This window comes from Anser cygnoides, chromosome 3, assembly GCF_040182565.1.
Source record: "Anser cygnoides isolate HZ-2024a breed goose chromosome 3, Taihu_goose_T2T_genome, whole genome shotgun sequence".
Lineage (NCBI taxonomy): Eukaryota > Metazoa > Chordata > Aves > Anseriformes > Anatidae > Anser > Anser cygnoides.
Window position 1 is genome coordinate 116,265,878 of NC_089875.1, and position 144,179 is coordinate 116,410,056.

The 144,179-nt window shown below is 39.2% G+C and overlaps 1 protein-coding gene and 1 long non-coding RNA gene across 3 annotated transcripts; one reads left to right on the forward strand and one right to left on the reverse strand.

The window, feature by feature from the left end:
• Positions 1-27,165: 27,165 nt before the first annotated feature.
• PTCHD4 (patched domain containing 4) lies at positions 27,166-118,476 on the forward strand. Of its 2 annotated transcripts, none has more exons than XM_013194568.3 (3): positions 27,166-27,923; positions 53,502-53,982; positions 115,200-118,476. In XM_013194568.3, exons 1-3 carry the CDS (start codon positions 27,324-27,326, stop codon positions 116,831-116,833), a joined length of 2,715 nt encoding a protein of 904 aa, XP_013050022.1. In that variant the 5' UTR covers positions 27,166-27,323; the 3' UTR covers positions 116,834-118,476. The 2 variants fall into 2 exon arrangements, with proteins under 2 accessions (XP_013050022.1, XP_013050023.1); XM_013194569.3 differs by having other exon boundaries at positions 27,166-27,749.
• Positions 63,879-78,321, reverse strand: LOC106044516 (uncharacterized). The gene is made up of 3 exons (XR_001212320.3): positions 78,115-78,321; positions 73,244-73,323; positions 63,879-64,262 (listed from the first exon to the last, which is right to left on the reverse strand). It is a non-coding gene; the product is annotated as an uncharacterized lncRNA (long non-coding RNA).
• Positions 118,477-144,179: the final 25,703 nt, after the last annotated feature.

The following is a 144,179-nucleotide window of genomic DNA, read 5'->3' on the forward strand; positions in this document are numbered from 1 at the left end:
TGACAGAGTGAAACTTTAAAGAGGTTGTTGCCAAATCTACATGTGCACAACTCGAGGGAGAATGAGATACCAACCCACCAGGGGGTGAACCCAGCAAGAGATGACTGGAATTGATATCTGAATCAAACCCACCCTCCAGCAACACAGTAAAACTCTCTTCAGAGGAAAATGGTCTTACTAAGTACAGCCAACTATGTTTTCTGTTTGTTTGTTTGTTGTTGCTGTTTTTTGTTTGCTTGTTTTTTTTTTGGTTTTTTTGTTTTTTTTTTTTTTTGTTTTGTTTTTAATTTTGAGTTCCTAGTTTAGTGATTCATAGCTAGAATAAGAGAAGTGACACCTCAACCAGATCCCAGAATATACGTTTTTAGGACGTGATTAATTTTACTGAACTCATGCTGTCCAACATGTAGCTATATAGTCTAAGGTGGTTGTCCCAATTTCTACTGCACTCAGATTATCTACGGGGAAGAATTTATCAAACATACTTTTGCACTTGCCTTTGGATGTGATGAACCAACTTCAGGAGGTTCCCATCTCTCCCTGCTGACCATGAGTGTTTCAGACCAGATATCCATCATGTGATGGCCAACATCAGACTGCATGAAACATAGCCTCTACAAAGAAATTGAGGTAGAGCTAAACAAAAGCCTGCAGCTCTACTGTAAAGTACAGAGTTTGAGTTAGAAAGTGACAAATAATGACGCATTCATAGCAATAAGATCTCCCTCAGCATATTTCCAAACTGCACAGCCTGGTTGGAGTATGGTGCAGGATCTCAGGATAGAAAGAAGCTCGTCTGTTCAGGTACCTTTCATATCACCTTTTACACCTTACAACACTGCATCTGCATTCAGCCTTATTGCTCAAGCTTAAATTGGCTTAATTGGTGGCATTGATTTGAAGTGAGAATCATGGAGGCAAGGGGAGTGTACTTAATAAATTTTCAAGACTTTTTGCTAATTAGACTCCGAGTTGCCAAGCACTGGGAGGGTAGCTGTGGATTCTTAGACAAAGTGGAGTGAATATTGTGTTGGAGCTTTTCCCAGGTTCTACCCTATCTCAAGTTATTTCTAATATTATCTCACTCAGGTAGTTAATAAAACAAGCTGTTTTAAAACAGCTTTATCTGATCAGTTTGTTGTGATACATCAGAGCAATTTCTTATACCTGCATAAACTGGAAACACTCTGGATGAAAGTTAGTAGCACACCAGCTGCTCAATTGCTCTCCTCTGGACTCTGGCAGGATATTTGCACCCATTCAGACCTTGTCCCATTAAAAATGACCACAACCTCTTCTTCTCTAGAACTGCAATGACTTGGACTTGGTAAGGATTTAGTAAATGATTCCCTTGAATCAATGGAGTTCACAGCATTGTTTCTCGGCAATGAACAAAACGGTCAAAATTATTACATTTTGAGCAATTAAGTCTCCAGTTTCAGTTCACACACAAAATGTGCCTAGGGAAGGAATTAAATTTGTCACCATTCTCAGAGAGAAGAGAGGATGCTAAATAGGACTGATCCATTAGCATGCTCTCTCTAATTTTCCTTGCGTGCAAAATGTTCTGTTCTGCTTTACTTTGTATAGCTGAGAGATCACATTCAACATGCAGAGCCAACGTTTGATTACACAGTTTATCACACCCCTGAGTTTAAATCAGGAGTAACACTCCCCGGTGCTTATCATGGCCACTGTGCTGCATATAAAACCTACTGAAGCTCCTCCTCTGCAATGTGAAGAAAATCTATATAAACATCAGCAATCAAGGTGGCAGGCCCAGCAGTGCTACAGCTTTTTGGTATTTCATAGCTTATACCCTTTCTTGTCTAGTTAAGTACAAAGTCAGGTCTTGCTATATTTCTAGTTAAGTGCAAAGAGCATCTTCACCAGATTTTCTACTGATTTACCAACATACTTCCCATATGCTCTGTTGCTGGAGGTGCAGCCCTTTGGTGTAATTTGGGTGTAATTTGCATAGGGTATATAACACACACTGCTGTGTGCAACCATTCTCTTCCACAGGGATTGAAGTTTAGTTATGATTTTCCCTCTGGATAGCAAAGATAACAACCTCTTTGTGATTCTCTGACTACTGCTTGTACGTGAAGCAGTATCTCAATCCCTGTATTTTTCCTAGTGATCCTTCAGGCAGCAGCATTCCCGTAAACACCTGGATGTTCCACATTATGCAGAGCGTTCTCCAAAAATGGCTGGGACAAATTATAGGATTCAACTGCTGGGGGAGTTGCCTAATCAACACACAAGGTCACATTCAAAAGCTTCAATGTTACTTCCCAATTAGAGCAATGTATCAGATGGAAGAGACTAAATATTGATGATTTCCTTCTTTGGCTAGTAATCTTTTATTTCAGGGATGCAGTTACAGTTCCCATGCAGGTTTCTGTGTACAATATGCATTCTTCCACTCTTCATTTTTTTTCTTTTCTTTAGCCAATAAAATAAATCTCAAAGAAATTTTGAAAAATTACTATTCAGTGGAGACAAACTTGGGGGTGATGTTTCTTTTTTCTTTTTTTTTTCTTTTTTTTTTCTTTTTTTTTTCTTCCATTATTCACATTATGAACTGAAATTGCAAAGATAATTGGCTGCATTCTGTTTCCAATTATCCCTATTTTTACTCCACTGATATCATTAGGGATTGCATAGATGAGGCAGAACAGAATTAAGCTCACAACTCTTCAAGGTGGTAGGTACTTCCATGTGGTAGGTAGGTTGTTTAGCAGAAGAGGATTCTAGATGGGAGGTATGAACAGAATTTGAAGGCAGCCTTGATGCACTAAAACTGGACTGAATCCAAGCACTCTGAGAAGTGTTTGGTACATGGACCACACTGGGAGTAGGGGGTCTCTATTCCAGTGATGCACTGGGTTTCTTTTCCTGGCTTCCACACTGAACAGGGCTTTTCTCCTCTTCTGCTTACAAAGATTGATGTGGCAAAATATTTGGTTGACCAGAAGACATTTTCAGGATGTATAACATGTATTTCTGGGCTGTGGTACTCACCCATCCCATGCAGTTGTAGGCTTGCTGTTTACTGTTTTCCGTTTCTTTTGCCCAGTACCTTTAACTCACTGGCAGCTCCCATAACCATTCATTTGTACCATAGAACTAGGTGATGTTTTCCAGTGAATTACAGACTCCTTGAAGAAAGGCTCCTGAACTGTTTGAAAGTTTGTATACTATTTGGAAAACAGCTTTTGATTAAAAAACATTTACATTTATTTGAGACCAAGTGTTTGTTTTCAAACTAAAGTATGAAAAGAAAAATCAAATGATGTTCCCACATCACCTATTGTTATGAAATAATCTGAAGGAAATGAAGAGAAAAAAATACTGTAAAAGTTTAATGTCAAGTCTACCTAAACAGAATATCTAGCTTACAGGACAGTAACTGAACTGAAATCCTCTTTTCTGCAAGCTACCATTGTTTTCCTAGACTCTTGACATTTGTTGATTGCTGTGCTTTCTTGCTATAATAAGTACTTCATTGTGTAATTAATTTTACTGCAGAATTCATTCGCACAGTTATTACTTTGTATTATTCAATAATTAATTCCCTGTAAGCAGACTCATGTTTTTTGTATATTCCCCATATTATTCCTGAATTGTCTTCCCTTCTTTAAGGTGACTGCAAGCATCCTCTTTCCATCCCTTTTATTTGTCCTTCTCTTGTATCTCTTTTTCTGTCCTCCAGTCCTCACCACTCCAGCACACTCCAGTCCTCACTCTTGACAGAGCAAAGGCAATTCTCTTTACTTGCACCACTGACAAAAAAGACAGTTTCGAGACACGAAAAATTGGATAGATGAGGCAGTTTCTAGACCTTTTGGAAGACAGTTCAATCCAATGTCTGGCTGGTTTGGGGCTTCTTAGAAGCAGCTGTCTGGACCTGGGGATGGCAGAGAGGGCTGGAAGTGACCAGTAGGGGTTTGCAAGGTCTGATGGTTAGGGCCAGGGAGGGATTTATGGGACTCCAACAGACCGATAGTGAGTGAAGGGACCTGTGACGAGATTTCAAGGTGCCAGGGGGGAGAGGAGAAACATGGGATGAGACCATTTAATGTGGGCTTGGGGGCCATTGGTAGCAGAAGGTCCTTTATTTCTCATTTTTCTGAATGGTCTCACAATAAATACAGCAAGTTTGGCAAGCCCACTTCTTTTGGGAGCTCCGGTAAATATCCTTTGTTTTTGTTTTGTATGAAAACGAGTTTTGTGCCTCATTGTGGCTTTGCTTTGAATTTTCATGTTCACAAAACTCACATTTTCTCTACAGGTTGATTTATCTGCTATCACAGAAAATATGTGTTTCTTAGTTTCACAGAAGGTGATTATCTGCATTGTTCCTTTGTTTATTACTTGGTTTTACTTCATTTCTAATGCTTGGCCAAATTATTGGTATGGTAACTTTATTAATTTGAGATAGATTTTACTGATATCTGTTAATAAACAAATGGGTTTTTGGTAGAATTCTGGCTTTGCAAAACTAAATGAGACTGTGCTTTTTATCATGTGACAGGAGTTATGCTAGTGTTATATAGAGTGGGTTTTTTTGTACTCCTTAGGTGAATACAGTTAGGTGAGATGGATTTTCCATATGGTCTCTTAGATGAGTTTCTCATGAATTTGCATGCTTATATGTTTGGGGATTTTGCTTTTGCAAATATTTTCTGTTTTCCCCTCAAGCTCATTTTTCCAAGAAAATTTCTGCCACAAAACTTGTTTGCTCCAACATTTGTCTGAAGGAGTTGGATAAAAAATAAAATTCAAAAACTTAAAGCAACATTATTAGTTGGCTCCTTTGTTCCATGCAAAGGTCACATCCAAACACTCCTGATGACTTTATTTGTCTTTGGATTAAGTTCTGACTGCAAAGCTTGTTTTTCAGGCACACTTCATAAGCAGAAGACACTGTGTTTGAATCAACAGCCCAAAAAAGATCTGTGCGCCAGGGGAAAGCAGTTGGAGCACAATTAAAAGATGATGTCTGGATTTTCCAAGCTTATTGAGACTTTTTATATTAGAGTAGAACTCACATCTTAATATGTCAGGGCTCATCTACCTTAAATAGTCCATGATATTCCAAATATTAGGTTCTAAGTTGCTCAGCTGAAATATTCTCAGTAACCATCATCATCAAAGTAATACACTCTTTAGGAATTAATCCAAATATCACTGGAGTTGCTAGAAGCTTTACTTTAAATACACTGGATCGGAGATACACACAGTTAATCTGCTTTTAATTTGTTTTGTAGCAGATTTCATGGCCTTTTGCAGGCTGGTATGAATTCATTCAACCCACAATGTTAAAAAGCTAGAAGCTATTAATAATGTCAATATGATACTGTGAATTACAATATCACGTTTCTCAGCAGAGAATCAGAAGTGGTGTCTCTTCCTGCAGAAGATGCTGCAGCACATTGTCCTCCATCAGCATTGACCCTTAGCAACAGAGGGAGCACAAACATTGCAACCTCAATCATTCAAGTGTCATCCTTTGAAAGGTTCTGGAAGGACAGCCTTGTGCCAGCCATGACAGACCTGATCTCTGGTCCTGTTGAAGGCAAAAAACCTCTGTTGAAGTTCTTTATTCAGGCATGGCACGTAAAGGATCAGCATATTAGGTGGACTCAGTTTTCCCTTACATATCCCTCACTAAAACAAGATTTAATATGAACATTGTTTGAATTAATTAGCAAACATATATTGCCATTATTGCTTAATATTTTTATCGTAACAAGCCATTAGGATGGCTACAAATAGTGAGTTTCTATTGGATGACATTTACCTGTATAATACACTTGTACAAGACTCAAGCTTTCCATCATCCCTGCAAGCATAAGGTATTGTTAATAACATAAAAGAACAGTAACAAGAGCAAAGACAGAGGTGTAGTGACACATAGTGCCATGGAAACAGAAAGGAAGCTTACAGTTCAGGAAAGTTTTTGTTTGCTTGTTTAAAAAAAAAAAAAAAATTGAGAGAAAGAGAAAGTAACTTAGCGTTCCTCAATGAAGTAACAATTCCAAATTTCGACATTTTCCAAATGTGGTAATCTCAGTATTTCCCTCAAGCTGGAACCTCATGTTTGCAATTCAGTCACAGTCTCCACAAACACTATGCTCAAATGTTTGTAAAGACAATGTCATCCATCCTATGTCATTCCCCTTGGAGGGAAAATGTTCTGACTTGTCTAAAAGTCTTACCCCAGGCTCATTGAATACCTGAACAGATTGCCAGTTCCCTAGTACTTCTTGCTTCTTGTTCCAGCAGGGGCCTGTTGTCAACGGTTCAGAGTCTCAGCTCGTATCCCTGATGAAGGTATCTCCCGTGAACCTACTTTATTCTGTGAGCCAGTAACGAGGTTGTGTTTGATCATTAAAGTCTTACCTTGACATGTAGTTTTGGCATGGTTGCATCCTAATTGTGAAGGTTAAAGATGTGCAAACCATGCTCTCCTGCTGTTTCAAGAAAGGCCTTCCAATGAAGACTGAAAGTACAGAATTAGTGCAAGTGAGAAGCTCATAGATACTTCAGCTTTATTTTAAGATTTGCAGAGTTTATATGCTTAGCCATCTTTGTCAGCAGAACTATTAAGTTCTGCTTTCACTGCTAAAGAGTTTGTATGGGTGTCTTTTTAGGAAGGTTCTTTTTTAGGAAGGAACATGTAGAGATGACTATCTTTGCGTCAAGGATTTGTCCCAGAGAGGAAACGCCTATTTTCCTCAGGAATCTTGAAGCCAGGTAAATTCTTCAAGAGAATGCAATTTTCAGTAAAGAATTAGTTTCCTCACCGAAATGGATTCCTGTGACAGTCTGTATTAACAGTGATTTACATTTTACATTTGATTATATGTTGATTTTAACAAAACCATATATTCAAGAGGAAAATATATTCCCAGTGTAAAAAAAAAAAAAAAAAAAAAAAAAAAAAAAAAAGACCAACTTTGGTACTAGCTAAAGAAGTTGGATATTAAAAGATTTCTGGATGCCTTTCAGGTTATACTGTTCATTCCTCCTACAACTTTAACATGCTAAATCTGGGAAGAGTAGTTGTGTCCTCCAAAAATATCAACATATCACTTCTTCATTATATATATATATAAATAACATAAAATAAAAAATAACCTCTTACATTAATTCTATTTTAATAGTAGATTATTAAGTTATTTTTCAGATGATGCAAAATAAAGAACACAGATTTCATACTCTATGCCTTTCTGCAACTTCTTTCAAAAGAATGTTATCTTCTCTCAATTTTCTTTTATGCATCTGCCTGTTCTAGTTATGAGCATTACAAAACAAATTCATGTAATTTGTACAGTTATTCTAACCACTAAGGTACAGAAACATACTACGGTTTACTTTTTTTTTTTGGTTAAAATACCTGCATATTTTTGCATCTGATGATTTTTGGCATGTATTGATCTGTGAGACTTGGTGTTAATGCCACTGTCATGCCAAAAAGATTTAGAAGAAAACAGAGATGGGTGGCCTAAAGCTAAATTGCTTTCTTCCACACCCTCCTCCACCAGCTGTGCTTTGCATTATGTATTAGGACTTTTTTTTTTTTTTTAATGCATATAATATTTAATGTCATTGGAAAGTTAAAAAGGAAGAAAAGGGAATGTATTTCAGTGTTGGATGGCAGCCAGATTTTTTTGGCAGGTCTGAATTAAGAAAGCAAGAGTGAAGATTTCAGAATCCTCTTTTGAAGATAGATGCTTACTAAAAAATAAAAATTGGACTGCCTCAGCATACTGAAAAGCACCAAAACTTTCAGAAGTGAAATCCTGACTCCATTGAAAACCCATTGAAAATCTCAGCTTGTTTCAATGAGTCAAAGGTATTTGTTGCAAACTCTGATTTTAGAGCAGTTAGTAGATGTTAATTTGGACAAAGAACAGTAAAATAAATTATGAGGGATTGCATAATGTTCTGCAGCTCATCGGGAAAAAAAAAATCTTTGCCTAAAAAAGACTAAATATCATGTCAGGCAGGGGGTGCTGTGCAGAGCAGGATTAGCCTCTGAGCTTGTATTATAGCCTGGGACTCAGCTCCAGCTTCACACATTTCAGTGGTGGCACCCACGTGCAAGTGGATCCATTAAAGCATTTAAATTAACATTATTCTCAGGGGAAACCTAGTCAATACTGTCAAACAACCTGCAAAGTGATTCAACTTATGCTATACAAGATGCCAGAATACTGTTTCCAGTCACAAGGGAGGAAAGTGTTATCTCTGTAGAGAAATTTATCCCACTGATATTGAGACAAGATGGACCATGCACCCTCATGGAACAATTTTGTCTCCACTGATCACAGAGGGAGTCCAGAAAACCAAGCCAGATAGACTCCTGCCTTCCTGTGAAAAATAAAAATATCTTGAGACAGGAGGACTTTTGCAATAGTTTGTAGCAGGCTAGCTTGTCACTCAAATCTAACCCTAATCATCTCATGCGTGCTACTTCTCTCCAATAGATTCTTGGCAGATAGAAGGTTGTGCTGGGGTAATTGCCCAGAGTAAAATTTCTAGCTGTAAAACAAACAAAGGGACAAAAAAAAGTCACTGGCAAAGGACAAAAATCACTGGCATTGAAACTTTGAGATCAATAAAGATGTTTGGATGAAATATATGCAAATGTGTGTGCCAGCCTCGAGCACTCTGGTCATGTATTATGATCTAGTCAAGCACTATACTTTTTCCATGGAAGCATGGTCTGGCTCATATTTACTAGCGTTATGATTTGGAGCACACTTTCCTCCCTTGGCATAGGACTTTTTTTGAACATCTGACACCCAAGAATGACTTCTTGCTGTGCTTGAGAAGTGAAGATGGTTGAAAATAGAAGGAATATGGTCTTAAAAATAGGAAATCCATTAAAAATAGGACACTACAGCTTGGAAAATGGAATTGCTTTGTAATTAATGGCTATTCGTGAAAAGGCAGTTGTTGAATCTAACATTCACAAACTCTTCCGTTCCCAAACTTAGGCAATGACACAGATGCTGTGTAGAAAGGGTATATTCTAAGAACTGAAGGCAAGGTAAAGAATGGAAATTAGAAAATTCTTACCTTGTTACTGAAAAACAGGACAGATTTTTAGGTCTGCTATGGTGGTTTTACATAAAAGTCAGCTGTCAGACAGCTGTCCTGGCTGTGTCAGCTGTCCTGGCTGTGTCTCCTCCCAGCTCTTGGTGCACCCCCAGCCTTCTCACTGGCAGGGCAGCACGAGGAGCTGAGAAGTCCTTGGCTGTGTGCAAGCACTGCTCTGCAACAACTCAAACACTGGTGTATTATCACCACTATTTTCATCAAAAATCCAAAGCACAGCATTGTGTAAGCCTCTGCAAAGAAAATTAACTCTGTCCCAGCCAAAACCATGACGTAAAAGCGTATATAAAGTGGTTGAACTTGAGTTGGAGTAGCTTTGCATAGCTAGATGTCAAATTGCAAAGGAGATAGGAGTCACTCTATAGGAACTACAGTGCATTTCATAAATGAAATTGAACAAGATCATCAACATGCTACAAAACCTTGGCACTGGAAGATTTTGCTTAGTACTCTGGCCAGTGAGCTAAGTCTGTGAATTTTACTAATTGGCCATAAAAGTCTGTGGAGAGTGGTTTTCATGGATTTTGTTTTATTAAGACATGAGAAATCACTAGTTAGGCAACATAAAAGGGATGGTTCTTATGGCCTTCTGCATAAAGCAGTATCATTTCCCCTAAAACAATACCTCTTTGGGATATTGAGAATCTGTCTCTATAGTTTCTTCCAGGAAGCAGATATTTCTTGAGGCATTAGCAGACTGTAAACTCTGGCTTTTCATTGAATTCACAACTTAATATATGCATTCAAAGGATTTTGTTTGCTTGGCATTAGAAATACTACAGAAGCCTATGGGAGGATGAAAATCATTTTCATGTTGCATTGGGCTAGTTTTGCCAGTAACTCTATCCGGCCAATCTCAGAATATTCTATCTTCATGCAGAAATAAATTGATGCAAATTAACTCTGGGGTTTGATTTCATCCTGTTTTAAAATTTCATTACTGGGCATATGCTTAGGGTGATACTGTCCCATAAGATGAATGATATTGCCAGTGCATTCTCTTCCTTTGGTTCCAAGCACAATAAAAGAATTATTAACATCCACTGAGATGTTTGATTCTGCAATGAAAGCTTGATCCAAGCTGTTCACACACAGAGATGACCCGCAGCAAGCGATGATGTGGTGCAAGGAAGGAAATAGGTCTCCTCTCTCACCAGTTGCCAGGAGCTTCCCCACCAGCATCCATTCTTCATTACCAGGTACATGAGCTGGTCCAACCCAGGAACCTTGCTGCAATCCCATTACCTGTGTGTTCAATGACCTGCCTTGCTTTCAGCTATTAAGGCTGGAAATACCTACAGAACTGTAAATTCAATACCAAAATTTGCTTAAGAGATAATGTCATTGCAATGAAGTGCTGTGACAGGATAATGGTCTCTTGACACAATAAAGCTGCCAAAAAGAAGCCAAACAGTTTATAGATAATAAATGTCAAAGCAGAGGTAGATGTTTATTTTCAGAGCATCACAAGCCTATTATCCTGTCAGACCCTCCAGTTTTGATTTCTTTATTTCCATTATACTAAATGAATAAGGAACAGTAAGGAATGAGATATCCTGCAGGCCAATCACAAGCCAGTTCAGCTCGACAGCTCCAGCAAGGCATTAGTTCATGTCAACACGTCTTTATTGAGAAGTTGCATTGCTTTGAATTGCTGACACACAAGCTTCAGATGAACAGACATCCCTTCATCTCTTCCAGGAAGTGTTTACCTGACAACCAAATATTTCTCAGTGCAGTTAAAACTTCAGCATTTCAGTAAAGAAGAGAACATATGGAGGAAATCAGGAGGGCACATTTCTCCCTGCACTACACTATTGGCATCTGTATAAACTTTGCAGAGACAGGCATTAGGTGTATGTTTGGAGGTGGTAGATGAGATCCATGGCCAGTCAAACATATATATTTATGTAGTTACAGTAGCTGTGAATTTCTAAAAGGGGATAACTGGTATCTTCCTTTATATGCAGATTGCTAGGAGATGTAGTTTGAATAAGTCCAGTTGTCATCTTTTATCTTGACATATGCTTCCTCAGATGAACATTTTGCATCATTTATACATCTTTTGTCATTATTATTGTTGGTGGTGTTGATGTTATTTGACAATAAGTACATGTTTTATGGAATAGAGTTTGTTAAGAATAATCTCTGTCCAAAAAGATGGCACAGTCTGGAAGAGAAGGAAATCTCATATACTGCTGAACAACAACAACAAAAAATAGGGGAAGAAGGAGCTGTTGTCTTTATTTGCTGTTGCATATAACAAATAAAATCTGGAGTTCCTGCAGTGGGCAAGATACCATGAGGAGGATGTGCCAGCATGGTCTTGAGAACAGATCTAAAGGGAAGCAACTAAGAGTATCCGAAATGAGGCCAAAAAAAAAAAAAATTGTTTCCAAAGTAAAATACACTGAGAAAAAGAGACCAGTTTACAAGAAGCTGTGGTGATATTTGGACTCACTAATATTATTTATTTCATGTGCAGCTTTCCATTTACCAATTAAGTGAAGTCAAATGGCCTCCAGAATAAGCAATGTGACAAAGGAAAGTCCTGGCAGCTTTCCTATGCAGAGAATGCCAAGGGCATGGAATTAACCTTCAGACTTCCTGCTGGTCAGCTTCTCTGCCTGTGCTGGTTTTCCCAAGGCTGCTTTTGCGGGAATGGCATTGAAAAAAAAAAAAATATATATTTTTTTTTTATTTTTTAAAAAGCACTCCTTCTTTCTGTATGACTGAAAGAAAAACACCCAAGATAAAAAACAAACAAACAAAAAAAAACCACTTTCACAGGGGAGTGCTTATATGGAGATGAGCCCTAATCTCCTTTGGACAGCAGCCTGGGCTTTAATTCATGTAGGAATGCCTGAACATCTGATGGTTGATGTGTGAAAAATGCACTTCCATGGGGGAGATTGATGTGGGCATGAAGAGAAAGTGCCAGCCTGTCATGATGAGGCCATTTTGGGATTACCTCGTGATAGATAGGTCCAGTTCTTTGTGTTTGCTGAGAATTGTATATGTTCACAGAGCCATGTTGACATCCATACAGAGGGGGAAGAGACTTACTGAAACACTCCCCAAAGGGAATGTTTCATGTCCAAAAAAAATGTTTCTTGCCCAAAGGGAAACTTTCATGTCCTTCCTGACTGGGTTTTTAATCCCCATTGCAGTGAGATTTATTAGGTAGACCACCTGGGTGAATGATGGTAGCTGACAACACCAGTGACCACTATAACCTCCAAGGGTATGTTCGTTGTACCTGACCAGCCACCTGGAGGTTAGGTATATGGTCTGAACTTATCATTCAGGAATCATCGATAGTCCCAACACAAACAACCATATCCAAAGGCTATTTCGTCCCATGCTAACAAAAAGATCTAGTATAAGTCTGAGACAAACCTCCTGCTCAAGATTTCTTCTTGTTGATTGTTAAAGGACTTACCTAACTAGATGTTAATAGGCACAAAAGCTTTAAACAGCTAATGATAGGTAAGTTGTGTCCCATCCCATAAATGAAGTTCATGACTTCTTATTGCATAATAATTCAATATTACAATACAAAATACACTGTAAACTTTGAAGTTATAGGTAAAATCGATAGCTAATAAAATGCTAAAAATCAATTATATAAGACAAAATGATGACATTTTCAATTAGGTTTTTGCTTCAACAATAAATATCCTTAATATTTAATTTGAAATCGACACCTCTGTTAATTTACTTAGAATAGCCTAGGAATTAGATATATAGTTACTGCTATATATATAAATCATTTAAACTAAAACAATTTCAAACAGCTCAGAGTTCTTACTAAAGTTATAAAAGAGTGAAGCCAGTTAACCCATGAAAGGCATGGAGCAAGTAACAGAAGTGGAATTTACAACCTAAATTGATGCCAATGCCACTAGACTCTGTCAGGGTCAATGCAGAATATTTTCTACTTATTCCAATGATACAGTCAACTTTTTTTAGGTGCTAGTTCATTCAAAGTAAGGAAACCAACTGGGAATCAAAGTGGGAACATTCTTTATTCCAGTCTGGAAGGATTATATGGGATAGGATACAATTTAGCTATCATTAGGTGTAGAGAATATGGAGCTCTGAAGCAAACAGTGCAATTTATTTATACAGATTATAGTTTAAGTTCATCCTAGATGCAAAACATGTCTTTAAAATCTCTTCTGCTTTGCTTATGCATCTATGACATTCAAGATAATTTTATTTAACTAATAAAAATGATTCTTATAATGCTTGGTTTCTGTACTCTAATTAAATTCCAGGATCCATGCAAAAGCTATTTGGCACTTACTGTTGGGGGGGGAAGGGAAAGTTAATTAACTCTTAAGTAAATAAGCAATTTATCATTCACACTTTTTCAACAAAACAGAAATTAAAAAATAAATAACCTAAATGTAGGTAATTCTGAGTTATTCTGTGTATTTGCTTAACTAAATTCATATAAATAGACAATATCCAGTATTTGCAAAAGGGTGTCCCTGATTCTGAAAATTAACCACTGAAAATTCTGACCACTGAAAATTAACATAAGAATATACCACGCTGGTTTTCATATTTATTATTGCATTTTGTGAATTCTTGAGAAGGGTAAGGTTGAAGAAATATGTTCTGCTTCATGGATGATAAGCTCCATCAGGAGGAACCCCTTCATTAGGAGCAACTCCATCAGGGGGAACCCGTCTATCAGGAGGAACTTCAAAGCAGAGACCACTGAGAAACTCATAGCAGACTCATAAAACCTTTCAGTGCTGGAAGTCACACCCCTTCTCTGGACAGTCTTATCTGTTCTTTGTGTTAAAAGTTTTTGGTGTGAGAACGACTTTTTTGCAGAAGTTTATTTCATGTTATTCTATTTACCAAGGACACATAAAACATTAAATCTTCCTTCTTTTTGACTAAATTCCACATATTTTGGAAAAAAAAAATAATGTCAGCTTTGGTCTTTACTATAGCATATGCAGACTGCAAGGAATATTTTCTTAGAGGGAGCAGTACTGTCTCAAGCTGAAAGTACTGAAGTAGAGCATGAAGACCTGAGAATTCTGCAGAGGGAAGAAGGTTTAGGATTAGGGAGACATCTCATAAATACTCAGGAAGCCACCTTTTTCTAGACATTAACTGGAAATACACACATCTGATAGAAACAGGTCCAGGAGATTCCTAAAACACCTTAATGGTAACTTCTTGGTACAGGTACTAAGGGAGCCATCTAGGAAAGGTGCCCTCCTAGATTTGTTGCTGGTAAACAGAGAGGGTCTCATAAGTGAAGTGGCAATTGGTGGCCATCTTGGCAATAGTGACCATGAAGTACACAAGTCTAAAATCTTTAGTGACAGGATAAAAAATGCCACCAAAACTTCAACCCTGCACATGGGGAGAGCAGACTTCAGGCTGCTCAGGAAACCAGTTAGTGAGATCCCCTGGGAAAGTGCTTTTGAAGGCATTGGGGTCCACCAGTGCTGGTCAATTTTTAAGTACCACCTCTTAAGAGCACAGGAACAGGCAATTCCAAAATGCCAGAAGTCAAGCTTGTGGGGTAGAAGGTCAGCTTTGCTGAGCAGAGATCTTCTTCTGGAGCTTAGACAGAAAGAAAGTGTATGGCCACTAGAAGCAAGGTCTGGAAACGTGGGAGGTCTACAGAGATGCTGTTCACTATTGTAGGGAGAAAATTAATGTAGTCAAAACTCAGTTAGAGTTGAAGCAGTCCAGTACTACTGTGAAGAATAAAAAAAGGGCTTTTTAAAATATGTTAATAGCAAAAGGATGGCCAGAGATAACATTAGTCTATTACTTGATGAAGATGGTCACCTCACAAATAGGGACATAGACAAAGCAGAGTTTTTTAATGCCTTCTACATCTCTGTATTCAGCCATCTGATGATGGGCTCTGAGAGCCCTGGAGCCCTGAGTTGGAGAACCATGACCATGGTAATGATAAACTCCCAGCTAACCCTGAACCTGTGTGGGATTTGCTGCTCCACCTGGATGCATATAAGTGTATGGTGCCCAATGGGATTCATCCCAGGATACTCAGAGAGATGCCTGATGTCATTGCAAGATCTTTCCCAATTATTTTTCAATGGTATTGGGAATCTGGGGAGGTCACAGTCAATTGGAAGCTGGCAAATGTTGTCCCAATTTTCAAGAAGGGCAAGAAAGAAGATCCTAGTAATTACAGGCCTATCAGTCTTACTTCAGTGCTTGGTAAAATTATAGAAAACAATTATTCTGGGAGTTATTGAAAAACACCTGAAAGACAATAATGTCACTGGTCACAGCCAACACGGGTTCACGAAGAGAAAACTTCTGCACCCAGAGAGTGGTCGGGCACTGGGACAGGCTCGCCAAGGCACTGGTCACAGCACTGAGCCTGCCAGAGCTCAAGAAGCGTTTGGACAATACTCTCAGACATAGGGTCTGGTTTTGGGGCGGTCCTGCGTAGAGCCAGGAGTTGAACCCAATGATCCCTGTGGGTCCTTTTCAACTCAGGATATTTTATGGTTCTATGATTCTAAGTTAAGAGAAGCACCTAATGAGTTTCATAGCTACTGATGTTTGAGCTGGACAACCTGACTACACAGGAGATAGAACTAGAAATATATAAACAGAGATGAATTTGCTTTTGAAAAGTTTTGTTTATCTTTTATTGCAATTTAATTAAATGCTATTGAGATCAAATGATGAGGTTTCTACTGTAGTAGTTACTCAGGCGATCATTTTCATGCTGATGATGACAGAATCTTGAAGTCAAACCCAATAATTAAATTCAGCAAAGAACATCAGAGGAAAAATATTGACTGAAGCATCAATTCATGTTTTTTTCAGGAGGTACAATATCTCATGCATTGCAGTGGAACCAGTTTGTAGTGAAGTCAATCTGATGCATATCATGGCTTGTTTTGGGGTAACAAGTATGACAGAAGTGGGCACCAATTTCTGAAGATTCCTGTCATAAAGATATGAATTTGCAAAGGATCAAGGAGGAGGTCATTATTGCAGTGATAGAGATTTCTGTAAGTTGAGGTCAGTAAGGAGACAGTGATGTTTTATGTCCTCTTCAGGGTGGGAGAAGGGAGACAGTCACATTGTCTAAAGGTAAATGCCCAACTTAGTTTCTCTTCTTATATTTACCTATAAGCAATGGAAAAGATCCTTCAACAAATGAAATGAACAAAAGGATGATGATGGCCTTTTTTAAATCAATAAGTAGGAATCAAAGTTCAGAGCAGATTGGTTATCATGAAGCAACACTGAGATAAGATTTTTCAAATAGTAATTGGTCCTCAAGTTATGCCCTCAGAATAAAAGTCCAAGCCTGGGCTGCCCTGTATGCTTGTGGATTGAAATGTGCTTCTGCTTCACCTCTTTGTGATTTACAAAACACTGGGGCTAAGATCAGCCATTTCAGGCCTTAAAATGTAAGCTGAAGGATTATGTGACTCACCATAGAAACATATCCTATATGACACAGTAAAAAAAAAAATATTAATCCAGATGTTTTGTATCCATTATTATTATTGGAGTGTAAAAACATGTGTTCAGTCAAATTACGTGCATTTCTTTCACCCTGTTTAGATTTCTATCCCATTCTCTCATCTTTTCATCCCCCACTCCATTTGGTTCCACTTGCAAATGTAATAATTCTATTTCCTGTTTGATCATCCAAGGCATAACTCAAAATATTCAGTAACACCTAACCAAAGAAAGAGTTCTGAAAAATCTTTCACAGTCCAGCCATTTGGAAAACGAAAAAATCATAATTACTTCCATGCAGTCATTCTATGACCAGTTTTTCACCCACCTTATTTTGGTTTTACCAGAAGAATGTCTCTGCAGTCCTTTTGGGAGAAAATAATATCAAATAATGTCAGTAGACATCCTAAAATGAAGTATATTACTACCTCTTCTTCCCTCTTCTGAAGTCTTCTATGATAAGAAATAAATCCATTTGTCATTTTTTTCTTAGAAAAAACATGACTACTCATTTTTCCCTATGTCCTTTCAAATTGTTATTGTTCAGTTTTACCTGTTGTTGTTTTGTTTTGTTTTTGAATTGAATTGAATTGAACAGAACTGAAGTACGGCTGGCTGGTCAATATTCTTTGGGTTTTTCTTCCTACTCTTCCCTTTTAAGAATGCTCATTGCATTTACTTTTTCCTGTGTTATGGAATCTCATCTGACTTCCAGGAGTTCATGGACACTGAACAATAGCACCAAGATATTTTTCTTTAAATTATCTAAGAATCCAATTTGAATACACCTAAGTGTTCTCTGCAACCTTTTCTATTTTTTTTGTCTACTCTGCTTTTTAGTTTTTAGTTTCTGACATTCACTTTTTTAGCCATCTGATATGATACGGTTACAGTTGACACTCCTGCTGAAAATGGAAGCAAAAAGCTATCAATTATTTAAACCTTCTTAAGGCTTCTAACAAGTAAGATTGAAAAGAAGTTTCTTAAAATACCTGTCTTGCTGAAAGATCAAGAATATCCAAGCTAAGAAAATGTTAATGAGTTGGTGTATAGCAGTGCCCATTCCCTCCCATCAATCAGCAGAGGTTTTTCTTCTCCTAGCCCAGAATAATACTGGACTCTTGCAACACAGAATGAATGCTGGGATGAAGTACTCTGTCCTTGTGTACAATAGTTTGTAGAAACCTGAGGTTTATGGTGATGTCTAGAATCCAGCAAAGACAGAAGAAACTGGCTTAAGGAGGTGATTTTAGGAAAGCAATACATGCAGAAGGGAGAGGAAGAAATGGAGGGACACAGTGTTTGTGTACCTGGGTGGGCTGTGAATGATGTGATATTCTTAAAATTTTGGGGGATAGGTGTAGTACATGTCAGGTCTTAATTGCCTATAAATATTCTCACTGTTCTAGCTATCTGTACTAACTCCCATATTTCAAAAAATTCCAGGCTCATTTGGGACTGGAGTGTTTTTCCTGCAGTTGCTACTTCTCTTTATTCTTTTGTATTCCTTGTCTCCTATAGAAGTTATCTGAAATGACACCTCTGGTTTTGACAGAGCTACTCAACACAGTCATGGAAAACTAGATAGGCTATGTACAGAAGAACAGGAAAATTTTCTGGCTGAGACAACTTTCATGTCCAAGAGTTTCTAGAAAAAACTTTTCCAAAATAACAAAATCCAGGGGATGTTCCAAAGGGTGGGAAACCTGCCGATGCACTTCAATAATAACAAATGATGAACAAGATCTCCTGGGAAAGCCAGTGTAACATCAATAACAAACCAAAAGAAAAAGAAAAAAAGCACAATTAATACAGAATTAATAAAGTGTAAATAATTAATATGGAGTATTACTAATTAATACTAGTCTCCAAATTTTTACAGAAAACATGTCTCATAAAACAAATTCAATTTAAATATTTGATGATTTTCCAAGGCTGGCTAATTAAGGTAACAACAAAGATGTAATATATTTAGACTTCCATACGGTGTTTGACTTTTTGCTGCATAACATTTTGATTAAAAAATTAGCTCCATATATTATAAATAAAGCACGTTTTAAAGAGATTAAGAACAGGCTAATTCACAAACCTGAAAAAAGGTTTGTCAATGGGAAATTGTGACAGGGAGAGGATGCTTTTAGTAGGGTTCTGCATAGACTGTTGCTAGGTCTGTTGCTATCCCATATTTCTGAAAGGCAGTTTGCAGCCACCATTGGTAATATTTGCAGATAACAAAAAGACTGTCAGCATGCTAAATAATGCAGAGAACGGAGCAACAGTGCACAGCAATACCCATCACTCAGCAAGTTGATCCCAGACAAGGTTATATAGCTAGCAGTGAGGAGCAATGGTGAGGAGGATTCTCAGGGCTTAACATGTGAACCACTCTACATGAGCTCTGATGTATCAGGAAAGGGTTTGCAACTTCTGTAGAGAGCAGACTAGCAAACAGGGCAGGGAGGTGAGTCTTTGCTCAAGGACACGCTTTTTCCCTCTCTCTGCCACCCCATTGTTCATATGTGATTTCTCCAGTATAGCTTTTCCTCGGAACAAATCCAATTTGCTTGGATTGACTCTTGAAGAAACACCTGTTGTTTTGGCTCCTCTTCATTCCTATTCACCTTTATAAAAATATATTGTCTCTATTGAAAGAGGATTCTTCATTGTTCACTCACAGGTATTAAACTGCTAAGCAGTTTTTCTCACTATTAAATCCATTAAATTAGTCCAGTGCAACAAAAATATCATACTCCAACTCAGAATTGCCTTCACCAGTGCATATAGTGTGTATACTGTGTCAAAAATTATGAGCATCCAGAGTTTTCTTTAAAGTCAAGATGCAATCTAAGTTAAATTCTTACTTTGCCAGGATTTGGGTCCTAAAAACTGAATTTCCAGCTGGTGTAAATGTGGAGAAGATCACTGAGTTCCTGGTTTTATGGAGAAGTAACGGTCCTTCCTTTTCCTAATGGCATGCTTTTCTTTTCTTGTCTATTTCTCAGTTCCAGCCATTCATAATCCACTCTTCTATTTATCTATTTTATAGTTATCCCACAGGAGTAATGTGAAATATAATCAATCAGTGTTTGTAAAGCACTCTGAGGCTATCAGATGGAAGGAAGTGTATAAATGCAAATTTTTACGATTGCTGTTACACTGCTGCCAAGAGACCTGCAAACAGAATCAGGCCCTCCTATATTCAGAGATACACAGACTTAGTCACACCTTGTGAAAGCAGTCAGAAGATAAAAGCTGAGGTAGCGATAGGAAAACAGAAGTTTAATGAAGTGTAAGAAAGGATGATTCTAGGACTGTTTACTAGTTTAAGACTGAATCCTTTGCTCTTCCACAGATTTTTGCCCAGTTTTGCTCCTGTGATTTACTACGATACCTAGATTTGGAGTGTCTACAAGAGCGATCTACATTGATCTTAAGGCGGTGACCTAGTGTTTCTGGACTGCTCTTACCATCTTTGTTATTTAATGCAGTTTTTTTAAGGTGCAATCCGTGTGGTCATAATTAGCATCCACTTAACAATAAGTAGATTTTGTGTGATGACAGAAATTATGCCCAAGTGTTTCTCTCCATTGACAACAAGGTAGGCCCAGGCAACTGTCTCACATGTGGACATCTACATTTGTTTAAGCAAATCCCATCTTACAATTCCCTCTGTCAGTAAATTAAACAGTGCCAGGGAACATTCCCAAGCAGCGGAATGCAATCATCTAATTTCTTCAATTTGTAGAACGGTCCCTGGAATGATTTTGGCCCAGGACAACCAGAGCTTTCCCAACCCAGACTTGAGTGTGGTTCAAGATCCAGCACCAACCAGGGACCATTCTGAGCTGTCAGTTTGGATGCAGCTACCCTATTGCAGAGGCTGAGAAACTTTAATGTCATAGACACAGCCAGACTGTGCCAGCTGGCCCCAGGGCTAGAAAATGGGCCCTGGCACTGCTTAACCTACTAGGATAGTCATATCCACAGCTCAACATCCATCATAACTGTGGCTGGAAACATTTAGCAGTTTGACAAAATAGACCCAGTGATCCCAAGCTGGTAAGACGCTTACAGCCCCAATGGATCTAAGCCATTTGAGTAACATCCTGTAGAAACTATGTGGCAGGAACAGGACCAGATCCCCTCCAAACCACATTCAATTGCTACACGTTCCCTCAGTCTATTTCAGTACCTTTTTGTGTTGTTTTTTGAATTCCACATTACTCTTAATACAAACAGGCAGAAAGAAAGAAGCTGTGCTTGGACATTTGGCAGGTTTGCTTTCCATGAACCCTGTTCTGCTGGTCCCCTATTATAAATAAATTAAGGCAATGCAGCTTTTAGTAATAATTAAGTGTTTCATCTTGAGATTCTTTTCTTATGTAATGCATTCATTAATCCTCATGATTCTTTTTACCTTTTGGTGAAAGTGCCATGCCCTTTACCTCCAAACATACCTCCAAACAGCCAAAAACAGCACTAGATCAGATTTATTGCATATATTCTGATTTCATGTTGGTCTAAAGAAATAAAATCCTGACACTGGCTGCACTTAAATGATACCTTTGCTCCTTCCCATCAGTTTTGATATCAGCTTCTCTAACTGCATTCAGCCCTGTCCTCAGAGGACTCACAGCAAAGGCCATCTCAGGCCATCTTAGAAAAGGCAGTCAGGCTGGCAAAATTAGCAGAGCTAGCTTGTGATAGAGGAGCATCAGGAAGTCTCTTAGGAGGAGGTTTTATGATGATGGTCTCTTCTATAAGACCAATAGTATCGCCTTTTCATTTTGAACACAGCTTTGTAAGCAGAAAATGACACTGACACCTGGCACCAACTTCTGATTTGGGTTAAATAACAAGACTATCCTCAATTTACAAGAAGGAATTGAAATAATGCAAGGCAAGTATCCAAGATGTTGTCAGACTGAGGATTAATACCATCCATTTTCTTACTGGGATTCCTGTACTTAGGAGCGTCTTTTCCAGCTTCCTTGGGATCTGTAGCATTAAAAATACATTGCAATAGCATCACCAGGTCAGCTTGAAAACCCACAGGATAGATAGAGTCTCTTTATAAAGCCCTCAAGGAGGACACTCATAGCAGGTATAATTTACAGTTCCATAGATCTCCATCTAGAGATGGATTTTAACAGACATCTTTGTTTTCAAAGTACTTTTCCAAATAGTCAGGGACATGAAAATAAAGACATATGGCGCCTGAAGAAATGAATATTCATTGTTAGTATTTTATGATCATAGGAAGCACAGTAACAAGAGCTGAAAATACGAGTTTTAATTTTTGCAGAAGTGATAAGGAGAGACATGTGGGAATGTCTTTGTTTGATTTTTTCACTCATCTGAGGTAGATTTCTCAGTCATTTCCATTTTCTCTAGCTGAATCAATATTTTCTCTCTCACAAAAGAAAACAAAACCACAACTTAACCTCCCCACCCACACAAAACATATTACTTAACTGTCTGCTGCTCCCAGCTATCTTTGCAAGCTGTCTTCTGTTAGCATTTTAATTTTTCAGTCCTCTCAAGAAATATAATACATTGACATTATGCATTTTGTGAAGCTTTTATTTGTCACAGATCTCTCAGGTCTTTGCTAACAGTAGAGGCTTTTATCAGGTAACAGTGTGAATTAACTATAGCTGCTTGGAAAATGGCAAGCATATTTTTACAACCAAAAAAAACCAACTAACAAACCTAAGCAGGAGCAAAGCATGTTTATTGCTTTCTAGTACACTTCCAATAATTCTTCCAATTTCTGGAAAAAAAAATTAAAACAGAAAGTATTTAGAAAGTTATTCAGAAAAAAAAAATATTTAAAGCCTATTCCCAAAAGCTTGATTTTTGAACTGGCAGATTTTACTTTTCAAAACTAAAAGATAGTGTTTGTTGTAGGAGAGGCAAAACAATTGAGTAAATGCAGAGTGAAGCAGTAGCTTTATGCACAATATTTTTCAAAACCTCTTTTTCATATGTGAAAACATTTCATATGTGACAAATTTTATTCAAAAAATATTAACCTTTAGATATCCCTGGCTTGGCAATCTTTACTTACATGAGTACTTACATGAGTTACCCATTTGAGCAATGTCGCCAACTGCCTTGTACCTACCCAAGGAAATAACACCTAATTGGGGATTTAAAACTTTTATACTAAAGCTGAACACTTGAAAAAATATCAAAACATAAAGGATCTGATACCTGCTTCCTCCCATACAAGAACTTCAAAGATTCTTTAAGCACCTACTTTTGCTTCTACTATTACAGCCTTGTCTCCTTACCCACAAGCTGACTGACCATGGCTTTTGTTAATCTTGGTTGTTTCTGCATAACACCTCCACAATTTATGAGTGAAGGTTTATGGGTCCTAAAGTGTCTAACAACCTCCCCAAAGGACATCAGTCACCTCAGTGTTTTGTACCCTCTGTTTCAGCAGTCAGCAGGTTTTTCTCAAATGTTGTCAAAGGACAAAACAGCAAACTCAAACACAAGTGTGTTTTTTTTTTGTGTGTGTATGTGTGTGTCTGTCTGTTTTCATTTGTTTATTCATTTTCCTCTGGAGCTTGCCCTAGCTATTACATCCTTCCTCCCATGCCCTCATTCCCCTGCACTATCCTCTCCCTTTTCTTACCCCTGCCTCCTTGCCCAGCTGCTGCCTAGAGCAGGTCCTGCAATGCGAGGAAGGTCAGAACTTAACTGAGAATTGTGAACAAAGGATTTCCTCTTAAAATCCACACCCCTAAAACTAAATTCACAGTCACGCTAGAGATTTTCCCACTCTGAGGTCAGAAAATCATTTAAGTGTATGGACACAGACTGCCTGTCTGTGTCAAGCCTTTTATCTGCGCTTATATACATAGCCTCTGTGGCTACTCTAATTAATGACACTATTTATTGTCTTTCAGTACCTTTAACTGTTACTATACCCACCCCACTATTAAACAACAACGACTCAAAATCACTATGTCAATAGTATTCTATGTGTATTTACTTCTTTGTAAATAAATTCCTTGCTTGTGAATAAATGTATGGCAAGCTGGCTCTTGGGCAGCCAGCTCTTCCTTCTTCTGTACCTAACCAGTGCGCCTGTGACTTAGGATATCTCTGCATGTAAATTTGTATTGCTTTGTCTATCTGATACATCATGTTTTTCTAAACTTGTGTCTACCTTTCCCTGTGCTTTTTTTATTATTATTAATTTTATTTTATTTTATTTTTGTGCAAAATGATTTATTCCCAAATAATTTGAGTCCCTTCTGGGAGTAGGTATCTCAAATTTATTTTCCCCAGTTATAATTGCTGGGGATAATTTTTCCAAACTAAGTCTCGTTTCAAATATTTCTGAGAGTATTTTGAATCTCTTTGTGGTTTGTTGTTTCTCTGGGCTCTAGACCCTGTGAACCAACATTCAGCTCCCCCAGCTAACATTCCTGATGTGTTTGGTTTTCCTCTTTAAAGAGGATTCATATGAGGACACCAGGGGTGTATAAATATCAACATATCCCAAAGCTGTTTTCAGAATAGGTGTTGATGCACTGCTTGTTTCTGAGGCACACTTCAAACTGACTTTGATTTTGCCATTTGAGATGACCAGCAAAATGCACCGTTCACTTCATCATCTATGTTAGCTGTGGGTACTAATGCCAGATCACACTTGGCTGTTGTGTACTCCAAAGGACAGGCAAGACCCACCATCAGTGGTGTTTGGAAATACTTCTTTATCTTCCTGCCCAGCAAGGAAGCAGCATGTGCTCAGCAACACCTTTCACCACGTTTCTTTATTCTCTCTTTGCATGATCGGTGCTTCAGCAGCACCATGTCTGAGTGCTTCTGGCTGACAGCATCTGAGAAGACAGAAGTTGGAGAAGGCCCAGAGAAACTACAGAGAAAAAACTGCCTTTATGTTACCTTATTTAGACAGTAGAAGGACCTGCTTCTCCTAGGGTGATCTGGATTACTTGTGCTGGGTTCCTGAACTCTTCCTCTGGTCACCAGGAAGATCTGGCCAACTTCCTGAACAACGATGAACTCTGTGGAGAGCTTCCTGGGCAAGGCTGTGGCATCCAAGAGATGTGACTGCAGCTTTCTCCCTGCTGGATCACGTAGCAGCACCACATAAACCACAAAGAGTACCAAGAACCCAAAAGCTCCAGGCAGAGATCCTGCAGCCTGTGCTGAAGCCCTCAACGTGTAGGTTTCCCTGCCAGTAGCACCCACAGTTAGATATTATGACATACTTGTCAAAGGCTGTTATAAGCCCGCCTGTGTAGCAATGAGGAATCAGGTTCTGACTTCCCACTCAAGGTCTCGCTCATGTGTGTAAGTACAAAGGCTCAATAAAGCCTTTACATTTAGACTTTATTCACTGGGAGCACTCAACCATTGGCATAAGTGCATCATAAAATAGACAAAGAGCTGTAATTTGTACCAATGGAGCTTAGCATTTCCTAGGGTTGTTGAGGCAGATTTCCATCCTGGGGAATGCTTTAAGCTGAGCAAATGGGAGGCTGATGGGGTCTTTTGCATGGTATTTCCCACCTTCAACCGGTCCTTCTTGCTCTCTGTAAGAACACCAGCCCACATTTGCAAGCACCTCCAGATCATCAGTATCTAGGCCACTAAATAAAAACAGCCTGAATTTGAAAGGCGTGATGTGCTTGCAGCAACCATTCAAATATTTTTTTTTAAAATAAGCCAGTTTCACCAAAGCAGCTGTGAATGTAACCACAGATTTTAGTGAGGTAGGTTACTAAACCAATACTTCTGGACTACCTATTGCATCACTTAGAAGATGTTCATCTTTCCACACCTCTGCAGGACCTCAGGCTTCCAGTTTGAATGAATCACTGGCTCTGTGACTGAATACAAGCCCTACAAAGCCCTCAAAGATGGGGTGCTCCTGCGTATGTCATGTCCATCCACACAGAAGGGTGGGGTGTAAGGGGGTCAGCATGGAAGGGATTGATGAAATAAATGGGTTTTCTCCAAAACACTGACAGTTACCTCAAGCTGAGCACAGTCTGCTTCTCATCTTGGGCAGAGTGTGCTGAGAGTCTCAAGCTCCCCAGTTTCCACTCTCCCTCTCCTTGTTTCAGGAAGGGTTTATGACAGCAGAACCTTGCTCTCTCAGGCTTTGCACAGTGTTCCTGGTTCCATCCCAAAAACAATCCAATTACTTCTTGACAAAACTAGCTAAAGTATAGCAGGAATTTGATGGTGGGGATGCACCAAGAAGAGATCCAATTCTGGGGGGTTGGTTTTAATTATATTCCTATGACTTAGACTTACGATTTAAATATAAGCCTCCTGCAAGGCAAATCCTTCCTTTTCTCCTGCCTTGCCTGCAAGGGGCTGTCAGGACTGCCAGGGGTGGATCTGCTGTCCCAAGCAGTCCTGAACGAAGCTCCTGGAGGAGCAGAGCTTCCTGCCTGGAGAGTTTGTGGGCAGCCCTCCTGCTGCAAACGCGTGCGTTTCTCTGCTGCTCTCCCTCGGCCCTGGGAGCTGCAGAATTTCTCTGCTCTTATGTAATGGACTGCCGGTGGCTTTGCTTGGAAAACCTCCTTTTTTTTTTTCCCAGCTGGAGGGGGTCAGGACCCTGTCCTACCTCTGCTGGGTCACAGCTCATGAAGCTGCTGGCCGTGGGGGCAGAGATGCCGGGCAGAAGGGCTGCAGAAGGGAGCACCGGGGCAGCTTCTCCCCTTTGCCCCAAGCATCTCCCGGAGCCACTTTTTCCCTCGTAGCAGCGTGGGGCAGCTTCTCCCGGGCGACCTCGGGCTGCAAACTAGGGAAAAAGGAATGGGGGCAAATTTGGGCTGGGGGGCTTTGCCTGGAGCGGTTCGTGTGTCCCCTCCCAGAGCCCAGGGGGAGGCTGGGGTAGGGCTGGATGCCTCGGGGGGGTGGGGGTGGTGGCCGGGGGGGGGATGCAGCAGCCTTGGGACCGGGACACAGGGAGCGCAGCGTGGCTGCTGCCGTGGAAAGAGCTTCGGAAAGTGTCCGGGCAAAGCCCTCCTCCGGCAGCCGGAGGGGAGCAGGGGGACCCGGGGGGGTCGGGCGGGGATGGGGCGGGGGGATAGGGACGTTGGGGGGGGCACGGTGGGGTAGGGGGATGTTAAAATGCGGCATCATCCTCTCTCCCCGGCAAATTCCCCACGCATGTGTGTGAGGGGGGAGGAAAGAGGGGTGCAAAGCGGTGTTTCGGAGCCGGGGGGGGGCGGTTTCGGGGAGGGGGGGGGTCCGCAGCCGGCTCTGGCTGCACCGCCCGGAGAAGCGGGGCTGCGCGGAGCGGGCACTGCAGAGCCGGCGGCGCTCCCGGTGCAATGCCCGAGCCTCGGAGGGGAAAGGGGGGCACCCGGGAAAGGGTGGTGGTGGAGGGGGATGCTACTCGATCGGGGGGAGGGAGGAAGAGAAAAAGAGAGCGAGGAAAAAAAAAAAAAAAAAAGAAAAGGCAAGGAAAAAAAAAGCGAGGAAAAAAAAAAGGCAAGGACTCCCCCCCCCCCCCCCCCTTCTCTGCCCGGTCCCTTCCACCCCGACACACACACACCACACACACACACACACACCCCATTGATCAATATTTGGCTGTCTTGCTGCAACTTGCTGCAGTCTTTTAAAGGAGTAGTAGAGCGAGAGAGGGAGAGAGAAAGGGAAACTGACAGGAAGGGGTAAGGAGCTACACATGTCACATGTGCTTTCTAAGACGGCCAGGAGCATCTGCAGGCTGGATCTGGTGGAGGATGCTGCGGCAGGTGATACACAGAGGGCTCCAGTCGTTTTTCTACAAGCTGGGCTTATTCGTGAGCAGGCATCCGGTGTTTTTCCTCACTGTGCCCGCAGTCCTGACCATCATCTTCGGCTTCAGCCTGCTCAACCGCTTCCAGCCTGACACTGACCTGGAGAGCCTGGTAGCCCCCAGCCACAGCCTGGCCAAGATCGAGAGGAGCTTAGCCAGCAGCCTTTTCTCCCTCGATCAATCCAAAAGCCAGCTGTATTCGGACTTGCACACCCCGGGGAGGTATGGCAGGGTGATTCTCCTCTCCAAACCCGGAGGCAATATTTTGCATCAGGCTGATGTGATCCTGCAGATCCACCGAGCCGTGCTGGAAATGAAGGTGAACTACAAAGGCTATAATTATACTTTTTCCCATCTGTGTGTATTGAGAAATCAGGATAAGAAATGCGTGCTGGATGATATTATTTCAGTGCTAGAGGATCTGAGGCAGGCTGCCCTCTCCAATAAGACAACAGCCAGGGTGCAAGTGAGCTATCCCAACACTAAATTAAAGGTATGCTCTTACTGCATGCTTTTGCCAATTAAAGAGGCAGCACTTCATTTCTTGTCCTAAACAGCAGGAGAAATATAATCATATCTATCTCTTTCTCTCTAAATATGTGTGATCTGGGCTTTCCTCGGGAAGCAGCTGAAACTGGTGCCTTGCTATTGTTCTGTACGAGGAGGGAGGGCGGGGGACACGGTACGCTAAGGAACCGGGAGCAGCAGGGAGTGGAGAACAGCCTCGGGACCGGGAGAGACCTTGCAATGCCTTGAGGGATTAATGTATCAGGAAAAGGGACAGGAGGTCGTGAACTTGGGGATGGGGGGCTTAGGGGGGGTTCACTGTCACCTATTCCAGCCTCACTGTCGTGGCAGGGTAATTTATCTTTAATATGGCCAGAAAAAAAGGTTTTCCTCAATGGCACAGCAAGCTCCTGTGTCTCCCTGCCTCTGCGAGTGCCGTAGGAGCAGCGGGAGGTTTGGGCCAGGGGAGGTTCCAGGTGTCCTGCCTTCTTTTTCTGTTTCTTTACCTGCATGCAAAGAACGGGAAGGGAGGTGGAATTTTTTCTCTCTGTGTGAAAATAATTAGACCTGGTGCTGACTGATGCGCTGGAGTTTTGGGACAGATCCCATCAGCTAGAGGCTTCCAGCAGAGGCGAAATGAGGTAAAAGGTGAAAGAAGTTTCAGTCCTTCAGTCCTAAAATAATAAATAATTCAGCACAACTATCTCAGGAATATTCCCCTTGCACACCAGCACCTCTTGCCTTCTGACAGGGAGCAATCTGGCTCACTAACCTGCTATGAGCAAATAAGGTGTAAAGTTTGCAGGTGGAGGGTGGAAGAAATTTCTGCAAATTACAGCATATCTGCATGCTCCCCCAACCATCGCAGGATTTGCTTAACAGAGTTTAACAAAATCCTTAAGATGCTAGATACTCATGCTCAGGACGTAGGGAAGAAGACATAGTCCTTACCGTAGCCCCTCAAGGATGGGGGAGATAGTGCTCTTGCAAGTACCATCCACATCCTGAAGTTATCATTTGTTTCTTACTGTTTGTTTACTAGGAAAAAAAAAAAAAAAGGGAAAGGAAAACCAAAAAAAGTTAAGTCAGTCCCTGCCCCAAAAACTAAACCAGAAGTGCAGATTGTTTTTATTGGTCTTTTTCCTTCAGTAAAAGGGCTGGTTGGGACACATGGGATTTGGTCCCACTGCTGGACATGTTACAGTAATTGCTTTGTGCAGAGTTGTGGCTGTTTGAGCATGTGGAAATGGAAAGGTGTCCTTGCTGCTGTCAGAAAGTCCTGAGTGCAAGGAGTGCTAGAAACACCGAGTTACTCTGGATTAAATACCCCTGAATAATTTTTGTCATTTAGTTCATTATGAAGAAAATTCTGCTATTATGAAATAAATGTGCCTTCATTCCACTTTTTTTATTTATTTTTAAAGTTGAGATAAAGCTAATTTGGTGGAGACATGGATAATCTGGATTAATATTGCTATCACCCAGCCTTGTACAGAAATAGTTATTCTACTCTTAATCCAGATTAATTTCCTCATGTAGAGTAACCCTAAATGAGCCTGTCACAACTAGGTTGGGTCACTTGCAATGTGTTTTTTACCAAGAGTGTGCCTACAGCTCATCCTTTTTTAAAGATAAAAACAAAGTTCAAAAAAAAAAAAAAAGTGGCATGAATTAGAGATTTAATGGAATATAAGAGTGATTGGTAGATAATTCACATGGACAAATGTTTTCCCAAAGCATGGCACCTCCAATCCTCCAACTAGTTGTTGTGTAAGGAGTAGATGTCCTTAAGTATCTAGCTTTAAAGTGGGATAAAGCTGGGAGCTTCCTACCCACCTCTCAGTAAAGGAAGGTAAACCACCAAAATCTGTGGGTACACTTTAGAGAAAAACTAAAAAATACAACCTGTGTCTGTGGAAAGGCAGAGTCCCTGATGCTGCTGGGAAAAAGACACACACTTTGAAAGAGGTTTTCTTTCTCTGGTACAGCAAGGACTCATTTGTGGCATTGTGGTCAGCCATGAACCTTGGCTGGCCTTCAGCTACCCCATGTCCTCAGAGATTCATCTTCGCTGGTCTCTTTGACTCCAGCTGCTGGGGATAAATTACTGCTTTGCATAGATTAATTATCCAGGTGAGCCCCCATTCTGTCATCTCAGTGCCCCATCTATGAAGATACAGGGTTAGGAAGTTGAGGGGAAACATTTCTTGTTCTCCTTCAAGCCATGGCCAAAATCCCGGTTTAATCCAGGCTCCTGGATTTATTTACTGCCCCCCCGTCTCTGCACCTCTGAGAGAAGGCTGTGGAAACCTAGGCCTGTGCCACTTGCTCCAGGGTTGTCTAACCATGAACACCTTGGATGCTACACCCACTAAGGTAGATCAGTGTCTGGATGTCCAGCAAAGGCAACAACCCCGGTGGCTGTAGCCATGAGGTTTCTAATTTCTTTTTACTTGAGTCACGACATGAGTTGTGGCCAGACCTAATGGGAATGCAAACCAGAGAGCCAAGTCTGCCTGCCCTTACCTGGTTCATCACACTGACCAGTCCATATCCTTGGGAGCTATCTCAGCTAAACTTCCCTGTAAGCCATAAAGACCCAACAGGGTCTTCTAGGGTTTCCTCACTTTTTGTTTAATACTATTAGATTTTTTTTTGTCTTGTTCTTTTATGAACAACATGAGGTTGAATAAAATTCTTCTAAGAATGATCCTGTGGGTTTACAAACCATGAAGCTATCCCATCTGTGTGGTTAATCTGCATCTGACATGGGGCAAGTGTCAACCTGGGCTTGTTTAGGAACCACAGTGAAAATCTTGAGCTGTTCCAGCCCCTCTCCTGCTCTGTCTGGGACCTGCAAAACCTCTTGAACTCTTTTCCTTCTCTATATGCCAGATTTCATCAAACTGCTCTGGTTTTGAAACAGGTGGTTTGGGGCAAAGTGTAATGAAACTGCTTGGTTTTTCCTGAGAAAATCTGTCTTCGTAGAGTAATGATCATTTAATCTTTACTTGCTGAAGTATTGGAAGGGCTTATGGCCTTGAATACATCTATCTTCACTTCCTCTCCATAAGGAGGGAAGTCCTGGTCTCTCTATTCGACAGAGGAGGAGCAGAGAGATGGCACTTAACATCCACAGTGCAGATTGCAGCATGGTTTCAAATGCCTAAGGTGGGTTTAAAATCCACTCTGGCAAAGCAGGGGTCAATGTAGACAGGTTTACTCCTCCGAGAGGCCAGGTGAACCAAGATGTACGGAAATCCCAGCTCCCGTTGCTTTGGGGCAGTCCAGCACTGTTACAGCCATTGCTACGTGATGCTGCAGTCTGCAGCCCAGCCAGAAAAGTGCTTTGCCCAAGGTCATGCAGATAGAACGTGGCAAGCAGGAAACCATAGCTGGATGTATGAAGCCTGGATGGAGACTTCTGAGATATGTCGTGGGGCAAGATTGCTCATGTTTTCCCTAGGCCAGGTGGCGCAGCAGTGTTCCTGTACTTGGGGTGTGGATTGTGCCCTTATCACATAGACCAGGCAAATCTACACTGAGCACTGACCCTTGTAAACTGTGAACTCACAAGTGTGGTCCCAGGTATGATGTTTGTCTGGTAGTCATCCCAGACAGTACCAGGGAATGGCTTGGGAGATAGTACGAGTCAGGGTCCGTTCTCAGTATTCATAACTACTCTGTTTGTTCTGGGGATAATAGTGTGTATCTGCTTGGTTATGTGTTGCCCCTGACACATGGCCAGAGGTCTGAGGCATATTTTATTTATTAGTATGGACAGGCTTATTGATTACATGGGGATTGCTTCTTGTGTACTGTCAGATACGAGGAAGGAAACTGTGTTTAACCCTGATTTGTCAGCAAGCCCAGCAAATTTGCTGTCTTTGTCAGGGAACAATAATTTAAAGAGAGCACTGCAAAGAATGAAAATTATTTCAAAACACAGTCCTAACCTTGAAAAAAATACATATGTGAAAGCATTTTTTCCAAGTATTTCACTTTTACTCTTTCTTTTCACGTTTATTGTCTGAGAAAAGATAGTAACTTGGAACTTATTTCTCTGAGATCAGAACAAATACAACAACTGCTGGTTAGAAGGAGCCTTTGAGAGCAGATTGGTTTTCGTAATACTGCCTTCAATTATTTAAGTATCAGTCATTTATGAACACTACACTAAACAGCAGCCAATAAAACAGACATCTCAATTTCCAGAATTGTGATAAACACATCAACAGGATATTGAATCCTTTATTGCTCAAGTAGAAAAGTTACTTGCATTCACTTAACATCTTGAAACCTGTAATTGTGGATTTGTTACTGACCAGATTCTCTCTTTTTTTCTCACTCTAGCAGCTGTACTTCTTAATGAGTCTAGCTCCATTTGCATTTGTGGAGTTTTTGCTGCTCTAAGATTAATCCCTCCTTAGATAGCCCTGGCAGAGCATCATTGGACAGAGGGGATATAAGACCACACCCCACCCAGAGCAGAGCGGACATCTGCATATCAGCAGTAGCCACAAACTGATTATTGCTTCTGCAAAGTTTTTTCAGGTATGAGGTCACTCTGACAGCAAGTACAAGTGTTCTCCAGATGCTTCCTTGGTGGCAGTGCAGCTCTGTACCCATTCATGGTCCCTCCTGCCCCAAGCCAAGCCTGTGGCTCAGGATCCTGTGAAGTGCTTTTTGGCTGGCAAAAGCTGCTAAGTCAAATCAAAACAATAAAATGTGAGCAGGGAGAGGATCAGAAGAGGAAGGCTGGAGGCAGCAGATAGTTTTCATCTCAGCCTCTCGGATCAAGACATGATTGGGCAGGCTGCACTTGGAGCAGCTGCTCGGTAGCATGAAAGCAAGGCAGAATATTTTTGAAGGCAAGCGGCTTCTTCTGGCTCACAGGCTGGGAAAACGTATTTCAAAACAAAACAACACCAATACAACCCTGTTGCTCTTCCAGCTGCGTTTTTGTACTCTCCAGCAGGACGAGGCAGGGCTTTGGACCCACCTTGCTGGAGGGGCTGGTGGAGCTGCTGTCTGCAGTGGGTTTAGCTGTGTCCTTGACACAAGATGTCCCTGCAGCTCTTATGGTCAGACAGCCTGCTTCCTCACTGTGGGCAAGAAATGAAGCATTTCTTGCATGTTTAGGAAAATCATCCACTCCTTCATGCACTCAATACATTAAGAAAGGTCTCTTCCATAGCTCTGCTAGACTGGGCTCTTGTCTAAAAGGAAGGTCAGACCATCAGCCCTGACTGGGCTAGGGACATGTAACAGAATTAGTCTGTACCAGGACAAGCTGTCCTAAAGCTAAAAATAAAATAAAAATAAAATAAAAATAAAAATAAAAATAAAAATAAAAATAAAAATAAAAATAAAAATAAAATAAAATAGCAGGAATAGAGCAGAAACCTCTCAAAGCAATGTTAAGTTTTAGGGTGTTCTTTTTGCACTGGCATTCTTCAGGGCAACACATCACAGCCATAAATTTCCTCTGGGATAAATTCCACCTTCACTCTAGCAGGGCAATGGACAGCAGGTTCCTTGTGTTGGGGTCTCATTCCTTCCCCTCTAACAGTTGAGTTTAATGGCCACGATGATAAATACAAAGAAAATATTCTCCAGTTGCTCAGGGATTCAGTAGTGCAAAGCTTGGGTGGATAACTCATACTCAGAGGTCTGACCACTGATGGGGACAAGAGCCTTTAAACTCAGTCCTGCTAACTAGGGATTAATAACAGGAGCAAATTTAATGATGTCTCAACCTTACTATTACTTTTCAAGCATGTGACATACGATGCAGTTGTGTAAAGAGGCGAAGTCTAAGAATCAGGCAGCTGTGAGACATACTGTAATGCAGGCAGGGTATAGCACCACAGAGTCAGAGCTGTCTGGTATCAGAGAGAGGACGTGGTCTCCTCTAACATGGCAGATGCTGGTTTTAATTTTGGCTTTGCCCTTGACCTCACAGACGACCCTGGTCAGCTGCTTCATGCCTTTCCTTCCCAGCTATTCCGCTCTTTAGTTTTGTCAGCACTTGCGGGGAGGGACAGCCTTTTATGCAATGCCAGGCCATTTGGAGACCTTGCCGTGATGTGAATAATAATAAAGGAGCAATTGGAAGGTTGTTTGGGTTGAGAGAAAAGGAAGATGCAATTCCAAGTCCCTGTGGTGAGTAATAACTTCTCACCACTTTGGATCTGGGCTGAATGTCAACCAGTAGCCAAAGGTGGAAAGTCCAGTAACACTTTGTTGTCTTCCTATGATAGCTGTTCCTCTGTGGAGAGAAAAAAAAATAATATATATAAAAAATATATATATATAAGCATATATATAAAAAAATATTTATTTGTTAAATATTCAGAGTTAAACTCATAGCTTCATCCTGTAATGTGCGGGACGCTAAAAATGCCTCATTTTCTCTAGACGTCCTCAAACAGTGTTTCTATGCTGACATAACATCTTCTAAACTCAGCCATTCCCAATGTCTTTCTTTCCAAAATATGTTCGGAAAGGAGAGGAGAGGAAAGAAAAGGAGAGGGGAGAACAGGACAGGACATGACAGGACAGGACAGGAGACCCTTAAAAGTTGGAGGAACACTGTAAGGACAAGATGTCCGAAGTTCTTACATTTAACATCCTATATGTATACGTGTGTATACATGTTGCATACATGTCATTCTTAGTAAATAAAAATTATGTAGGTAAGGTTGTGCTGAATATTTTGAAAATACTAATCTAAAACAAAAACTATATTAAACCTTATCAGATATTAAGAGGTAAAGAGCCCTATGCAGAGGACTGCACAGTTATCATTACAGAAGTAATGGTGAAAAAAAATGCTGACAGGTTTTCTGAGGGGAATGAAGTAAGTGTTTAAAACCATGATCATACATTTCTATGAAAGCTTTTAATTTATGCAAACCCCACATCCATTGCACACTCCTGGTGCAAGCAGCAAAGCATGCTGTGTGTGGCTGAGACTTGAGCTGAAAAGCAGCTTTAAATACCTGTGAAACAAAGTCTTCTACAACTTAGGAAAGCAAGTACTGTGTGTAATGGTAAAGAGAAGGGAAGACAGAAAGTACAAGCTATAAAGTCTTTATACCTCTGTTGCTCACTGTTTTAGTCCTGATCTCTGATTTCCTACCTACCAAGGTTCAGGAGGTTCATGTGGAGAATAGATAGTAAAGAAACTGCTTGGTAGAGGAGCTGTGAGGCATCCTGCAAAGGGAGAGAGCAGTGAAAGTGCTCTGCTGTACTGCAGGGATGCTCACATGCAGTGGCACATGTATTAGTCTCAGTTTTACACTGGTCGGTCCACTGGGGAGCAGCAGCTTTGGGTGAAATGCTTGGAGATGGTCTTTGATGATACTCGCAAGTATGATGTGGTGGCAGCAGGAAGATTTCCAGCTATAAGAAATTACTGTGGAACCAGCTCAAGGACAAAGAGAATAATTTGTCAGTAGGCAACTCTGGTATGGCGCAGAGATTTTGCTGGAGATTTTATTCTCCTTGACCCTGCTCAGGCATTGGTGGGTAGTTCCTGCACAAGGCCAGTTCTGCAGGTCCAGCAGTGGCTCTGTGAGACATTGGTCAGCCCTCTCACAGCCACGAGGTCAGCCTTTCTCCCTGGTTTTGCATTTCTGGCCCCAAATGTTCCCTCTCCCAGTGCACTCTGCAGCCAGGGAGATGACATGGGATGGCAGATTGTGAGACTGGCATGTCACTACTTGTTTTTTAGTGCAGAAAGGTTTTACTCTGGTAATGGGCTACAATTAAGATGGAAAAAGTCATAGGTGTGTAAAATTTCTTCAATTCATATGAAGGCAGACATTCTGGCATCTCCCAGAATATTTTTTTCTTTAAAAATACCTATTGCACCAGCCCCAAAACCAGATTGCTTGTCTACTCTGAGGGCATCTGAGAAGACAAAGGGTTGTCCTGCCTGCCTGTCGCATGCCTTTGAAGGCAGTGCCACCTCCCAGAGGATTAAAGTGTAATGAAGCCCACCTACCTAAAGTAAGCAATTTGGGATTAAAGATTAAGCACCTAATAAATCAGTCCACCTCAATTAATTTCCTTGTGCAGCTGGTGGGAGACCTAGGAGATGCCATTGAATACCACCACGGGAAAGCCTGAATGGCTAATCTATATCCTTCCACAATATACAGGAAACAGAAAAATCACCTATAGGTCCAGTTCAGAGGGCACCTAAAAAGTTGCCCATGTGTAAGAGAGAGTCTCGCTTTTCTTGCACCTCATCTAGCTGTTCCCAAGAGTGTTACACAAGTGCTGTCATTCTGGTGGGGAAGTGTCATTCTTTCCATATACATGGTGTGATTTTGCATGTGTGTGAACAGCTAAATAAAGGGTACAGTGATTCTGAAGTGACCATGGACTGTTTTGCTACTTCTGCGCTAAATCACACATTATCTGTGCTGCTTGTAGGGAAGGCCCATAAAATTTCACCTGAATCTTTTTCTCTGAGAAGTTACAGTACTCCTGAAAATAAAAGTCTCTGTGAAATAATGCCTACCTTGCATTAGTTTTTGTCTTGGGGGGAGAAAAGGGCAGGGTCTGGTAGTTTCTCTTGGACATGCCCCCAGTTAAATACCTATATTTTTCATGATGCAATAGTTCTTTCAAAGTGTTATTTCAGAATTGTTCCAAGATAATTTGCTCTCATACTATTCCATAGATTAGAAAATAGAGGGTAAAAATAATACTTTAAAATGAAATGTTTTCCCACATTTTGAACTGAAATAACTCTCAGAACTTTTTCATGTCAAATTTCAAACTCTGGGGAAGTGGAGAATGCTCCGTTTTAAATAGTGTAGAGAAATGAGGTCTTCAAACTCTGCCCAGCAGGTTTGCTGCATGGCTGAGGACACAACCCAGTCTTGAAGGACGTGAGTGTGCCCCCATCAGAACGCTCTGGCTCTTGTGAACACCATATTTCATTGGAGACCAAGGCACTGTATTGATGGGCCAAGTGATCCTCACTCCCAGACTTCCAAAAGGGTTTAATTCATAAAGCAATATGCAGTTCATTAAGAAGAAAGATGCTGTTAGCAGTACTTCATTATGCAATGCAATCTGTTTGACATGGCCTGAGACTTAAATACAAATCGCCTTTTTCCCAGACGTTTTCCAGGATGGCTTCTTAGAATAGATCTTGATTCATTAACTAAATGCATTAACAATTTCAAAGATGAGCAGATACAACATGAAAATATTTTTTTTCTCCTTAAAATCCACACTCACTTTGCTCACTTTCTTGACTCGTTCTACTGAGAGAAGTGCAAAACTACCCTCAATAGAGACCTCACCACAAACTGTTCTGGATCCAAATGGCAAACACGTTTCATCTCTTCAGGAGCAGTTGGAAAGTGTGGTATTAGATGCTCTACCAATGATGTTTCTTCATTAAAAAACATTAATTATCCTCTCCATTGGTTGATAGTCGGCTGAATATGAGCCAGCAGTGTGCTCAGGTGGCCAAGAAGGCCAACAGCATCCTGGCTTGTATCAGAAACAGTGTGGCCAGCAGGTCTAGGGAAGTGATTGTCCCCCTGTACTCGGCTCTGGTGAGGCCGCACCTCGAGTACTGTGTTCAGGTTTGGGCCCCTCGCTACAAGAAGGACATGGAGGTGCTCAAGACAGTCCAGAGAAAGGCAACGAGGCTGGTGAGGGGTCAGGAGAACAAGTCTTACGAGGAGCGGCTGAGGGAGCTGGGATTGTTCAGCCTGGAGAAGAGGAGGCTCAGAGGCGACCTTATCGCACTCTACAGGTACCTTAAAGGAGGCTGTAGCGAGGTAGGGATTGGTCTATTCTCCCATGTGCCTGGTGACAGGACGAGGGGGAATGGGCTAAAGTTGCGCCAGGGGAGGTTTAGGTTGGATATTAGGAAGAACTTCTTTACTGAAAGGGTTGTTAGGCATTGGAATGGGCTGCCCAGGGAAGTGGTTGAGTCACCATCCCTGGTGGTCTTTAAAAGATGTTTGGATGTAGCCCTTAGTGATATGGTTTAGTGAAGGACTTGTTAGTGTTAGGTCAGAGGTTGGACTAGGTGATCTTGGAGGTCTCTTCCAACCTAGATGATTCTGCGGTTCTGTGATAACTTATTTTCTATCTGCAAGTAAAACCTGCTGGTCACCCGGTTGACATACACACAGTTATCATTCTAAATTGTATAGGAAGTTGGGGCACAAGCAAAGAAACATGAGCATTGCTGAATACTTACAGATGTCTCTCCAAAGCATTCTTTCCCCAGGCTTCAAGATTACCAAAAGTATTATTAGGCTTTAGGTACATACCCAAAAATAAATTCACAAGCTTGACAAGCTGAAGAGCTCCCAACCCTTCTGAAGTTTTGCATGATTTTTTTTTTTTTTAGTAGAATTTAATTTAAAAGAAAAGATTTATTTATTTATTTGTTTGTTTGTTTGTTTATTTACCTCCTAACAGAATCAAGTTTTTATTACTGCAACTTTTGCCATTTTCTTGGTTCTAGTGTTAGATTTCAGAGGTGGGAGGAAAAGGAGTGCATCCTTGAAGGGAAAATGTGTTATATAAATGCCAAATACTATACTAGCATATGTTCAATGATCTTTTCATCAGAATATTCACCTCAAAAAGAGAGTTAAAACAGGTAATTTGTCACTACTTAACAGATCTGTACAAAGCTCCCTTCAGAATGATTCTGACACTTTTTTGTTGGAAAACCCAACTAATCTTTGAAGTAGCAAAAAATGACAGGGAAAAATAAAGGCAGAAAAGGATTTTTTTTTATTTTTTATTTTTTTATTTCCACTTCCTTTAAAGCAGCTAAGTAAAAGGTAACCAAGACAGAGAATAACCCAGGATGAAACTCAAAGAATCAATTACATCCTTAAACCATTGGACCAATTTGAACTGGGTCTTTCTTATAGCCTCTTCAAGCAGAAAACAGGGCAGGAAGGACAGCTGTTACGTAAAGGAACGCTTTGCACAGTGGAATGGTGATTTTGGTGCAGGACCACATCTTCAAGAATTCATATTCTGCTGCAACTCAGATCTTCCTCATCACATTGATTTTTCCATCACAGAGGATTGCTATGGTGCAGCTGGAGAAATTCAGTCAGAGGCGTTGGAGTTTTATGGGCAATCTCATGCTTCTGTGTAACATTAAGAGGTCAAAGATGTAAAAGGTTTATAAGGTCAGTCTAGCCCATTTCCTGGCTAGTATGGGGAAATCCTAATAGAAAAACTAATTCAGATTGGCTTGGATGGGAAATCAGTTATGTGGGTTGGAAAGTGGCTGAAAGATTGTAAATAAAGAATCATGATAAATGATAATGTAACAAGTTTATGGAAGGTATCTTTCATGGTATCTTGAGAATTTGCATTAGGTCTGGTCTCATCTAACATCTCTATTAATTATCGGAAAGTGGAATTGAACTGTGCAGAAATGGAATTCACAGATAGTATTAAACAAGGAGGAGTTGTCAGCACCAGCTGAGTCAGAGAATTTACACAGACACAACTGGAGCAGTTAGGAACTTGAGCAGAAAATAGAACAAGTTTCTGCAGAGTTTTGGTTGCATTCTGGTCCCCACTGGCCAATCTGGGTTTGTCCCTTGAAACAGATTCCTATTAGCTGAGTATTGCAAATGCTGTATTGAAGATACGGTGCTTAAATGGTATGACCAAGGTCAAAGACAAAGTTGATGTGAAAGTCAGGATTTTATAGCCCCCATGGAAAGAGCATTTGGTTTTAATTCTGACTCTGACACTGCTTGGCAAGTATGGATATTTCACTGCTCAGTGCTGTCCTTCATCCTTCGTCTTATTAGCGACCAAGTTCTGCAGGACAAATATCACTCCATACATTGAATTTGAACAGTGCTTCGGATGTTGTAACTGATGTGTTAAATAATCATGGAAGCCTTGATAGATTTTCCTTTTGTCTTGGTCCTTTTTTTAACTTTCTAGAATGAAATCAGTTTTATTCTGGATTTTTGTGCTGACTGTGAATTTTTAATGGGCTGGACTTGTAGCGGTTTTGCCATTTTGTGCTAAATTCCCCAGGACTTTAAATTGAAAAACCCTCATAAGCATGATGTCACTAATTGGCTCCATGTTGTCCCTGTTGAATTTTGTCATTCGCTAATGAGGTTCTGGTTATGCCAGAGAAAAAGTCTTGAAGCTGACAGTGTAAAAGCTCAATTGAACAGGATACTTAAAAATATTCAGCTGGATCTGTTCTGCTGTGTTTTGGTCCCAACTGAGTGCAATTGCAGACCAAAAGCTGCACAAGTCTCCAGGAATACATTGGTGATGTTTGTGAAATGGATTGTGGAGTTGGGCCACTTCTCTTTCTCTTCACAAACGCCCACAACAGCAGGACATTTGCTACAGTGAGTGGTACTTGGTCAGGTCTGGAGAGTCAGACCCTGCCCTACCACCCATACAGGGAGTCACTGTAGGAAAATGTATCCTAAGTGCCAAAGATGGGATACATTTCTTCTATTTGAGCCCTTTTATGTTCACTGTCTAGTCTAAACGGGGCCCAATAAGTAGCCAGAGAAGGGAATGGCGAACCTTCAGAAGCAATGCATTTCTCTTTTTCTAAACATTTACATCATGAGGAAATAAACTTGCTCATTGGAGACATCACAGATGAGAAAAAATGCTTTGATTATGCATTTACCTTTCAGTTGTTTAAAATTAGGCAGCTGAATTCCACTACACATTCATTTGGAAAAAGAAAAGAAAAATCACATCAAATTTCCATAAGCATGGGACTATACTAAATCTGCAGATCATTACAGCAAAGACTCATGTCAGGTGAAGTGTTTCTGAATGACCAAGGGAATAATCTATATTTGCATTGACTTGAGAGGAAATTTCCCAGCATCTTTTCATGGGGAAATTTGAGGTTTCTTCCCAAGCTCATTGCAGCTTTGTTTCACAGTAAATCTCTGTCAAGGTTTTGGAAAACTTTTATGGAAATTATTATTGGACAGTTGCAAAGGATCTAAAATATATTAATCTGAATAAGGAATTAGCTTTCACTGGAGGATCCAGAATCAAATACCATCCTCCTGTAAAATAGATTTCCAGATACTAGCAGTTTATTGCATAAGTGAGACAGAGATTTTGTAGTGTGCTCAGAAGACGAATATTGAGATTCTATCCTCTGGCAATGCTTTGCCATGTGTTTACTCTTTGGCTTATTTTATCAGATTTTTCCCTAAATATTTATTTCTTTAAAATCCAAAGGTGTCTAAATTACCACAAAACCCCACCATCTGCAGCATTTTTCTTTTAAATTAAAAGGCCAGTCATTACCTTTTCTTCCACAACCAAAACTTTTCCAAATAGATTATGCTAATATGAATTATAAAATCACTTTGCAATCCAGGAGATTTTGAAAACACTTTTTTTTTTTTTTTTAACATATATTAAATTAAAGTAACTTTAAAATGTCTATGTGAGGAACAAGTTTTGATGTCTTGCAAGGAAACATTCCAGATATAAAGGCTATAAAGTTATTATTACTATTATTATATACAATGAATACACATTATTATAAGTGTATACTTATATACTGTAGCTGAATATTCTTCCTACTTGGTAGCTTAAAGTCATTCTTAACAATGGAACTGCATTAACATATAAATCTAGGAACAAGTATAACTCAACTTTAAGCATTTAATGCAGGTATTTAAATCGGGATTTGAGAAATTATTGGCTTTAAGAGGATTAATGCTCCCAAGAATGAGACCCTAAGACTGAAGAGACATCTAAGACCAAAATCAGCCTCTGGAGGAACCCCATTTTTCTCATCCACCTCAGCAGGCAGCCAGGTAGCCCCAGCATTTTTAACCAGGCAGGCTCTGTTAGGCAGTGTGAGTCAGGGCTTCGGAGAATAAATTTTGACTTTTCATGTTTTGAGTCTTGTTCTGGTTGAAGAGACACATCCAAATCAGAAACTCTGCTTGAAGTTAATAGCAGCTGTGTACTCACACGAAAGGACAAATACTCAGCCGTGAAATACAGCCACCTTGAGGATGAAATTATTCAGGTGTTGCAGAGCTGACACTGCCACTGAACTACAAGCTTTGAGCTCAAGAATTAAAGAAAACCTGAGCCAGCTGGCAGCAAGGAGGGAATTATTTTTTATTATTTTTTTCTCATTGAATTTTGCATAAACCTGGATTAGTTTTCCAGTTCAGTTTACCTCATTCCACAAAAATTGCTGCTCCGTGAGCTTGACAGGGATGAGGTGCAGACTCAGGAAGGAGAGGGAAGGGTTCCCTCTTTTGGCAGCATCACCAGGTTATACCATGAAATACAGCAACTAGAGAAACTCCAGCAACAGAAGGGAAGAACTTCGGAGCATGGGCAGCTTCTCTAGTTGTGTATTTGTACAGCACCTTGCACAGCGGGGTCTTGGGCCATGCCAGAACCTCATGGTAACCAGTGACTATGGTCTGAACTGAGATCTCAGCATCCTCTGTACCTCTTGTGGTTCCTCTCTGGCCTGAGCAGTGCTAATGCTACATCAAGATGAATTGCTCCCAGCATGTGGAGCTTGATAACGGCAATTGTTACCAGCTCCTGCAATCTCTAGATGAAGGTTTTGGGCTGATGCAAAATGTTCAGGTTGTTGCACACTGTTGTTTAACACTTGTTTATCGTTGCAAATGTGCTCTGTGCTGTCTGAGACAGCATAAGAAGCACCCTCTCCCACAGTGAATGGTTGAAAAAATAAATAAATGCTGGGCCTGTAATGTCAGCAGTCTTCCCGTGGTAGACCTTTGCAGTGATGGGAGGCAATGAGAAGCCCGAAGTGAAGAAGATAACAGGAACTTTTAAAATCTTTTTGTTTATTTATTTATTTATTAGATTGTAATAATAATTAAAGAAAACATTTTAGAGAATCACTGAATACCACCTTCAAGTTTATGGGCTACTATGAAAAAAATATCAAGAAGGCCATGCTTTACAAAGAGATCTCAAGAAGTATTTTGCAAAAAGAAAACTACCTGCTTATATTCATATGTGGGAGTGAAAACTCTCCTTGAATATTTTGAATCCAAAATACCTTAGGTGGGAGTCAGCTATCTCTTATGCAGATCCAGAATCACAGCAAAAGTTATATTTTAGTGTATGAATACCGGTGTACTTAAATGCCTCCTTCCCACTATCCCCTTCCAGATTCAGGACCAACCTTAGGAAATGAAAAAACTCAAAAACATCTGAAACTTGACATATTTTTGGCTCTCTCCATCTACCAAATGGCCAAGCTCATTAAAATACAGTGTGTGCTGGAGGGGAGGAGGGGGTGCTTTAGAGTAGAGAAATGGCTTCACAACGCCAAGTTTGAGTTTGTTTTTTTTTTAAGAGAGAAAGAGAGCGAGAAAAAAAAAAAAAGATTAATTCTCTCATAAGAAATTTTCAGCAAGAAGCATAAAGTGTTCTTAAGTGTAGCTGCTTTCTACAGTACCTTGTTATACCTTATGGAGTGCTGCATGAATGGAGCTCTCCTGAGCAAGACCTGGGGTGAGAACAAGCAGCACCCTGCATTCAAAGCCTGGGCTTAGCTAAGCCTGCAAACTGCTTAGCTGGAAGTTAACCTCAAAACCACCCTAGCCCCAAAATCTTGTCACATCACGCTTGGCTCTGTGATTTCCAGCATTTCTTTTTTCCTTGCCTTTGATAAAACATTATTGCAGCCTTTCAGTACTTTCGCTGCTGGTCCCCAGAGAAACTGAGAAGAGCAGAGACAAGAGAAAATTAAAGAGATGTTTGCCAACATAAAACATATTTTTTTTTTTAAAAAGGCACTCTTTTCTGTGTCATTATTGAAACTTCAGATTGTAAGAGCTTAAGTGATTCTTGTGGATCGGCTACGCTCCTCACTTCTTATTCTCTGCTGTTTATTGTTTAACATTTCCATCATATGAAGTGATAACAAAGGCAAGTCCAATTCCTTTTGCTTCTTGTCAGGTTCTCTTCCCAATTCTTGTGTGTGTTGGACAAAACAATGTAGAGAAAACAATTAAAAGAGGTACACAGTGGGATGCACACAAAGCCAGAAGGTTTATGAACCTGTCAGCAAAAACCTGTGACCCATTTTAGGGACAATTTTTGTCCCCTCAGAAACCCTTCAGCTTGGCTATGTGAGTGCATGAAGTTTTTGTTCCTTTTTTCTTTTGTTGATATAGAAAGACAGAAAGAAGGCAGGAAAGGGGGTTTTATTGATTTTTGGTGTTTTCTACTTTTTTTTTTTTTTTTTTTTTTTTTTTTTTTTACTGTAGGAATTAGATTCTTGTTTACCCCTTAACTGCATGGACTTCAGGGAAGTTTTAAGATTAAGCCAATACCAGATACAGAAAAAAAAATCTGTTGTAATATTGTCCTATTTACACCCATGTGGAGAAAGCCATGGCAGTCTTGAAATAATAAAATGCTCTTGGATGTCACTGGGGGCAAGACAGCTTTGATTCATTAACCTTGCTTATACTTTTCTGCCAATGCCATTCAAATCCCTGCATCTGGGAGAAAGATTTATTTGTTAAAAATTGGACAGGTGTGTTCTTTCTCCCTCTTTCCAGCAGCTCATTTCAGTCTTTCTTTTTTTAAAGAGCCGGAAGGCCCACAATACCTACAGAACCCCCCAAAGCATTTTCCAGCTGTATTATGGAACAAACTATCTTGGTGTGTCATGCCTTAAACATGAAAACTGGACTACATGGACGATTGGTCTGCATCAAAAAAAATATATTTTTGTTTTGTACTAACTATAATTTTCTTGCCTTCCTTTGAACATTTTTTAGCATTGAGTTCGAGTTGTATGTGAAATTGGAATTAATATGAACTGTTCTTTAATATAAAATATCCATGCTCTAGATTCTGAGAGCTTGCCAAATATGGAAGTTGGCAAATGTGTTCTTCCTTGACATGCCTGCACATATAAGTGAGATGGGTTAATGGTCTATATCCAAACAATGCTGTTTTGCACATCTCCCTTGAGCCAGTGCTCCCTCCTTAGAAATTCATTCCTACTTTTCTCCTTGGCACAAAGAAAATCGTTGGGGATGAACAATAGCTGTGCACAAGACAAGGAAGAAAAGCTCAACTCTTCAAATTGGACCTGAATAGCTGAATTCATGGCTTAGCACCTGCCAGAGGCATAGAAATGGTCCCAGTTTGCACAGCCGGAGGGCCACAACTCTACCATCCAATGCAGAACTCATAAAGCCATGTGGCGTCTCATTTTGTAAGTCAGTCATAAAGCAGGATTTGAAAATATGAAAAATATGAACTCTGTCCAGCTTGTTGATGTGAGGAAGCATGGGGATTCTGGGGTAGAAAAACAGTTTGGGGGCAAATTGCTGCACCTTAATATGAAGTTCCTGGTTTGTTGCCCTCCATCCCACTGCTATCGAGCTGGGCTGAAAATAGGGCAGGTGGGAGAATATGTCTCTGCTCAAAAATTTCCAGTAATCAGGCCATGGCTCCTGTGCACAGCAAAGGTAAAACACTCATCTGCAGTCACAGTCCCGGCTGCTTTCCAGACCAGAGGCAGTGCCGGAGTTATTCATGCCACCCCATCCCTCTCCCACACTGCACACCCTTTGCATGTCGACCTGTTCCAGAACAGTGGTGAGACCCTCAGAAATGGGGATGGGGCTTGAAACACCCCTCAGAGGTCCACACATACATCTAGGGTGGCATGGTGCAGCTGCACAGGGCTTGCAAACTCCCATTGCTTGGGAGCAGGCATGGTGTGAAGCATGACCCGGGGGAACAGCATGGAGCTGGGACAGGGGAGGGTCAGTCTGGGTGTTAGGGAAAGGTTCTGCACCCAGAGGGTGGTCAGGTACTGGGACAGGCTCCCCAGGGCAGTGGTCATGGCACCAAGCTGCCAAGAAGCATTTGGACAACGCTCTCAGACATAGGGTCTGGTTTTGGGTGGTCCTGTGCAGAGCCAGGAGCTGGACTCCGTGATCCTTGTGGGTCCCTTCCAACCAAGGATATTTTATGATTCTATAATTTTGGGGGTGGAAACACTTGAAACTTTTTATTCTGTGGGGTTGAGCTTAGGGTAGCTGAAGCTGGCCGGGAGCACTCTCCTCTCTGCTCAGCACCCCGGGGAGGTGGGAAGGATCGAGGCGATGCGGGGAGGTGGCAGCCCGCAGTGCTGCTCCCAGGCAGGGCTGCGCTGAGCAGCTGCCAGTGGCACAGCGTGGTTAGGCTGCTCGGCTGCTCACAGGATGCAACTGCTGCCTTCATTACCTCTCACGCTGTATTTTCTCCTTCCAGGCTCTTTAAGGAATCCTGCTGTACAGTCCTACTTTTATTTTTCATTTGCTACAAAGCCTACTTTTTTTTTTTTTTTTGTATTGTTTAACCACTTTCTTCCTATATACCCTACAAAGCACACTCCCCAGTCAGTTTGCCCATAACCATCCCTTGGACATGAATCCATTCATGGGTTGGCTGGGGAAACTGCTATTCTGTGTTGATTTTTTTGCTGTCATCCTTCATCTTGCGGTATTTAGGAGCCAGGGTACTGGGATGCAACTCGACTCTTTGCTCTGTGCAAACAGAAAATCTCCACTCACAGGAAAAAGCTGTGAAAAACAGAGTGCTGAGCTCAAGGTGACTGCGTTCAAGGCTTTCCATCCTGGACAGGACAGAGCACAAGCTCAGAGGACAATAGAGCAGTGGGGAGGGAGCTGTGGCTCTGTGCCTGCTGGAAACAAGAGGACAGCAGTATTTTAAGACTGACTTGCTAGATTTACACACCCAGGCTCAGGCACAATTTGAGGGGTCCTGCCAACACGAATTCCCTGGGGAGGGCAAACCAGTGTCACCGACAGCCAGTTGTGCTGAGCCAGCCACTGCATGGCTCTTTCTCTCCTGTCAAGTAAACCATGTCACCAGTCCCCAGGCTGGGCGCCCAAAGCCATCTGTGCCCTTTATCCATCTTACATCCATCCCACAGGGCTGGGGTGCAGCCACCTCACGCTGCCTGCACTGTCAGTGTCAAAGCTATTTCCCTGCTGTGCCCGAAGTCCTGCTGCTGGTGGAGGGAGTATTAAAGAGCAGATAGATCAGCTGTGCCCCAGAATTACTTCCAAGTGCTTGCAGTCCTTTCTGTGCTGCCTGTAACCCCTATCCTCCAGCAATTCCCTTCCCCACACCAGGGAGATGTCTAGTAACAGCCAACATGGGTACTACCCAGCAACTTCAAGGACACCACTGTGTCCTTGGTGCAGGTTAGGCCAACCAGGGGCAAAGCTGTTCTGGGATTGAGCTGAGTAATAAATCCATCCCTCTTTTCCCAGAGGAACTGGTCTGGGCTCTGAAATGGACAAAGCAAGAGTTTGACCTTGATAGTGAAGGAGTCAGTTGAGCAAGGAAGAGCTTGAAGATAGGACAAAGAATACAGGGACTTGAAAAGCACGTGAAGGTGAGATACAGCCTAGGGGGGGAAGGTTTGGTGCAGAGTGAGTTGGTCACTGAGAGCACTTATCTTGTATTTTCTTTCCTGAAGGATGTGCATGGGAAGCAGAAGGAGAAAGGACACCCTTTTAAGGTTTCCCTCCAGCCTCCCCCTTTCAAAAGGTTTCACTTGACAGAGCTGCCTAGTTTAAAAACCCAGTGGTGATACCAGATGAACAAAGTGGGGAAGACCACTCAGAAATGCTGCATGTCCAGCACCTGGAGTATTGAATCTCTTCTGCAGAGAAGAGCTCTCTAATAGCAATCACACTTTGCTATTGCACTCTTATGAATTCCTCCATAATTTGTTTTACTTGGAAGGAATGGATCTGGGCTAGGAACAATTTGCATTCTCTGTTATTAATCCTAGGATATATAGATCTCTTGAAATATTTTTCTCCTGTTCTTGTCTCTTTTCAAATTATCTGAATGAAAACTAGAAAACCCAAAACAGTAAGAGAAAGGAGCACGAGCCCAGACTCATCAGAAAGAAATGCAGACATTTCTGGTTGTCTTTTGGGAGTTCTGGGTGCACACGTCCTGCACTTAAAAATCACTCTAGTGGTCCTTAATATCTCTAGTAGGGTGTTCAAGCTCTGTATATTTGTTAACCTGTGGGACATGCCAGTGAAGGGACCAAAAATGCAGGGATGGCAACTCTGGCAGCTAGCTTTGTTCTTCCATCCTTCGCTGGGGGTGGGTTAATCTCTCCTGACTTCTTAGCCTGATAAAATTTAGGATCAAGTCTAAGTAGTCTTGTGGCTGTGCTGTAAATGGAGAGAGACCTGCATAGGGCAAGTCTGTTTTCAGCTCATACCTTAGGTTGGGGCAGATCATCCTCTGGACGTGCCTGCCTCTTCCCGATGTTTATAAAATTCATTTAGTTGAGTAGCTGGTGAGCTGAATATCACCATTGCCAAATAGCTGGAAATAACTTAATTGCTCTTTATTGCAGCAGAGACCTAGAGTACTATTTCCTAGACAGCTTCTCATGACCATTTTCATACATTTTATTTTTTGTTGAGTGAACATGGCCATTGCTGAATTCCTGTTCCCAGTCAGCTGAGGTGCAAATTTACCTTGAATGTGTTGCCCTTGGGGATCACTTGTTCAGAACTGTTTACCCATAGTTGAGCAGTTCAGAAGAGTTGTAGATTTTCCTGAAGCATACAGGGACAAACACAACAAGCAGACTGGTGGGTGTGCAAGAGCACCAACACAGCAATGAGGGCAGGCAAACTGTTCTGCTGGCATAGATCAGCATTACATGTGACTGTTTCAAAGGGATGCTTCAGGATTTGTTGGTAATTGGTGGCTTTGCAGTTGGGATCAACTGGTGTAAAGTCTTCATGGATAACTATGTTAGGGGCAGGGACAGAGAAATCTATTTGATGAAGGAGAAGAACTCCCTCCAAAGTTTTACTTTAAGTCTAGAAGGAGGCAAGAGCAAACCAATATGTTAAACCTTAACTAATGTTACAAAGAAAGAAGTATGGTTTTTTTTTGTTTGTTTTGTTTTTACCTTGAAAATCTCAGGTGAACTAAAGCAACAAAATTCATCCTAATCTGTGTGGATTTTAGTGTAATACTTTCTATGACCTATATTTGGTAGAATAGGAATGTCCTTATCGAGGGAAGAAACGGCTGCATTAATTTCATTAAGATGTTTATCACACAGTATATTTCAACAGACATCCCTGGTTGCCCTCTGCTGAACATTTTTTAGCTTTTAAGATAAAATAGAGTTTAACTAGGATTTCATGCTTTGTCTGTGCATTGCTATAGAATCGTAGAACCATTTTGGTTGAAAAAGACCTTTAAGATCATCAAGTCCAACCATCAACCCAACACAACTAAGTCTACCAATAAACCATGTCCCTTAGTACCATGCCCACTATAATATAGATTGATAATTATCTATCACTCCAGCTGATAAGAGGTATCAGTTAAATAAAAATAAAGAAAAATTGGATGACAAAGACCCTGCAAAGGTGCTTAGAATGGGAGTGCTTTAGCAGTAGGGTGCAAAAACTAGGAGTCGGGGAAAAAGGTCCCAGTGTAATTTAGTAGTAAGGGAGCATTGCTGGTACCCCTTAGGGCTAAATGCACAGAGGATCTGTGACTACATTAGCACCAGTAAAAGATATTTAGCTCAGTAGTAGCAGCTGGTTTCAGCCTGCGATGTCTTGTCAGATGGCTTTGTGGTATCTAGGAAAAGAGAGAGTAGTGAGCAAAAAATAATGCAACAGTCTCCACTGAAGTAAAGATTTTTTACTTGGTCCCTGTTTAAAATCAAATATTACATGCCCCAGCAAGTAATTTTTATTTCATACTATTTTTAAACATTCTCTGGAAAGAGTTGACTGCCATCAGAATGGATAATGGGCCTTTTTGTACCCTAGTAGAACAGAGACCAAGAAGATTTGATTAGACAAACAGAAAGAAAGAAAGAAAGAAAGAAAGAAAGAAAGAAAGAAAGAAAGAAAGAAAGAAAGAAAGAAAGAAAGAAAGAAAGAAAGAAAAAAAAGAAAGAGAGAGAGAGAAAAACACAGAGTTACAGTAGTATAGGAATCTGAAATTCATTCTCCAGCCATGCTTGTAACCTTGCAAAAGGAAGTTATCATCTTGTGTTGTAGATGCCTTGGAAAAACATGGGTGTTAAAGGGTGCACAGCCAATAAGTATTGTTAACACTCTATTTTGGTGGTCTGCTTTTCTTTGTATAAGATCAGAGAGCAGCAACATCTGCAGGTAAATCACGTAAGGAATCTGTAGTCTGAAACACAAAGCTATTGTTATGAAATTAAAACCAGCATCACATAGACATATACCATGAAGAAGATGCCAATTAATGACAAAAAGTGTTTTTATTGTTGTTTTTGTTTGTTTGTCCATTCGTTTTTCACTGAGGAACTAGGCAGATTGAAGAATCCTGTTCAATTGCTCTTTGGTCTTCAGGCCTCATCTATAGAGGTCACTGTGGCCTTATTTTGTTTCCCAAGCCTTAGGCCCAGTCCACAAGCTTAGCAACTCATGGCTCCTTCAAGGTTGTCCTGGAGGACGACTGAGAATTTGGCCTGCTGAATAACTCCCCTAAGTGCCTACAAGTCATAAAAGGCTAGTTAGGTCCCTGGATTGGAGGCCACTAGGAAATGGTGAAGGTTAAGGTGGCTATCCTGGGTCTTCATTTTTCTACACTTCAGTCCACATCTGTAAAATGGGATGAATGGCAATAATTCTTCACATCTTTTGTTCTTTCTGAGGTTGTAACCATTGATGTGTTAGCCCTGCCTAGGACCTTTCTCTCTCTTGGAGCATTTGGCAAAGCCAACATGTGAGCTATATTACAAAAGTTTCCCATTTTCCCAAATGCCACGGTGGCAGATTTATATTTACATGCTATAAAAGCATCAAAGGCAAAACACTTTCACAGCTAGAAAGCCTTTGGAAGGAAGGGGACGAACAAAACAACCTCAAAGAAATTCACCATCTGTGATTTCCTTGATTCCCTCTGAAAGCTCTCTCTCTATTTTGCTGACATATGAGCTGGGTGCCCTATTGTACATCAGTGTAACAAATAGCCGTTATCTTCCGTTTCATGGGAGATACGGCAGAACATGATTTATTTGTGCCTGCTCTGCTGCCTCTTTTGAAATGTTGCCGTCGTTCGGTGCACTTTTCACAGAGGGGAAGGCAGATGGTCATCGCAAAGTTTCCCGTAACCTTGTGGTGCTTGCTGCATAGTGAATCAATGAAATCTGAATTACAGTCCATTGTCTGAGATGGGAGCTGTGCTGCTAAGGTATCCTGCAGTGACTGAAAATGTTTGAATGTCAATACTGCATATATGCTGAGGAAATATGACATTTCTTCCTAAAATTTCAAAGTGGTGCCAAGGGGGATTTTTAACTGCAGAGTTGCATTCGATTTGAGCAGGCACTGCATTGCTGAAGATTTAATTACCAGCTTGGAAACATACCTTTTGTGAGTGTATGAGTATTAGATATGACCCTCCTTAGGAAAAAAAAAATGTAGAAATACTGAATCAAAATGGGTTTCTAACATGAAATGCCAGGGAGAAGGATTTTTGGAGTCCAAACAGCACCCGCTGCCCCTCTGTGCTAGCTGTTTCTGCTTATATGACATTTGTAATGAGTCTTCAGGTGATTTGAGAAGCTGGCATTAGACTGCAAATCACCTTTTGTGTCAGCTAGTGCCAGGATACCTCGCCAGAAGCCATTATTTCAATGGGAAATAACAACTGGGAATAGGGAAAAAATGAACTTCTGAAAAGCACTTTGTCACATTCCCTGGGCAAATGCTAGAAACAGTATGAGCTCTTGCCATGAAAGCAAGTGTAGTGAGAAATTTCTCACTGGGAGGATTGCCTCCTTTGCATACCAAGAAACAAGACAAGGTGAGTATATAAAACATTTTCAGCACTGTCTCTCAATTTCTGATATTTATTTGCTGTATGAGCAGATGTCCCAGAAGACATTTATGTTTCATAAAGCCTGGTATCTTGCTTCATTCATTTTTCCACAGGATGGGAATCATGAGGAACAGCAGGAGTAACCTCCTGCACAGGTCTGGCAAATTCAGGTAGCAACCTTAGTGCAGCACAGGTGTTTCTAGAAATGGTTAATGTTTGGCATTATAGATGATAAAAGCACCTTCCCAAATGCTTCTGGCTTTTTTCAGATGATGGCTCCGTGTGTGTGTAGGGCAGAGCATCTCCCAGATTTAAGCTGTCAGTCAGCTCATTCCTATAGCACATCTAGGCAAAGAGTATTATCTCATGTGACCTCACTGTTGCAAGATGTTTTATATATTAAATGGCTTGAGAATTTTATGTTTTCATTAAATACAAAAGGAAAGAAATCTGAGAACTTTTAATCCCATTTACAGAAAAAAAAAAAAGTGAAATGTTGTTATTTGGTGTTCTGCAGACATTTAATCCCTCATTTTAGAGTTATTTTTTCAAAGAGATTATTTGTGCTAGGACATTTTTATCCAATCTACTGAGTCTTCTTCCTTAGTTTGCAACAGGGTTTTGATCTTCTAAATCCACACAAGCTCACCCTGATGTGAAAGGGGCAGATCACGGTTATTCTAGAGAACTGGAATAACCAGTGGCTTAAAAGTTTTATTAATTGTTCTTAAATAAATAAATAAATAAATAATAAAAAAGGAAACAGACCAAAAAAAATAAGCTAAGCAAGCAAACAACCAACAACAACCATCTATCTAAATGTGAGCAGATAACTCTACTAAAATAAAAAAATAATGGAGGGGGGACAGGGGAAGCAGCTGATTCTGAGTGTACCTGGTGTCTCCTTTACTCGTTTTTGTGGAATCTTTATGTCCTAGCATATACTGAAATAAGAGAGACCAGGTAAGGTTTATGTTCTTGAAATATACATATATAATCATAACTAAATCAAGGGCTAAGGTATATTCTTATTTCTGTGCCATCAAATCCATGCAATCTCAAATAAGCAATTGAAAGAGTCTGATTTTATTTATATTGTTCTAGAGCAAGAGTAGCTATTAAACTTTGCAGATCTACCTACATTGAAGTACTCTTTGTACCGAGGACCCAGAACCCCATTTTTCTGTACATTTCCAACTCTTTAAATCCATTTTCCAAGTGTCAGAAAATTGCAAATCTTCCAGCTTCCAACTTTTCATACTTCAGTAATTGGAGGTTTGTTGTTGTCTGTCAAGTTAAAATGTGGAAAAGCGCTCTTCTCCCCTTGCATGAGGAGCTTGCATGCAACATTTCTGTCCCTGAACATCTGGGACTGCAGTGAGTATCTGGGCAGTCCCTGAGCTGCAGCTCAGAAATGCAAATGAATCTATAATGAATAAGGAACAGAGAGGTGTGGCAGGGACCAGGGATGTGACCCAAAGCCCACTGAAGTGAACAGCACGACTCCTCTTGACTGCAGTGGCCTTTGAGTCAAGCTCTCAGCCCGTCTGTGAAAGAAGGGCAGATTCAATTGGTATCGCTGTGACACATCTTACGCAGGATAACCACATGCTCATCTTTTTACTTTCCCTCCCAGGATGGAAGGAGCAGTTTTATTGGCCACCAGCTCGGAGGGGTCATGGAAGTGCCCAACAGCAAGGACCAGAGAGTCAAATCAGCCAGAGCCATCCAAATCACTTACTACCTCCAAACGTATGGCTCTGTCACCCAGGACCTCATTGGGGAGAAATGGGAGAGTGAATTCTGTAAACTGATGCACAAGATGCAGCTGGATCACCAAGATCTGCAGCTCTACTCACTAGCGTCCTTCAGCCTCTGGAAGGACTTCCACCAGACCAGTCTCTTGGCCAGGGGCAAGATTTTGGTGAGCCTGATGCTGATCCTCCTGACTGCTACCCTCTCGAGCTCCATGAAGGACTGCCTGCGTAGCAAACCTTTCCTGGGACTCTTGGGAGTACTCACTATCTGTATTTCCAGTGTCACTGCGGCAGGGATATTTTTCATTACTGATGGAAAATATAATTCTACTCTGTTGGGAATCCCTTTCTTCGCTATGGGTAATTATTTATCTTCATAATAATAGGATTAACAGAGCTTAATGACAGGATTGTAAATTACATCCTGGGTTATAAAATGCAGATTTTACCTTGAGTGAAAGTCTAAGTTGTTTTCATCTTGTTAAATTGATCTGTGCCTTGCCAAAAAAAAAAAAAAAAAAAAGGAAAAGGAAAACAAAACAAAGCAGTAGCAACAATAAAGAGCAAATGACACTGCTGGAATCTCGGCCAATATGAGAGGGGGGCAGTTTTATTGATCTCTGTTACAAAACAAAGGAGAAATTGCTATTGAAAACTAGTCAGCTCAGCACAGAAAATGGATACGTGTTGACCTGACTTGGATGGGAGGCCAGCCAAAAGAGTGAGTTAAAATAGGAGGAGAACGTGGAAGGAAAGATTTTAGTGGCCTTCCTAAGGAGGGCTTCTCTTCCAGCTCTGTCTGAGGGGCAGAGGGGAATGGGTTGGTGTAAGAATAAGATTGATGGACTTTATCGCAGAGAGGAGATTACAGCTGTGGTGTTTGCCAGGCTGTAAGCAAAGGGGCTGTCAGTATCTGTAGTACATAATCCCTCAGTTTGTGAAGTCCAAGATCAGCTGCAGAGATTTCCTTTGTGTTGCACCCTGGCAGGGGAAGGTGCAGCCAACAAATGGACATAAAAACAGTTCTTTTAGCTGAATTGTTTTCATTATTTCCACACTCATTCTGTTCCAGCACGTTTATCTCATCTGTGTATTTAATTAGTTTGTTAGGAAGGTATGCTGGAAAGGAAGAGGGAAACATGTCCAGAATGGCTTGCTGAGGCAGTGGTGTTTGGTGCCATCACATTTACATCTGCCAGAGTTTTGTCATATCGTTAGTATGAACCCCACTTATGACTCTATGCAAAGTCTCAACAGAGGCAGCCCAGACCCCCAAACCTTCATGCTCACTTTTTGAGGTCAGAAAACCTTATCTGTGGAAATCTCTCTGCATCTTTACAGTTAATTTCTTAAACTTCATGCTTGCAGTACTCAAGCTTAGCCCTCTGCTACACTAAGAGATAACTAAGTATGCAAAGGCACAAGGTAGAGTTAAGATTTGGAGCAGGTCTTATATTTTTCTTTAAAAACTCACGCCATCAGAAAACAAGTTTTACTTGCTCTTCTTCTCAAGAAAAGTCCCACAGGCATATGCATCTTCCAGCCCTCTGCATTCTATTTCATCTGTCCCCTGCCCATGCATTCATGTCCCTAATCAAGGAGGCAGGCTGCTTCCTTCTTGGTCTTGCACCCACCATCAGCAGCTAGCCAGGGTAGGAAGGAGTGGATTGGAGTGGATGGTCAGGAATCCAGCTGCAAAATGGAAAAGTGAGGTAAAAAAAAAAAAAAAAACACATGGATTTGCAAAATTGGTTCAGCTTCATTAATGCAGATAAACAAAGCCATCCCAGAGTCTCTAATTCAGTCATCAGCACTGTTAAATCCTGACAATGACCCCAGAAAGTTTGATGTGTGCCAGTTTTCACTCTTCTATGCATACCCTATGCATGTTTTGATGGCTTGCTGAAATGGTGTGATTTGGATGCAGCATTTGTTTTGGGGAAGAATAGAATTTAGCTGTATGGTCCAGGATTGGACCATTCCTATTAGCTCCAGGACGAGAGAAGAGGACCTGAAACTACTTTGTTTGAGGGATCTGTGTAACAGGATGGAGAAAAGATGAACAGTATCAAAGGGAAGACTCATGCTTGTTATCAGTTAGTGGCAACCATTTTGTTGGGTGTCAGGAGATGCGTATCAACTAAATGGCACTGCCTTGCTTTGTGCAGCAAGCTGAAGTGAAGGCCAAAATATATATATATATATGTGTATATATATATATATATATAAACAACCTGAAGTGGTAAAAAGCAACTTCCATTAATTGTTTATTTCTCTGCTGGCATCCTTTTTCAGACAGCTGTGGAGATCAGGGAACATGCTCTTTGCTTGATGGATCCCCGAGTTGCCACTCCCAAGGAACAGCAAACATTATCTGTAGAAACTCATCTTCAGGCTGACCTGAAAAACATCAGCATCCATACATCCCAGGAGCATCAATTGTAATAACAGTACATTGTGCTTAATTCATACATGTGCTGCAGCCCCAGGATTAGACAAGGGTAGGAGTTTCTGAAAGCAGAGTGGCTCAGTTTCCCATTTAGGATGGTGGAAATTTAAGAGTTCACTGTCTAAGGAAAAGTAATATTTATAACTTTCTGTTGTGCTTTGTGCTGTCACTTTTGTCACAGCCACTGCCAAGAGCAAAAGAACAACAACCAAAAAAAACTAAACTCTCTTGAAATGAAACATTTCCAAGGATTGCTTCTGTAACATTATATTGAATAAATTTCATGTTGAGAAAGAATACACTTAAGTAACCTTTTACAAAAGTTTCATTCAGGAATCCCAAACTGAATTGGAAATATATTAGAGAAGAGATGTTACAAACAGTTTTTGGAAAATATTAGGGAACAGTTTTTCGGTTTGATCAACTAAAAGATGTGAAGCATGACTTTCCAAAGTCCTACAGGGTTACTCCTGTGAAGAGCCCAATGCCTTTAGTGCCTTGAATGGTGGTGCCAGCTAATGACATCTTGCACTGCCCATGCTATGCCCAGGGCTTCACAGAACTGGGATCTTCACAGGGCAGAGATTTCTATTGAACCTAATTTACTGTGAAGTGATCCAATCATTAGAATAGATCCATTGAAGACCCCAAGGCTATTAATTCTGTAGGGCAATGCATAACAATGGCCCATGTTGTACCAGTGTCCCTTGCTGATAGAAGAAACGAATAACGCATCAAATAATAATTCTGTGAATGTAAATAAAAAGTTTGCAAAACAAAGTTTCCCAGAATTAAAAATACAGATTTACGAGTCAGACTTTCAAAGTCAAGCTACTTAATTGAAGAAGCAGAAGCAGCAGAAGCAGCAGAAGAAGCAGAAGCAGAAACAGAAGGAAAAGAAGCAGAAGCAGCAGAAGAAGCAGAAGCAGAAGCAGCAGAAGCAGAAGAAGAAGCAGAAGAAGCAGAAGCAGAAGAAGAAGAAGGAGAAGAAGGAGAAGGAGAAGGAGAAGAAGGAGAAGAAGGAGAAGAAGAAGAAGAAGAAGAAGGAGAAGAAGAAGAAGAAGAAGAGGAAGAAGAAGAAGAAGAATGAAGGGATGAAGGACAGGGACTCCTGATGGCTCTTGAACAGGAGACATTTATTGCCCTTTTTCACTACTACATATACTTTCCCCATAGTCCCATGCGCTGTCCACGCGCACAAATCTGTCATATAATTGGTTAGAGACCCTCAGACATGCACCTTGAGCCAGCCAGCAATTGGCCACTGCCCAAAGCTCATCTTTAACACTGTAGCCAATTTACTTTATCTCAACCTTTCTCAAGTTTTTGTTTCTACCGCTTGTTTCCTCATTATCTCTAATTCAGAGACGTGTGAAACAGCGCGAAGCTACCTGCGAATTCCTTTCCCACAGAAGAAGAAGAAGAAGAAGAAGAAGAAGAAGAAGAAGGAGAAGAAGGAGAAGAAGGAGAAGAAGGAGAAGAAGGAGAAGAAGGAGAAGAAGGAGAAGAAGGAGAAGAAGGAGAAGAAGGAGAAGAAGGAGAAGAAGGAGAAGAAGGAGAAGAAGGAGAAGAAGGAGAAGAAGGAGAAGAAGAAGGAGAAGAAGGAGAAGAAGGAGAAGAAGGAGAAGAAGGAGAAGAAGGAGAAAGAAGAAGAAGAAGAAGAAGGAGAAGAAGAAGAAGAAGAAGAAGAAGAGGAAGAAAATCAGGCATTTACATGGGTAAAACCACTAAATGCCTGGCAGTGCATTGCTACCCAAAATACATGAACAACATGAATTCTGGCAGCTTTGTAATGATTCAACCTGACATTTGCAAAATCTTAATTTAAAGAATATTCAGATATTTATTTTTTATTCACTTTATTCAGAAATACACTGTTTCTTCTGACATCCTGAAGAACTAATTTTAATGAAATTCTGTGTTGTTCATCTGCACTTGTACTTTTCTTGCAGAGCAAGATGCTGTCATACAAATAACAGGAATAGAATCATAGAATCATCTAGGTTGGAAAGGATCTTCAAGATCATGAAGCCCAACCATCTCCCTGACCCATTGAGTCCCATCAGTAAACTACATCCTTTAGTGCCAAGTCTACTCGTCACTAATACCTCCATGGATGGGGACTCCACCAATTCCCTGAACAGCCCATTCCAATGTTTGACCACCCTCTCCATGAAGAAATTCTTCCTTACATCCAATCTAAACCTCCCATGGCACAACCTGACACCATTTCCTCATGACCTATAATTTGTCACGTGAGAATAATGCCTGGCCTTCTACAAATATTTAGGTCCATAATTTCTATCCTAGTGCAGAACTTTTGTGTGTTTCAGCAAGTGATAGAAGACTGTATAAAAGTGAAATATTTAATATTATTTATAAATTTAAACTGAATTACTTATACATTAATTATTTACAGCAGTCCTACCTCTAAGAGAATGGTCTGCTAGGAAAAAACATGTCTCTGAATATTAGTGGAAGAGCGTTAGCTCAGGCTGGCTTTTCTTTATTCTTCAGACAGAGAATCTTCAGTCTTAATAAGGCAAGAGGACAGTGGCAGAGAACCCTACTTGCTCTGAGTCCCTTTTCCTAAAACCCTGGTCTTCTCAGCTGCCTCAGGAAATCCGCTTTCCCCAATACAGTATCTACTCTGTTTTGTTCGAGTCATGAGGAGAAACTCTTAAGAAAGACCCTATGCAGCTACTGATCTGAGTGCTAGAATATCCCTCAAACAGGTGCTCACTTTTAGCTCCTTATACTCCAGTCAAATGTCTAAATATAATAAGGTAGTGAAGAGGTATTTTTCTAGCTTCAGGGCTTACTCCTTTAGGAACTGAACTGGACTTAGGTGCTTTTTTATTTATTTGTTTTCTATCTTTTTTGTTTGTTTTTAAGTCTGTTTTCATTAATTGCTATGTGAAGTCAGAATATGGGACAGTTTGGCCTTGCATCTAACAATGATTTATCTTCTAGGACAAATACAAACTGATATTTCTTCTGCAAGCTTGACACTAGCAGATCTATCATCACTGGAGACTTTTAGGAGATAGAGTCTCTGGGTTCTGGATTAGTTCTAGGCATGAGAAATGTACCTAGTTAGATATTACATCTGCCTTTTTTTGTTTGGATTCACAACACAATTTCAAAGAGATGTTACGTACGTGATATAATCGTGGTTCCCCATGTCTAATCATCACTAATTAATATAACCAGAAGGTTAACTACATAATTGAGATATTATTGCTCCCATGATTTGTGTTTTAATGCACAGGAACCAGACTAATATCATCAGAGAGACAATAATTTAACTCAGATGAGAATATGACTATATTTTTAAGTACAGGTATATTAATTATGTAATTTTACACCATAATTATTTTTGGCCAGTCAGTGAAGTACTTCATTATATAATGGAAATCTTATGTAAAAAAAGTAACTACAATGTACTAGAGTGTAATTATGCTTTTTGTATTATAAAATATATGTGTTAAACAGATGGATTCACAGTGACAGGATATTTCCTCTCCTTCGTAGTCCTGAAGATTCTAAGATCTTTGTGGGAAAGATTCTAAGATCTTTATGGGAAACGCCACTTCTCTCTGAGTCTTAAGGCAACACTAAGCTCAAAGGATGCCCTACAACACATTGTATTATTACTACTACTAACAATGATATTGGTAGTAGTAGTGCAGTAAAGAGGTACAAAATCTATAGGAAGCTAGAGACTACCTGTTTCCATCAGTAAGCCTATGCCTAATGTGAAAATGCTAAATAGAAAGGTAGAGATTGTGCCTACAGTGCAGACTTTTCTGTTTAAATTCCCGGGTATTCCTTCCCTTGGCTAAGTTATTCAAATGGAAAGAGGAGGCAGAGCAAAATCAGACAAGACTCCAGGCAGTTATTAATATTTCAGGCAGAAGCCATCTAACCTTTTTCAGAGGACAAATATAGCAATTGTTAAAGTTATGACTGGTGATCACCTTTAAGCAAATTTGAGATGTCACAGCATTACCATTAGTGGTAAAATCACAGGAAATTACAGAAAGATGTCATAGTACAAATGTGAAAAGTATTTTGTTTTTAAATCTCAGAAGACAAATGTGAGGGCTGAAGTGCATGCTATCTCTAGTTTACCTGTACTTGACATATCATAGTATTTCTAACCTTAGAAATACAATTAATCTGTAATTTTATATGTTACAGTAGCTCATGTCCCCATCCACTTAGCAAATCATTAAGGATTTTGAAATACCTTGTCCTTTATTAAAAAATTTCTGACCTTGACTCTTACAGTAGGAAATGAGAATAACAACAAAAACACAGGGAAGTGGAAGGAAAAAAACGGAAAGATAAAAAAATATATATTTAAAATAACCTGTTTGAACAGCTGTATCACATAGATGATTCAAATGAATGGCTTTAGATATTTTCCTTATTTGCAAAGATGATTTTCCAATAACCTGTTATACTCCCTAGCAAGTCACAGTTCTACAGGTTGTTTTTGTTGTTGTTGTTGGTTTTGTTTTGGTTTTTTGTTTTTACATATCTATGGGAAATGAATATTTCCCCCTCCACCTCTCTTCCCCCTGGAACATTATCCTTTCCTGGATTATGAGTAGAAGACCAAGGTCTGTCTGGGATCCTCTGCTACACTCATACCATGCGGTTTGGCCCTGCAGGAATGTCTTGGAGCTGACATGCTTAGGGAGAGATGACAGGACTAGGGCTGTCCCTCATACCCTCAAACACAGGCCAGATGAGGATATCTCGTCACATGTCCTTTGGACCTTCTCATACCCGGGGATGAAAGAGATGCAGAAACAGCACAGCTGGCCTCAGTCCTAACAACAGGGCTTGTAGCACCTAATTCCAGCTGTCCCAATGTTCTTTCCTTAACTGAAGTGACAAAATCTGTTTCTTTCATAGTCAGTGGAGAGAAGTAGGTGACTCCAAAGTCATGTGAATGAGCTGAGTTAATCTCTAGAGGGTCCTATGCATCTCTACAAAAGCTAAGTTGACTGCTTAGACTTTAACCACTGATGTTACACACACAAGTTGTAAGCTATGCATATATACACATGTATATATATAACACAAATATGCATAATCTGACTTGAATCCTTTATAGATTGCAGACTACCTCTTTTTCTGTAGAGACTTAGGGGTAAGTCTCTTCCTCTTATCAACTCAAACGTCATCATCGTTTAGGGCAGTTGCCCCACCCCAGGAGCTGGGTCTGCAGGTCTTCTGGTCAGAGACTGAGGCTCAGCTTAGGTTGAAGCATTTGTCCTTGGATCATTGCCCAAGCACAGAACATCACTACCAGGTCCTCCATAATGACAGAGAAAATACAAAAGACATTGGTGGTTTTTTTGTTTTTTTTTTTTGTTTGTTTGTTTTTTTCTTGAAAGCAGACAGCTAAACTCTTCCTTCTACTGACTCCAGTGTGAACCCATGTGTCCAAGGTGAATTCTCCAGTCTTCCCTCCCCCCTCCCCTTTTCCCTTTTTCTCTCTTTCTTTTGTTAAAACAGCTTTCTCAGCTCTCCATCTGCAGCTAACAGACTAGTAGCTGTCATTTGAGCTGCTTCCAATTTGCTGCAAGCATTTCTGCAAGTCCTTTGAAAAAATAGTTTGATAAAAGAAGAGAACATGTTCTGAGTGAAAAAGTCAAAGGCTGAAAGGAATGGTTTTCTTTTGCACTTGAAAATGTATGTTTAGTACTCTTAATACACAAATTCTGTTCAAATAGTAAAGGATGTTTCCTTTTCAGGTGCCTCATGCATTTGTCTGAACACCTCTTGCTTTCATTTTTCTACCCTTTCATAGCAATCCTCATTCCTACCACTGGGTTATTTAAGGTTCTTTATTGGATACACCTTTTCTGCCCATTGATCTCATTTAACAGGAGTTTCATTCCTTGTACTTAATGTGTATCGATGCACATCACATTTACATTTGGTTCATTCAGGATGGAAAGGAGCTGCATCATGGCAGAAATATTTTAGCTCTACATATATCATCCCTAATAGGGCAATGTCAAATCCAGCCTTGAATAGCTGCATTGCTAGCAGCTCCATAACCTGCCTTGACAGCTTGTTCCAGTGCTTAAATAGCCATACAGTTATAAAGCTATTTCTTAATATTTTCCTTGCTGTAGTTTATGCCTGTAACTTCAGTCTGTCTGGCCTGACCATGGACAGTAATTTTTCACAGCATATATGCATTTGCAAATACTTTCAGGATATTTTATATGTAGGGCTATGCATACTTTAGCATGGTTATCCTTTCCTACCAGATATTTTTTCCTGGATATTTTGCCATGGCTCATACTTTCTTGTGAACTCCATCCATCCATGGTGGCTTCTGGTTTTTGTTGGAACATTGTGGATCCATGGGAAAAAAAAAAAAAAGTGGGATAGGCTGAGCTTCAGAAGGATATGCCCTGTGTTGTTGGTGTGTGGAGGAAAAATGTAACCTTGTATTGTCCTTTATTTCAAGCTGGGCAGGAAAGGTGGGCTCTGCTGCCTGAGGCAGCATAGAGTGAGTGATTCTGTGCTCTGTCAAGCACACTGTCTGTTCTCCACGGGTACCTTGTTCCTTTGTAGGAAAACACAAAGTTGAGCTTCCATTTTTGAAGTGAAAATGAAAGGCAGCAAATGCATTTACCTTTTCCTGGAATACATCTTATGTGCAATCAGCCCCTGGAACTCACCACTGCAAAATAGTTATGACCAAAAATTCAGCCTGATTTGGAAAAGGTTGGATTGTTACACAGCTAGTTAAAATTTGTTATTTTGAATAATATTGCAACAGTAAAAAGTAATAGTAAGGAAGAAGTATAAAAATTAATGACCGAGTTCAAAAGCCCAGTTCAAAAATGGTCACAAGGAAATTTCACTTGTGAGGAAATTTTCCCATAGCTGCCCTCTTTCTGTCTGATAATTTTCCCCTGAAGAGTCAGGAAAAGGATACAGAACTGAATGGACCATTTGCTAAACATTTTAAATCATTATTTATCTGCTACTTTCATTGCAATATAAAAACTTAGTACAGAATGAAAAGCTTGAAAAATCTGTTGCAAATGCAAAACCAACTAAGACGACTTTATTTGATATTTTATCATTTATATGTTCTCCATTGTACAACCACTAGCTAGTCAAGGTTTTAATAATTCATTTTTTTCTTCCATTTCTGATCCTTTTTGTAGTCCATTTTTTTCCCATGAAACGACTTCTTGTCTCCAGTGGGACAACTGCCTGCAGTTACATACTGCATGCTGAAGCCACACTGCCTCCAGGCTCATTCTTCCATGAGTGGTAACAAATAATAGCAGCAGCCTGCTTGTTCAACAGATATCTGCCATATCATTGGCATAACTCTGTGTTACTGGCCTTCAGACAAAGGTATACGCAGCTCCTGCAGCTGTGACTTTCCATGTGTTAATGCTGCTGGATGTGGTGAAGCAGGCAATGTTTCATCCACGCTTGGCTAACTGCAAGATGAGGAAGGACATGCTATTTTGGATGCTCACAGTGGTGCCGAGGGTTGTACCAGCGATGGGTGTCAGCACAGGGCTGCATGTGGTACCAAGTGAGTAAGACAAAAAAGTCAGGCTTTTGCAGCTTTGGATCACTAGAGATGCACTTTCATTTTTGTTCTGCCAGAGTGAGGATACCATACTCAGTGCCTTGGCTGAATTTCAGTGTGGATAATTTCATTTCTATCATCTTCAAATTCCGGACCTGTGGAGGCTAGGAGCACTGTGCAGGTGTAGCTCTGTGCAGCAGTGTTAAGCAGCTGCTGGTTTTTACTCAGATGTGGCTGTATTTGACCGGTGAATGCAATGACCACATTACATGTCTTGGCAGTCTCTAAATAATTGTCTTCCCTGAGAATCCGTAACTGCATCCTGGCATGTTCTCATCACATTTCCCTGCAGGCAGCTGCAGTATTTCAGCAGTCTAGAATTTTATGCTCATACCTTACACCTGAAGTCCAAGGAAGCGAAGTATTTCTTTACAGCCTGATATGCCACTTAGGCCTGTCTATCCTATACATCCCTACCCATATTCAAACACAAATCTGAAATGGAGATTTTAAATGTTGGAGCTTTTCCTGGTGTTTGAACTCAATTGCTGTTGATACCTTGCTTATGGAGAAAACCATTTTGCTAGCACAGCCATGATGAACCTGTTGTAGAAGAAGTAATGAACTTCATTCATTAGAAAGAAGCAGTGATATATTTTATTGATATAATATAATGATTTAACAAAGTTTGATTGTAAATAAAATAGTGACTTAAGGCTCGATGGCAAGGTAGACCCAGTTATCTACTGCACAGAAGATCGGGTTAAATACACTTGCCCAGGAGACCCTCCCATTGAGTCAGGAGGATCAGAACAGACCCCCTTGCATTCTAAACTCCTTTGTTGCTAGCACAACCATAAGACCAACCAGTAGTTTGTCAACTGGCAAACTTTACATAAATTCAGAAACAGCAGGTATAACCTACTAGAGGGAGCACTTGCATTGCTTTATGAAGAGGACCAAACAGCAGATTGCTGCACACCCTGTGAGACCCTAGATGATAAAATTTTCTGCTTCTTTACATTTCTAGTTGACATTTCTACTATTATTTTGGAGAAATTATTGTCCTCAAGGGAGGATACAGAGTTGCAGAAGAAAAATGCAGAGAGATGTTGTGTATACCTGGTGCAGAGCTCTGAAGCTTTTGTCCTTCTGCAGTGACTTTTAGAACAGTCTAGCATGAAGTTTTTGGTTAAGGCATTTTAAACCTTTTGAAATTAGACAGAGCCCTGGGAACAAAAAAGCTGTTTGTGCTTGGAGTAGATAGCACAGCAAGAAGAAAGTGCATGAAGAGCAAAACCAAAACTCTTCTAATGCACAATCTTCTCATGGGAGCAGCTGTAAGGGAAGACCCCAAAGGAGAGCTGCTAGCCACATTGCTGAAAGCATTACCAGAAGATGGGATGTTGGGGCTAACAAGAACTGATTATGCTAGTCAAAAACAGTGCAAATACCACCCACTTCACACTGCCAATCAACTTCAAGGCACCACTTTTAAGAGCAAGAGAGGTTCTGGACTAACCTAGTCCTCATCTCTATGCAAGAGTACAGCTCAGTGCCTTTTGTAATCCTTTATGTGGGCTTTCAACATCTCTTCCATCAGAGCTAAGAAACAGTGAGAACTGTTAGCCAGCTTTTAAATGAATAACCTTGGTATGAAGGAGAGAAGGCTTTATAATCATAGATACAGATGTTCTACCTCTTTCTCAGGTTATTTGATGTCAAACTCTGAACAATGCAGCTAACAAAGGAAGTCTCAAAAGATCTCTCTTATGTGGATTGTGACCTCTAATATACTTATTCTTTCCCTGGGGGGAAGTAATAAGATTTCTTTACAGACTATTTCCCCCCAAAAATATAGAAAGTTTTTATGATTAAAATGTCTTCTGCCCTGCTGTAATTTTTGAAATTGGCCAGGAAGTACAAAAATAATAGGTAGTCAAGGACAAACAAACAAAAAACACAAATGCATACCGAAAAAGAGGCAAAAAAGAAAAAGGCAAAAATATCGATCTTCTTTCTTATATATATAGTATAAACGAAAGTAATATATATATACATATATGCAGTAAACAGTCATGATTCAGCTTTCACTGCAGTGAAATCATTAAACCTCATCCACTTGAGACATTCATTCACAAGCTGGAAAAGACATTTTGTCAGCTTTTAGAATATTTTCAGTGCTTCAGGAGACTTTTGCTTGTCTTTTGTGGCCTCTTTTACCCAACCCTGTCACATTTGTATACCACTTCACTGGGACCTGACAGTATATTACAAAACTGTTGAAAAACAGAGCAATACTTGCAGATGAGGTTCTTCCATGACTTTTGTGTAAATGGTGTCCATGACAGGGTCACTGATCCAGTGATCACTTGAATGGGAAGTGGATTATATGGTGATACCGGAGGTCCCTTATCAACAAAGTTAGTCTGATTTTGTTAGGGATGATCTTTCTTTTCCCATGGAGATGACTGGATTTAACTTCATATGAAAAAATAACAATGACATGTCTCAGGATGATAAATTTTAGCCTAATAACCCTCTATTGAGTTTGGCATATGGCATAATGGGTAAAATTCAAAGGAAGCTTTAGATCATTGAATCCAGCTTCTTGGGACTGCAAAATCTCGATGTTACAATGTCTTAGATCTGAAACACAGTGGATGAGTATCATCCCAGATGATGTTTCTAAAATTTGTGCATCTGATCTAAACTCAAGGGTCATTTCTCCTGTCATAAGGACAACGAATCTAAGAATGACTCTGCCAGGCCAGGCTATAGATTCGTCTAATTGAATGCCCTATTTCTGGCAATGGCTGGTAACAGATTTCTTGGAAAACAGAGAGGACAGGGAAAGCTCACAGTTCCTGGACTGTTCCCTTAGTTCAAGGATCCACAGATAATAACTGCAGCTAGCAGCTGTCAACAGATTTTCATTCAAGGATTTTGCTACTCAAAAGCCATAGCACCCATATTATGCACAGGTTTTTCTACCATTGACACAGAATTACCGATTTCCTTATTTGAGTTCCTTAAAAAAAACTCCCCCCAAAAAACACAGAAAAATAGACAAACCATCACTGTAATCTAGAAACATATGTGGAACTTAAACATTTATAGCTAACTTAAAATTTAGTTGACAATAGATAAGTAGCCAAAGGCATCATGGAGCAACATCACAAGGTAATTGCTCAAGCCTCTCCAAGACCTTAGCAGAATTCTAAAGCCCCTGATTAACCTCTGTAATCAGTAAATCCAAACTGACCCTTGTTATCTGTTATCTGGATTAGTACAAAGTTACTGAGGGTTATATGAGCTTTATCTACACATAAGGATTGCTTGAAGGCCAACAAACAATTTAAAAATATTTCTTTATCATTTTGTGACTTTCACAAGCATTTGGATTTATGTTTCAAAGAGTCCTCAGAGAACTGAGGATTCAGGTTCACCAAAAGTCAGCAAATTTAGACTGTTATTTCTCAAAAACTCCTTTGAAAAGAGATAGTAAAAAATGTAGCTGTTCCAAGATTAAGAAACATTTTTTTCCTTGAGAATGAAATAAAAAGACATCTGTTTCCAGTTATCATAATGTTTAAATTCTTTACTTTCCATTCTAAAACATTTTTTTCTTTCATTTTTTCCCACCCATTGAGAAGAGTGAAATAAAACAAATTGGAAAAAAAATCAGTATATGAGGAAATGAAGAATCAAAAACTTCCAGGGATTCCTTTTTCTTTTTAAATTGTAAAATTACAGGAATATATAAAAGATTTAAGTAAAAAAAAATAAATTGTCTCCTAAAAATCTTAATATTGAATATGATGACAACAAATGTTTTAACAGCTTAGATCAAAGATTTATCTGGAAAAATCAGTAAATATGCCATAAAATGGGCTTTTAAATGGTGCTGTAATAATTCCCTTGATATCACAAAAAATAAGCCTTATCAGACACACCTGATTTTTAAAAATGAGTCTACAAATTTGCACATGAAAAGAAACTATGCTGCTGTAGCATATTGAGATAATGGCAATTTGATTTACTTCTGCACATTTTGATACATGCGTTTGTACTATATTAAATCACTGTAGCTTCTATTAAATGTAATCATGAAATATTAATTTGCAATTGTACACTCTTCCTCCTGGGAAGACATTATTAATCAGGCCAAAAGGAATTTCTTTCTCTGTGTTCTGGTGTGAAAAAAATCAATAGTAGCAAAACTCTCAGATAATGCAAAATTTGGCAGATAATAATAATAATGCATCCCACAACATCAGACAGGCTTCTTTTTGTCAACACGTGCTTCATCACAGATAAGTGCTAGATTATGCATCTAGAAACAAAGAAACTATTCACATTTGAAAGATGAGGAATTGTGTCCTGAAAACAACAGTGATATCATAGCAGATCATGCACTGAACATAAATTCCCAGAGTGCTGCTGTTGTTAACATAGAAGAAAGAAATTGAAAATGTGTTAAAGAAGGAACAGGAAGGTGACAATTTGGTGAACAGCATTAGTAAGATGCTAATTAGCATTTTGAATTGATTCACCTGATCAGATGTAGATTTCTGTAGTGTAAGCAGTATCCATAGCTGAGCTGGTCTCCACAGACTCCTTTAGTCAATGGTGAGAAGTTTGGATGACACTTTTTAGCCCTTTCTTAAGTACTAAAAATAGACTAGAAAACTGGAGTTGTTCACTGGAAGAAATACAACGTTTGTGCTGATGATTTCTTCCTAATTCTATGATCCTTTTGGACTTGTTTTTATGTCTTGGATAACATGCTTTTACACCTTTGTGCTTTCTTCAGTGGTCTGCAGCTTTACATTACACTCAAATTTACTGTATATTTTGTCCTTTTGTGTGCTAGACACTATTTCTTTGTTCTCTTTGGAGAACCATCACCCTACAAGGAATATATCAGAAATCCAAAATCACTTCTAAAACCTTTCTTCTTAATATATTTTAATAAGTGTTCGAGCTCCACTTACTTATTTGATATACATAGAGGTTTCTAAACTTTTTTTGGTTTATTTTTCCTAGAACAATTCTAGTTTTTAGTCTTTTCGATGCAGCCGTGACTCATCTGGAAAACTCTTGTAGGCCTACATGTCTTTTTATTCAAACAGGTCCAATGCCCTCAAAAAATCTGGAAATCTGTCATTATTCATATGGCTCACTGACCTTTGATCACATTTTCCTTGAACTGATATGATGGTAGTACTGTCTAGGTAGGAGATCAAAGGGATTTTCTCAAATCAAGACAATGCATCTTTTCCACTAGCTTCTGTTCTCCAGTTACTTCCATCTACACATTGTTCTTAACATTTCTCTTCTGTAAATCCATCCAGTGTTTACTATCTTGTGGCTGGGGTGGAGTCCCAGCAGAGAACCAGTGAAATGCTCGTATATCTCTTGAACCATGTGTTGCCTCTCAGCAAAGAGATTAATTTCATCTAGTTCCCTTATCTGGTACCTTGATAAGAGTATTCCTCTTTAATACTTATCTTTCCCTTTGTCTAGACATGAAAGCTAGTTTCAGTGGTTAGTAATTGCTGTACTCTGTCTCTTCAGATGAACATCATGATTAGTTTTTCACCTCCTCAGTTCTTTGACACCCCTTTTTGTGTCTTTCCAATACAAACTGGCAGCAATTCAGTGAAGCTGGTCATGACCGTAATTCCTTTCACACTGCTATGGTAGATGACAAGGATGAGAATTTTGGCTTTATGGAATACAGTGAAGAAGTCATGGTAAGAGCTAAAATTCAAATTCTTGATCTGGGTTGTAGCTCTTGCTTCTTAACGTACTCACTGTTTTCTGATAATCATGATCTGAATTTCATAACAGCATAAAAGCCATATCCAGTGTCTCAGATGGTAACATAATGAAGAAATAGATCTCTTAAAGCTTTCTCTCATAACAGCTACACATTTTTGGCTTTCCTTGGTAGCTTGCATTCTTTAAATCATTTCTGGATACTTAATTTCCAGCTTTACAGACTAAAGCAATACCAAATCATTTGTGAACCTAACACTTCCTGGAAATCAGAAAGTGCTGCTTTATGCAATCTGTGTTTAGAAATGTTAACAGAAGGCAGTGATTTTTAAGGAAAATGGAAATAAAACAGTTCTATTGCTTTTTCCTTTTTTTTCCCCAAGTGCATTTTTATTTGCTGCTGAGATATTGCCATATCATTTGACCACTTCCTCACATTCACCTAATCATACATTTTTCTGCCATCCTGTTTTTGCCTCCAACATTCCACGCTTCCTGTGGTCCAAGTAGTTCATAAAATGTTCTTCTTCCATCCTTTATTCCTACAACGCTACATGCCCTTTTCTTTTTAGCCTCAAACTGTGATCTTTGTTTCTTTGTTTCCAGCTGTAGAGTTTGATTCTTATTTGAATCAGGCATATGACAAATGAACACAAGCTTCCTCTAACCACTTTGTAGGTCTCTTCTCTGGTTCCTAAAAAATTCAGGATAACTATGTTTCCCCGCCACCTCTTGTTCTTAAAGGCAGCATCCTTGTATGGAAATGCTGCCTGTACTGATAATCCCCAGACGAGGTGACTTTGTGCAACTCTAATCTATAGTCTTCTTGCTGCCTCCTCATATCTGATAACTGTTCTTTAAACAGAAGAACACAATCTTCTCAATGGTAACTAAGTCCTCAACTTCCCTGCACAGAGCATCAGAGGATCCAAGCAGCAAGTAAAGCTACGAGGGGAATTTGCTTCCAGTGCCATCCCATGAACCCTGCAATATGTACTGCCAGATTGCCCAGGTACTGCTTTGTAGCAACTTCTCACTCCAGCCCCTGGAATCTGTGAAAGCACAGCTCTGCAGTGTAGCTGGGTAAGGAGCACCGAAGGACCACGCTGACTAGAAGGGCCTCAGCTCTGAGCATCCTGGAACCTTTTTCTATATTGTTGGAAATTATAGAATCAGTGTTTGTATTTTGGAAGGACCCAAAGAGCATCCATTTCCAACCTCCCTGCCATAGGCAGGGACACCTCCCACCAGACCAGGTTGCTCAAAGCCCCAGCCAACCTGGCTTTGAGCACTGACAGGGATGGGGCAACCACAGCTTCTCTGGGCAACCTGTGCCAGTGCCTCACCACCCTCATAGTAAAGAACTTCTTCCTGATATCTAACATACCTACCCTCTTTTATCCCTTATCACTGCATCCCCAACAAAGAGTCCTTGCCCAACTTTCCTGGAGGCCCCCTTTAGGTACTGGAAGGCCACTCTGAGGTCTCCCTGGAGCCTTCTCTTCTCCAGGCTGGACCTCCCCAGATCTCTCAGCCTTCTCTCTTTGTTCTTCAGAGAATGCAGTGGTAAAATAAACCAGGCTACAATATTCATCTGCACTTCACTTCTTGGCTTTTGATGGGTGAAGTTCTGTCAGGCACACCAGAAGCTGTGTTACTAACAGCCTAACTGGGTCTGCCCATATTTTCCTTCAGGCAGTATTCAGCTCTTAGTTTTTGTCCCTCAGACCCTCTCTTATCCTGTCACAGGCAGTCAATGTTTGCTGTAGGAACCTCCACTGACAGAAGGGAGCTCTGAAGAGCTCCACATTGGGTGGCTTTTCAGAACCTCTCTGCCCTTCCTGCTCTGTGATGTTTGGGCCAGGAGGGGTTTACAGGTGTGGTCCCAGAGAGAACATAGAAGTACACCATGAAAGAAGACAGCTCCTTGTAGCAGACACTTCTGAATGCTTGACTAGAACATGCTTGTATTTTACTGCTAGAAATATATATTTTTATATATACTTAATATATTATACATATATTGTTGGTTTGTAGTGAGAAAAAATATGTATGTGATGTCCTAAAGAAGGGGTTTCTCTGCTTTTGGGAAGATCAGAGACTTACTAGAAATACCTCTTAAAGGAAAAAGAGGAAATTTTCTATTGCTCAGTGAAAAGATAAATGAACAGGCTATGTGTCAGCCATGGTGCCAGCAGAATTGCTGGCAACTTTACCAGAGAAGTATCAGCAGCAGTAGCAAATAATAAACCCTAGCCGAAATCAGCATCCTTCTCTTGAAGAATCTAGCTGAAGTCACAGCATAATTAATCTTGACCGGGATGTAATATCAGCAATGTCCTGAGGAGACTCACACTGAAAGAATATATACTGTCACACCTGTGAGTAGGAAAATCATATTAAATTCTTACCAGAAATGTTGTGTTATAGGAATAAAATTCATTTAAAGTAAGATATAAGGCCTGAGCATCAGTCTGTTAGAACTTTTTGCATCTCAGAAGTGCACCCAAAGCCACAAGCAAGATGAGGCTCAGCTACACACTTGCATGGTTACCGAAGTGCTATTGATTTGGCATATTCTTAATAGACTGTTTAGCTGTCATGTACTTTACAGAAAAGACACTAACTACCAGAAAAGCCCAGCAGGCTGTTTTACAGGTTGCTCCTGGGTTGTGTATTTATTTTGTGAAGAGCCCCACATTTTATATCTGGGTCTGGCAAAGAGCAGCCCTGTTTGCAAGACTGTTGGTAAAGCTTTATCCTGTTTGGCCCTCCAGGAGTGCAATGTATTTAGGTAGGCAAAAGCTCTGAAATTACCACTTAAATATGGATTACTTAAAACCAGATTTTCTTCTTTCAAGATGTTTGATTGAGTAGCTGATAAGGTTAACCTTAGAAAATTACTGAACATGAGATTTTTGATCTGAGAAGTGAGCCTGGAATAAAACAAGAAAATGTGAGCACCTTCCACCAATAGCACCTTCTTGCACAAGAATGGAAGATTTATATAATGTGGAGAAAATGTGGGAAGAAATAAGCTAGGTGAAAAGGAATCCTTCAATAGAAAAGCTCCGCTATTGAAGTGAGCTCATGAGTTCCAGGATAGAAGAAAAAATAAAGAAAAAACACCCAAAAAGAAACAACCACACACTGAATCTTCTCTCTGTTCTGGTGAAGTTTTAATGACTTAAGTTACTTCCTTGTGTTAGTTAAAGTATTTTTAATATCTTCCTACACAATCAATTTCTACTCTGAAGAAAGAAAAAGCATAAGTGATATATTCTCAGAAACAGCTACTGTAATTACACCATAGTTATGATGAGAGAATAACATAGCTATACTGCTGTTAAGTTTGAGATACTTTTCTTGCCCGTTTTTCACATAACTGACAGTCATCTGTGTGATGGAATTCTACTTCCTTTGTGCTTAATAAGCACAGTTTGTGGCATAGAACTTGTAAAAAAGCATTTGAGCCTAAAATATAATTTTGCAGAAACCACTTCACAATTATGGCATAATTGAAATACTATTACCCTCTACAAGCAGTTTTTGTACAAGATAATGTACAAAAAGTACAAAAATATGTAAAATTGGTAACTTTTGAAGTGATCAGATATTTTGAGGCAGGCCTGGCAGTGGATGGAACACAGATGAGTTAAAAATATTAGTGGTTTTTCTTTCAGAAGGAATGTCAGTTCCATGAAAGGGTTTACACTCAAATCTGCAATTCGCTCATCCTTGTTTTAAATAGAATATTAAAAAATACAGATTAATATACAGTATATAGATTCTTTGCTCACCTGAGTATTTTAACATAATTTTCATCTTTGACTTCCTGTCCTTCCAGCATACCCTTAACTCCAGTACAAATAGGAACAAACTGAAGGTAGGAACAAAATGGTATATGAATTAAAATGTCTGATAATTAATGAATTACAATAGCAGCATTGCTTTCTATTTTGAGCCAAATGAAATAAAGAGGCTAGAAGGATTCTTTAATAATTGTAAACATGGATCTCTAATTCCTTTTCATGCTCTGTGATCACATACAAAAGATCTAATAAAAATAATTGCATTAGATGTCCTGTTTCTGGAAAAATGCATAGCTAGTATTTAGGAAGACTCTTATTGCACTGATTTATCTATTAATGAAGCAAAACCTAGTTAATTACCTAATTTGCATGATATTTTGCATCCACTTAGAAACTGGTATGAGCATTGAGGAGCAGTTTTACATCAAACCATTTTTACTAAGGTAGTGGAATTGCCTGGGCTGACTCTGCAGATGAAAACATCAGGTGTTTTTCCTGTTGGACTGAAAATTTGAAAATCAAGGTATAGATCAAACAGTCTTTGACCTGGGAAAGGCAGTACTCAAGCCTCCCACTGCCAAGGTCCTGCAGTGGACCCATACTGAGCTGTATCAGAGCTGTGCATCCACATTGGGAGCCTAACCTGCTTGAGGTCCCGTATTATTGTCCCATGGCCTTCAGTGGAGGCAGTGAGGAGGACATTGTAGCTTGTAGCTTTCCTACACTGCTCCAGTGCACCATTACTCTGAGACAGGATATAGCTCCCAAAACTGCCAGCCAAAACTAAGTCTGTAATAACCAGGCAGAAAGTGGTAGGTCTGCAGCTGCTTTCCCTTTTTTACATTGCACTTTGTGCTCCATGGTATTTCTTCCCACTCCTCCTCTGCCACCCCTCTCTCCCCTCATGTAGGGGTGTCTTTTCTCAACTACTTATCCTTCCATCAGTGTGTGCTTGATGTTTCTGCACCCCATGTATCTATCAGGAGATAGTCAAGACATAACTCCCTATAGGAAAGATAATACCTATACAATTTTCTGTATTTCCCAAGTCCTATTCAGTAGCCAGTCTGATTTGCTGTGTAAAGATGTGTGCAAGAATGCACCTTTCCTAACATTAGCTATTTAAAAACAAGGCATCCAAGCTATGATACTTGTCCAGGCTGAACCTCAGAGTCCAGGGAGTGCTTCCTCCCACCCTGAGGTAGGAGTTGGAAAGAGGTTTTGAAATCTCTCCTTCATGTTCTCCTGTTTGTGTGGATGAGAGAGGGAGCCAAGGACAACAAATTGAGATTATACACAAAGCTGTACATGATTGAAGTTGAGAGATTAATTTCATCATTAAGGTCTTCTGGAAAACTCCCACATGCTCTATGCAAGCACAGAAAAAGTGCTATTAAATACAAAAACTCATGAAATAACCTAGGTCTTAAAATGCAAGCATCTGCCATTGCAGAAATGCAGGAATTTGGCAGGAAAGAGCTCTCTGAAGATCAGTCCATAGTCTCCCAATATCTGTTGCTTCAAGTAACAGCTACAACATATGAGCCATTTAGTACCAAAAAGAGGGCAGACTCTCCTCACTGGAAATAAATTACTTGTCCTAGAGACTCAGCTACAACATAAAAGTAACAAACAGCTAAAAAAAACTATTGCCCTAATTACATTAGGTCATATATTGAAATATGGTAATTTGAGTGCAGAGTCACCAGCAGTGCTGAGGAAAAGCTTTCTGCTATAAAGCAAAATTGTGAAGTCTGTGGTTTCTGTTCTTAAAGCCATCACTGGGAATAAGATACATAAAACCACACTGGCTTTTGATCTAATCAACATAATTATGCTTGATTTTAATCCCCCTTTTTGTTTATACATTTGGAGTTTTATTCAGGTGATTCACCTTTGTGCCTACGATGAATTTAAACCACTAATGTGACATTGAAGCTCAAAAAGCAATTCAAGCTCTTTATTATCCAGGGCAGAAAGACCATTGTTCTCTCTAGACCCAGTAGAGAGAGGTAGATGCCTACACAAGAGTTCATCTTCTGTACCATAGCTATTCAGAAACCAGGCATATAGCCTAAATTCATTTTCTAGACTATTTTAGTTGCTGGTGACAAGCAGCTACCCCAGAAAATAATTCTGTATTTACCTACTCTGTGGTGTGGTCAAGTTCCTGTCTCTCTGTACTGGTTTTAGATGGACTGCGACAACTAGTGTAGACTAGGTGCATAACTTTCAGATTGCTAAAATTAGTGAGAAGGATCTCACCTGTGCACCAGATGATCTCTGTTGTGCACTCCTAAATTTAAAAGTACATTGTAGCAAGGGCAGGCAAAGGAGGTATTTTTACCCCTGATGTTCTACAGCACTTCATTCAAAGCCAGAGGGGTGATTTACTTGAGCAAAAGCTGAAGGGGGATTATGGAAACACAAGTTTCCAAGACATTGAAATTTCTAGCTTGTTGGACATTAAACAAGTATCAGTAGAAGACAGTATCAACATGAAAGAGTTTGCAAAATAGAAAGCCTATTAACATCAGTGAGTATGTGTCAGCATAGCCATAATTCAAGGAAACATTTCTGTTTAAGTGTTTAATACTGATGTTAAATAAGACAAAAGTAAAGCACTCTTGAAGAATGTGTTCAGCACATTTAATTATGGTACTGAAAGGCATTTAAGATGACACTAGAAAATAGGAAAACCATGAAATGATCAATCTCATTAAAAGTTGTTGTAGCATACTAAGGATATGCCTGAACTACTCAGCCAGTCTTGCTTCAGTGGGGAGAAAGAGGCAGCTCCAAAGGGCAATTGTCCCTCATATAGCCCTAGGAGGACATGGGCCTCTTGCTGTCCCTTTGTTGCAAAGGAGAAGACTGTCCTTAGCTTGGACATCTCACCCAGAGGTAACAGTGAGGGCAGAGGAGTACCAACTCCAGTACCTAGTGCTTGTGATAACATCCTATTTGAATGAAGAGGTCCTCCCTGAATATTTTTACCTATATTTCTTTTTCTGACTATTAATGCTGGTAGCAACTGGCAGAGTATGAGATAAATAACCAGGTACCTACCAGACCATTGCTATTTGTGTCTTCTCTGAGTCTAATCTGAGATCTGTGTAGTTCATGTTCATAGGATAACCTTCTCATGCCACACTAGTACTTATTATACTTATGTGTGACATACTAATACTACACTAATACCTGATTGTCCATAATCCATAAGTGACAAAAACACTTCCAAATACAAGCTTTAAAAAGTACTTGGCTTCACTGAAAAGTGTGCCAGACACCTCAGTTTCACACACAGAATCATCTAGATTGGAAGAGACCTCCAAGATCACCTAGTCCAACCTCTGACCTAATACTAACAAGTCCTACACTAAACCATACCACTAAGTTCTACATCCAAACATCTTTTGAAGACCTCCAGGGATGGTGACTCAACCACTTCCCTGGGCAGCCCATTCCAATGCCTAACAACTCTTTCAGTAAAGAAGTTCTTCCTAACATCCAACCTAAACCTCCCCTGGCACAACTTTAGCCCATTCCCCCTCGTCCTGTCACCAGGCACGTAGGAGAATAGACCAACCCCTACCTCTCTACAGCCTCCTTTAAGGTAACTGTAGAGTGCGATAAGGTCGCCTCTGAGCCTCCTCTTCTCCAGGCTGAACAATCCCAGCTCCCTCAGCCGCTCCTCGTAAGACTTGTTCTCCAGACCCCTCACCAGCTTTGTTGCCCTTCTCTGGACTCTCTCGAGCACCTCCATGTCCTTCTTGTAGTGAGGGGCCCAAACCTGAACACAGTACTCAAGGTGCAGCCCCACCAGAGCTGAGTACAGGGGCACAATCACTTCCCTAGACCTGCTGGCCACACTGCTTCTTATACAAGCCACAATGCTGTTGGCCTTCTTGGCCACCTGAGCACACTGCTGGCTCATATTCAGCTGACTATCAACCAATACTGCCAGGTCCTTCTCTGCCTGACAGCTTTCTAACCACTCATCTCCCAGCCTGCAGCAGTGCTTGGGGTAATTTTTTTTTTATTATTTTCTTTCTACAAGGAAGAAAAAGAGAAGGTCATATCTGTGATGGACACACAAACAGTACAGATCCTTGCAGAGGACTCAAGCACAGAGAGACAGAAAAAAACCCTCAGGTCCACAAATACCAACAGGACATGAATGCACAGCAACCCTGGCAGGGGTAACCACAGACTTATCCTTCACAGATGAAAAAGGTGACCCTGCTCAGTCACTTGGTAATACTGCACCTATGTGGTCAAGCCCCTTGCAGTGCATACTGAAGCTCTTCGTGAATCCTCAGGAGAGTTACACAAATGACTTGATATACCCTGAGATTAAAATATAACCCAAAAACCAGAAGTGTACCCCACCATCACATCCTAAAAACAAATTAGCTGGCAACCTCTGCTAAGTATCCCTCTATTAAGGGAACTCCAAGCACTTAAAAAACTGTCCCTAGCCCTGAAAAAGACTACATCTTACATGCTTACTTCTGCTGTTTTCAGACACTTGCTGGCATAGGAAACTTGGATGATACATTTCCCCTAAATCCTGCTCCATCCCTTTAACATCAAGGTTGTAACTCTGATAATATTTGACATACAGGTGAAGGCATAAGGTCACGTTCACAGTAAGCCCCATAATTCTGCAAAAATCATAAGAGACCTAGAACCACAAAGCAAACATGCAAAATAACATCATCTTCCAATCCATAAACATGCTCTAAAAATTATTCACCTGAAGAAGAGCTGCATACAGTAAAGGCACACATGCTACTACATAACTCGCTTTACTCTAAAAGATCCTACTAGTTGTTACCTCAAAAATACATGCTTACCTCTCTCAACTTAGAAACACATCAGCCCACCTAAAGAACCCCACAACTAACCAAAGGAAAAACAAAGCACTTAACCCTAAAGAGCAGCTCAAGCAAAAAGAACTCTCTGATGGGAGACCTACAGCTTATATACCATTAGGCCCACCTGGCACCCAACCAATCACCTGGGTAAGGGGGTGAGGCAAAGCAAATAAAAGTAGAAATCAAGCAGAATGAGCAGCAGCTGTGTTTTTTTTTTTTTTTTTTTTTTTTTTTTTTTTTTTTTTTTTTTTTTTATTTATCTGGCTTAGCTCAACAGTGTGTAAAGCACAGCACAGAGAGCTAGGCTGTTTTTTAGAAGCAACAATTTCTGTGCTTTTGCTTCATCATTGAATATTGAAAGGACAACATGACTGAGTAACTGAAACTATTTCATTACGTGTTCTTTTCTAAACATCTCCCTAAGCTTAGGTCACTACTTGTGGGCACTTTTGATATTTTAATATAAATTGCTTTGTTTGCTTTGACGCCTGAAACATAATGAAGTAGTGTTATATCATTAAAAAAAAAAAAAAAAAAAAAAAAAAACAACTGTTACCCTTACTAGTATTATCATAACATAGAAAACATAATACTAAACTGGGACCCCAAAGCAAGAAGCAACACTTCTGCACTCTTCTTCCTATTTTAATTTCTGATTGTCTTGAGGAATGATACGATAATCTCCTGTTTGATTAGGCGGAAATTTCTGTCTCAAAACCACACAAATGTGTGGCAGAGCTAGCATAAATCAGTTGCAGCCTGATGAAGCTGACAATGAATTGAGTTCTGGTGTTTTACCCAGTATTTTTTCCTAAGCATTATTTTTAGTCCTGGGTGATGTGCTGATGGAGCTCATTGCTTCACACAGCACAGGCTCATGGGCACAAGCTCATATACCAGCACTATTTCCATGTTGGAATTGGGGTGACCTTGCTACCAAGTTTTGGTGGGTACTGTTTTATACCATAGTGCTGGAAAGTTATACACAAAACACAGGTAGAAGAAAAAATGTCAGTTCCAGAATTTAATAAGGAATCTTGTGATTCCTCTGAATCACCTGGTGATTTAAGAGACTTTCTTTCAATAAGCAGGTGCATGGGAAAAAACACAAACAGTAGTTCATCCCTTAGATCCTCTCCTCTCCTGGAGCAGGTCCGGAGGAGGGCCACAGGAATGATCAGGGGGATAGAGCACCTTTTGTTGATATTATCTAGTGCAACTAGATATAAAATTCAAAGTTCCTAATCAGGCTGGCATTTAGTTGTTCTATCCAATGAGTTGGGAAAAACTATCTTAAAATAGAAGTAAGTATATAAATATGTGTTTGTATTTCTGAGGACAGAATTAAAGTGTCTTTTCCGATTAGTGAGAGCAATTTTTAAAATATATATATATATATATATATTTAGCTGAATCTGAGGTGTAACAAAGTAGTACCATGTGCTCTGGGTTGATAAAACCAAGTGAATTTCACAGCCTGGGCAGATTTGGTTGAATTACCTCATTACCTGATGCAATGATGGTGTACATTCCATTCCCAAGAGGTGGGAGAGGACCGTTTCAGATTTGCTGAGGATTGGGGGTTTTGTGAATGTTTTATGCCACATTGCTTTGGTGTCTGTGCTAAGAGATACTTTCTGCATGAGGAAAAGCAGCTGACACTGGAACTTTCCAATTAAAATTCTTTGTAGGGCAGAATGATAAAAGAGACCATTGTGATTGTCTGGTGGAACCCACTCCTAGGACCAAAAATAGAAATCCTTGTGGTTCTTCAGCCAATTGAATAAAGCAAGAGAAAGAACGCCAGGCAATATACCCTCATTTTCCTTGTGCTGTTAACTTAACTCCACTGAATTTGTTGTCTGCCCTAGGTTAATGACCCTTGTGAAAATCACAGATGGAGCTGTTTGAAGGTGGTACCCCCAAAGTGAGTGAAACTTCTGAAAAATGTAGGCTGCAGTCTTATTCCCCAAGTCCACTGTATTGGGTCAGACAGAATTTAAACAGACAATAGAGAATATTGGGAATGGGTATGATCATGGGGAATAAAAACACTCGTGAAGAGGGTGTAGGAGTAGAGGGAATCCCTTGGCAGTAGATACAGTTCCTGTGAACTGTAATGTAATTAATGACAGACCAGAGGAAACTTGGCTCTTCAAGGGGAAGACAAAACAAAACACATAAGCAAAACAGCAACAACAACAAAATGCATTTCTTAAAGGAAATACTTCATAGGAACACAGGGGTCAAAAATGAGCGGTTAATTCACCAGGGTTAAGTTGGTGTGACCAGATATTACTCTTTCCATGGTGTACATACTCTTCTGATATTTACTATTGCATTCCCTTTGCCTCATGCTTTGTTATTCTCAAGTTATGATATAGAAACTTCCTCCTTGACTGGGTTTTAAAGACAGAATATTGTCAGGAACTGCTTCTGAATTAGATCCCTTTCTTCAACCCACACGATTATTTTCCTGGAAGCTATAATATCATTTTTTTTGACATCTTCCTCTGATGCACCCTGAGGCTTACCCTGCTCTCTCCTAATTCCAGGCACTTGGCTGAGAAGCTTGCTTGCTCAAGGCACTGTCTATAGCCAAAGGGAAAAAGGGATCTCCAGCAGTTGTTTCTGATCTCTATAACTTTCCTCTTTCCAGTAATCCTAAGGAATCCTGGCATAACTGACTGCTAGTGTAGGTATCTCTTAGTTTCCTAAAATTAGGCAGGATGAAGCCAGGTGACAACATCTAAACTTGAATGCCGTATTCCAAAGAAGTTATATGAATAAAGATTGTACACTCCCCTTGTATTAGGATATTGATGTCCTAAACTGGATGAGCCTTTCTTTGAAACCATGTAATGTCTGCTTGACCTGCTATTTTTCAGCATTACATCTTTTGTTTCTTCATCACTATTTACACAGTGATACACGAAGATGCGTACTTAGATCTTTTGTTCTTTTTTGTTAGTAGGTTGTCATTTTCATGCAAAATTTTTCTCTTGATTTCTGCTGTCCATGAGAATACTGTGGAGTTTCACTGATCTCATTTTTGAGAGGCAAGTGAAGAGAAAACAGGTTGAGAAGGGATATTTCCTTTACAATGAGACAGAGCTACCGTCACATGTAGTAAACTGAGTGATCTCTCATTCTTCAGTGTCTCCAAAACTTTATTTGTTCTATTTTTGAATTACTGAATCATATGTACAACTGTGAGCAATGAAGCTGGAGCCTGGGAGGCTAAAATATGAGAGCAAAATCTCATCTAAACTTTCCAGTAGACTTCTGTGATAATTGCATCCAGCATCATTCACCAGCACTAGGGAATGTTCCATGATTTAGCACTTCAATCTATTTCTTTGTTGCCAGTCTGTGCCAAAAGGAATATATCTATGGATTAACTATTTGAATGACATGAACAGGAATACTTCCAGTTAATTGCAGGATTAAGTTCTCTAACCCTCTGTAGTGAATATGGTACTATTTTCCTCTCCTGGAAGACCATAAAAATGAAACAGAATAAAATATACCATGACACATCTGTGATCCTGTAAAAGCCATGTTTCTGAAAATGCCAGTACTGGATGCTTTGAGGGGTCAAGCAAAAAGATCACTTTTTGGGACTGGAAAATGTGTTGGGAGTAATCACATGATCCTAGTCCTCCTCACAAGGGAAACTATCTTGTATATGTATAAATTGTATAATACTTTCTTTAAACGTCAAGGTATTGATGTTTCTCTAAAAAAAAAAAGTGCATAAATTTAAGTTGTTGTAATTTTATAACGGATGTCTCTAGCAGATGGCACACTTTAACGAGGTTGAAAAATCCCTGTGGGCTCAGAAGAAGAACAGGGAATGTAATAAGCATTTCATAAGCAAACTAAATTGAATCTGTTTTTAAAATATATATACATATATATATATATATTTCTCAATAACCAACCTATATAGTGATCTTTTTATTCTCAGGGGTCTTTAAAACAAATCAAACCCCAACCAACTTAAATGTGATTGAAAATCATTTGCTGTTCTCTAGGATGTTTCTCATAAATGTTTTACATTTGGTTTCCACCATTAACATGCTTGAAGAATTCTGTAGAGAATTACTTAGAGTATATTTATATTTTCTAAGGGCTGTGGCCAACCTAAATAAATAAATAATCACCTCTATCCTGACTTCCATCAAGGCAACCTAATTTTTAGTGTAACTTCTCAGATGACTAGACGGAGGAAAAAAAATTGAAGCTGTAAAAAAAAAAAAATAAAAAATGAAGCTGTACCTATGGAGTTTATTCATACAGGAATGATTCCAAAGTAATTTAAGAAATTTTAGCAGATGCGTTTGCCTTTATGACAGTATAATTAAGATGAAAATTCAGAGAAGTATTTAAGTACAAACGTAACTCGATCTCTGTTCATGCTCAGCTTTAAACATGTGTTTAATTCAATCACTTAAGCACATGCTTAAGTATTTTCCTGAATGAGATGTTTTCCTGAATGACAGCTTAGAATCTAGAATGATGTTCACATTTAATGATGCACAGCATATTTAGATAATGTTACACTTCACGTGCAATAAGAATGTGAAACTTAAAATGGTAGTGATGTTTTAAAACACCCTTAGTGTTTATTATGCAGGCTTGTTTTGTGGCTCTGGATTTAGAATTGTTTTGACCTCTCTTTCTAGTCAGAAAAAAAAAAAATTCCTGGATAGCTTAAGTTACAGTACCATTATGTTTTGGATCCTTCTCACAGATTAATCTCTTTAAGATGACCAGTCATTACAGGAAAGAGCATGGGGAATTTCAGAGAAATATTCTCTTTGTATCCTGCATATAGTATAGCATAATGTAGTATTTGGATATTATTTTTAAAATAAGTAGGACGTGATTATGATTGGAAATTAGGAGACATTTCTTCTCAGAAACAGTAGTCAGGCCCTGGAATGAGTTGTCCAGGGAGGTGGTGGAGTCACCGTCCCTGGGGGTGTTCAAAGAAAGGTTGGACATGGTCATGGTTTAGTGGGTGACATTGGTGGTAGGGTGATGGTTGGACCAGATGATCTTGGAGGTCTTTTCCAACCCTAATGATTCTATGATCATCAAATCATTTCTTAGTATTTCTCAGTAGAGAGAGAGAGACATCTATCTTAGGTACCTAGAGGGTCTACTTTCTCTCTCCTGTGAGCACAGAGGGAGCAGGGGTGACCATTTTGGACTCCAATGACTTCCAACCACCCTTGGTGTCCGTAGTGTCACCTTGGCTACAGACTATGATCCATTACTGAAGCAGAGGCATCTCCATTTGCAGATGCTTCTAGATTGCTCTTAGACCACAAGGCTGTAGGTGAAAAATGCGTGACATAAAGTCATGCATTATTATGGGATTTATGCAAGCATGTTGTGGGGATTTGCATTTATATTTCCATGCTTTTTCTTTCTAAAGCACAGCTAATCACAAAAAGACTTGTTAAGATCATTCTCAGCTAAAGAATTTCTAAATAAAAAACACAGGCTCCTTCTCCACCCCCTGCCCCCCTATCTCCACACCTTGCCCCCAGGGAAATGCTTGCTTGACAAAAATAAAAGAAAACCACTGACTATGCTTTCCAGCAAACACTTGTTTTTAGGTAAAAAAGCAGCACATTTTGACTGCTAGTCACCTAGTAGTTTCCAGTTAACTGAAACTGGTTACAAGTTCCAGTTACCTGAAACTGGAAACAGTACAAAAATTAAGATATCAATTGAAAATTTTAACCAAAAATGAGTTCACTGATAGAAAATAACTTTATTTTCTCACTGACTCTGATACTCTGAACTGTTCTTTTCTTCTTTATAGACACAGTTACTTAAAAATACTGTGCAATCTCATTCTGAATGAGATTAGCTGTGGGTGTATTTTGTGGAAATATATCTACTGTGTTCACCTAAATCTCTTTAGATATCTTGCATAAGAAAAGAACGTGGGCTGCTATTTCTTCATGCTTCAGGCTTTTTTTGTTCTCTACACCTTCACATTTCTGATATCACTACTGATTCCACTACCATAACACTCTAGCTGAATACTCTTGGCTATTTTTGCAATTAGATTTTTGTTTAGATCAATGTCATAGAAGTCAACTTCTTCCTTCCCCTGCATTTGAAACACTTCAGATAACACACATTATATTCTTCAGGTTATAAGGGATATACGCTATTGCATTTCTAATCCTGATGGATGTCTCTGGACAATATTTTAGTAAAATATATTTATTGCCAAATGGCTTTTCAAAGTTAATGGTCCATTGTTAAAAATGATATGTCATGGTAAATTGAGCTTTTCCTGAATGTAGAACACTTCTCTATGCACCAATGTAACCTCATCAGACAGAAAAAATGAATTGTTATGAGTGATATCCTGATCTAGTTTTTATATTATACCTTCTCATCCAGTACACTTAGATCTGTTTTGCTAGAGAAACACACAGTAAAATACGAAGATGCTTAAACACAAAAAGTGTTTTCCAGACCCATTTTTATGAAATCTTACAATATATTTTGCTGACTTTGAAAAATAAATTATTTAGGGCTTATATTTCCCTTTTTTTACAAAAATGTTGGCAATCTGATCCAATAGACTGGGAAAAGGCAAAAGCAAAGCTTTGCTTGTCTTACGTGACACAATACATACAGCAGGTTGTACCTCGATGTTGGTAGGGCATCCTTTGTCACCCCTCCCTCTCTCAAGTTCCAACCCCTCTAGTAAATTTGTGACCTTTTATGATTTTAACTTATTTTGAAGCACACTGACAGTAGGAGAAGCTTTAATTTTTTCTCTAAGCTCAAGCTGAGCTACAGGATTAGAGCAAAGCAAATGCTTACAAAAGAAGTAAAAAAAAAAAAAATTCTTTGATATCTCTTATCTCATCTTTGGAAAGATAGGAAGGAGAAAAAAACAACATTCTTTCATCTCTTCCTTTCAATGGTTACAAATCAAACAAAGCCTGACTTTTCTAAATTAAACTCTTCCATTTATTTTTATTCTTTTTGTTCTTCCTGTTGTGTACAAGTCTCTGTCAATTATAGCTGACCTCACAGAAAATACTCGCTGAACATTGATTGGAAAACTTGACTTCCAGACATTTCAGTTAACATAGAGGCTGTTTTTGTTATATGTTATACAATACTTAAAAATAAACTGTCACCTTGGGAGATTGTTATATTGTACAAAGAACTTCTTGCACTAAGAGCTTATTCTTATCCTTTTTTTTCCCTAAGAACATATTGCAGTAAGAACATTAATTATGCAAAGAACAATTTTTTATTGGCTACTGAGGAAACAGTAGGCCAAATGTATTCATGTTCCCTGCAATCCCATCGGTTTTGAAAAGCTGCAACAGTAGAAAAAAGCAAGTAGTGGTGGGAACACTAGCTGTGAATGGAAAGGACAAAGAAATATCATTCATGAAACATGGTATCTGCTAGTGCTCTTGAGAGTGACATCCAAATATGTTCAGCTAGTCCCCATAAACCAATGAGCCTTTGGATAATTCCAGATTTCTGGAAACAGAAGAAATAACTCTTGCCTTCCCAGTTTTTTAATATGGCACAAAACAGAGCATGACAAAACAACTACACTTACCTGCATTACCTACTTAATTGTCACTGTTGTCTTTAGTAACTTACTATATACTTGCTTGATCTATTTCTGCACTTGCAGTTTCCTAGAGTCATTGTCATATATTCGTCTCCCTCTTTCTAAGTATTAAATTTATTCATGGAGATTATGTAAATCCCTCTCAATAGTTGGATCAGTCCTGGCAGACCTGATAAGAAGCTAACCCTCCAAGTGGGATATTCCAGGAAGAAGACCCTTGTTTCAATGAGTGACTTTTGATGGCCACAAAATCCACCCCCTTGACCTTTCTTCAGGGCCAGAGAGTAGAAGCAATTCAGTCGTGTTCTGAATTTGGGATTGAAAACAATCCAAGTTTCTTGATGCCAATCCAGTAAATATTGAAATATATGATGTAGAAGTTGGAAAGTTCCACCTGACGTGGAGTGGACTCCACACATAGTTTCTGCTATAATGTCAGAGTAGAGATTGGTTCTGGTACCCTGTGCAGGAGTTGCACAGGATTTCATTGTTATGCCATGATATCTATATGGGAACAACCATAGAGACTATTTCCTGACACTGGATGTGATTCACAGCCAAGAAGGGAGGAGAAAAAGAGGAAGAAGTGGGAAAGTGAACCGAAGGAAGTGAAATCAGGTAGTAGATGAGATTTGCGTGAAACCTGATATTTTAAAAGATACCTGACAATTTCATCTGTTGCAGAAAACAGCAGTCTCTTTACAGAAAATTTTACTCGTGTTTTAAATTCCAAGGGACCTTGTCTAAGCTTGCAAAGCTGTTTATTATTTACCCACCCAGTAACTTGCAAGCAAAACACAGGAATAAAAGAAAAACTTTTCTAGGACTTCAAGTAAGAGAGGAAATGACACTCAGTGCAGGAGAGATAATTCAATGTGAAAAGAACCCAGAACTTCAAAGGTATTTGGATATCTTATCCCATTGATATCAGTCAGGATTAACTTCCTGAGCACCATTGAGGATTTAAGAAAGATCAGAAGCTTTTTTATTCATAAGACACATTTACCAATCCATTATGGAAAGAAAAATAACATGGAATTACTGAACTGTGCTAATTATTCATTCTAAAAGTCTGAACAAGCAATTGAATTGAGACAGTTTGGGAGTTTCTGTTGACTAATAAGCAAGAAATATTCAGGAGCTTAAAGGCAAGGAGTGAATTGAGAGTGAGTGTTTATTGATATGTGATTGAATTTACCAAACCAAGGAGAAGTTTATTAGCATGTTTTTGCTCTTAGGTCGTCTTCTACAGAAAAGGATAATTTGGAAAGTGTTTAGATATTTTAGGCACACTCTGAAACATAAAATTATTCAGACAGTAAAAAGTTAGAGTGAAAACCCTGAAGGAGAACAGATAAGATGTACAATGATCATTATTCTTATGCAAAGTGTAAACTAGACAAACAGGGAAGAAATAAAGTAACTAAATAAAGAACTTAAAAAAAAAAAAGAGAGAGAGAAAAGGAAAAAGAAAGAAACAGACTAAGAAGGAATTACAGAGAATAAAACATTTATTATCACAAAAAACAGAAAGACAACAGACTGATCCGGAACTTGTTTAAATAGGTTTATGTCCCTTGTTTTCTGTACTCTGATGTCCACTAAGCCTTGCAGAGCAGTAAAAGTTTGGTAATATAAATATATAAATAAAATTAGAAGGCAAAATCAAAACCCTGAAACTCACACCTTTAGTGAGATGAAAGAAATAAAGGGTGTGCTTCATCTCTCATAATGTTAGCCATGCACAGTATAGAAGTCTGAACTGGTTCCCTGAGCTACTCATCATAGATTCCCTTTGCAATGTGTGGGATGAAATATGCACTGTTAGGTCATAATTCATCTGTCTTGTTTTAGAAGCTCTCCTAGACTGAAATGAACTGTGCCCTTAAAACAACTATTCTCTGATGGAATAAAAAGAGTATCTAAACAGCTAGCTCAGAGTTAAGTTTGTCAAGATGAACTGCACTCCAGATGTTTTGTAGATGTGTGAAAGACCAAGGAAGAAAATAGGGTCTGTTTTATTCTATGTAGAAACTATATGTAACAAAGAAGAAACATAATTTGTAGCTTAGGTTCCCATTCTTGTACACATTTATGCACCTAATAAGCACTGGAAGCAATATCTGTACCCATGCTAGTTACCAAAACTGTGCCACTGTTTGTTCTTTGGCATGGAAGCCTGCTGGTAGTAACTGACAATATCCATATGTTTTAATTCTCTTAGCCTTCAACATAGGGCAGCCATATCCAAATTGCTGACTGGGAATGTTTCCTGGCCCACGATACATCCTAAACTGTCCCTGGGAGCTATCTGTGAGAATGCTACTTGACCCCAGCCAAACCTGTGCCAGGGACATCTCCGACAATCAGAAATACTACAAATAAATTTGCCGTGTTCATTCCAGAGCATTGTTTAATCTACTAATATAGAGGTACCCATTGTAATTTATAACACAGCTTAAAGAATTTAAGCTTCAGTATCTGGACCACACTTTAGCAGAGACAGTGGCACAAAACATAACTCAATGCATGATGGATCCCTTTACTAGTTATCTTCTCTCTATTTTCAATAAAATATAAAAGATTTAGAAGCTAGGACAGAAAGTGATAATATAGTGAAAATGAATGACAGCTAGTTCTGATAAAGGGGAATATTTGCTGGGTAACTTAAGAATATATGACTATAAAAGATACAATCTATGGGAAATGGACATTAAACTGATCACTGGCAAGTCAGAGCAGATCAAAAGAAGAGAAAATGACTACACAGTTTCTTTCTGATCACTGTATGTAATGACACAAAGCAATCACAACAATGTATAGCTAAAATTACAGCTTATCGTTTAAGTCGATAAGAGGATAAATCTGGAGTTCCATAAAATTGTGTATTTGTAGATGAGTAGTAAGTAGCCCAGTATGACTTTGGGTATATCCTGGCAAATCACACTGATCTCAGTGGGAATAGGTGGAATAAGAATTTCACCAACCATAACGCTAACAAAATATCTAGACCATTACAAAAATACAGGCTTTCAATAAGTGCGCCAGAGTGAGTAAAAGCCAACTTGGTTTCCTGGAGAACGGCAAACGAAACCTGGATGATTACCAACAGGCTTTCCCTAACATCATCGTAAGTTCAACTGGTATTGAAAAAAAAATAAGCTTCACCTAAAGAGGAATTATATTACAATAAAAAAAAGATACACAAATATATCTGAAACATCAATGGACTTTTATGTTCAGCAACCAGATTTCATCACTAGTAAAGAAAGCATAGTTACTAGAGCTTTTCAGCTGATCAGGCACAGTTGTCTGCTTCAGGATGTGCTGAATGTTTTTCTAAATTTCACTGACTATGAGGAGGTTAAGGTTTCCACTGACCATGAGGAGTTTATTAATACTTTCTTCACAGGTTCATACCTACAATTATACCTATATTTAGGTACCTGAATTTGGATCTGAATCCCTTCTCTTCCTGTGGGTGTCAGAATCAACAAATTCCTCTTTCAAGACCCTATTCAATTTTCTAGGGGTATAAATCCTGTCATTTATTTTTGTATATCTTGGATACTGTAGCAGTGGACACCAACATTTAGACAACTGAATTAAGCCCATAGTGATTTTGGATAACCATATACTGTCAAGTAAGATAAATATCTCCAAGCCAGCAGAGACTGATAAGGCTTATTCTGCAAAAGTTCAAGGAACTATCTGAAACGATCTTGTAATATTTAGCAATTACTCCCTCAAAACTTGTGCAGGCTAGGACAGGCACCAGAGGATGGAAGAAGGGCAGACATAATACTTACACTTGAATAGCAGAAAAAAAAAAAAGAGAGAAAAAAAAAAAAAGAGGATCCAAAAAGTTAAGACCAGGCAAGCTAACAGTGAAAGTCACAAAGATAGAGGAAAAGATAGCTGAGCAATCACTTTGCAAACACTAGCAGGATAATGAGGTGATAAGAAACAGCTAACGTATTTGTCAAGAACAGGTCACATCCAACCAATCTGATATCCTTTCTTGATGCAGTAACTAAAAAGAGAAAGCGGTACAGGCAATATGCATTGACTTTGTAAGGTTCTCCACACCTTTCCAAACAACATTCACTTAAGTAAACTAAGAGGATATGGCGTAGGTTAGAATGTTGTATTTGGTGGGTTGGGCAAACAGCTGGTTCGAAAATAAAGGAGAGAGGACATTTGAGGAAAGGCCCCAGAAGAATTGCTCTGTGGGCAGTATTCTAATTCATGATTTACAACACAGACTAGACTGTGCCTATATACAATTTGTAGATGGCAAGCTAGGTGGAATAGCGAGCAGTTTGGCTTCCTTACCTCTTGAAGATATTATGGCAACATAGAGTTTATGTAAAAAAAAAAATTGGAAATAATACTTGTTTCAGGTAATTACACATGGATGATTTTCCTTTAGTTGTAGAAACATAAAGTTTAATGTGAAAAGGGAACATAAAGTGATTTTAGTGATTTTTGTATTTATTTTCATTTTGCGATAAATAAGAGATCCTTAGTCCCTCTTAATGTGCTTTTTACGTCTTGTATGTGGCAAATGCCTCTGTTTGATGTGTGGTACATTTTCTAGGAAAATGTCATAATTAATTGGCATTCTGCAGTAATTGTCCTACCTTGGCAAACATGATAGAAAGCATATATGCCAGAATTTGTGACAGAAGTATTGCCACCATGAGAAATTACTCACATTCTTGATGGGTTCCTCTGAATCAGTTCCACAGCGGTGTCTATCATGGTCGATATTTCTCAGTTAATCACATTCCACATTGATACTGTCAGCCTTCTTTCCCCAGTACTTACACTGGAATTCAGAATGCCATTGGCTTAAACACAGTTAAGCTACACTGATGTAAAAGAGAGATACAGCAGGTTTTCTGAGTTAGAGAAACATTAAACTCAAAGGTCCTTTTAAAGTTAAAAGCGGAGCACTCAGTAAAATTGTTTATAAAGGTCCAAAAGTCCAATTAAGATTTAATAAAAAATTATTGGCTAGTATTTGTGAAAACCCAAGGCTTCATTCTTAATCCTTTTCTGCTTAAGATGTAATAATGTAAATGTCTACAGTGTTGAACTTTTTCTTTTGCCTCTATCATGGTGAACTTTTCAGTATGGACCCCTAATCATATTTCATTGCATGAAACCTGCACTGAATTATAAGTTTTCAGGAAAGAACTCAGCAATTGGAAAGATGTATAAATATTAAAAAATGGACTATAGCTTGGTGCACTCATCTTTCTCAGTATATAGTTTGTCAGTACTTTTACAGCCTTCAGTTTTAAATAGTTCTCAGGAAAACTGGTAGGGTGATATTTGTGAGGTTGAGTATAAATCAAATTACAAAATTTTCAAAGGTAAAAGTGAAAAATGGTTAGATGTTTACACATGCAGACAGGCTTATAGAGGGATTTTCAAAAATGCCCTTGACATAGACGGAAAAATGACTTTGATGTCAGTCAGTTAGGAAATCTACATTCATTTTCAATTGCTTTTTTAATGTAGTGAGTGCCCAAAATCTCCATATTATTGCACCAAAAGTTATCAGTTTGAGGGAGTCTAGAAGTCTAATTTTCAATAGTTTGTGATGTGGGGTGGGTGTCCCCACAGGACTATCCATCCACCTATTTTAAGATTCAATTAATCATTTGTTTTGTCTCAAGAGGAAGCCCAGGTGCGTAACTTAGACTTGGTGTCTTTGAAAAGCAAATGAGAAATACTAGGGTTTACCATGCACAATCTTGCAGAGAAAACATCTGGGAGTTGGAGCTGAAGGAGCATCAGGCTGGTTGTTTCCCTTTTAAATTAATTATGGGCTGAAAAGTGAATGTGAACAAGCTAAGCTTTCAAGATGTCAGTCTAGGACCACATATATTAAGATCTCTAAAATTCATGTGAAAGTCAGTGTTTACTAAGGCATTACAGAAATGGCAAGGTTCTTTTTAGAGTCCTCTAAATCATCTGAAGGATTTTTTATATGAGAATTTCTTGATAGATTTGTAAAATTCTGGTTTAAGATGGGGAGTATCAATCTGAAAGACTTACATCTAGTTCTCCATCCATTTCTTGACAAAATCCTGGTGAAAAAAAAATATATATATATATATACTTTTTCATAAAATATTTAATTCAGCTAGAATAAAAGCACATTTTTAGATCCTTGAAAGCAAAACAAAACTAAGCAAACAAACAAACAAAAAAACTACTAGCAAATGATGAAGCAAATGGTTGATAAATGATCCTCTTCCTGCCAAGAGATCAATGGAAAGAGCACTGGCGTTTGCTCTACCAGATCCAGAGTTTGTTTCCCAACAGCACCAGTATCCACTTCCATCACAATATCCAAATCACCAGGCAACAGGAGAACTGGGGGTGAGAAAGTGCCTATGTAGACACAACTAGTCTGCCCTGACAATGTCTGTTGAATTCAACTGAGATGTCACTGGATTCAGTCCCAGCTGAGTAACATAATCACAAAACAAGGCAATCGTTCTCTTTGTTCCCATTTTGTCTTATCTCACTTGGTTTATCATTTACAGGCACCTACCCTAAACTAGACCCAGAGCCATCCCCGAAGCTAAAGGGAGGACAAACAGAGTACAGACACTGCCAAGGGACAATTCATATAACTTCCGAGTGTTTTCTTTAAGGGAAGGTGACTGAGAGATTTTATCTTCTTGATAACATTTGTTGAATGAATGAATCCTTTCCTTAGCTGCTCTGATAGTATACAAAGAAAGTGAAGGGATGAAAAAACATGCCCATTACATGCAAAGTCTTGTTAATGGCCGAAAAGAAAGCACATTTTTTATATAAAACTAAGAACAATTACACTAATTAAATCTTAACAGTCTCATTAAAGAATCATTACTAGTCCAGGTGTAATTATTACGGAAATGGAAGAAACAAAGCTATGCAGAAGAGGTTCAATAATAACAATGATGCTGCTTAAGTATTTGTACACACACTTGTTTGTTCCTACACCTTTCCTGGTGTTGTGCTGACCCTTCCCCTGCTTCTCTGGGTCCTAAAGTCAGAGATTTCAGTCTCATGCTGGTGGTCAAGATGTTACAGTGAGATGTGAATATCTGGAGGCCTTCACTAAGAGGAATGTGATGTTCATATTCATTTCTTCTTCCTCCCTCTCAGGTCCTCTTGTACTCATTTTTATGTCTTTGCTAACACAGTTTACACCTTTGCACTCTCTTCAGTGGTCTGCAGCTCCATATTTCACCCAAATTTACTATATATGGTGCCCTTTTGTAAAATAGATAGTATTTCTTTATTTTCTTTGTTACCCCCACAAGTTCTATCTAGTCCAGGTCTGCATTTCTTTTACTGTCCATGGGTGAGCTCTTTATTGCTGAGGGGTCTCTAATGCCAAGTCTGTATCCCATCTCATATCAACCTGTGACAGTACACCTCCACTCTACATTCCATGTCTTCATCTTCTCGAAGTCTCTTCTGTCTTACCAAGCATCAGTTTCTCTACCCTGCATCACTATGCTGAAGTCATAGATACCTAATTTAGGAACAAATAACTGCTTTTTATTGTTATCTGTGTACTGTTTTATATATAAAATCATGGTTGTGCCATGCAAAGATGAATAAAATTAAATCAAATTAGCCCTAGTTTGCTGGTCAATCAGAGAAACTGATGTTACAGCTAAATCAGGCAAAAAAAACAGCTGGAGGCAGGTTAAGAAATGTTCAGACGTTAATACTGACCAATTCTGAGGTCTGGCAAACAGTACAAAGCCTGTGGATGGTTACTAGTAACGGCAACATCACATTGGACTTGGTGCTTAGGGACCTGTTTTAGTGGGTGATATTGGTAGTAGGGTAGTGGTTGGATCAGATGGTCTTGGAGGTCTTTTCCAACCCTAATGATTCTATGATTATAAGGCTATGTGGTTACACAGTGTGCCTTGGTAAGAAAAACACACTTTAGAAGAAAGGAGAATACAAATCCGTCTGCCACTGCTTTTGAGAAGGGAAATCACCCAATATCTTCCATCTCCCAGTGGGAACCATGACCTCCTGGGTAGGAGGCACCATGAAGCCCTTAACTCTGAACAGGCAGAATGCAGAAACTGAGGAAGAAATTTTCAGGGTACTCTTTTACATTGACAACAAGCCTTGTCAGCATCAGTGAAAACCTCTCTTTGTAAGACTCCAAGACGTATGTCTAGAGAATTCCTCCTGCAGTGTAGGAATAACAAAGTTTTGTCCAGCCTTTGAAATTTTGGGGGTGGCAGAAAAGTCATGTAAACCAAAATGGATGTTTGCAGAGAAAGAATAATATTTAAAGTTCAGAAAAATCTTTCAGGAGAGGTGCACTCCATTTACTACTTCCACTTGTAAACCCAACTCCTAAGAACAGGGGAGGAAAGAACTACAGATTTTTACATAACACATTAGCACTTTACATTTGCACTCTGTATATTTCTAGCAATCTAAAACCAATTTTTATGGTACAAGATAGAAAACAGAAGTAAATATAATTACTACGATTTGGTTGGTTACCTCAAAGAAAGAGGATTGAAAAGTTTTCTTATAAGGATTCCTCATTTGTTCCAAATCTGTTCTCAAATAAGCCTAAAGCAATTTGGTTAGCACTCCTATGGAAGCTGAATACTTACAAACAAGGCTATAGTACAAAGTAGTTCCTCTTCATTAGTAGAAAATAAGAGGCAGATGGGAAGGATATTTGAGATGTGTTAGGACACTCCAAGAACAGTGATAAAACGTCTAAGTATAACTACAATAACAAGGTTTGCAGCTAGCTCACTTTGAATAGTTGCCTCTTCAAGAAGGAATTCAAGTCTGTGTCTGTGAAGGTTGCAACATGCCCCCAAGGTTCTTCTTTGAGGGATGGTGTACATGGGGTAAATTACAAGTTCCCCAGCTAACAAGCCTGAACAATAGCCAAAACAGAACCCTTGCCTTAAGTAACTTCTATGCCTGTATTTTATAGTTTATGTGCTTCACCCTTTTAGCCCAAGAGCTTAAAACTTTTGCTTCCTCTGAACAAAAACTTGTGAATCCCATGAGAAGTTTGTCTTCTTGTTAAGGCAAGCTCAGGGCCAACTGACCAACATCAAGGTTTTTGTGATTTGTTTTTTGTTTCCTCCTTGTTGGTTTTTTTTTCTCGTTGCTTGTTTGTTGTTTCTTTTTTTTTTTGTTTGTTTGTTTGTTTGTTTTGTTTTGTTTTTCTTTTTCAGGCCAAAATAGGGTGGTAATGGAGGAAGTGCTGTGATCCACAGCAAAGCTGCAATTGGGTTTCCTGCCATGTAACAAGAATCACTGAAGGGGAAATGAGCAGGCATCACTGAAAGCCCTTCTCCCAGTGAATAGACACTGGAGAAAAAGCAAGTTATTCCCCAACAAACAAACCTGTTTGTCAAAAGCAATTGAAAAAGATCTCTCAATCACCTGTGCTAAAAGAAAAAAAAAAAAAAAAAAAAGAAAAAAGAGAGAGAGAGGGGCCAATAGTGAGAATGGTGAAACATTTCATTTTCTGTTCTACTCAGTTCATGAAAGCCTAGGAAGCAGAGAGGAGATATATGGGCACATCCGGCCTTCATCTGGGCTGCTGACAAGTTTGCTCGGACACAAACTGCCCATTCTGCTGTTCCAGAAGTAATAAAATCTGCCAGCATCATACAGCTAGTGCCAAAGGCAAAGAGGAGTTTTCTGCAGAAGGGGGTTACAGAAAAATTATTTGATGACAGGCTTCTTGGCAGTTTGCAACCATAACGTTTGTATGATGTGCTGATGCCATGGTTTTATTCCCTGCTAATTAGATATTGCTCTCTTTACTGTGCAAGGGCATCTCTTCTAGCTATTGTTGGTATGGAGATGGCAGACCTCCATACAGTAATAACTCAAGACCACAACAGCTTTCATTTCATATCAGCACATATTTTATAAGGTCTCAGAATACTCCCCAGAAACAAACTCAGCACAACAGCCAAAATATGTCAATCTGCCTGACCACCTCATGGTGTAGAAATCAAGCTTTGCAAGCCTCCTCCTTGGCCTCCATACAAATTCATACCTCACCAAACAAGCCTAAGAGTTTCCTAAGAGACAATCTCGATCTTTATTTGCACAGACCTAGGCTCATCCCACCCGACATAACTGAGTTGTCTACATTTGGAGCTCTGTCTCTCTGAGCTCCCCATAAGTTAGTAGAAGGAGGCAGACATCTGTAGATCTCCAGAGCATCAAGCTGGATTGTTCTCTCTCTGTCTCTCTGGCTACAGAGGGAGCATAGGGTGATTGGACACCTTAGGTAAATACCTAAAGTTACATAGGAAAGAGAGAAAAATCAACTCAAAGTGAGCCGCTCAAGGTATCTAACTGGAATGAATGTCAGTGAGATGACTTTCAGGATGCATCTATACCAGTAACATCACAGTGCCACAAGGCAAGCAGGACATTGGATCCCCTTTCTCTGTACAGTTGCAGAGTCTCTGACATGCTCATAGATTCCTAAGCAGTTCTCCAACAAATCAGAAGTCAGGAACTCTTTAAAGCTAGCTGTCCTGTTTGAGAAGTATATATTAAAGCTATGACCAGAGCCTGCTGCTGACCTCCAGACTAGGGAATGGTCCCTACCTTCATTTATTTACCAATATATATGTAGTCATGTTGAGTGGATTGAACTATGGAGACAGACTGGAGGAGTAAAGAAAGTAAGACTGCAAATACTCAGAAGTCTATAGAGAGGAAAGTTAGGTGAAATACACACTAGCTTGGAAAGATGGGCTCTGCTATGGAGCAGTTTTCAGGTGAGAGAGAGTTGATAATCGCTGCATTGGTACATCCCAGCATGAGGCACATCAGAACAGCTTCGTATCACTACAGACAGAAATAGTTGTGACCATGGCCCCCTGCACGTGGAGGCAAGGAACAGACAATCTGCAATGCCAGGCGGCTGGCGAGCAGCACAGAGAGCAGTGCAGATTGCATACCTCTGCAACAGCTGTCTGCATGAAGTGACAGCAGGGGCTAACCCTCCTGCACCGTGGGACAGCCTCAACCCAGAGCAGTCAGCAATGGAGAGGGACCAGAAATCTGCCCTGATGTATCCCACTCCTCCATGACTGTAGGGTCTATTTCTCAATAGATTTGTGTCTGTGGTCCCCATGACTAGCTAGCACGTAACTGCATCCCTCTTCATGTCCCCAACATGTTTATCCCTACCCCCATACTTCCAGGTGAGCTCCACACCTTCTCGCCATACTGCTAAGCATCCTTGTGCCCCATCTTCCCCAAGTACTTTATATTCTCTACCTTTTCCCACAGTACTCACAAAGTCTTACTAGGTCTCTTATGCCCTCATATTAAAACAACCCCAGCTTTTTCTCTTATCCCTTACCTTTTTCTCCATACCATCAGCTTCAGCCACGTTCTTAATTTTCATAAATGAATTCTTCCAGATATATGACAATTTCATCCCCTCCCCATGCTTCCTGCAAGGGTAGGCAACTCTTTCTCGTGCCCAGAGAAAAGAGGGAAGCAGAAATGAGGATTCTGGGGAAGGAAAGCAAGCCAGCCCCAGTACCTCATGCTCAGGAGGTGACCTACCCCATTGCAGCCTGTGCCTGTTGCATGCTTATCACAGCTCTTCCAGGGCATGGTCATTTCCAGCAATATCTGTTTTCCCATGTCACTGGGAATGGCAGAACAGGCTGCAACACCAAAATTAGCAATGTACTGACTCCAGCAGGTTGAATAGAGCTTTATAAATTGTTTATCCTCAGAATGCCTCCAAATTTGCCAGTCCAAAACCCGTCTTTGGTCCACAGGCCTCTCTCTTTCTTTCTGTGATGTGGGGCATCACCCAGGATAGATGTGGTTGATTTAGAGAAATACATGTGTGACTGTCATGGCAGCTTGGGCTTGCTGGCCAGTTGGCAGGCATTATGGGTTAGAGGAAATAGCAGAAAAGCTCCTTTGCTGCTCTGCCCTGACACTGAGGAAATAAATCTTTAGTTTCTTCTCAGCTCCTGGTTGTTAAGAGATTCATAGCAATTTGACATCTCTCATGGAGCTAAATTTGAAAGCAGGAATTGAGTGTGTGGAAAAAAAGAACAGTAATGTAAGTCTCTGTTATTGAGAACAATATCCTATAAAACTAATTAGCTCTTTATATGGGTTCTGTGAGCCATTACTGGCTGAAATCATAGCAGTTGAGGTGAAGTGGTTTGGTTTACTGCTTAACCAATGTTCAGCAAAGAAAACAGACATATTAAAAGACAGAGACCTCTTATATTTCATAGACAACTTTTAAGACAGTAGAGTCTTTAATTAGAAAGGCGATAATTCTGTTTCACTGGAACTTTTCCAGAAGCATGAGAAGTGCTTCCAAATCAGTTGAACTGCCTAGGGAAAAAATAAAGGGGGGGGGGGGGGGGGGCGGTTCAACACAGTGGACGTTTTGTAGCAGAATTCACCTTGAAATTGTCTTTAAACTTCTGAGACAAGCAAAGGGGAAGAGAAGACGGAAGAAGAAAGCAGAGAGTAAAAATCTTCATTTTGCTCAATTGAGTGCCAGGATTCTTGCACAGGACGCCAGAAACTGGAACTGTTAGAAGATTCACTGCTAACCCTGAGAAAATGGCAAGGGGTAGCAGGACTCCGATGTTAGTCCTGCAGAGCTCTGTATATAGTGAGAGCATGGTTACATGATGTTCTTATCTTCCCATTTAATATATATGTGTGTATATATATATATATATATATAAAATGCATATTTAATACTGAAATTACATCTCCTAGAATAACATTATATTTAAAAAGAGGTTCAAAGATGCAGATTACATAAGATTTTTTCTAGGGATAAATGTTTGTTTTAACAACTTACTGCTTTTCTTGAAAAATACACTTTGGAAGATTCAGGGTACATCTTACAGACCTCCGCTGTTGTTACAAGAAAATGAACTTTAATACTCCTTGCTGTAATGTTTTTTACTTTTGCCCTAGTGCTCTGGTTTCTATTCAGCAATCTTTTAAGCTTGTGCAGTGCAGTCAGAGCCTTATGAATGAGAACAGCAATCATTTATCAGCTCAAGAGATATAGACTAAAACTGTACAAATTTCTGACTCAGTCTTATAATGGTAACTTATGACAATATGTGAAATCACTTTTAGTTCTTTAAAACTGGAGGGAAACAGCAATTTGCAGTGTCATAGTTTGGATGAATGGGCAACATTCTCAGAAGCAATCATCTAAAATCAACTGATATATAGGTTTCTGTAGGAGGCAAACACTCTTGAAATGTCTTTTTAAAACAAAACATAATTTTGGATTCTGTTCCACATTTAAATTGCAATGATTTATATAAATAGTTCATTCATTTTATATTTATTGTTATTTGCCTAAGTAAATTCAATGCACTGAGAAGTGCTACTCACAAAGCTTTGCTGACATAAAAGTAATATAACGGGAAGTATGCCGCGAGATCAGTGATTCACTAAGAACAGTCAGCACCCTGCTTCTTGTATAGATTATAATTTTATTTCTTCTGAGCTTAGTAAGCAAAATCCTTTTTTTTTTCTTTTTTTTTTTTCTAGCACTCTGACAGGCTGCTACTTTCCAGATTTTTTTATTAAACTCCCAATTACAACCATCAAGCAATTAATGTGGTCTGCAGTCTGGGCTCAGGTTATCTCTGTCTTAAGCTCCTTGTAATGACTAGCACTGCAACAGTTTAAAAAGAATCAAAAGCATTAAAAGCAGAAGGATTGAAGGAGCTGGATCTAGCAGTTTCTCCATTTTCCTTTCACAGCATTGGGATTTTTACAGGGAGCAATATCCTCTTTGTCAGACTTTTTAGAGAAGGAAAAGAGGCAGAGATCATGCCCTCAATCCCTATTAGCATGCAAAACTTGTCTGTTTCTTAATGGCAGAAGACATTAACAAATATACACAGTAATCAGTGAGGTAGGAATGACAGAATATTTTAGTGTCTGGTCCTAAAGCCAACATTAGTGAGGTACTATTGTGTCAGTTTCCTATAAGGTGAGGCTCACCTTCCCACCAGTGCTTTCAATTTTTCAAGTTAGTGCTTTCAGCCATCCCTACAAAAGAACAATAAACTATATTAGCACACTGTGCTTTCTCCCATGTCCACAAAGAGATTAAGACTCCTCACCCATGTTTATTAGCATAAATACGAAAGTTGCATATCTTAACCAGACCAGGAAATTCAGCATCTTCTTGTGCATGCACAGTTGACAGACCAGCATCACTCTTTCACAAAAGCCTTTATTGAAGAGGACCAGAACAGTAATTCTCTATTCTCTATTAAATAGTTAGATCCCTGGCATGATTTTGTTCTCTCCATGGCACTTTCCCAAATAATTCCCAGGTGCAAAGCAGGATTTAAATGTGACTATTCTATTTTGGAAGCTGAAGATGAATAATGCCATGGAGATGCTTCGACTGAATGAGTTGGCTTCGGTGAGAGAGATTTAACCCTAGAAATGTTTAATTAATTAGAATGGATGTAGAATCTTCAACGACTGCTGTAAGGACATATGTACAAAAAAAAAAAATCGTCAGAGAAGGTATTCCCTCTCCAATCCTTCTTCCACTCTGTTCCCCCTTGATATAATAGGAAAGTACACGGTCAAACTGATTTCATATTCAAAATTATTTGCGTCTGAAATTATAGATATCAAAATAGTAATATAGAAAAAAATGGGCAGCTTAAACAGCAGGCTCATTACTGTTGGTATCCCCAGAAAAAAGGACCCCCCAAAAAAACAGAAATACTTTTCATATATCACTTTAAGATTACATTGAGTGTTGCCAGCATGATACTTAAGTGGAAAGCTTAATTATACCCCATTGGGACAGACTGCTAAAGGTCAGGTTTCAGCTACGTTAACGAGCAGCTAAATGCTGCTGACTGGGAAAGGTTTTTTTAAGTCCTGCACAAGCCAGTGCTCATATTTTTAATGCCAACACTGGGTATATCAGATGTCTGTGGGAGCTTTGCCATGAAATGAAAGCTCATCTTGTGCTTTATTTACAACCATTTCACCAGGTTTTACGAGAAACAGCTTGGAGATGAGGCCATGCACCACAAAACTGGGAAAGAGCTGGTGGGTTGAATTCCAGCTCTGTGCAGGACCTCTGGGCAGCAACTTGGGGGTAAATCAGACCCTAGCTAGAAAAGAGATTGTTGTTACTGGCAGCCTTGTCTCTTAAAAAGGCTGAAGAACACCAGAGGAAGGCATTGAGAGCTTCTGCAAAAAGCATCATCATTTTCTATCTTCAGAACTGGGAAAACAACATATTTTAACAGATGCCTGTTAGATTGTTTTGCTTTTTTTTTTTCTGTATTTTCTTCTACCAAGATATTAATCCCCCAAATAGAGCATATGCATTTTATTGATTGATACCAGGATTTAAACATATAAATTGTAATACAAATTCTGTGATACATGACAACAGCAAGGCCTGGTCAACTCTATGCACATGGATGGATCCTGGTGATATTTTAAAACTAGATTTCTTTTAGTATCAATTGTCCTGCTATAAAATTGGGGCAATACCTCTAACAACCTCATATGGTCATGATATGCATTAATGTATGTAGTGCATTTGGGAATTGATGCACCCACTGCTATATCAATCCATGGCAAATGAATCAATTTGTAATCAGTGCTATGTTCAAATGGTGAGGGGAAATAAAGCTTGAGACTATGCAGTGAATGTGATAACTACTTATATCAGTTCAAAGACAGGTTTCTAAATGGCATTAAATTAAGACTAAAATTAGTAAAGTGAAAACTTAGGGGACATAAGACACCAGAATTAAGGGCAGGAAGAGTTGCACAGCTTTAATTTATTCTTCACATGCATACAGATTTTAATGTGGTCAGCCCAAGAATACACATAGGGACAGAAAAGGATTTGGATTGGTTCAGGCAGAGAGGTCTGTCTAGCTCAGCATCCTATATCTGATAGAAGACAATAGCAAGTGCTTAAAAATGAGGGTATCAACAGGTCAAGCATAAACACTCCCTCAGGCTCTGCTTGCTTCTTGGTTCACTGACTTCCAGAGCCAGATCTGTTGTCTATGACTTTAATGACCCTTTTAATGCAGTTTTCCTCTACGAAAGTATGCAAGTCCTCTTAACCTCCTGACCGGCCCATGTTACACAGTTTTTACAGGTTTTAAAATATTTTTGATATGTGTCTAGCTGAGAGTCATGGAGCAGCCAGAATAGCATCCATATGTTGCAGTTGTATTTTTTCAAGAGAGCTACATACAAGGAGCAGGAACCCAGTCATTTGGATGAGTCATTTCTTTGCTCTGCTTCATTTTCCTTTTCATTCTTTGTCTAGCAATGTAGAGAGTGAACTCTTAGGTCCAGGAATGGGCTCTTGCCCATGCAAAGGTATGCTGAGGACCATTATAACCATCCTGCACCCCTTTTGAAAGAATCCCTGTATCACAGCATCCCATGGCACTGATGTTTGATTCCTGGTATTTAAGTAACCTACGGATCCTGGATCTGCATCCTATGACGCCCAAGGTAAATTCATAAGGGCAAACTGGAAATATGGCAGAGGGCTTCTTCCCAAATGCTGGCTCAGCAGAGCAGCCTTCCTCCATACTCTTGTGCAAAGCAGAACCCGGGCTTGGCTGGTGGGGAAGGGAAAGGGAGATTTAATTCCTCTCTTCTGAATTGCTGAGTCAGTCCACTATATTTCCTTCACACCCAGCAAACAGAAGGAAAAGACTAGCACTGCCTCCTGCTTTGCCTTCCTCCCATCTCTTTTCTGAAGTACACAAATGTCAGCAAATTCTGCCCTCAGAGCGCTGTTAAAAATATCACCCTAGCAGCAGATGGGTTCGCTCACTTCAGTCTGGAGCTCTCTCTTCATTGTAGAAGAGGTGTGTTCTTACATCAGGATGAGGAGTTTAGATGGAAAACCTAAGTGGCTGAGTGAAGAGCAGGCATGCTATGTGCTGCACCACAGTGTCACCAGCTGGAGCAATTTCCAGGCAGAAATTATCAGAGAAGGAATGTATTTGACCTGCACTACTTACTGAGATAAAAGTTAGCCCTGCTTTTCTCAGCTAGAACCTGACCCTGGGATAGCAATTGAAAATGAGCTGTTCCAGCCAACATGCAGTACTTGTGCTCTTTAGCACAACTATGAACCAAGCTAGCCACAGGAACAGAGCTTCAGCCAGCCTAAAATCATGGTGCCACATTAGGCTGTGGGGATGTACAAGAAATACTCTCTATCAGACACTCCTTATCCTTTTCAAAGGGAGATAAATCCACACAAAACTTTGTCCAGGACAGCTTCCAGCTGTTCAAGCAAATGGATGGTCCTATCCTGATTCTTTGAAGAATCTACAACTACTCTCCCATGTGAGTAATTAACAAGTAATTAAACTCATTGTGTCTATAATAATTCAAGTTTAGTACTTCTTTTGTATGCAAGAAGCCACACTAGATCAGAGCACTTTCATTTCTGAAGAATCACTGGTACCTTATTCATCTGATTTTCTTTTGGTTGTTGCTAGTCAAAAATCCTGATGATAAACAAAGCTGCTCAGTGTCACAAATCCATCCTATTCTTTTAGCATAAATTAATGTATAATGAACTCATTAATTACTGGATCTAAATACATTCTGTTGTCTTCTATGTCACTTAAACCCATATCAATAAATGACAGTTTCCATATGTGCAATCTTTGCTTACAATGTTCGTTAACAGGCTTAGATGAGAAAAGAAGTATTTTAATTCATTGCTAAGCACAGCAGAGAACTAAGTGGGATTCCAAGTTTATATACAATTTGTAAGCAGCATATATAAGCTCAAACGTAAATCTCAGTAAATGAGGTTTGCAGTCTGCTGACTAATCACATCCGTTGAAATCTCAGCTGAATGTTCAGCTCTGTTTCAATGCATGAGATGGGGGAGTTGCTATTAAATATTTCACTTACTTTCAAGAAGAGGAGCTTCTAAGCAAGAAAAATTGTAAAATGTGACCTTATAACAAATTGTAGAAAGCAAAATCTTGAATGCAAATTGGTGTCAACATAGTTCATTTAGAAATGTGTTTAGGTCTGAACTAGCAAGTCTTTGGCTCTTCTCCAGTGCTCAGTCCTGAGCTTCTACACAGTGCTGTTTGAGGTGAAGCTCTAAAAAGGCCTTTTCAATAAGAAAGATCCCAAATTGAATAAGATTTAAAATCCAAGATGCCAAATTCATGTAAGAATTAATTACTCTTATTCAAATCAAGATCAAGGTCCTGTTATGCTGGTCTCTATATAAGCAGCCATAACAGAATTTGCTTTGGAGAGTCTAAAGTATGAGAAATAGAAACTGATAAAAGATTGAGGATGTGGAGAAGGGATATGTCTAAGTAAATGATCACTGTGTGCTTTCACTCAGATAGACATAAGCTGGTTGCTTATGTCTGGGATTCTTTATTTTGAGGTGGATGGGAAAGGGTAGACTGATGGGGCTGGCAAAGACTTTGGAGCTGATTAGCTGAAGGTAGCATGTAGAAGCAGACTAAAAGAACAAATGAACCATAACTTTTCATCTGTGTTTCCAAAAGATTGGTGCTGATGTTATTTACAGATTGGCGTTCCTCAGGATCTTAGAAAGCAAAATAACAAAAAGACTTGCTATGACTGGTACATCATTAGGTTATTTTCTCCTACAGCATATGCTTCTGCATAGACTTCCTTCTCCAATGGAAGGATTTAAGAAACCAGGATGAAGACAGAAAATATGACTAGTATCACATAATTTTAGTAGTCTAAAATCAGGCTCATAATCTAAATCTTTTAACCAATGACAAGAGAGAGGCATTTTCATTTGGAGAGTTGCTGCATATATGTAATCTTAGTCTAAAGTAGTCACCGTCTCCTGCTGTGGTCACTTCACAATACCATCTACTACAGCTCTGGCAGTGATGAAGAAGTTTACAATATTTTGTGGGAGCAGTGATCGTCTGGTACTGGGTTGTTCTGAAAGGCCAATATATACCAGCCAGAATCAAGTGTTTCCTCTTTCCTTATTGTTTTTTAGCCTCAAACATTCACAGGGTTGATGTTTGTCAGACTCCACTGAAATACCCATGAGGAGACAAACTTTTTTATGTTCTGGTCTCATCAGCAATTCCCAGAATTTTTTTTAGGGCCTTTAAAAGTGAAATGAAATAAATGCAGTCACATGGAGCACACATCAAGGCTTGAGTCATAGTCTTAATGTTTAATAGAAATGCCCCAAGATGCATGAATGGATTGCAGCTGTTTTTTTGAAGGGATTCACAATGCAATGGGGATACACCACCACTGGGAGGTGGGAGCCACTAATGGGTGCAGGCCTGCAAGGTGGCCATTCACTAGCAGAAATGTTTTAAGGAATTCAGAATATCCATTAGGCATAACTGACTTCATTTATATTACTACTAGCTTCAAATGCATTTTCTGTTTCTGTTGAAAGTGCTAAAATCTAGCAATACCAACACTCTTGTGTAGCACAGGAGATTTCCCTGAGGTCCTTGTTGCTGAAGATGCATGGTTCAGCTAGCTGAGGTTTCACTGCACTTGCTTAAACACTCCTGTTATTGAACCCAGCTCTGTAAATTAGCCAATTTATTATGATAAGGATGTGTCATTTAAAAGAACAATTCTTCTCTGTGTACTTTTCAAGATGAAAAGACACAGCAGGGTATAAAGTCCTCTGTCAGCACGTCTGCATAAATCTGGTTAGCTCAAATGGGAGAAAAAATGCATATGCCATGGCATCACAAGGAGAATGTACCTAGAAATGATTTAATTTTTCTGTTTAGATGTTTTTTTATATCACAAAGAGCCATGTCCAGATGAAAATCTTATGTTTAGAGAAAATAAAATTTCTGCAGGAGACTCATCAGCAGATCTTGGATAGACTTTATTTATTTGTTGTTGTAAGCTCAATGACATCCAGAAGATACTATAATAGCACTGATAATCAATTTGGCTCAAGGAATCTTTGGAAAATTTTAGTGAGTGGAGGACATTGCTTCCACAGTTATATCCTTTATCCACAAGTTCTAAACCATCCCAAGCGTCTTAAAGGTAGGATGAGAACCTACTTCACTTCTCTCATTGAGGTACTGGACTGATACAGAAACATTAACCACTGAAGCATTAACTACTGTGAGAGAGGTTTAGTACCTCACCTGCCTTAGTTAGTGGATCAGACCCTCTTAGTTACCCAAGTTGCCACTAATGAAGCACACAACCAAAAATTAAATAAAGAAGGTATGGCCAGCAATCCAATTGTGTTCGATTACAATTCAATTATTTTAGAGTATAAGTAGAGAAATAAAAAGGAAACCATGCTTTTATCCACATATATTTTAGATTACTCCCACAAAGTACGCTACCTTTTTTCTTATCCTTAATCAAGCTGCAAAATTCTTTATTCAGCCTCATGGCCAAGTTTTAAGTTCTTACCCAGATGCATTGCCCTGGGATTTACTTTCATGTAAGAGGATCTAAATTGAGGTACACATTTCCTCATCTATCCTCTTGGTGCATGAGGTCTCACCAGGTTTCAAATTCTTCTTGCCTTCTGCACAGAGATGCCACAGTTTTATTGACTCTCCTTAAAGAAGTAGATTAATCATCCTTTCTATTCTTTCTTCCCTTCTGATACATGAATGGCCCTTGGCCATGGAAAGTACAATCAGCTCCTGTCCGGATGGTCAAGAAAATCTGCAAATTAGTGTCCCAGTATCTGGCTAAACTGCATAAAAATAATCTAGCTGCATGTCAGAGTGAGGGTCAGCTATTGTGAAGAGCATTTCATGTACTTAAACTTAAATTGCAGGTAAATTTGAAATGCCAAACTTCACACCTGAAAAGTAGTACAGTGGAAGATGTCTGACAGATAGATAACATAGCAGAAATAAGCCTTGTTGGGATGGTGATGTGATCACAGCTTTTGACTTTGGCTTTAAGAAAGCTGATATTTCACTATATTAGCAATGAGGGTTTTCTCACCACACACCATCTGAGTTCTTTGTTAAAAGTCTGATTTTTGTTAAAATTATATGTAGCCTTTTATGTGGATGCAAATAAAATTATATCCCTTCCTTGCTCAACTGAGTACCTTAATTAACAATTATCACTCAGTGATCAGTTTGCTTAACTTCTTTATGCCTCAGATTTCAAAATGAAGGTAGGGGTACTAATATTAGTGATTAGGCAGAAGAATAAATGAATCCTACATATATTGTGCTGAAATGAGAAAAAAAAAGTGATTATGTGAGCCTAAGCTATCTAAAAAAGGGACATATTTTTAAATAAATAGTCCTGGATAAATTCATAGCTTTATAAAGTTTAAGCCTAGAACAGAGCATTAGTTCATGGCCTCACCTTCTGAATACTGCAGGCTTAATGCTCTGTTTCACCCAAATAGATGATGTGGTCTCAAAACATTTAATTAGACAAAGATTAGGTCATGCCAATATACTACTAATGGCCATGGCCCCCGCTATCATGAGGCATTGATTAGATAAAACAAGCCCAGTTGTTACAGAAGATGAATTGGGCTCTCTAATGTTAAGGAAGGAAAAAGTCTCTATATGCCCTGGTTGTCTACTCCCAGGAGAAATAAAATAAAAAAAAAAAATGTGATTCCACCCTTAAGCAGTTATAGGTTGCTTTTTCTAGACAAAATAATGGAAAGCTCATTTTCGACAATCAGCAAATAATTTTAGATTAAAATGTATTTCCTGTCCACTTTAATGATTTCAAAGAAATCAGCCCTTGCTGTCTGTATACACACGACAAGATTACAGGTGTGGCTGTTAATGAAAATTGAATGTAATGGTTGAGCATCTTATTGCAACAATGCTGAGTAAAGCTGTGCTATGGTACTTGCTTCTAAAGCTTTTTATTATTATTATTTTTTTCCTGTAGTTTAATGCCATATGATACTTTTTGTGATTATATTATGGTTTAGTCCCAGCAGGTGGCTAAACCCCACACAGCTGCTCGCTCACTCTCCCCAGGTGGAATGGGAGAGAGAATCAGTGCAAGAATTGATGGGCTGAGATAAAGGCAATTCCCTAGGTAAAGCAAAAGCTATGTGCAAGCAAAGCAAAATAAGGAATTGACTCACTACTTCCCATCGGCAGACAGGTGCTCAGCCACTTCTAGAAGAGCAGGGCTCACCACGTATAACAGTTTCTTGGGAAGACAAACGCCATCACTCTGATCGCAGCCCCCCCTTCTTTATTCCAGCTTTTATTGCTGAGCATGATGCTACATGGTATGGGACTTCCCTTTGGCCAGCCTGGGCCAGCTGTCCTGGCTGTGTCCCCTCCCAGCTCCTGGTGCACCCCCAGCCTCCCCGCTGGCAGGGCAGCACGAGGAGCTGAAAGGTCCTTGGCTGTGTGCAAGCCCTGCTCTGCAACAACTAAATCATAAGTGTCTTATCACCACTATGTTCATCAAAAATCCAAAGCAGAGCATCATACAAGCCTCCATGAAGAAAGTTAACTATATCCTAGACAAAACCATGACAGATTAAAAGTCACATTACAGTGCCTATTGCAGTTTCTGTTTGAAATACAGCATAGGCAACGTGGATATCACCTATAGAAGCAAACTCTTTTCCTTATGCCTTGATGCAAAAGAGCACATAGTCATGCTCACCCTCCTTCCTAGAAAGTTTACAAAAACTGGCAGTACCCAGCACCTCCTTTCAGCAGTTCTAGTGGCTTCATACTGGGGTCTTGATGAATATTATGATGAATGATAAATTCAGATGAAATTCCTACCCCAAGAAGTAGACAGGTTGTGGCAGAAGCAACATGAATGTTGAAAAGTCATGTGAAGACAACGCTGAAGGAAGGTTGGTTTTCATACTAAGGTACTCTGAAGTATCTTAACCAAAGTTAGGCACTTCATTATCTTAAGTCAAAGCAGAGATGTAAGAGACCTCAGAATTCACCTCACAGTACTAAGAAGGGATATACGTAGCACCTGCATTGACATTTCTTAATCTTTTTTTTTTTTTAGAACACTTTATGACCTTCTTAGATAGTGTGTTCCAGTGTTTAATAAACCTTAGAGAAAGAAAGATTTCTTTTTCTGATATTTAACCTAAATATGTTTTTTTTTCCCTTCCTTTTATTTATTTATTTTTTTCTGCAAATGAAGCTGATGTTTCCTTCTCCTCCTCCTAGTGGAAATGAGAAATAATTGATTGCTGTCTTCTTTATAATAACTTTTTCATGCTAAATGTTGTTGAGTGTCCATCCATGTTCTAGTCTGTAAGGGAAAAAAAGGACAATTAATTCAGTATTTTTTTGTGCTTTCTGTATTTCACAAACAGGTTATCCTTTATTGGTTTTATTCCCCAAGGTATTCACCTCAATTTTTCTTTTTTTTTTTTTTTTTTAAATATGATACCCCATTTCAAAAAAGTGCTCCAGCTTATGCCTCCATCACACTAAACAAAATTATTGCCTTCAAAATCTTGTATGCTATTTCTGTTAATACAGTCCAGGATAAGCTTATTACATGTTGTAAAGGGATAGTATTGACTTACTCCCTATTCACTTTGAAGTTCTCCATAGCCTTTGAACAATCTTCCCTTTCACATCTTCTTTACTTCTTATAGCTTATTAAGTAATTCTTTCATTTGTTTTCCTCACAAAATTTATTGCTTTGTGTTTATCTACATTAAATTTCATCCACTAACATTCTGAAATTTCTGACCACTTCTCCAAGTTTAAATTCTAATCTTGTTCTGCAGAGGATTTGAATTCCTCCCCACTTTAGCCTCACATGAAAATTTTGCAAGTGTCCATATCAAAAAAGAACTAGGCCAAAATATCCTTCTGAAATGTCCTTCTGAAAATTGATAGATCATTGGAAACAATTCCTTATGTGCATACTTTCAACCAGATGAATATATATTTCCTATGTCTTCCTCTGGGAAGTATCCCCTTAATTTTCTTGTTAGGATACTAAACATTTTAAAACTTCCTAAATCCAATAGAATGATTTTAAAAGACTTACTAAGACAGATATCAGGTTTCCTTTCCATTAGGATGGTTACTTTTCAAAGCAAGAAATGAGGTTCATTTGAAATTATTTGGTTTTTATAAATCTATATTAAATTTTTCTGATCACTTTCCTACCATCTCACTGATGGTAAATTGGTTTGTAATTCTTTTTTTTTTTTTAATCTTTGAGATATGAATTAATCTGTTGAACATTAGGGATCTGCAGGTCTTCTTCTTTCTCCTTTTTGAAGATATAGGTACTGTGTGTGCCATTCTTCTTGGACCCTCCCATTAACATTCATTCTCTAAGGTGACTGCTAATAGCTCAGAGATTGCTTTGGCTCAGCTTCTAATTGATTAACTTCTCTATATTCTTCCAGTTTAAATAAATTTAATAGAATCAAGTGATCTTCAATGTTATTTCACTCTTTTGGTTTCCATCCCTATCCTCTTCAAACTGATGGTAAATATCTTGTCAAAATTAACCTTTTGTTTTGAAAATTGAGGCAGCAAAAGCTTTATAAACTTCTATCTTCTCTACAGCCTCCCTTATTTGCTCTCTTAACCTCACAAATAATGGATTTATACTATCTGTTGTCTTCTCTCTTCTTAAGTAGTCATAGACTGTTCCTTGTCTAGAAAATAAAAAATTGCTGTACTTCGTTCATGTCATGTTAACACCAGAGAAACTTGACAGTTTTGACCCAAAGCCAAAGACCTTGCAAACCTTCCTAGAACTGCTCAGTGAACTTAGCTCCATTGTCAATTTTATCAGTGACATTAGTGATGGAGCTGAAGGAATAGAATTTCACAGACTGTGGTGTCTGAATCATCAGAAATGTCAGGAAAATATTGGTTTCTGTCCAGTTCAGAAAAAAAATGGATTTGTATCCATTGTGGGAAAGGGCAATGGACCTGCTTATCTAGGGAGAAGAACAGAGGCTGACTGGAAAACTTGGTATCAGAGTAATGATGTGGGAAAACCAGTCAAGGCAAGATTTCTTCTATTGACAGCAAGGGAATTACTGCACTGTATTCTCCAATCCCTGTATTTGTGTGAGACAGATGAAGTTTAAGTTATCTGTAAGTTTTAAATTTGTGCAATAATCACACAAAAATTAATGTCAGTTTTCACACTCAACAGGTGAGGTTAAAATATGTTCAAATATCAATATTTTATTTCCTTTAGACATTATTTTCTCTGCTAGAAAAATAAACAAACAAACCAAACCAAACCAACCACCCAAACAAACAAAAAACTCTTGAGTTTAATTAGAATATTTAAATTTTGAGTATAACACAAGTTAGTGCATATATACTAGTGTGTACACTTGGGTAGTCTTTTCATACCCATATGTTTCACAAACAAAAAACATAAGACCATAAAAGTAGGTATGTATCACTATCACTGGGAGGAAAAAAAAAAAAAAAGAGGTATGTATCCTTACAAAAACATGGTAAAGATGCAACTGTGAACATAATCTTGCAGGTGGGTAGAGAAGTGAGGTCTTGGATCAAGCAGAGAAAAATCAATATTACTGTAAATTTTTGATAGAGCTGGTAGAGCATTCCTTCACCTAAAGCTTCTTTGAAAAGTGCCAGTTCATCATAGCTCTGACTGTGTCAGTGAAAGGACTTCTTCTAATAAATTTCCAACTTAAAGACATTACAATGATCCATAGTACCTGTTTTAACATTTTAAATTTTTTTTTTAATTTGGCTTTACTTATTATTTTTAGCTCTGATTTCTAACAGAAGGCACCCACAGTTATTGTCTCCGTACATATAACAATACACTGCAAATTATGAATCCATTTCAGAAGGCCCTTATTGAGGCCTACAGAAGAAGGATAGAGATCTCATAGACTATTGCAATTACAGAAGCTTTATAAAAACTGAATTTTAGAAAGAGGAAAAAGTCCCAGATTAGTACCTCCTCAAGGAGTAGAAGGCAGAACTCAACTATTTGGTATTGAATTTGTTACATCCAGATGGCAAATTAGCAAATGCATCTTGGACAGCCAGCCAGGGAGCACATGCATAGCTGTGGACATGTGATCAAGGAGAGGTGTCAGAAGGAGGAAGGATGCTGTGAATCTTAACATGGGCGATTCTGGGAAAAAAGGACACATCCTTTGGACAGGAGGTTTGATTAAAGCCATTACTCATGGAACAACAAGTTTACATTTTGCTTAGTTCAGCCATAAAATTATACTGGCTCAGAGTTTGAACCAAACAAACGTATGTATTTTTTCATTCAGAAAGTAATAAAGTTATGGAGCTTCTTGTAGCAGGAAGTTTTGGTGGCCAAAAGTATGAGTGAATTTAAAAATTGATTTGACAGATGAATAAACGTCCCTCAACGTCTCCAAACATGAGGTTGCAAATACAGCCTCTGGTTTTGGCAGACCTTTTGGTTAAATGCCAGACTCTCACAGCTGAAATGGAAAAATTGCTCTATATATGCCCTGCTTCCAATGTCTTTAAAAAAATAAAATAAATAAATCTGTCCCTGTACTTTGTAACATCAACTATATAGAGGTAGAGCAACTTTTGGCTTGAATCAGTGTGGCTACTGTCATGTTACAGGGAGAACAGAAGAAAGATGTTATCAGAGTCTCAGCTAGGACCTAAATGAGGGTTCACAACGTGAGCTCTGTAAACCATGGTTTCCCTTAGTCTTAGATCACAGACGGGCACTTGGGAGAGTAGGAGTATGAGGTGGAACTCAGAGGTAGAAAGAAGCATCTCTGCTCAGTGTGATCCTTCTGCCCCCGGTGGAAGAGGCTGGATGGGTTAGGGAGGTGGGAGGAAGTATAGCAGGAATAGGAGTAGAAATCCTGTACTGCTTTTCAACCCCTCTGCATTCCTCATAACAGAAGAAAACAAAGAAAGAGAGAAAAGAGGGGTTCCTAAAACTAGAAGAGAAGGGGCAAGAAGCTGGAAAGAGAGATACTATAGACATATCGGATATGAACAAGTTTTAAGACATAATGTTGTACGTTACAGGGCCCTTCATCAGAAATGTCTGGATTTCAAAATCAGTCATTAGATGGGGTGAGCACAGACTTGAGGAAAATCACTGTGCTCTACTGTCCCCAAAACAGAATAACACACAGCTCCTATAGCATTATATTAAGCCATGCCAGGCCATGGGCACTGGAAGTGAAGACCAGCCAGCCTGGTCCACACACCACAGGGTACCTACACTTCTGCTTTAAGCACAATATAAAATCACAGCCTAGTCATTTAATTCTGCAGCTTTTCACAGCCCAAAGAGATGATTCTTTCTGCTTGACAGTCCAAATGTGACAGTGTACAAAACAACTGTGCTTTGGGAATTTGGACTGACTCACCCTAAACTTACCAGGGACTCCAAGGTCCCTTCTGAACCAAGATACTGATTCATAAGACAGCAGTATTGCCACACAGGCTTTTTGCTAACTGCAAGATTTCTGTACTACTGTATATTTATCTTTCACTGGGGATACTGATTTGCAGTAAAACAGGTAACGTTCGAAGAACTTGTCAGTTTATATTGTAATCTACCCTGTCTAGAATGGCTGTCAGGAGTCTGTTTTGGGCAACATAAGCAGCTGTATGAAACCAAACAATTTAACTCAAAAAACAAACTCAACAGACTTTTTGTTTACTATTACACACTTCATTATTTGTAAATCTCCTGGTCACATTTCTGGTTTAGTTACAAGAAAATTAGCTTCTGGTTTGTTGCATGCAGTTCTACTGCAGAGAGCAGAGGCACACAGAGACAGGAGTACCTGCAATCTCCTACTTCTTTCTCTGCTCAGTAAGGTGTTTAATTACCTTGTTCAGAATTTTACCAGGGTTTGATCCAAAGTGCAGAGAACATTCCTCTTTTTCATTAAAATGTGTTTTTACTTTTTGAACAAAAAACTTGTTTGATAGTCAAACCCTTTTAGCTGTGTTTTTTTAATCTTATTTTTTCCTCCCAAAGTGTAATTCTTTACTGGTAAATAGAATGATATATATATAAATCATAATATACATATATTATGCATCCGATATATATATATATATATAATATACATTATATAAATGTATAAGAAAAGAATATCTATCTAATATATATAATATATTAGATATATGTAAGATATAATATATATATATTAGATATGTTTATAGATACATATATTAGATATGTATATCTATATATATGTAATATATATAATATCTATCTATATATATAGATATTAGATATATAACAAATAAATATAATCCACATATAAATTATGTGGATATATATATGTATATAATGAATATCTTTTACAAGTTAAACCTTTTCCGGTAAGCTTAGCTTCAACTTTTTCATTCTGTCTCAAAGTTTAAGTGCTGTAGATTTTCTGGACTGTGGCTGTGATGAGTAAAATGACAGGAAATCTGTCTTAAGATTCCATTTCTAGTAGAAAAAAATATATGTCTAAAATAGTTCTCAGAATTTAATACAAAATAAGAACCTCTGGAGCACTGTTTGCGTCTGTCTCTTTCTTGAATGTCTGCTTATGTGAACTGAAGGAATTCCTTCTCACCAGGAGGAGCTGAGAGAGAAGGAGAGAGAGAGGGAGACAATCATGTAGAAAACATAAGTTTTCCAGACAATTAGTGTGAACCAAGGAACTAGCCAATCCTATACTCTCCATCATTATCACCAACATGTCAGCTTTAGTATAGTGTGGAAATTTGCACACAATCACTGAGAAGTGCCAGTTTTAGTTAGAAGGTAGACAACCATCATACAAATTCGTCTGGTTACTTGATGGCAGTATATTTTTTCCTTCGTCATGCATTAAGAACCAAGGTGTCTCTTGGTCAAACCAATTTATTTCTCCAATAACACCATTAATTTCTATTTTCTGGAAGAAAATGTTGTGATTTGTATTAGTAAGCGTTTCAAAATGAATCCCGTAAACCTTGAGAGACGCAGTAAGTTGCCACAAGGAATTTTGAGAAAGAACCCTGAACTTAAGCTAAATTTAATGTTTTCCTTTTTCTTATATAGGCAGTTCATTTGGGAATTGTTCATTAAAATCAATGGGTGTCTTTCGAATGATATTTCACTATTTCATTGCAGGGATGATAAGCATTGAAAGTCTCAGAATATCAGGCTGTTCATCTAAATATCTGCATATTATTTCTGGTATCTAGCTTTACACAGACACATCACAATTTTTCATTTGTTTAAATGCTGACAAAATCATAAAAAATCTTAGCTGACTTTTTTTTTTTTTTGACTGCTGGAGGATGAAAAAGTCGACCTCCTTTATCTGTGCACATGTATATGCTTTGTTTTCTCATTTCAGGTCATGGAACCAAAGGAGTATTTGAACTTCTTTCAGGATGGCGTCGAACCAGAGAGAATCTGCCATTCAAGGACAGAGTAGCAGATGCCTACTCAGATGTCATGGTCTCCTATACAATGACAAGCTCCTTGTATTTCATAGCCTTCGGCATGGGTGCAAGCCCTTTCACCAACATTGAAGCTGTAAAAGTCTTTTGCCAGAACATGTGTGTCTCAATCCTGTTAAACTATTTCTATATCTTCTCCTTCTTCGGCTCCTGCTTGGTCTTTGCTGGCCAGTTGGAGCAGAATCGTTATCACAGCATCTTCTGCTGTAAAATCCCTTCAGCAGAATACCTGGACCGGAAACCTGTGTGGTTCCAGACCATGATGAACGATGGTCATCAGCATACTTCTCATCATGAGACCAACCCGTACCAGCATCACTTTATCCAGCATTTCCTCCGAGAGCATTACAATGAGTGGATTACCAACATCTATGTCAAACCATTTGTGGTGATACTGTATCTCATCTATGCCTCTTTCTCCTTTATGGGGTGCTTACAGATTAACGATGGAGCCAACATTATCAACCTTCTTGCCAGTGAGTCTCCAAGTGTATCCTATGCCCTCATACAGCAAAAGTATTTCAGCAACTACAGCCCAGTGATAGGCTTCTATATTTATGAACCTCTGGAGTACTGGAATGGCACTGTGCAAGAAGACCTAAAAACACTGAGCCAGGGGTTCAACACAGTGTCCTGGATTGAACAGTATTACCAGTACCTTCGAGTGGGTAACATTAGTGCAACCAACAAAAGTGACTTTATCAGTATCCTCCAGAGCTCCTTTTTAAAAAAGCCAGAATTCCAGCACTTCAAAAATGACATCATTTTCTCCAAAGCTGGAGACGAGAACAACATTATTGCTTCTCGTTTGTACCTGGTGGCCAGGACTAGTGAAAACACACAGAGGGAGGCAGTGGAATTGTTGGAGAAGCTGAGACCGCTCTCTCTTATACAGAGCATCAAGTTCATTGTGTTCAATCCTACCTTTGTTTTCATGGACCACTACGGTTTATCAGTAACTATGCCTGTCCTGATTTCTGGTTTTGGCATCCTGCTGGTGTTAATACTGACCTTTTTCCTGGTTATCCACCCTCTGGGAAATTTCTGGTTAATTCTCAGTGTCACCTCAATAGAGCTGGGTGTCCTTGGCTTGATGACCTTATGGAATGTAGACATGGATTGCATTTCTATACTGTGCCTTATCTACACTTTGAATTTTGCCATAGATCACTGTGCACCCCTGCTTTATACATTTGTACTAGCAACTGAGCACACCCGAACTCAGTGTATAAAGAACTCCCTCCAAGAGCATGGGACAGCCATTTTGCAGAACATTTCTTCTTTTCTTATAGGGTTGGTCCCCCTTCTCTTTGTGCCTTCAAACTTGACCTTCACACTGTTCAAATGCTTGCTGCTTGCCGGCAGTTGCACACTTCTGCACTGTTTTGTTATTTTGCCTGTCTTTCTAACCTTTTTCCCACCTTCCAAAAAGCACCACAAGAAAAAGAAACGAGCCAAAAGAAAGGAACGAGAAGAGATCGAATGCATAGAAATTCAGGAGAATCCTGATCATGTGACAGCAGTCTGAAAGGCTCAGAAATCATAATATTTCCTCTTTTTAAAAAAGCGTTGCACAGAGATGCAGGGAAAATAGAGCAAAGATCTCAGCTGCTTGTGCTGGCCAGGTCTGACAAGGCAAAGGAAGATCAAGAAGGGGTATTCATGACACATCAAGGTGCAAACTTTTTTTAACAAAAATAATGAAAGTAAAAATAATCACAAATATTTCCTTTGAATCCTCATTCTCCACCAGGGAAGAGTCTATTGGCCATTAAATGTTCCTGTATCTCAAACTGTAGCTCTAATGGGAATTACCTGTTCTGTCATAATTAAGACTGAAGCAAAGTTGAAAAGAAAAGTTACCACTAAGTAAACAGTAGTGAAAAAAAGACAGAATACTTTGACAAAATTGTCCACAAGAAAACAAACAAAACATTGCAATTGAGAAAAGGGAACAAAACCAAGAGAGATTTAAAAATGCCATGGTATTTTTTTTCTTATTTTCTTGAGCAAGTTGTTTAAGATAAAACCTATGCACTTGGGAAGTCGATGTTTAAATCAGTCTAAGCCAAAGTACTTCCCAATTTCAGTATATCATGTATATCTACAACACCACAGTTCAAGTTAGTGTGAATTTAGATGGCAAAGCTGTACTGCCAAGGGAGAGAGTTATTGTTTATATAAGAGAATTTATATAAGAGAAGAAATTATCATTGACCATTTGGAAATCTAACATTTAGTGTCTTTAAAACTGACACATGCCATTTATCCCAAGAGGTCACAGCTGGTAGCTATCACCATACCTGCATTTTGGCATTTCTGAATTGTGAAATTCCCCTTGAACTAGCAGATCCCATGAAACTAACCCAGGCCATTACCACTGCAGCAGTATTTGCAGTTCCTGCAGTGTAACACTTTTGAATCCTAATTTATCAGTGTTGACATTAAATACTGAATATTAATCAAGCAGGCGCTTTAAATGTAATGATGGATTGCATATCACAGACATAATGTGATCGTGTTACAGCTGAGTCAGCTCTGGAGCACTTGCACAGTATTATTATTGTGTATTTGGTCCAACAGATGAAGGGATATGTTTGCTGATCCCTGCAATATGCTGCAGGAAGTGGGATTTTCGCCTTCCTTAAGCAAAACATCAGTCAAATACTTGCAACATTAAAAAGAAAAAAAGAAAAAGAAAAAGAAAAAAAAAACCAACAGGTTTGCGTGGGGCTGAAGAAACCCCTAGCTGTAAAAAGATCAGTCCCCTGTGGGAAGGGGAGGGGAGGGCAGAATGTCTTTATTATTATTACTCCTAAATATCTGAGTGTTGATTGTCTGCAACATAAAGCTTTGCTCTGGCAGTTGAAATTTCACAGAAGAGTGCAGAAAATCCACAGTTACTATGTGACACTAGAAATTGTACTGTAAAGAACTATGAATGACTTTCTCTGCTATACGGCATAGTAGCCCAAGAGAAGGGATGAAAACTGATTTAGCCATTTCAGTTTGCTCTTGGCCCAGTTCAGCACTGGAGCTCGCCATGTCCATCTCCCCTTTCAGTATTTTAAAAGGGCTTGCTTTCTACTCTCTGGAATATGGTATAGCATCACCTACATGAGCAACGTCTTCCTGAATATATAGTATCCATGAGGACACTATGTAAAGATATCACTATATGGAGTGTTTATATCTACTTTGTATTACTTGTGGGTACCTTTAAAAGACATCTGGAAGCAGTTTGCTTTCCAAAATGTGTATACGTGTTTATTTGTGGCTGGTTAACTGAGTCTCAGACATGCAGAGTTTGCTGACGAGAGTATGTACATATGTTTCACTAAAAAAATCTCTGCAAGAAGTTGATTCTTTGTTCTGTGACATCTCCCACCTCTTTCTACTGCTTCATGGTTAGGGAGAGCCAGACAAAATTCACCTGCAGCACAAAAAGCCATGTGAATGTCAGTTCTAATGTTCATTAACTGCTTCTGTTTTCAAGATATGCAGTTTTTCTCTTCTCTGTCTTTTCTGTACTTTTCCATTACCATTTGCCAAAAAATGACCTCTGTGTTATAGGAGTGGTCAAAGCTCTTGATTGTTCAACTTGTGCAACAAGTTTTAGAGAAAGGTAAACTTTCTAGATAGGCAAAGCTTCCAAAGTTTGAATCCAGACCTAAACTTCAGGTGTATCTAGATCAAGGTTATTGTTTTGACCCAAGATATTCAAGGGTCAGCTGCAAAACTGAGGTCTAAATAGTTTGGTAAGATTTAAGAGCGGGGATGTTTTAATGTTGGGTTATGGCTTATATGTGTCTCTAGTTGGGAAGTATTTACTGACTGTGATCTGCATCTCAAAGACATTGTACAATATCCACCTTTTCAGAACAGTTGGTTCTGAATGTCAAGGCTTCTATACCTTTTCTTACATTTCCTCCACTGTCCATACAAAACTGGATTATCGTAGCACACCTATGACCCCTGTGTATCACTTCTGAAGGTGTCCTTTTTCCCACCTGCTCTGTGTGTCACAATGGAAGTTATTGGTCTTCTCTTGTACCACAGAGATGTATCCCAGGGATCTCTGTCATGCATTGTTTTGAAGAACGTAACATTTTCCAAAGCCATCAAAGCAGGGATTCATCTCATCTAACTGTGGATGTTGACGATGTAGATATTAATATCAAAGCTTCCTTTATGGACATAAGAGGGGGACAGATACCTCTCATCTTTTTTACATCTGTTCATTAGGAGTAAATGAATCACACCTTTAAAATGCCTGTTTCTGACTATTGGTGGTAAAGGAAGCTCGGAGCAATTCAGACACAGATTATCAGCAATGCCAATGCATCTAAGTTTGGTGAGATTAACCCCACCTAAAATGTCCAAACATCAAGTGAAAGAAAAAAGAAAAAGCCTTAGAAAATTGCCTTCCAAGAGTCTATTTTAGGGATAATTCCCTGGTGTAATTCAGCTCAAAAATTATGTTTGGCTTCTGAGGCCTTTATGCAAAACAGAGCTTATACAATTGCCAGGGAGAATAGTGAGCTAAGAAATCAGGAGATGTTAATATTGAGGGTGGGCTCACACAAATGAGCTAGAGTATAATGAGATGTCAAACCAGTTTCTCTCTCAGTACCATACATGTGCAGTGGGAGACACAAAAAGCACAGAATGTACTCTGGGACTAGGAGTTTTTTATTTCGATGTCAACGCAGGAATGGAGCAAAAAACAAATCAGATCTTCCATGGAAGTCATTTTGTTACTTTACTTACCAACCATTTTCCAGACCTACCAGGAAAGACCATTGCAGCTGTTACTTCTGCAGATATATCAGTCTCCGTGGACCAAGGAAAACTTCTTCTCAAGCTAAAAAAGTGATTTTTTTTTCTATAATTCAGCCACACCAGAACAATTTGGGGATGGGGAGTCCATATTTTTTAATGTCTTGTCCTATTTTTTGCTTGTTTTGCTTTCAGGATTTTTCAATAATTTTGACCCATTTCTGCAGCCTCATGGCACCTCTTCAGCTCAGCTGGAGCTACATATGTATGTGTGAACATAGGACATAGCCCACACACCAAATCAATTTGACACTCTCATCTATGCTGCATATTGGATCTTCATTATACTTTTTTTTTAAACCAGTTTCCATAAGTTCCCTGGGATGGTGTACATCTTCCTTTAATGTCTGTTTATATATATATATATATATATTCTACATAAGCTGGCAAGAGTTCTGTGTGATTTTCCTACTTTGTTTGGTTTCATTCCCTCACTGTTAGTTTAAGTTCACTGTTGAGATAACTCTGTTGAAGTCAACAGGTTTATTTCCATGATATATATGGCTTTGCATGTTTTCTATCCAGCAAGAAGTGAAACCATGACAAATGAACCTCTTCATTGTTGATATGCTTGTTGAATAATGTATCTGTCTATACTATATAGCCATTGTTGCATGCTGCATTCAGGAGGCTGGAGTGGAGGTGTCCTGTAATTTTTTCCATTACACTTTTCCATACTGGCTGTTTTAACTGTAACTAACCTACTCCTGTCTTTTTTGTTAGAATTAAGGTTTTACCTCTGTAGTCCAGTACTTGAAGTTTCATAAATTTATTGCCTAACAAATCAACGTACTTTTTATGGCCAAGATAGGTATGAATGCATGGAACCTTGCATGTATAATGTAGAGATTACTTTCAGGACTATCATTCTCAGCCTTTTACCTCAAAAACTTCCTATGTAGGATGTAACCTGCTACATGCTAATATCTATCTGAGTTCAGCTGAGCAACTCTAGTTTCAAAATTTTCTTCAGTGGGAAAGAAAGGAACTAGGGGGGAAGGAAGAAATATGAAGTAAAGTAGTTGTATAATCAGCGTTATTTTTTTACCTAAAAGGCTCTCACTGCTCTGCTCTTAATTAAGTCACACTGAGTAGTGACTCAAGCATAATTAAGATTTATTTCAATGGAGTTATTCCATATTTCACTATGACAAGAACTTGGCTTATTGTCCTTAAGGAAGCACAATGCTAAGTCTCTTAGATTAATTTTTTTTGTAATTATAGACTTTAATAACTTGTTTTTCGTTGCAACGCTAGGTTTTTGAGTACCTCAAGATCTCATTTGAAGACCTAGGAAACACTAAAAAGAAGCAAAGCTAGGCAGTCAGTGAACAAGAGACATGTTAGGGAAAAGGGTACTTCAGAGAGAGGCAGTGTATCCTTCAACAAAGGTCTAAATAAAAAGTGATGTTAAGACTGTCTCAGAAGTATGTTACTGTGATGGAAATCCCCAGGTTAAAGTGAAGTGGAAACCAAGTGAAGCATGTTGTGTGGAGGATAATGTAAATAGATTATAGACAGTCAAAACTTTGATTCTTGGCCTATACAATCTTACTCAAACAAGAAGACATTTGAACTGGGAAGGAGACTGAATATGGAAAGAAGCTCATCCATCACCCAAAATGTTTCTTTTCACCATAGACTTGCATAAAGGAAAATCATAAACCAAGTGAGTGGGCCTCTCTACAACCTGTTTTCCACTTGCACCAAAGAAGGGATCACATCTTGGGTTTCACAACCCCTTGGGAAGAAAATTCAAAGCTGCTTCTTTACGTGATACAGTTGTGAATGAGAACTGGAAGATTCACACCATGTTGCAAGAGCACATGTTCCATGCCCTCATTGTTTGTTCTCTTCCTTCTTCAGCAGCACCACAGTCTCCTGGAGGTACCTGCCTGGCAGAGTTCCTGCATTTCTCCAGGAGTAATCTGGAATTCGTCATCACAGCAGCACACAGGCAAACACCTCACACCACGACATTTTCAGGGCTTTTTTAGAGGTGTTCTTTGAGAGATCCCCATTTCTCACTGCAGAGCCCCTAACAAAATCCCACCTGCCTGACACTGGAGAGGTGCACTTCTTCTGACACAACAGTCAGGAAGTTTTGGGGAAGATTTTCATCTTAATCCACAAGGCTTTCTTTTACCCATGTGTTTCAACCTCCTTCATGGCTTAAAAGCAAACGATCCGATGTGAAATTTAGATGTTCATCCTACCTATAGTAGTGTGCAATGTTGCTTATCAACAAAGTTGATGTGGGTAGTTATTTTTCGGCACAAACATAGGGATCTGACCTCCTTGCCCAGACCCCCAGACAAAATCTTGCTGAAAACAATGAAGGATGAAACAGTTTCAAACTTCATCTTTCCTTGGATTCGTTGTCTCCTCTCTGTCATACCAACATGCCCGCACCACTACTCAAGTTTTCTTCCTGCTTCCTCATTAGAGAAAGTAAAGTTTCTCCTTCCCACTCCCTGAGGCTGTCTTTCCTTTGCAGCTCAACTTATTTTGTACTTTAATCTTCCATGTGAGCTCTCGACCTCTTCAAAATTTTCCTTTTTTTTTTCTTTTTTTTCTTTTTTAAACTCTGAGACCATAACCCTGTTGAAATAAATGGGAGATGCTTGGATGCATCAAAGTGCAGAGTCTGTTACAGAAGCAGCTAATTTATAACAGCACTCAAATAGCTCGAAACTTTCATCAGACAGAAAATTGTCTGTAAGAAAACTCAGAAAATAATTAAGCTTAATTTTTTCTGCACTTTTTATCTCATAAAATTCTATTATTTGTGTTCTTTTTACAGTAGGCATTACTTTTTTTTAGCACTCCTTTATCTTAGAAGTGCATAGTTTTCCTCTGCATTTCTGTCTCAGAAAGAAAATAAATGGATATTTCTTCATGCCCTAGAAAAGAAAATACTGTCCCTGCTAGGAACATTTTGTGCCAAGTTTCTGCTCAGAGCACATTTTCCAGGCTGAATTATACATGCCACTGGAAGCAAGTATTTCTGGTGGAAATGCTGATACAGTCTTAACTAGAGAAAAATTAATGGTACTTCAACATTGTACTGCTTAACTTCATCTTCTCTGCATCAGCCTGCTGGATATTCTGGGCAGTATTTCTAATACAGATTAATAATGGTGTCACCATTGCTTGCCACACCACTACTTTGGCAATATCAGATGGGTAGTTCTCGTAAAGACACATCAGAGCCTATCCTGTTTATGTACTAAATTCCTGACGAGATTAGCATGGCTTCTGCCAGAGCAGGGATATATTCCAGGACAAAGTAGTGTGACAGCTCTCTACTGTAAGCGTGCTTCTCATTCTGGGCTTTGGCACCTCCCAGCTGTATGCTGGATGTTGCACTGAGTTCCTTTGTAAAGGACAAAGAGCATTATTTTTGTTTCAATAAGCCACTTGAGAATGTATCATGAAAGAATTTAGATTCATTCATGGATATAATTTTTTTACATGGGAGTTGGAATAGGAATGTCAGTTGTGTGAATTGTAAAAGTCTCCACAAATAGAGAAATCTTGGTCCAAAACATTTTTTTCTTTTGTTTCTACTGTCATTCTGGCATTAGATGTCTTTGATCTTATTTCATCTCATTGATATAGACTGGAGTTTTTTCACACATCGCAGTGAAGATGAATCTTGATCTACAAAAATATCCTGTTTGTCAGAAGCAGACTTTCTTTTGGAGGAAGCCCCACTGGTTTCAGCTCCATGTCAATGGAGTTGCAGCATCTGGCAGCAGCAATGTTGGTTTGTACCTCTTCAGAGATAGGCTCTTACTCTCAGTGTGTAAACCTGAATATCAAATATGTAGGATTTGTGGGATGTGTGATCTTGTTTCATCTCTACATTAAAAAAAAAATAATAAAAATAATAATAAAAAAAAGAGGTGGTCGCAAAATTTAGTTCTGCTGCCAAATCAACTTTCCATCATTAGGTAGAAAAACAAAGTGTGGCAAAGTCACCTGTTCCTGTGAGAGCTTCAGAAAAGTATCATCTGGCTATGAAAACAGCTAGAAACAGTGACAGCAGCTAGGCCTGAAGAATTTGTTCTCTTCTGACTACCTCAAAGATCCACATGTATAAAAACAAATTGCTACTGAACAGTACCAGGAAACTTGCTCATACTGGCCATGATACAACCAACTGAAGTACAGAAGTTAGGGGCCAACCTCTTAAGACCAAGGCAATTGCCTTTGGAGGTGATTCCAGGTAATTGTATGACACAGGGACTGGAATTAATCTTCAAAACTATGAAGTCTCTAGGGAAGATCCTGGCACAGCTTTGGCCTGGAAAACTACTTTCCCTCCCCAGCAATTTCCAGGCACAGTCTGGATGCTGGCATGTTCCAAGGACCATTCCCACCAGACTGTTTATTTGTAGTTACCCATTTTTCCGAATATAGGACAGTTCAATAGTATTGACATTGACAGACCATGCCAGCCTCCTTCAGGGCCAGAGAGCATCCATCCCCTGTCAATGCTCGCTTTATTGGAAAGTTATAGCTTTAGACCCTGATGCAGCCTATATTCATATCGGTATTTTACTTCTGAAGATCTTAATCTGGCAAAGCACTCAAGTAAATGACTTCATTTAATCAAATTCTTAAGTCTCATGGACTGGGACATCTTTAGATTTAAGCATGTGTTTAAGTACTGAGCTAAATAAGGATGCACTTATCTCTGCTTCAAGTTAAATATGAGTTGTACAGAAAAAGAGGCCTTAAAAGAAAAGGCCCATTTCCCATAACATACTAAATCCTGCAATTACAGTAGCAATTTCACAATATATAGGAAGACCGTGCCAAGGACATATATTTTTCAGGGTTTCAATTTCCCTGATGTGAGACATCTCAGGGACATTTTAGTGATTTGTTACAGTCATACAACACTCAGGCAAGAACAAAGCCTTGCTGAGCACTTCTCCTGGAAAAAGAGTAACAAGAAGATATTTGACTCAGAATGAGAATACAGTATTTTATGATGTTAAAGCTCATTTTTAAAATAAAAATATTAAACTTCTAATGCCATTCATTATTTCTTTCAAGTGATATTCTGGAGAAGTGCTAGATGTGCCTCTGTTATGGATGAGAGAGGAATTGCTTGATGAAATTAAATCCAGCTTTACCAATAAAAAGAAAAACTGGCTTTGTGCCCAGTATAAAACTTACTATGGCATCATCTGCTATTTTTTAATTAAATTAAATGTGAATGATGACATGCATGGGACAGAAGTGGAGAAGCATGCTATACATGTCCTTGGGCTGCATCTGGTGAGGAACACCTATGCACACCAGGAAGAGAGACTGAGTCCCCATTCCTGCCAAAACAGATGCAACTGCCAAGCCAGAAACATTGTGAATAATCCCACTGGTTTCAGTGAAGCCATCAGGATGTATTTAAAGATATGCACATAAGCCTTTGCCTGAGTGAGGATTGAGATAAGGAGATATTCTAATATTAAAAGGAGACAGAGGGTCTTAAATCAGGCATTTCTTCAGCATTTGTAAAAAGGTTCAGTGTAACTAAATTGTTCCTTAAAAGAAAAAAATGCTTTTTAAAAATAAAATATCAAGCTCAATAGCAATACAGGCAATATAAGTATTTAAGAGTCTAATGAGAAAGATAACAGTATTTTTTCAGGAAATTAGTTCTTCCCCTTGTGATGTCTGTAGCCAATGTATCATGGAAATGCACGATCACACAAAAAAGGAAGTAGCAGAATTCATCTGTCCTAACTCAGGCGCACAAAAAATCAGATATCAAATAGCTCCCCTTCTGCTTGTAGTCAAAGGAGAGAAATAGGTACTGCAATTCATCTAGCTCAGATAGCTATTCCAGGATGAGGGCCCTTGCACGCATCCAATGGCAGCTAACAGAGCTGGTGAATAGCCCAGGATGAGTAAAAATATACCTGTGAGCACATGTCTAAAGAGGTGTCAGATTAGCCACTCCAAGGTATCTATGCTCATAGTAACTGCAATGAAAACGCCGATAAATAATTTTCCAATGATGGGTATCAATAGGTTTGATTTTTTGCATTGGTTGGGGAAGGGGTTCTAAAATAGGTCATTATGGCTCCAGGATGGGAGTTGGGTGACTGGAACATTGCGAACCATGCAGTTGTGAGCAGCCAAGAATCACTGCAGGGAGAAGAACACAAAAAGGACTGAATTAAGCAAGTACTGCAGGGTCAGATGAAGGGCATTTTTTTCTAAATGTTATTTATGTCCATTTGCACTCTAATTAAACATAATGTTTGTTCTTTTTTTTTTTTTTTAAGCCCGTGGTGATTAGCTTTTCTATCTCCCTTTTAAGTTGTAGAATTTGCTTAACCTTTCTTTGTATGAATTTAGCATTAGGTGTTTAATTACTGAAATTTCTCAGGTGTGGGCAATTTTACTATGCTACGAATAAACACCATGAGTCAATATTGTTTTCCCTCCCTCATAAAGCTCCCTTGTTGCTGAAAACTGTTAATGTTTTTCAAGATTATACCATGACCATATTTGTATAAAAGCCTTTTACGGAGCTTGAAATTCTATACCAAATACTTATGTCTTTGAAAGATTGGATTCTTCAATAAAATATATTCGTCTTTAATATTAGAATTTTCCCTTTCTTTAATGGAAAGATATTCAGTATTAATGCACACTACAGGATGATTTTGTCAGGTACCTGTTCCCCCACATTTAGTTTTAGAGGAAATGTACAGGCTTTTTGTTTTGTTGTTGTCGTTTTTTATTTTATTTATTTATTTATTTACGTATTTTAAGAGCAAACGTGAAGATAAGACCTTGGGCAGCACCAGGAACTGGCACCTCACAAGGTGTGCAGGGCATCTTAGAGACTGGGGAGAGGGGGTGAGGGAGTTGGCAGCCCTGAGCTGACATATGGACCCTCGCAGGCTATCAGCAGATAAACAATTTACAGCTGCCCTGAAGCTATGCTAAATGCAACCAAATGTTTAAGTTTCACAGAAAGGGCTGACTAGATAATTGCCTCTATAGGACATGACCCATTTCCTTCACCACCACCCACTCATGTCAACACCTTCTTTCTCACCAAGTTATGTCTCAGCTTCTCCCCCTGCTTCCACAACCCTGGTAGTATTCAGCTTCTCTGTCCTCAGCAGTAGTGTTGGCACATTGTTTCCTCAGTTTTTCTCTGACCAGCTCTGGGAAGCCTGAGGGAACCTGTGCTCATGGTGCTCAGTGCTGTCCCTTTGCCCCTGCCTCTGTGCTGTCACTTCTCTTGCTTTTGATAATGAAGGTGCACCAGCAGATCTCAGGCCCCTGAGTAAATTTACTGTGTTCAGCTTTGGGCCCCTCAGTAGAAGTACAAGAAGGACATAGAGGCCCTGGAGCGTGTCCAGAGCAGGGCTATGAAGCTGGTGAAGGGCCTGGAGCACAAGTCCTGTGAGGAGCAGCTGAGGGAACTGGGGGGTTTTGGTCTGGAGAAGAGGAGGCTCAGGGGAGACCTTATTGCTCTCTGCAACTGCCTGAAAGGAAGGTGTGGGGAGCTGGGGGTCGGCCTCTTCTCACAGGTAACTAGTGATAGGACCAGAGGGAATGGCCTCAAGTTGAGCCTGGGGAGGTTTATGTTAGGAGGAATTTCTTTTCAGAAAGAGCAGTCAGGCATTGGGACGGGTTGCCCAGGGAGGTGGTGGAGTCACTGTCCCTAGGGGTGTTCAAGGAAATGTTGGATGTGGTGCTTAGGGACATAGTTTTGTGGGTGACATTGGTGGTAGGGGGACAGTTGGGCCAGATGATCTCGGAGGTCTTTTCCAGCCTTTGTGATTCTATGATAAATGGTGAGCTTAGGACACATTAAAATGTGTATTTCGCATGCAAAAATCCCTTTCCCATCCAGTGCAAATGTTAACCTTTTTGTTTTCCATTGAAGTCTCTGGCCATATCCTGAAGTCCTTGTTTTCAGTACCCTGCTGTATGGGAAACCTGCTGGACTAAGGCTCTGTCCTTACCCACTGAGCTGGTCTCCTGTGAAATGAGGACAGGTTGGCACAGGATCAGATGGCACAACCTTGTCAATCACATTGGAGAGGGCACCTGACCCAGCATGTAGGCCTCTCCCTCTTGTCAGGCTATTTTCTGCAGACACACTTATCTTCCATTTCTAAATCAATCACCATTTCCCTAGGTGAGTTTTCTAGATAGTGGTCTCAAAATGCACTAAAAGGCCACTGCTAGAAAAGTGCTTCTGCTAGTGGATGCTGGCAAAATTCTCCTCAGTGAAAGAAAAGCAGCTAGTTTTCATTTCATGAGGTAAAAAGGTAACTCTGGTCTGGGTGCCACCAAATACTCCCACTGTGAAACCTGGGTAATACTGAGTGCAAGAAACACATGCTAATAGTGTAACACTGTGGCTGTTCAATTGCAAGAAGTCATGAAATTACTTCAATTGAAATATCATTTGTCATCAAAATTTTACAGTGCCTGTTGCAAATCACTGGTCAAACTTCAGAAATTTGTCATGTTTCTGCCTAAAAATTCAGGACTACAAGTACTGCAACTTATGAACACAATCAATCCACAAAATAAATGCTCAGCAGCAGCAATATATCTGTGCTGGCCCCACGTCAAATGTCCTCTTGTAAATCAACTGCACAGGAGCTCCCCTCTTCTGGAAATCAAGCTAATTATTGTATCAGAAAGATTCCTGCACTCACAGCCAAGAATCCCAGCTGATATAAGTCAGCCTGCATGATATAACTGCAAATGAGGCTCATCTGCTCACCTACAGAGGACTTTGTCTTCATGTTTCAGTGTCTGACTTAAGACGGTTGTATCATAGATGTTTAACCAACTCATTTAGTAGCATTGCTGTCTTTTTTTTTTTCCCATTTTCTGTTTATATTTAACTGTTTTGATGTAAAATACACAATTTTATCCATTACTCTTCTTTCATTGGATTTATTTGGAGTTGAAACAAAAATGATTTTTTCTTCATTACATCTATTTACACAATCTTACTTGGGACTGCAAATTCACAAAAAAATAAATAAATGCAGCAGAGGCTACTGTTGTAGCCTCAGAGGCTTTGGCTTTCCATGAGACCAGGAGAAGTCAATACTACTTCTGTTGGCCTCAGCTAGATGCTGCCATTTCTGCTTGTGTTAATACTGTGCCAGTTTCACTTTCATGAGGAAAGAGCAAATTTGACCTGAAGAGAATAAGTTACCTCACAAAATTAACTTTCTCTTTTTCTCCCTGTTTTCTAAGGAATGCCTAGTCCAGAAAATTCAGATTGCTATGACTAAGAAAAGGTAGGCCAGAAATTCTCCACTTATCTTCATTGCTAAGGACACAGAAAAGCTTGGCAACCAGCAAGCCCTTGGACTCTGCTGAGCTCGAAGAAACAAGGACAATGTATGTCTGGCTAGGAGAGAGATACCCCAAAGCCTATAACGTGGTGAGGGCTTCTGCAACTACTTTTGCTATTGAAATTAGTGAAAAGATTAATATAATTTTCACAAACAAATTTCACTTCTAGATCTCTGTCTGTGGAAGGTTTCTCTCTCTTCCAACCCAGATCTGGTCTGGGAAGTTTTAAGAATAAAACAAAACAGATAAACACAAAACTCTCCTTCTGCCTTTCAGTGGCAGATCTGACATGCTGTCTGCAGGGTTTCGTGTTTGTAGCTTGTCATTCTAAAGTAGCAATTACAGTTCTAGTAGATAAAATCACTTAACTGAGGATACTCAGGTATAATATAGTCCCACAGTAATTATTATTTTTAAATTTCCAAAATTGAACAGTAAATGCTGATCAATTTATTGGGAGAAATAAAAGGTAATATATGAATTTGAATATGAAAAAAATCAATACATAATTATGGAGCCAATAAAGTTAAACTGTTGCCAGCTACTGAGATTTTCAATTAATTCCTCCTTTTTTATGCAGGTTGTATTTTTAGTTCTAGTTCTGCCAAAAAAAAAAAAAATGTTCATTGTCATCATCGTTATTACTGAAAATAACTCCCTTGTCTCCTCTTCGCTGGATCTGTGTGGATTTTGGTAGCATGTTGATTGACAGACCTTAGATCTTTCCTGAGTTGTTGGCTCTTTTCCACCCACCTCAACAGCAGGTCTGCATTGGTCAATGTAACCTCTCTGTGTTAGGCAAAATTAGGTTGCATGCATATATTTTGTCCTCAGATAGAGATATATTTGCAGCTGGTCCCCAGGAAAGATCTGTCTTCTCAATAGAAAGACTCTACACTGCTGCCATGAAGTGTATAAATATTGAATATCAAGAATTTTATTGATCCTTACCTTGAATTTGAATAGATCCTTAAGGTGAAACCAGAGTATGGTGTTAAAGATCAGTAGTATCTTCATGGCAGTGCATGATGAGAAATGATGCTGTGGTTTGAAACACATGAAATTTCTCATAGTATCTTGCAAATACATATATATATGTATATATATATGTGTGTGTTTAAGGTGTCATATCTTAAGGGCTTAGCAGAGTCTCTTACAGCAAATTAAATGTTTCAAAAACATCAGTGGTGCTTCTATAAGAAACTATCATCTGCAATGAACTGTCCTATATAACCCACTTGATTGTGGGTGTTTGCATGGGCATTAGAGAATGGAGAGAAAAAGAAAAAAATATATATATTTTACTCTGCCCATCTTATTCAGGACCACTTTTAGATTTTTAGCTGTAAATTATATTTTGCTTGGGAATTATGTGGTTTTGCTTACATCTGTTTCTCCATCTATCCTTTAAATTAATACCACTACTTAGAGCTCTGTTCTACGATGTATCACAGAGATACAGCTGTAGGTCATGCAGACATATCTGAGTTAGTTTTAGAGTAGGGGATGCAAACCAAACACTTCTGAGAAGAGGGGGAAGTGCCTGAGCAATTGGCTTGCACTGAAATCTCTGCTGCCCCAGTTATCAGCAGTACCTATATTAGTGCTATTAAGACTGAATTTATCTGTGGCTCCCACACACATTACAGCACTCTGGCTTTGTCCAGTGCTTGGCAGGACAGGACAGGTCAATGCTCCTGCAATCTGTATGGGAAGGAGTTGTGGTGATCTTCCCTTGCTCAAGTCAATGAGACATGCCAGCTGAATTTGTTAGATGAATGATCGGTCCAGGCTAAGCAGCTTTTCAACTATGATGATGTAAGGATCAGAGGACCAGTGTGAGATGTTGTGTCAACAAGATGCCACCATACGGAGAGAAATGGTTTCTTGCTTTTATTAGTCAGGGGGAGAAATTTTACCAATCCTTTTTGTCTAGACTTCCTTGCCATAGAATTGAACAACTTGAACAGGGTTGCATGACGTCCTGGTAGAAGTTTGTTGTTCAGATCATACTCAATATCTGAAAATATTTGGGGAATATCATCAGTGTATGCTGGATTTAGGTTTGTTTTTCTGCAGCCAGGTCAGGAAACAATTACGTTCACAGATGATGTGCCTGAAGGTAGCACAGAACAGCAGGACCAGGGATGGAAAAATACAAGACTTAATACCACACTAACATTATTTATGTCCTTTGCACAATCAGAGCTGCCCTCCTAATCATTTCAGATGGGCCAGCTTAATTGGAACCTTCCTAACCATGAGTCAGCCTTGCACGTTTTCTGCGTCTTTGCTAATTAAGAGAATTTTCACCTTTTATAGTCACTTCAGTATTCAGAGCAGTCTGCCGTGGGCTAATTATAATCATTGAGTGATGGCTTTAGAATTTCATGTTTGTGATGACATTTTATCACATTAAATTGGAATCCCATTACACTTCTTAAGCTATGAGTGATAGACAAGAAGGTCATCTCTATGCAGGGTATTATCCATCATGCAAGTTTAGGCTGATATTAGGCTTCTACCATGTTTTCTGCAAGTAAGTGCATTCAGAACCACAATCTTTTCTGCTCTTTGGCTGAAGAGATCAGAAATCCAGCAGATTCCTGACAAAAGAACTCAAAAATACTGAGTTCAACATCCATGGTACAACCCATTTACTTTTATCCCACAGACGCTGTTGTTTTGTGTGATTTGGGAGAACGGGATACCAGGGTACTGAGGGGCTGGGAGGAATGAAACAAGGCCATATATTCTTCATGGCATTGCTCCTCCATTTCCAAATCCATGGCATTTTAAGAGCTTAATCACTGATGCTGTGTGGAACACTCAGTCCCCTTGGGCTGAAGGAGCAATTACAGGAGCTCAGTCTCACCACAATGCAGTCGTTGCTTCTTACAGCCAGTGTTGTGTAACAGCTTAGAGCAGCGTTCTCCCTGGCTCTGTAAAAACTCCTGCAGTGGCTCTCAGGGGCTTCCCAGCATTGATGCTTCTCTGAAGCAACCCCTAAGAGCTCTCAAAGCTGCAAACCAGGACAACTTGATGTTAAGGCCCTGAAAATTCATCTTTGCTTCTTGGCCAATAGCTTTGCTGTTTATCAATTTAGCTGGTTCCAAAGAGCTGGAAAGAGGCAAATCAAGGCATAAATTAGAAGAAACATCACAAAGTAATCATATAAACATACTTTACTTAGCCTTATTCTACACTGTGCAAGGAAATATATCTACTGAATTCAAAATCTGCACAAACCCATAGTCTTGTGGGGAGTATTTCTCCACTGAGCAGTGCTGCAATGACGAGAAGACAAGGCAGCTTTGTGAGCACAGATGCCGAGCTGTGTCAGCATGGCACTGTGCTGGAGCTAGTTACTCCTGCTCAGGAATCAGACCAAGTTACCACAGGAGTAACATCACACTGTATAAGGATTCCACGATTTTCAGAGCTGATTTAGTACCTTTACACAGATCCTCTACAACTAACACTGGTATCTCTAACCCTGCATAGTTTCACAAGAATAAATATTCTGACTTTTACTTATATCTTTCAAGCACAGGCTCACATCTCACTGGTGTCTGTGGGAGAGAAGCATGTGCTTATGGGCTTTGTTCATTTTGTTCACACAGGATTTGGGGAGTTTATTGAACTGTAAGTAGCTGGATATTTAATTCCTGCTAAGGCAGCAATAAAGACCAGTTGCAAATGGGATTTGCTTTGTTCTTGGTTGAGGAAAAACTACAAAGCTAAAAATGAAATTTAGCAAAGCATATCATAAACATGCTTCTGTTTCTTCTTGGCTTCTTGTTAAAAGAGTAAATGTTTCTGGGTACAGACGATAAAACTGAGGAAATAACTCAGAGAAAATCACATTTTTTAAGAGCCTTCTTTTCAACTCATATGATGCTAGAGCCTGGTTTTCCTGATTTTTAGATAGTCTTGAAAATTTGCATTAAAGGGGTTTGCCTGCCCAGGAAATAATGTCAAAGCCAATGGTCGAGAAACTCCCACTGTAAATTTGAAGCTTGTCACTTTTGACTGACTATATACATTAGCCTGATATTTCTTCTATCTGCAGATTGGGTAATTATTGCTCATATGTCTCTGCTACTATTCTGTTGTACTGTACATATGACAGGTTGTTCTAAATAGTTGACAAAAAATAACCCTCCAAGTGTGTGAGTGTGTGGACCAGCTCAAATTCTGCCTAGCTTGTTTAGTTTTTCTGTGCCATGAGATTTTGGGAAGCAAGTGCTTTCTTGTGTCAGCTCAAAGCCATGATATTTAAGGAAAAAATATTTATATGTGAAAGGTGGTGGTGTCAGCAGAGACCAGCAGAAGCAGATTTGAACAAATACCTGAAAAGTACTGTTAAGGATCTGCTTTCTTAGGACTACTCTATGTAACGTGCAATTGTGATGATACAGGACTGCTATTCTAGAAAACCTCTCCAGACTCCACCATTTCCAGAATAGAGATTCAAAATTATGCACCATTACATTTCGAAGATGCCTGCAAATGCACCACCATATGTCTGGAAGTTATCAGTCCTAATCATTTTCTAGAGTACATCTTAAAAGAGACTATCTCTGAAGGAGTTCACAGCCTGCGGAGTATTACTAAATCTATGAATGCATAAGGAAGGGGGAATCTCACTCCCTTTGTACGTATATAATGTCTGAGACCAGCCAACAAAACAATTAATAGCAACTGAGAGGAGTAGATCTATTTTTAGAGCTTTAATTTTCTTCTTCTTCTTCCTGGCAATTATCCAAATATTGGAGGTTGCAGTCATTTCTGATGGCAGGAGAAATCGATAAAAAATTCAGATATTTCTTCAACGTCCTCCTCTCTCATCTACCAGGCAAGTGAAAAGCACTGGCTCCCTGAATGCATCATGAAGCAGGCGGGGGGAGCACCTTCTCTGGCTCACAGAAAGCCCCCTGCTTCTCCTTGGGTTCAAACCAGGAAATGTTTGCATAGGTGGTTTTCAGAACTGTTCTCCTAGTCTGGTTGTACTCTTAGTTAGTTTTATATTTGCATTCCCGGTGCCTTCTTCTGCCTTCTTACCTGTCTTTCCCTGCTACACAGAGCTTCAAATAGTCCAAAACAGTTAAACTATCTCTTCCCATATAGACTGCTCATTCTGGATTGTGATGGATGGATGGAGATACATAGGTTGTTTCGCTCCATGGTTCAGTAGGTGAGCTACGTAGTCCATTTTACTGTCTCAGTCTTCTTTCTTCCTTTTCCCCTGAGGCATATCCTATGTGATCAGTTATGTAATGAGGCTGGGGGTAAGAAAGAGGAAATACCAAGAGCATCTCCTGAAGTACATGGCATGATGTGTAATGGTTAGGCTCAGCCGTACAACATTGTCCTTGGCTCTGAGGTCAACAGAAAGAAGCCCTTGGCCTCTGAGAGCTCTGAATGAAGCTGAATTCAAGGATTGATATTTACAGACAACTCAGATCAGAGTTACATCCGGGATGTACTATGCTACACCCACCAAGCAAAATAATTAGTCTTCCATTAAAATTATTTTCTCTTCCATCAGCAATGCTTTGGTTATCACTGTAAATTAGAATTTTTAACTGTGATCATTAAAAACAGTTACAATGGCACACATTTCCCATCCACATTCAGCCACAGAGATGACAGACAACTTTTTAAATTAGAACATATCTATTCCTACGTATAATGCACTGTAACATCAAAACTCTTCCCCAAATCAATTTGTACAAGAATGGAATACAAATGAGGATAACTTCATTTTTTTCTTGCATCCTTATAATGGAAAAACCTTAGTTTACAGAGAATAAAATTGGTAACAGCTAACAGCATGGTAGGATATAATTTTGGGGTATTTCTGTATATTATTATTTTCTCATTTTTCAGACCTTTAATTCACATCCTGATGTTCAAACAGAAATCCTTCTTTCTTTAGGGCTTCACTGGAACATTTTACAACAAAAACCTCTGAGCAGCACAGTTTTTCCATGTCATCTTGGCTGCCCTGTTATAAATAGCTCATCTCCTCTGCATGGTGTTGCACTCGTGTTCTTAATTAATTAGGTTGCTATTTTTAATTCTTCTGAGGAATCCCGAGAGAAATAGTCCTCTTAAAACCACAAAAGCATGAGGGATCTCCTGCTCATAAAGTTTAACAAGCAGTCCTTTGACAGCTGGTTCCTGGAAATGTGATTCATGTGTTGACTTGCTAAAAATAGATGTAGCTGAACCAAAATGGAAGATCCGATGTAAGAGAAATCACACTAAAACACTGACAAAAATATAAGCAACCTCCATAAAGCACTAAGGGCACAAGGTGGCCAACAGCTACAGAAGTCAGGAAATGAGGCAGATTTTTGAAGAGATACCTAAAGATGGTGCCTGGCTCCCATTGAGGCTCACTGCTTAGAAGCTTTCAAAAATCTAGTAGAAATGTACTTTTATCTTTCTAAAGGCTTTGAAAAGCCTGGCTGTGCAGCACCTTTGAGTTCACCTCATTACTGGAGTTCCCCAGACCAAGGGAGCTTCAAAAGGCCAGTCTTTCAGAGCTTGTATTTTCACCACTTTTGTACCCCTGAAGATATATCTAATCAAGGACTTGAAAATCCTTAGATGTGTTAGAATATCCTGGTCATCCTTGTGTTAATAGGGGCACCCAAAAATCATGGAATTGCCTGGAAATAAAACTGAAATAGACCAAGTTTCATTGCTTTTGAAGAGTGTGTTGCAGAAGGAAAGGGGATGCAAAGCCAGTTAAAAATGCATGAATCTTTTAAAAATTCACTCATTTTTAATAACATAAGGTATAGTTTCCACTGTTGATGCATATAAAGGCAACCTGAAGAGTCTTTTTTTTTTCTTTTTACTTTTTTTTTTTTAATTTTGACAGAATTCCTTTGATGTCTCAACCCTCTACCTTCACTTAGCAGGAGGGAAAGGTTCAATCCTGTTCCTTAGATCCAGGCAGAGGCTCACTGAAATAGGTCACCTGACGTACAGACCTCTCCAAGCTGACCCACTTCCATGATCAGCTACTCAAAGCCAGTAAGTCTGCACTTTGAAGTTAAATCCAGGCAAAAATTTAATCCTGATGATACCACTGTTTAAGTGCTCAGAATAAAAATATTTTGGAAAATGCTCAGGAAAAGCCTGTGGAAATTGCAAGTAGTTGGAGCATGGGCAAGGGGTATGTATAGCTGAGAAGGAATAAAGTTCTCTTATGAAGATTCCTCCTACTTGAGCCAAAGAAGAGAAGTCCTGTAGGCTAAAAAGCTGGTGCCTTTTTAATATTCAGGTAGCACATTGCCCTCCTCCCCTTGGCTCTGCAGGTGCCCTGCACTGTCCTGACAAGTTTCAGGTCAGCAGAAATTGTTTCCAAGATCTCTCTGGTGGCTTAACAGCATTCAACATGCAGGTGCAATCTTCAGCTTTCACCTTAAAATTTCAGCGCTGCTTGTCAGAAACAAACCACAACCACAATTATATCCTAAGTGGAGACAATCTGGACCCTCATACAGTTTGTGCTTGTGACTTATGTTTGGAACTTTGGGAGCAACTGGATCTGAATGTTTGATGAGAGAAACCGAAAACCACATAAATAAGAGCAGAACAAAGAACATCAAGTCAGTGAGTACCTTTTAGTTGAGTAAGACAAGGCAACTGAGGAAATTTTTCAGGGCAACTTGAAATTTAACAGTTTAAGCAAAGCAAACAAAAACAAGAGCCTATTTTTTAATTATATTAAGTGGACAGTTAAGAGAAAACTTTCTCTAAAACACTACACTCAAAACTACCGTTAAGAATATATTTCTACAGGCATCTCTGGCATAATTAGCATCATAAACTAAAATCTTTGAAATATGAGGGGACCGTGCAATCCACAGGGATCTGCAAAACTTGATGACACAATGAATACATCCACAGGGTTGTTAGTGATGGCAGAGAGAAAACTTATAATTGTGCATTGCTCCTGTTCTTATCATATCCAGGTACCATTAATCTCTCCAAAATCAATAGGAAAAAAAGAATTCAAAATTTCTAGAGTGTGTGAAGAGCCAGATCTGAAGCTTTGGATACAAGCATACTAGAATTTTTTTTTGTGAACTTAGTAGCTGTGAAAACTGATGGATTGACAGTCCTAGAAATGTAATGCCTTGATGCAGCCAAAGAGATAAAGCATGAAATGCCAGATAACACAGTGAAGAATGTAGTGAGGAGATGAACGAAGATACAGTAGATAATAACAGAATAGGAGGGTTGATAGCAACCGAATAAGAGGACATTGTTAAACTGTTAATCTGCATGAGCTGCATCTTGGAGCTGTAAGGAGTTGTGCCAAGTGTGTACAGTGAATTATTTTGTCCTGTGAGGGATTATGCCTGTCTGAAAGCTTTTCATGTACTTCTCACTGTGTACATCTCTCTGTGTTTGTGCATTGCCTATGGTGTTGTATTTGCACGAATGCTTTGCATTGTGGTAAATAAAAATAGTCTGCCTAGCCCTGCAGTAAGGTTCTTCTAACTAGCAGCTTTGTTTTGGTAGCTGTTGAAAACTTTTTTTTTTTTTTTCCCTGCGTAGAAGGATGTGCTTATTTATGTAGTGCCAGTGCAAATGTCTCTTGACCTGAGAGGACTGTGTAAGTATCTGTATGGGGATGTGCACAAAGTCAAGGCCATTTCTAGCTTTGTGTAAAGGGGTGCTGAGAGCTCAGTAAGTTTCTCATTTAATAAGTGAGGTGGGTATAGGTATGTTTTACATTGCTTTGCACTAGCAACTTAACCTATGATGTCTTCCCTGTGTAAAGTTTGAATAATCAAATACTAAATACAGTGATCACCAGTCACATCACACACTGGAAGACTCCTTGGTTGAGCTGTTGGGAATTTCTCAAGGCAGTGGTGGAGGCTCTTAAAAAGAAGTAGAACTGGTAGGATTTCCTGATCAAACTCAGCAATCTGTCTCCTCTACATTAGCTCAGCATGAAAACCCATTTGCTGATGATTTTCAATACCTTATGAGTTACTGTACAAAAGTTTGTTTCTCCACCGTGTATTTGTCAAGCTCTATAGCCAAATGGCATATCTCAAGTGGTGTCAGTGTGGTGTATTTATAAGTCCCCCTAAAAAAAAGGGTCACAGAGCATCAGATCCCAGGGGAATTGCATTGACATCGTGGGAGAAGTAGCCCAGCATCAAGCCAGTCAGGAGGCTCAAATTATAATGTCTAAAGGCAGTGTGCAATGACAAGGGAACAGTTTAATCTCCCAAGGACATGAACTGAAACAACTTAAGGTCAACAAATTGAAACAAAATATTTTGACGTTGAAATATTAAAATGCTCCATCCCTTTTGAAAAACAGCAAAAAGAAATATTTCTAAATCCAACTCTTCCAGAATTTAAGAATAAAATTAATAGTAATAATTACTGAATGGTAAATAACAACTGTAATAGTAAAATTCAACTTTTTAGTCTGATTTGTAAGAAAAGCAAACATAGATAAAACAGTATTTTCAAAAAAAAACAAACAAACAAACAAACAGGAATTGCTTGGTGTTAAACTACAACCCATGTTACCATTAGTTGTGCAGCAGAGCCTGTAGGGCTCCCCTGCCTAGGTTCTTTTGAAACAAACAAAAAAAAAAGATTGGATGAAGGCAGCTACAACCCCAGGTAGGGCAGATGGATAAAGACACACAGAGTAAGGTAGAAAAAATAATGAGACGGTTCTGGTAATAGCTGCCTTTGAAATCTGCCACAAATTTAACAGATTTACAATGGATTTATTTTGGCAAAACAAACAAGCAACCAAAACAAACAAACAAAAAACAACAACACAGATTCAACCCTTGTATCTCCCTCTTACTTTCATAATTGTTCTAGGTTTTTTCTTTTGACAAGTGGAATTAGACTATTCTCAACAGACAGAAAATGAAAAAAAAATTATTGCAGAGTTAAAGGAGCAAGATCCCATTTCTGCTCTGCCTGAAAGCCTGGGCAAGGAGCACCATGTGTTTTCCCATCTGTGCAGCAGTTCTGCTGATTGCTCTGGATCAAAATTTAAGGGAGGAAGGACACCAGGGATTTTATTTCAGAACATAGTGATGTACAACACTAGCAAGAAAAGTTTCAACGAAATTTTGCATCCCTATTCTTGATTTTCCACCTCGGGGATAAATAATAGATGAGCAGCCTCATGTTTTATTGCAAAGTGTAAATAAATGATTCATTTATTTTATATGTATATCTATATATATTTAAACAGCTGTTTGCAGTCAAATGATAGGTTCTACTAGCTCATGACCCAGAGTTGAGTTCATCCTCCGTGAGGATGAAAATTTACAGTATGAATCAGCAAAAGGCTCTGCTTTCTCTGCACATACATTGCAAAGTGTGACATTTCATGCATCACCCAATGTGAATATAATACTCAGAGCAAAGAAAACTCTTAAGTTTTCTGTTTCTATGCTCCATCATTTTCCAATAATAGTTACCACTGAGCATTAAAATGTGCAATGTTTTAGTAAAATCGTCTAGATTATACTCTTATAAGGGTAGTGTGCTTAGTGCTTGCTGAACAGTAGGAATTTATGCATGTAAGTAAGAATTTATGCATGTTTGAATGCCTTGACCATCACTACAGTATACAAAAATCATACTGAATCCCACAAAAAGAGGAGTAGTTACATGATAGCTTTTTAAGACTTCAGTCCTTTCTGATGTAGGCTGCCCCTTTTACTCGTTTTGTCATAAATTGTAATTCACTTACCCTGAGGACTGCTCCACAGCCTTCCTCAGCTGTTGGAAATTGTTACCTTTGACTTCATCATGTTTCTATCACCTGCTACAGGTGAGGATGAGAATGAGCTGGTACTGCTTCCAAAGTTATGGTTATTACTCGACTGAAATATAAACTACCACAGTCTGTTATATAGACGTAGATAGATGGAACAGCAATACATCAAGGATATATGCAAACATAATCTCCAGGATAACATAACTTTCATCATTCTTATATTTGTTTATATGTTCTCTATACTTTCCTAGTATCCATTCAGTAGTTATTGATATTTTCAGGACAAACAGGAGATAATGCTTTCTGATCTATGTTATTTTGAATTTCCCTTTTCTTTTTGAATATCAAAATAGGAAAGGAGGATATGTTGCATTTATTACAGGTTGTTACATTCCCAACTCAAAACTCTTCAAGTTAATGTTTGAAGCTGAAACTTCAGTCTCATTAACATCATATATTCCAATATGAAAGACTTGTCTTTTCTTTTTCTTTTTCTTTTTCTTTTGGAGCTCTCTGTTCTTTTAGTTATGAATCAGCATTTTGAAACATATGGAAGAGCTTGAAATGCATCCATATATTTAGCCAAACCACCTGCACTTACGATGCTTACAATGTTGATTCTTCTGATAAGAAATTAGAAAGAAAAAAAAAATATATTCCAATTTCATTCTATTTTCATGATAGAATCCCATATCCAGCTCTATTTTCTTAGTTAAGACAAATTCGTCCTTCAGCAATTTGTGTTGTTAGGAACCCATATGCAACTTCAAGGTGGCAGTTTCCTGAGGGGAAAGAGTTAAAATCAGGCTTTTCTGTGTGTTTGAGCTAAACAACCCCACTGGCTTCCGCAGCTAAAGTTTGCCTGACCTTGATCAGAATTGACAAGTAAGAGATAACAGCTCTTAAGACTTCCAACCCAAGAATATAAATTTAAATCAAGGCTCCATGAGAGCCTGGGATACTTCTGACCAAAATTAGGATATCTGCATGCAGACCTACCTTTCTAGACTCTACTCTTGGACAAGTGGGAGAAGTAGGCATTTTCACATAATCTGCTGTATCATAATGAAGGTGGGGAAAAAAAATGCAGGAAAAATGAACTGTGTCCTTAAAGCACCTATTCCTTTCTGTTGATGAGGAAGGGAGGTTGGGAGGTCTAGTTCTGCATATGATGCCAACATTGCAGAGGTGAGGTGAGGTGAGGTAAGTCCTCTGTGATTCTGAAGGGATTTCTGTGGAGTACATCTCCCCTGAGGACGACAGCCAACAGACAGAACAAGAGGTACAGCCAAATATCTGGAAAAACTAACTCTGGGGGAGTAACAGGAAAACTACAAACATCAGGGTGAGGCACAGGAGAGACCTGCCTGAAGCCTAGCAACAAGAATATTTTAATGAGCATCAGTGGGCTTTGGAACAAGCCTGCTGAGAGGGAAATCAGGGAATGAGTTGACAAATGCATCTCAGAAGAGGTACGGATGCATACAGAGGAATCAACAGTGAAGTGTCTTACAAGATGAGCAGCATTATTGCTGTACTCATTGTTGATCCTGACCTTGGGGTGAAAACAAGTAATTATTTTTAGTAGTGCTTCTATTAAAGTCCAGAATTAAAACTGTACTTTTACTGGTAGCTTGGGGGGAGGGCAAAATCATAGAAAATTATCTAGACAATGTCTAAAAGTTGGTAATTTAACTGTGACCACGTTAGACACTTCAATATACTTATTCAGTGCAGTAATAAATTATGTGCAGTTTGCCGAGTAATCTACCCAGTCCTCTTTTCATTATTTCAGCTTCAAAATGCTTTAAATAAACTGTGACATTAAGTAAATGACTGTGTATTTATTTAACTGTTTCTCTTAGACACTAATCATACAAGCAAGAAAATACCATGTATTAAATGCACTATGCAAAATAGATACAAAACCCCAGACTTTAGGCTCCATTCAATTAATTAAATATGAATGATGAACTGCTCATAATTTTAATGAGGAGCATAAGCTAATGTAGATACTGTACATTCATTTCTCATGTGAGATTTCATTTCATCTCTTGGACACTTTTTTCCAGGGAAGCAGCTGCTTTGTAAACACACAGTAAGCAAACTGGGCTTTTTTCAAGTACTCTCACGTGTAGGAGCATGGTTGAGTTAAGCAGTCATCATGTCATTTAATGCAGTTCTACAAAAATATCCAGGTTGTGGTGTTGCATCTTTAGTCAAAGTCTTTTCATGCCAGTCTCGTGTGGAAGGAAGCTGGAGAGCCCTGGTCCATAGGCATACCCACACTTCATAGACAGCACAAGCACACCAGCAAATGTTAGCAGCACCCTGGTGCAAAAAAATTATGTAAAAGTTCAAGCTTTAGTGCTTAATCAATTTTAATGCTAATTAATACTTGGAATTTTCTTTAAAAAGAGATAGTACTAAAATAATTAAATTTGATTACGTGCTCCCCTGCAGATAGTTGTTTTGCTGAGTTCAGAACATTAAAATTCCATGTATGAGTTTAGATCTCAGCCAGCTGCATTTCAATTCTTGCCAGTTAGAGTCACAAAAAAAAAATAATTAATAAATCATCTAATTATTAATATAATCCCTTCAAGTCATGAAAGGCTGCAATAGGAGTCTATGACTTTTAAATAAAAGTTGATGTCTATAGGCTTTTTTGTAATAGGTAAAGTAGTACAGGGGGGAAGATAATCTGATGAATGCTGTTATTTATTTGAACTTTTATATTAGGTTCACAGACAAAAATATTCTCTCTATAACCTACAAAGATTTATCAGCTTGTGATATTTTATAATAAAGAAAAGACTGGTTTTATAGTTAAAAAAATTGTCAAATAAAGAAAATAAGTGTGCATGTATTTTCTCTCTTTGGGGGACCGTCATATGAAATAAAATGGTCGAGCTGCATTTGCAAAGTGCCGTGTCAATGCATTTCATTACTGTCTGTAGATTCATTCAAACCTCCGGGGTCTGAAAGCAATAGTCAATGCATTTGTACAAAACACAGAACTGTGTAATCTCTCTGAATGCTTAACCTGGCATTAATTTCAATTTTAGCCTACCCATTTTTAGATGCATGTGCCAAGGTTCTGAAAGCAGCATAGGGGGTTTTATATGGTTGTTGTTTTGATATGTGATGGATTATCCTATGCTTATTTCTCTACAATTTTAACTCTACATGAGCTGAAATAAATCCAAGCTCTTCATTTACAGTGGTGAGGGGAAATTCCTTATCAACCCCTGCCCAAATATATATATATATGACACATTGCCTTAAAACATATGGGTGGGAACAAAACAGTGTGAATGCCCACCAGTTGCTAGATGGGAATAAGGTGTCTGGTACAATAAGATCATCTTGTATTCAAGTATCCAAGATGCAAGATCCTCTTGGATTTTATGGTGAAGAGGTCTTCTGAATAATTTGTAATGTCAGGACTTTAGAGTCTTGATGCTGTTGGTTCAGATGAGCAGAAGTTCTTTGTTAGATCTACATGAAACAGGAAAAGATGTGAATGATATTGCTCCCCAGGGCAGTGGTCATGGTACTGAGCCTGCCAGAATTCAAGTGTTTGGACAACTCTCAGACATAGGGTCTGATTGTTGGGTGGTCCTGTGTGGAGCCAGGAGTTGAACCCGATGATCCTTGTGAATTCTTTCCAACTCAGAATATTATATAATTCTACTATTTTTTAATTTATCTTTTATTTCAAATGAAGATGCATTCACTCAATCAAAACCCTGCAACATCCTTCTTTTGGGGTTTGAGAGATAATCCTGATGTGCTACTATCCATCAGCATTTCTCTCCTGACATCATGACGTCTTTTGGGAGAACTGTGCAGAACTCTCCAGAAATCTGAA

Bases quoted from the DNA above. Each gene is read 5' to 3' on its own strand.
- PTCHD4 (XM_013194568.3), top strand. From the start codon at position 27,324: ATGTGCTTTCTAAGACGGCCAGGAGCATCTGCAGGCTGGATCTGGTGG. The intron at 27,924-53,501 runs GTATGCTCTTAC...TTTCCCTCCCAG, and splicing joins ATCCCAACACTAAATTAAAG to GATGGAAGGAGCAGTTTTAT. The intron at 53,983-115,199 runs GTAATTATTTAT...TTCTCATTTCAG, and splicing joins AATCCCTTTCTTCGCTATGG to GTCATGGAACCAAAGGAGTA.